General features: G+C 40.3%; 1 protein-coding gene, 2 long non-coding RNA genes and 3 pseudogenes across 7 annotated transcripts; 1 reads left to right on the forward strand and 5 right to left on the reverse strand.

The window, feature by feature from the left end:
* Positions 1-15,185: 15,185 nt before the first annotated feature.
* CPSF6 (cleavage and polyadenylation specific factor 6) lies at positions 15,186-49,609 on the reverse strand. Of its 5 annotated transcripts, none has more exons than XM_032347069.1 (11): positions 49,473-49,609; positions 41,449-41,658; positions 39,821-39,924; positions 36,348-36,493; positions 35,317-35,490; positions 35,076-35,186; positions 34,092-34,596; positions 31,607-31,722; positions 30,980-31,133; positions 26,753-26,948; positions 15,186-20,079 (listed from the first exon to the last, which is right to left on the reverse strand). In XM_032347069.1, the coding sequence occupies exons 1-10, from the start codon at positions 49,530-49,532 to the stop codon at positions 26,759-26,761; spliced, it is 1,770 nt and encodes a 589-aa protein (XP_032202960.1). In that variant the 5' UTR covers positions 49,533-49,609; the 3' UTR covers positions 15,186-20,079; positions 26,753-26,758. The 5 variants fall into 5 exon arrangements, with proteins under 5 accessions (XP_032202960.1, XP_032202961.1, XP_032202962.1 ...); XM_032347070.1 differs by having other exon boundaries at positions 15,186-26,672; XM_032347071.1 differs by having other exon boundaries at positions 26,753-26,945; positions 49,473-49,608.
* A 55-nt stretch (positions 49,610-49,664) lies between these two features.
* On the forward strand, positions 49,665-60,890 carry LOC116593172. Its single transcript, XR_004286788.1, has 4 exons — positions 49,665-50,379; positions 50,519-50,780; positions 53,370-53,455; positions 60,309-60,890. It is a non-coding gene; the product is annotated as an uncharacterized LOC116593172 (long non-coding RNA).
* Positions 60,891-63,757: 2,867 nt separating this feature from the next.
* On the reverse strand, positions 63,758-69,660 carry LOC116593470 (annotated as a pseudogene).
* Positions 69,661-84,252: 14,592 nt separating this feature from the next.
* LOC116593471 lies at positions 84,253-84,768 on the reverse strand (annotated as a pseudogene).
* A 25,991-nt stretch (positions 84,769-110,759) lies between these two features.
* LOC116593472 lies at positions 110,760-111,491 on the reverse strand (annotated as a pseudogene).
* A 4,494-nt stretch (positions 111,492-115,985) lies between these two features.
* On the reverse strand, positions 115,986-122,128 carry LOC116592502. Its single transcript, XR_004286492.1, has 3 exons — positions 122,093-122,128; positions 120,565-120,664; positions 115,986-116,421 (listed from the first exon to the last, which is right to left on the reverse strand). It is a non-coding gene; the product is annotated as an uncharacterized LOC116592502 (long non-coding RNA).
* Between the last annotated feature and the right edge of the window lie 22,051 nt (positions 122,129-144,179).

Raw genomic sequence — 144,179 nt, forward strand, 5'->3', positions numbered from 1 at the left:
TTAGACCATTATTATGTTTCCATTATCTGTCATTTCTCTTTTGTTCATATTTTGTCTTCCAGTTGTTAAATCAGGTTATTTTTGATTGAGGGACAGAACTGCACTCGAGTGCAGACTTTGAAACTCTGGATGATGTCGATCTTTCTCCAGATAACTCACTTCTGTTTCTGCCAGGCAGGCAGACTTACTTGCAGCACCTTTCATTCATATAGGGATTAAGACAATTTTGAAGCTGGATAAGCTTTCTGGGATCCCAAATAAAAACCTGATGTGTATAGTTTTTCCTTGCAGCCTTCAATTCTAATTTGTGTTCCTTTAGCCACATGCATGCTAAAAATTGTGTTTAGCTTCTAGTCCTCTTGGGCTCTACTTCCAGAATTGAAATTTTAGAATGTTTTTCAGAATCTCACATGGCAGACTCATAACTTTCCTAGATTTTAACCCTGCAATTCATGCATGCTTGCTTTTGATGCATTCAAACAGATTTATAATTTCTCCAGCTTTCCCAGTTGTTTTAGGTGAGAAAGTAGGCTCAAGCCATTCAGTTTGCCATCAATGGAAACAGAAATCTCTTTGTACTAACCTAGTACACAGTGTGCCTTTTCAATGTAGAGATTGGAATCTTCAGTTCAGAAAATTATGTTGATTATCATTTAGAACTTCAATTATGTTAGGCTTTTTTTTTTTTTTTTTGCCTGCCTCTTATTTCTGTAAATTTTTTTAAAGATTTTATTTATTTATTTGACAGAGAGAGAGATCACAAATAGGCAGAGAGACAGACAGAGAGAGAGATGAGGAGAAGCAGGCTCCCTGCTGAGCAGAGAGCCCAATGCGGGACTCGATCCCAGGCCCCCGGGATCATGACCCGAGCCGAAGGCAGCGGCTTAACCCACTGAGCCACCCAGGCGCCCCATTATTTCTGTAATTTTAATAAAGCAATTATTTTTTAAACCTTTAAGAAACACTTATTGTGCTTCTTTTCATTTTATTTTCATTTCTATGATGGGTTTTTTCTTTTTTCATTCTGTCATTTCATATTTCATCTTCTATTATCTGGCCATCTGTATTTTTGTATTTGACACTGTTTTCTTCTACCACAGTAGTAACTGCTTCATTGACTGCAGCTTTAATTCATAGTAAATGTTTGACTGGTTGACTCCTTTCATTTGCAGGGTCTGGGGCAAGAATATAAACAGGAGCCCCTAACCATATGTCTAAATTTAAGAGTTATTAAACCTTAAAATGATGAAATAAAATATATTCAGCCCTTCTATCGCAACAAATATACTTTCAAAACAATGAAAGATGTGTAAAGCTATGGTTTTTATATGATTGAAATTTAGTAAATACCAGATAACTACATTTAACTATTACTGTACCTGTCCAGTGTTCTCTTGAGGGACCAGCAATGCTTGCATACAGCATAAAATAAGCACATTATTTCACAAGTTACATTACTTATCCCATCAATTTTATTTTTTTGCCTTTATTTCAGCACAATCATTAATTGTGTTATCCTATTTCCACATAATTTGCATTTCACTGACAGTAACAATCTTCAAGACTATGAATTTAAACAAAATCTTTTTTTTTTTAATTTTTTTTAAAGACTTTATTTATTTGACAGAGAGAGATCACAAGTAGGCAGAGAGGCAGGCAGAGAGAGAGAGAGGAGGAAGCAGGCTCCCTGCCGAGCAGAGAGCCCGATGCGGGACTCGATCCCAGGACTCTGAGATCATGACCTGAGCCGAAGGCAGCAGCTTAACCCACTGAGCCACCCAGGCGCCCAAACAAAATCTTTTTTTAAATTAACATACATGTATTATTTGTTTCAGGGGTACCGGCCTGTCATTCAGCAGTCTTACACAATTCAAAGCACTCCCCATAGCACATACCCTCCCCAATGTCCATCATCCAGCCCACCCTAAACAAAAGCTTATTCAAAGTATACAAAATTTGTAGAGTACAAATTTGAACATAAAGAGAAGAAAATCAATGCTTGGCCCTTAGTGGGAAACTGCTTTGTTATGCAGGAATCTTTTACACTTGTGCTAAGGAAGAGCTTGACAATTAGTCTTTTCTGTGTCCCCAAACTTCAGACACTCAAATCCTCCTTGCTCCGTGAAGCAATGTCTGTAGCAACACAACCGACAAACCTGCATATTTGGACACGGTTGTCTTTTGAAGATACTAGGCAGAAGATATGGAGAAGTGTTTCCCTAGGGTCTGAATGTGGTTATTCACAAGAGCAGAAGTGTAGTTACTAATTGCACTGTGTTGGCACTAAGCATTGGAGTCAAAGTGACAGTGCTGCCTTGTGTGTTCTTTAATATATTTGTGTGCCTGTGATATGTGGGTCCCTCTCAAGTGTGGGACCCAGAACAGGGACTCTATTTGTCTAGATCTATGGGTGGTGCTGGAGTTTGGTTATAATTTTCATCTTCTGCACAAAGTTTTTTCTGGTTACTTTTTTTTTGGTCTGATGCCAAGTTTTACTGCTCTATTCACATTTTTCTCTGTAGTATATTTGTATCAGTGCAGTGTCACCATATATGTTTGCTGGCTCTTTCTAAAAGCTGTTATCTATCCCTTCTCCCCCACTACTCCAATAGTCTCCATTCGTACTTGTTTTCAATACCACTTACATCTTTTGCCATTTGTGGATTTGGGTCTATAATCCAGATTTACAGGTCAAATCATCTGTCCCCTTCTGCAAACTACCCCACCCAAAAGATATGTTGAGGTCCTAACTCCAGGTAGATTAGAATATGACCTTAGAAATAGGGTCTAGAAATAGAAATATTGAAGATAGAATCAGTTAAGACTGAGTCACACTAGAGTAGGGTGGGCCCCTAATCCAATATGACTAGTGTCCTTACGTCATGAGAAGTCAGAGACACTAAGGCAGAATGTCATAATGAAAGCAGGGACTAGAGTCATGCAAATGCAAGCCAAGGAGTGCCAAAGATTGCTAGCAAACCACCAGAAGCTAGGAAGAGAAAAGTACTGCCCTACAGTTTTCAGAGGGAGCATGACCCTACTAACACCTTAATTCTGAACTTCTAGTCCCCAGAACTGTGAGTCAATAAATTTGTTTTAGTGATGGTACTTCGTGACAGCAGTGCTAGGAAAATACTATGCAGGCTGTCCCTCCTGCCTGCTTGTTGCTCTGGTAGGTGTCTAGAAGGTGGAAGGAACTTTGGATCTAAGCTGTCATAAATTTCACTGCCCACCATTCTCCACACTTACAAAAGAACTCTGTCACTAGAATTCCCTACGTGATTACCCCAAAAGGAATGTGTTCCTTTTGCTTACCAACCTACAAAGGATCCTGAATAAATATATACAAGGAGTATTTTCATACATGTAAGCAAATAAACTTCTCCCCAGTATAAGTGTGACTGCAATATGGAAGACTTTTGAGTGACTGTGAGCTTGTGTCCTTGCCAAGGGCTTACATTATTGGGAACAAAGGCTCTTTATAGGTAGATGTACAGTAAGTTCTGGTAAAAGTCATTATGCCTTCTAAGTCCCATATGAGACACAAGCTTACTGTGTGAGAGAAATGGGAAGCTCTATTGTTAGGACGATGGAAGCCTCATAGAGGTCACAAATCTAGAACTTTACATTCTTCTGCTATTCCCTGACCAGTAACAGCTCATTGAAAAATATCTATTTTGCAAAACTGTGCACTTCTTGGGGACTTTATATAAGGCAGCAGGGGAAGGGGCTTTTCAAACAAGTGCAGAGGACTTGGTCACTCTAAATCATCATGACACTTGGTTTGTGCAACACTCCAAACATCTATCAATTAGTAACATCCCTATCCAACTACTTCCCCGTTTATTTGCTGTTCACAGTATTCTTTTCAAGACTATCTCCTCTAAAAAAAACAACAAAATTTTTTTTAAAAATTGACGATCTCCTTTCTTGTCTCCCACTCCCTTCCAAGTTCATTCCACTCATCTTTTAATGCTCACCACTCCTCTAAATCACACTACTCTAAGACACCAATGAATTCTGGATTGTCAAATCAAATGGTCGATTTAGTCTTCATCCTACTGAACCCTTCAGTAGCATGTGACACACTTCACACTCTCTTTTGTGAAACCTGACTTGAGACACCCTCCTGTTTGTTCCTTCTTCTGTTCCTCCCTTCTTTCTTTCCCCTCTTCCCAGGACTCTGGGATCATGACCTGAGCCCAAGGCAGACGCTTAACAACTGAGCCACTCAGGGGACCCCTCACCCCCCCTTTTTTTTTTTTTTGGCTCTCTCGCCTCACAGTCTGCCCCATCTCAGTATTCTTTGCTGCATCATTGCATTTTCCCTATTTCTAGCCATAGAAGCACCGTAGAGTTCAGTTTGCTGACCTTTTCTCTTTATCATCACCCTCTTGCTGATCTTACCTGGCCTTACTTTTTTTTTTTTCCCCATTTTTTAAAACTGAAATTCAGTTAAGTATATTTGTTTCAGGTGTACAGGTCTGTGATCCATCAGTCCTATATAATACCTAGTGCTCATTACAATACATATCCTCCCCAATGTCCACCATGCAGTTACCCCATCCTCCTACCTCTCTCCCCTCCAGCAACCCTCAGTTTATTTCCTAAGATTAAAAGTCTCTTATGGTTTATCTCTCTCTGGTTTTGTCTTGTTTCATTTTTTTCCTCTCTTCCCCTATGATCCTCTGCCTTGTGTCTTAAATTCCACATATCTATGAGAACATATATTTGTCTCTCTCTGATTGACCTATTTTGCTTAACATAATACCATCTAGTTCCATCCATTTCTTTGCAAATGGCAAGATTTTGATGGCTGCATAATATTTCACTGCATTTATATACACCACATCTTCTTTATCCATTCATCTGTCAGTGGGAATCTGGGCTCTTCCCATAGGTTGGTTAATGTGGACACTGCTGTGGCCCCACTGCTTTAGTACTTTATTGTACAAATGTCCTATTTATCTATTGTCAGTGGACATCTGAGCTGTTCCATCTTTTGCTATTAAAAATGTTGCTATAAACATTTTTGTTTATATGCCTCCTAGTGCAGAGATTCAAGTTTTCCTAATGTATATATGCACATTTAAAAAGTAGTGCTAAACTGTCTTCCAAAGTGGATATACCAATTAACACCCCTTCCAGCAGTGTTTTTCATTGGATCACATCCTAGCTAATACTTAGAACCAATTAAACATGTTTGGCCTATCTTGCAGATATTTCAATTGAAATGACACCTATGAATTTAACATGCTTTTCTTAGATAACTAATGAAGTTAGAAATAATTTCACATAATTATGGAATGTTCTGTGAAATGTCAGTTCATGTCTGTTGCCCATTTTTCTGTTGGGTTTTTGTCATTCTTACAGATCTGGGTTTTTATATTCTTGATACTAGTCCTTCCAGACTGCAGCTTCTCTTTGCATTCTGTGGTTATCTTCTAATGAGTAGTTCCTAATGTATTCACATTTATCAATATTGCCCTTTGATGTGTACCTTGCCTTAAGAAATTCTAATCTATAGTCATAAAATTACTTTCCAGATTTTCTTGTATTTCCTGTATTTTCTAACTTTGCCTCAGATTCAGTCCACATTTAATCCACCTAGAACTGGTACTTACATATAGCATTAGGCAAAAATCCTAGTTTTTCTCAGAACAGTCCAGAGTAATTTGCATTCAAGCATAAATCTAGCTTTCATACCTGTGGTTTTGGCCTCTGTATATTGTTCCATAGTCTGTTTATCTATTCTTGCACTATGACTTAGTACACTGCACTCTCTTATTAGAAGTTTTGACTGACAGGCGTCTTCCCACATCTCATTGTTGTTCATCATCTGCCTTTAATTTCCACATAAGGCTGAGAAACAGGTTATCCAGTTCAATAACAAAAAGAAAGAAACCTCTTGGAATTTTAATTGAATTTGTACTAATGCTAGATCAGTTTGGGGGAACTGCCAAATTTACAATACTTTTTATTCATGAACATGGTATGTCCATTAATTTGGATCTAAATTAGTATCTTCCAGTAAAGGCTTAAAACTCTCCAAGAGGGCTTCCACATCTTTGATTAAATTTAATACTAGCTCTTTACATCTGATTTCTGTATTTTGTGTTCACAGAACTTGCTAACCTATTAATTCTAATAATTTAACTTCAGTCTTGCATATAATCTCCTATCACCTGGAAATAATGACCACTAACGAGACCCACTATTACATTCTCTAGGGTGACTCCTCTGACTCCATAGTAGAGATCACTGCTTTGCTACTGAATCTTTCTAAATTTGTTTCCTTGTCTATAAAATGAGGAACCCTAATAATACTGTTTCGACACTTACATGAAATAACACATGGGAAGTGGCCAGCATCTATTAGTCTCATCAACTCTTTTTTTCCAGACAGCACATTGCTTTTTTTATGTTCAAGGTATTTTGCACATTGCAATAATTTTGAATATTCATTGAATAGAAATTATTCTATTTCCTGGCTCACAAAAACAGAAGGAATATTCCTTGGCTTATAACTCATTCCTGAATCCCATACTTAGCAGGGAAGAGGCATTCAAATTCTAAAAAAGATAGGCTTTCACCTAGGGTTAAAAACAAAAACAGTATTGGGGCGCCTGGGTGGCTCAGCAGGTTAGGGCCTCTACCTTCGGCTCAGGTCATGATCCCAGGGTCCTGGGATAGAGCCCTGCGTCAGGCTTTCTGCCCAGCGGGGAGCCTGCTTCTCCCTCTCTCTCTGACTGACTCTCTGCCTACTTGTGATCTCTGTCTGTCAAATAAATAAAGAAATAAAATCTTTGAAGAAAATAAAAAAGAGAGACTTCAAGTCCAAAGGACTGGGTTTAAAAAACAAAACAAAACGGTATTATGTAACTAAATAAAGGTAAGTCTACTGTTAAATCTACCATGAGAATTCTGTTTAGAATGACATTAGGAAACTGTATACACCTCTTCAAAGAAACATTAAATATATTCTTTAATTAAAGTAACAGTCTCTGTAGAAGTACAAAATTTGCAGGTACAAAATATCTTCCCTTCCAATGACTTAACTGTGTGCATTGAGCAAATTCAGAAATATTTTCAGTGTAGGGATGGACATGAAAAAGATTTTATTAGTTTACTAACTGGTTTTATAACTGAACTCCATCGGAAAAATCAAGGTATTATTTTTATTACCTCATTCTGGTTTGACTATACTGTTGTGACTTACCAGAGATACAGGATTAGAAAAGAATCTTTTAGATATTTCTTGATACTGGAACTTGGCTTGGATCATTCAGTTCTTGTGTCTGCTCTTTACTAGTCGTATTAGTTTGGGGCTGATGTATACACTGAACTCAATTAATCATGACTTACCCTGTCCTTACATAAAGCTATCACTAGATGGCAGCATACTAACCTTTTAAAATATTTTTCAGTTTAAAATATTTTAAAATATTGAGACATTTATGCTATTTAAGTCATTATAAAAATCACAAGATATTTAAAAATAAGTTTTTACCTCCAAAATGAATATATGTTTTTTAAACCATTATTACAAAGTATGTGGGAAAATGTGATTTTTCACATACAGCTGGGGTGAAGGTAAATGAGAGGGCAACATCATGTGTCAAAAAACCTCAAATGTTCATATTCATTTAATCAAGCATCCTAAGAAACTACTTTTTGGAAAACAGAGATATATATTTAGATTTATTTACAAGGATATTCACTGCCGTGTCTGTCCTTCCTACTAGTCAAAAATCAAGTGAAATAACCTGAATACCCAATGACAAGAACTGATTAAAACTCTAAGTTGAAATACCAGGTAGCCACTAAAAGTTTAAAACCCCAATATATTGATCATTACTGTATGTAAGTCACTTGCGCATCTTGTCCCAAAGCAAATTCTGATTCCCTAAGTCTGGGATGGAGGCTCTGATTCAGCAGTCATTAACAAGTTCTCCACTCCTGTGATGCTCAAATTGGTGGGCTATAGACCACGTTTTTAGTAGCTTTTAGACCATGAAATAAGAAAATGTTGATACTGTGTTAGCACTCAAGTGGCCCCCATATAACCTACCTGTACATTTTCTGTAAAACACAGGGCTTAGGCTTGGGATCCCAAGATTGAGAGTCACATGTTCTTCCTACTGAGCCAGCCCAAGAACTTCTGCTCTTACTATTCAGTTGTGTTTGCTCTTAAAACTATGTCATTAGTACTATTTTCCTGTGATTTCATGGCTATTATATAAATCAGTGAAGTGAGTGTAAATAGAATTGGTTCAATGAAAACTAAGCTTAATATTCTGGAAAGACTCAATAAAGAAGACTCACTTTAAAAATCACAGTTGACAATGACACCACTTCATATCCATTAAGACGGCTACCATCAGAAAAATGAAAAGTAAGTGTTGGTCAGGGTGTGGGGAAACTGAAATCCTTATGCATTGCTAGTGGGCATATAAATTATGCACCTGCTATGGGAAACAGAATCAGCACATCTGATTCAACAATTCCACTGCTAGGTATACACCCCCAAAGAATTGCAAGCAGGACTCATACACCAATGTTCACAGCAGCATTATTCACCACAGCCAAAAGATGGAAAAACCCTAATGCCCACCAACATATGAATGGATGAAAGGTGGTATATACATACAATGGATCAATCACCCATTAAAATCAAATTCTGATACATGTTACATCCTGGATGAACCTTGAAAATATTATGCTAAGTGAAATATACCAGTCACACAAGACCACACAGTGTATGACTCCACTTATATGAGGTACCTAGAACAGGCAAACTGAGACAGGAAGTACGGGAGAGGTTGTCAAGGCCTGGGGGTGAAGTAGGAATGGGGAGTTATTGTTTAATGGGTACAGTGTTTGCTTGGGATGATCCAACAGTTCTGGAAAGGGATGGTGGTGATGGTTGCACATTGTGAATGTATTTACTGCCACTGAAATATATGTTTAAAAATGGTTAAAATGACATTTTAAACATGTTTTACCACTTAAAAGATGCTTAGCAACTTTCAAAAAAAAAAAAAAAAAAGATGCTCGTGAATTAGCTCTTAAAACTATTGTTACAGGTTTCCCTGCCAACCAAAAGTAGACCCCCCAAAAAACCTCAGGCTTTTCTAATACGTTAGGACACATTTTGCTAAGGGGTGTACAAAATAAATCAAGATAAAGCTCAGATGCTCACAGTGCAAAGCTATGGTGGTTTGACGCTGAGTGGTTTCCAGGGAAGGAGCCTGGTAGTGCCATTCACTGCTCAGGGTCCACACAGCCTCTGTAACAGCTGGTGGTCAAAAAAGTGATTGACCCTTTTACTTTTTGCCTTTTCCCATAAAAGCCAAAAATCCTCTTTTCTCTTGCTTAACAAAAACAAGGCACTAACTTTCGTAAAATTTCATAGAAGTGACATAAATGCAAACTTTTGAAAACAGTGCCTGTTTTCAGGAATACCTGTATACCTTCTGCTTAACAAGATGATGTGGTAGAGCTACGAATTTAGAAGACATTCACTCATTCACTTAATGAACATGTATGTGGCACACGCTGATGTAGGAACTTAGGACTTAGAAAATAAGCAAGTCGGGTGGCTCAGTGGGTTAAAACCTCTGCCTTCTGGCTCAGGTCATGATCCCAGGGTCCTGGACTCTCTGCTCAGCAGCAAGCCTGCTTCCCTTCCTCTCTCTCTGCCTGCCTCTCTGCCTACTTGTGATCTCTGTCAAATAAGTAATAAAATCTTTAAAAAAACAAAAAAAGAAATGAAACAAGTCATGGGCCTGTAAATTCTGACAGACAACAAACATACCATACATTGTGTTAGGGAGTATATTATACATTGTGTTAATAAGCACTTGGGAAAATAAAGCAGAGTAAGGGAGTTAGCAGACTCTTTCATCCTTCAACAGAAAGGTGAAAATAAACCTCATTAAGATGACATTGTCATGCAGATATCCAAAGCATTCTAGGCAGGGGAAATGGCCCTACAAGGGTGAGAGGCAGAAGCATGTCTGGCCTGTTGAAAACAAAACACCACACAAGGCCAGAATGACTAGAAAGTAATCAGCAGGGAGAGGGAAGAGTGGCTTTGGGAGATGTGGTCAAAAAGGTGACATTTAGGCGCCAAATTATGGAGAAACCTTTTCAAGACAGGAGCTTTCCTGATAGAAATGTGTAGCCACTGCAGGATTTTGAAGATAGGATAAAAAAACCGAAAACCAAAAACCCCGACAGTTGTGTTGGGAAGACTGTAGGAAGGCAAGAGCAGAAAATGGGGAGAACTATAGGAATTATTGCAGGAATCTATTTTTTTTAAAAGGTGGTTTTTGGGGCACCTGAGTGGCTCAGTGTCTTAAAGCCTCTGCCTTAGGCTCAGGTCATGATCCCAGAGTCCTGGGATCGAGCCCCGCGTTGGTCTCTCTGCTCAGTAGGGACCCTGCTTCCCTTCCTCTCTCTGCCTGCCTCTCTGCCTACCTGTGATCTCTGTCAAATAAATAAATAAAATCTTAAAAAAAAAAAAAAGTGGGTTGTTTGTTTTTGTTTTTCGAGAGAGCAGAGGGGAGGGCCAGAGGGGTGGGAGAATTAGGCTCCCTGCTGATCAGAGAGCCCAACACGGGGCTCAGTTCCAGAACCCAGAGATCATGACCTGTGCCAAAGGCAGATGCTCAACGGCCAGAGCCACCCAGGCGCTCCTATTGCAGTAATTTAACAGGCAAATGATCAAAGTCATGGAAATAGCAAGTGGCCAGATTCTAGGTATTTTCTGATGATTAACAACAAACAAAGATTTCCTGATGTATTGGATGTGATGTGTTGAAGCCAAGAGTAATTTCAAAGTTTGCATCTAAGCAATCGAAATGAAGGTACTGGGTATTGCCTACTGAGAAAGACTGTGGGCTTAGCAGATGGTGGGGGACTGTGAGAGGATGAAGAGCTCAGCATGAGGCTTGATGTGCCTATTAGATACTTAAGGTGTCTAGTAGACAATCTGGGGAAAAGGTCTGAATTGGAAATATAAACTTAGAAACTGAGCATATTAACACCTAAAGCTAAGAGACAGGAAAAAAGCACTAAGACATGCAGGGAGGCTAAGCCTCCTCAGAGTACCCCCAAATTAAAGATCTAGGGAAGAAAAACAGCAAAGGAGACTAAGGATGTAGGGAAAAGTAAAATTTAAAATCTTCATTTTTTAAAAAGGATTTTATTTATCAGAGAGAGAGAAAGAGGGAGAGAGCGAGCACAGGCACACAGAATGGCGGGCAGAAGCAGAGGGAGAAGGCTCCCTGCCGCGCAAGGAGCCTGATGTGGGACTCATCCCAGGACGCTGGGATCATGACCCGAGCCGAAGGCAGTCGCTTAACCAACTGAGCCACCTAGGCATCCCTAAAATCTTCATTTTTAACTCTACTTTATCTGCCTACTTACGTTAACTGACACGGGGGCATGTTCCATTCTCTCTTTACATAAACAGGGGTAACAACTGATAGAAGATAACTTTAGACAGATTACTGCCTCGGTGTCCTCGAAATGAGGGAAGTTGTGTCATTTATATACTATCATGTAGAAAATCAGGGACAACACAGAACAGATTGCAATAAGCTTTAGACAGGCAGTCTCCTAGTACACACATATATACACAGCATGTTCACAAGTAATGTGAAATACTAAACAGCTTAATTTACACATTTTTTAGAGTTTTATTATGGTCCAATTACCCATTTTTTACCTTTATGATTAGTTTGTGGTTTTTAGTATTTAATTTGAAAGGGAAAGCACACATGCACAAGTTGGGGGAGAGGCAGAGAGAAGGACGGAAGCTGACTCAGGACCCTGAGATCATGACCCAAGCCGAAGTCAGGTGCTTAAAAGACTGAGCTACCCAGGAGCCGCATAAATTTATACATTTGGGATAGAATGGCTGCCAGCAATTCTGAAATAATTGCTGGGTTGCATAAAAATAACTTGAACAGACAGGTGTTTACCAAGGATATACTATTAACTGAAAAGCCAGCCATCACGGTTATTCAAATTCATTGAGTAATGATTACCTCTAGTCTTCACATTCTGCAAATCACCTTCTAATATACTGAGCATGTTCTTGGGATGAGTTAGATGCTTTAGTAAATTTTTTGCATTTTGTGTTTTCATTTAAGGGGATTCCCCATCCAACCCAGCCCCTAGCTGGGGAAATCTAAAGAGGAAATAATGTAAAATGATTTAGGCAGTTTGGGAGATGAAAAAACCTGAAGTGGTACACAGTGGTTTGTATCCAAGTTTCTATACTGTACGAGGGTGAAGCCCAACTTCTTAATGTCCAAATTGTCCAGAATGTTAACATTTCACAAATATATGCATCTCTCCTTTATCTAATAGGATAGCTATAGTAATTATGATGGAGGTAGAACCCACACAAGCAGCCAAGTTTTAAAAAATATATATACCACTAAGTTACTAAGGCCTGTCTAACACAGAAGTATCCAGCACAGTATCTTGTGCAGAGTAGGCAGCTCTTTATTTGTGGAAGTGTAACATTTTAAAGTAATTTATTCATAAATTCTTACAATTCAGGTATCAATAAAGCTTAAGTTAGCACTTACAGTGTGGGACTGGGGGGGTGCTTAGTTTGATGACATTCAGCAAGTAACTGAAAAAAGCAGACTTGGAATCACTAACACATTCTAACTTTGACTCAGCATTCTGCTAGGAGTCCTCTAACTCTTCAGAGCCTACTGGCTCACTTGATAAAGGAGAATACTGTCTTTCGGGTGACTTAAGAAACCGAGAGAATAGGTACAACAGCAATTTTAAAAAATGCTGTCGTCATCCTTCTCCCACCATCAAAACTACCAGTCATCAAGAGGCCGTGGGTGACTTTTCTGCAGGTGGGTTGACAACCTTAAACACGAAAGTGATGACAATTATTAATGCCGTCCCCATCCGGGAGCTTGATCTACCTACCTTCCAGGTGACTGAATGTGTCAAGTGGACTGCCACCACAAAAACGGGAGTCTCTTACAGCTAGACTAACCAAGTCCCAACAAACTGATCAACTTCAGTTCATTCTCCCAAACTTAATAACCACAAACCACAATGCCCTCAACTATTTTGAAGTCACTAGATGAACATCTTAAGACTACCACCTACCTTCAGCTCACAAACCTCCATATATTTTTATCTACCTACATTTCCCCACCTGAGGAAGGAGTTCTCTTCTAACGCCAAGCTACTTCCTCTCTGGGCACTGGGCTGGCTCATTAGGTAAAGAATGCAGTCCTGATGACGAGGTCATGAGAGCAAGCCCCATGTTGGGCAGAGAGCTTACTTTAAAGCAAAACCAAACAAAAAGTCTCCAAAGCTATTTCTTCTCATAATACTGATAAATGAGCATAGAATCCCAAACCAAAAGCCTGGAAGTTGTACTAGTCTTCTCACTTTCCCTGCCTCCCCATGTTTTGATGGTTTCTTTTCTATTTTAACTGTTACTACAAAGTTATGATTTTAACCCCCATCTTCAAAACTCCAAAGCCATATAACTAGTCACTACTTAGTCATTTCTTGGCTCTCAAAGGCACACAATTCACACTATCTCCACATTTTCCCCCCAAATTTCCCGAGTTGGGGAATGGTATACCATTACACAAGGTCTAAAAGCCATCCTTTCTCACCTCATACCCAAACTTACTAGATGTTTGCAATTTAGCTTCCTAAGTCTTTCACTAAATCAACTTAGATTCTTTATCTCTATTATCCTATCTCCCTATAGTCAAAGACTTCTGTAATAGTTTCACTGGCTTACCTTATTGTTTTCCTGACTTAAACTTATAGCCAGTTAAGTTTTTTGAAATGCTAACAATCAACCCTTCACACACTTGGATGATTTCACATCATTCATTCTTGGGACAATCTTTTATGTGATTTACAAGCCCCAGTCTTGGCTTTTGCCCTTTCTTAAAACCCATATAGGCCAATGTTTCTCACTACCCACTTCAGTCAAACTGGCATTCTTCCAATTCCTATTAATACACTCCCTCCTGACACAAAAGCCCTTTTATGCAATGGTCTCTCACTAGAAGGTACGTCCTTTCTCTCTTCACCAAGTCTTTTTAGTTCTTCAAGTCTCAGTGTTATCATTAAGGAAGTAAACTCTATTTCCTAAAGTTTTCTATAAAGCCGAATATGTATTTTTTAAAGTTAAGATCATGTATATTTATCCCTTATCGGGCATGGACAACAGCAGCTGACAGGAACTGTTATAACATAAAAATCCAACAGCTCTGTTAGTGAAATATAAAAGAGAGACAAGATGGGAACAAGAAGCATCGGAAACCATTTCTAATAACATTTCTTGTTTCACAGTAATGATTAGGTAATCAAACTAGGAGACCAGATAAATTCTATCAATCCTTCATAAAAAAGTCCATCTTTCACTACATCAGGCCTTGACTGACTGCTATGGAGTCTTGTATGGCATCTGGTTAAAAAAAAGTTCCTAGTAATCTTTCAAATACTTTCTGCAGGAGTCTCAATGAACTCAGTGAAAGGTGGATCAACGAATTCAATCTTCTTCAAAATCTAAACATGTAACAGAGTAAGGGAAACAAAGACTGAACCACAATTTTAGTGGGGCATGGAAAACGGTCCTAGGAATAGTTAAGAACTTCTTATTTCTCATATGGTTATTACTGTTTACAGACTTGTTACTTTCACCATACTTTGAAGCCTACAGGTGAGAAATCCTGGGCCTGATTATAATAGCTGGCATACAAATCCCTTACTGAAATCACAATCTGTTACAGTTTTGAAAGTACTCTATGTTGTTTCTAAACTAGCAGGTGAAATATCTTTGCTGTCACCTAGAAACATTTTTCCTTGATTCAAGTCTACTAAGATTAATAATCCTCTAAAACTAAACAAATGTTTTCTGAACCTAAGGTTTGAGAATAAAACAGCCTAGAGCTGTTTTTATGTTTTAAGTCTAATTTTAAGCTAGATATCATCTGCTTTAAAGACCATCAACATTCAATACAGAAGAAAACAACCACTGGTTAGGAGGCTGGCTTAAAGAATACAGACAACAGTCCAATTTCTGTTATATGTATGTTACCAACAGACAAGAATTATTCATAGCATACACAATGGTTAAATTATGAGCCAAATAATAAGGACAAACTGTAAAGTATTATCAAAACTGTGTTTTATTTTCAATACAAGATAAATACCATGCTTGTTACTAATGCAGTTTAGGGCCAACAATGGCCATATAGCAAACTGCTGAACAGTCACCTAAATGCTAAAGAAAGAAAAGACAAAGTAAACATTAAACACAAAATTGCAATTACAAACATTTTAATAAAATGGAATGAGCTTTTTAATAGAAGCGAATATGGAAGTCTAGTTCTCATGGACACCAAAAAGATGTCTATTTGATCAAATATCACCTTACCTTTTGCACAGAAATCTTATTGTGAAGTCACCAGAGTCAATAGCTAAAATTTTAAGACTTTCTTTGGCCTTCTGGTATTAGACAAATTATTTACAAACCGTGATTTAGTTAATTCATGGATACTGGTTAATATGATACAATTTTTTTGTTAAGGGCTTTCCATTAAAAATTGTAAAACAACTTTGTAAGGCTGTACAAGGCTGTAAACTACTTTGCTAATATACCATGGGATGAAGAGGAATAAGAGTAAGAATAGACCTTTTTTTAAGGCTAAAGTCATCAATGTTATAGATGCATTCCTTAGAATACATTATGATTTACCCCAAGGATCCTTTCCCATTAAATACCACCTGAGTACTACAATTTTCAAAGTAAAAAAATAAACACGAATTCACCATTGTCTTTTAAAATAATTTAACTTACAGAATGCTGAAAAGTGTTATGAAGTAACAGTGTGACAAAAAGAAAACACCTTCAAAATGAAGTGTTTTTACTAAATGCAGGGTCTGTCCAATTATGAAATTAATGCAGAACATTTACACCCATGGCAGAATTTTAGGATGCTCGCACATGAAAAACTTTTTGTAGTATTTACTATCCGCTGATACCATTTCAGGATTTGTGTGACTTCAATTAAATGCTACCTAATATTTTAAGACTCCTATTACAATACGTTAATATAGCAGGAAGTCTTTAAAACATTAAAATCTGTCTATACCTAACCAAGTGTTTATATGTCCCATACAAAAACCACAGTAGCTGCATACTCAGAGTGAATGCCAACAACCTGAAATTTTAAAGAAACATTGGTTAAGACAAACCTAAATCAATCTAAACTGGATACAATTGCTTGAATATTTGTAAAAATTCATATTGCTTCTTTCTAATGCCAAGAAAGAAGAATGTAAGAACTTCCTCCCAGAAGCCTAGACATTTTAACACATTTTCTATTTCAACTTACAAGGAAACTTTAAATCAGAATCTTTTGATTTCTCTAGTCAAAAATCTCACATTACAAACACAAGGAATGCTATATGTAAGGCCACATCTTAGGAAATTTATAATTTTTGGTTGAATATTTATTAAAAAATTAGTCTAAGGCTTCTAAGAGTCAAGTTGCTAAAAAAATGAAATAAATACTCCAGTGTTTAAACTGAAGGTTAATGTAAAAAAAACCACACACACACAGAGTAAGAACAGAAAAATAGAATGCTTTGCTACAAAAATCCCACTTAATATATTTTAGCACAAAAACATCTAATATGTACAATGGAGAAGCGTGCATTTAAGTACATACAACTGCTGGAAACATTTACAGACGGCTATGGGATGCAAATGAACTTAATGAATAAAATTTAAAAGGCAGTTATCTGTAAAACAGTAAGACTCTCAATACTGTATTCTCAGTAAAGAATCAGAACATAAACTTCCTCTTAAAATAACAGGCTGAAGCTTAAAACACAAAATTGAAGCCATCTTATAAAATACAGAAAATGCAATGATCATTCAGGTATGAAAACCAAAATGTTGAGAGCACTCCAACAGAAAGTCTCATAGTAGCATTTCATTGTATAAAACAGTATGTATTTAGGTTATTGGCACATTTAAATACATAAGGGAAAGAGAAAGTCTTTACCCTTCCAACAATTTTCCCCTTTCACTATAAAATGTTATACAACATTCATTAAAATCCCGTGTTTATTTTAAGAACTGACCTTAAACTAGTAAAAAACAAAGCAGTATTCTCCACAGGAGAATTAAATGAAAATAATACCTTAAGCTACAATCCATAAGTTATCTGTGAACTCCAAATTGTAGTTAACTGCTTAAAAATATTCTAGGTAAAGGGGCCATTAAATGGGCTAAACTATGATCAACAGCCACTGCAACTTACTCCAAATCTTGTCTATGAAAACTGACAAAATAAACACTTCCAAATTTACATTGGAATATCCTTTCCAAAACATATATCCTTTAGCTATAAGCAGCAAAATCAATTCAAAGTGTTGCTTCAGAAGCAATACCACAGAGGTGCTGCATCACTCATTCGTAACTACTGGCTGAAAGGAATGTGACCGCATAGCACTAATAAATGCCTATGGTTTACAGTTAAACTCAAATGTGTTTTCGTGTCCACTACAATTATTAGTAAAAAGAAATGAAAAAGTCTCTGAAACTCTCTTTCTCTTTTTTTTTTTGGTGTCTATGTAATGATTTATCTCTTTGGATTGTTTTTGTATGTTAAAAAAAAGAAAGAAAGAGTTTTCAAATAACATTAGCTGAAAAATGACAGAGGGATAAGAAGAATAAAACAAGGCTTGCAATTTTCACCTTTAGTGCTATACATTCGTGTGTTATCAGGTAGAAGATGACCGTAAAAATTAATGGACAAACCAAAAAGGTATTTCCTTCTGACAACACTTAAAAATAACGGACTAGCAGCAAACAATTCTAGGACACTCACATTGTCTGCAACAAAAGTTATGTAATGAAGTCAGCCACATAGGGAGAAGAGTGATATATAGAATGAGCAATTAAAGGGTTCCACTGATAAAAAAAACAAACAAACAAAAACAAAACAAAAAAAAAACCACGAAAAGATAAATGATTTAATTAGTACAAAATTTCCAGTTTCATCTCAAGTTCAAGCGGTTAGATTTTTAGAATTCCATTTTTAAAATGTCAGAAAGTATCTTATTCTCATGGACATTTACTTACCTTTTAAGCTTACTATTAACTAATTTCCCTTGTAATATATTTATGTCCATACTTCTTCACATTAGGACATTGTGATTAAAGTATAAAAAAGCTAACGAATGACAAAACACCTACATACAAAACAAGAAAACTATTTTGATTCAATTCTCAAATAATGTTAAAAAGGCAACTGCATTTTCAACAAGACAGAACACTTGAAAAATTTTTCTGAGAGCAAACAGTTCTGATAAACGCCAGTGATCCCATGCACAAATACTCTAATCACAAAATGTTTTTAAAATAAAACTGGCAATAATAGGAATAACTTGAAATAGCTAATTTTGTAAGAACTAGTGTGATAGTGGACAAAACGGAAGGGAAGAACTGCACTGCAAATCTCTGGAGGGCTTCTGTAAGTTGCAAATGACATAATATTCAGGGTAACTAAATACTTTTAAGCATTGCCCTAAAATTTGGCTGTATTTTTAAAAAACCAATGTGTATTATCAGATCACTCAAAAGATAATCAGATCAAAAACAAATTAAACTTGCCTAGGATTTCAACTCAAATTTTTGAAATAGTGATTCGGAATGACCTTCCTATAAAAGTATCTAATCAAGTTGTCACCCTGCCTATGCTAATTTTGTAATTAAGAACACATGCCAGCCAAGTGCTTTTAATGTGGGTCTATATGCAAGGCAGATTTGAAAAAAATCTTTGATTAAGTAACTCTAGCATGAATCAGAAGGTTGCATGAATACACGTAAGATTCCTTGAACTGGTGACAGGGTACACCTATTATCACCCATTACACACACAGGAGATTACAACTCAGTATTAGTAAGCATCACGGCCTTCCAAAATCTATAGTAACCAGAAAATAAAACTAATGCTCTCCTTACTCCCATTTGTCTGCTGCACGGCTGTATTTACACTGCCTATGGCTTCAAAAATAAACCATAAGCACTATTAATATAAAACAGCAAATAACTGCCGCATCCAATCAGAATTGTCAAAATATTTCTTCAATGCTAGCAGTTTACAATTAAGCGTTTCAGTACATCTGTGTTGTAATTAAGCTGCATTACTGTAGCAAATAACGTATGGGTTTTTACTAAAATGTTAAAACCACAAAATTTTTTTTGACCCCTAACACATTGACTGGATTGCTACGTCTGTGAAATTTTACAAGTTTACATACCATTCAGCAAAATCACAAGCTAACTAGGTAAAAACAGCTAGAAAAGCAGAATATAGAAATATTAAATATCCATGTAATCACCTATTCTAATATCAAAATCAAGGGCAAGAGACACTTAATTAGTATGTTTAATTCACTGAACGCAAGATTAGATTGGTGCATATCCAAAAACGCTATTGCAATGCTTTTTTAAAGGACAGTATAAATGTCATAGTAACATTATCTTTAGATATTGCTGAACACAAGACTTTCCCTGAGGTGTAAACATCAAATAACTTGAACAGCTTTACACATCAGCCCCATTAAACAGTTTATTACAACACTACATCTATTGTAATCAAAGTGGTGCTGTTTACAGACATTATCATATGAACATTTTTAACAAGAACAAACTACTATAAAAACAAGCATTTACTTGACGTTTTTTTTTTCCAATTGCTTGCACATTATAATGGCCAAATGTATATAACCAGTAATAAAGTTGCAAAAGCTATAACTTTTTAAATCACACAGGTTTCCTTCAAATAAAACAGTTAAGCAACATAAAAAATAAAAGTAGAGCTACTGGTTACCATTTATGCAGATTTGCTTTATTCAGATCTATTCCTGTTCATTTTATCCATGAATCCTTACAGGTTCAGTTCAATCACAAGAAGCAAACTGCTGGACAAGCGTCATTTTTCCCCCATGAAGACTGTTTTGTCTTGGAAGGTGTTCCTCTTCCTTCAGCTGTAATGTGTCAAAATTTGTGATGTAGATTTTGCTATTCCCCATAATACACAGAAAAACGCTGGCTTAACTATACATACACAAGTCGTGCATCTACTTCACTGTTACGTATTCTAACACAATAAGCATTAACTGAAACAGTAGCTGCCTTTATGGTGGAGAAATGCTCCCAATTTATGTGCTGATTAAAACTGAGACATTCTGATTTCATGCTTCTTAGTTATTACTGCCTTATTAATTTAGTGACAAGCAAAAATGAAAATATAGCAGCTGCTGTTTCTGTGATGATGGAAACATTTATAAGTCATTTTCTAAAGTATGCATACTACAAAAATAAATGGAAAAATGCTTGAATGATTTTAATGTAAATTTTTTCATTCACCCACATATCAATTCTAAAGAACTCATTAACAATTAAATGTGAACTGAATATAAAATGCAATTATTTTACAAATTAGTTGTATTTATTTGACAGCATACAGGAACTTCTGCAAATGTTATAAATCAAACTGTTTCATGTTACAAAATTTATAAATAAAATTTATATATAGCTCAGTATGCACATTTAAATAAATATGACATCCACATACAAATCTTTAGACGTAATACAAATTTAAAACATTTACTTTACTTTCACTCTATTCCACCTATAGTGAAATAACTAATGTGGTATATAAGCTAACCAAAAACAAGCTAAAAAAGAATCTACAATGATAAATTTCATTGAAAACTCACACAAAGAAAAAAAAAATCAATTTGGTAAACTAAAATTTCAAGAATACAAAAATATGCAAACTTCAGGTAGAGGTTCACAAAGGAAACATTCAATTAACTTGCATGTAAGTCATCACTGAAACACCAGATATTTAAAATTTAAGTTCCAAGAGAGCATTTTAATAAGATGATGTAGTAAGAAGTAAAGGGCACAATATTTAGTGATATTCTTGCCATAAAATTGGGAAGTACTTTGCTCTGTAATTAAGAGTAATTAATATTCTGTCACAACTACAAACGTCGTATTTTATGTCCTTTCCTCCCCAACTAGGCTGTAAGCGTCTTCAGAGCATCAATACACATATGCACTCACACTGCCTAGCAGTAAAAACCTAAATTTTACAACTGCAAAAGAAAACAAAAAACAAAAACCCCAAATGTTTAATCCTGAACTTTCTCTTTTAAATAGTTTCTATTTCCCCGCATTTTTAAATGAGATACTTAAGCCATTTCTGTTACCTTTTGTTGTACTTTTATCTTATGTTGATGAAGCTTTAGGTGGAATTATTTCATGGGAAAAAAATCTAGAAGGGCAGCTTTCATAGGTTTTATTTTTGTTCTTTGCAATGTATTTTTAAAAACTGGTATTAAAGACAGATAAGGAATATGTTCTAACCAGAAAAGATGCTGGGAAATTAATAAATCTTACTTTAAAAAGTATGTTATCTCTCTAACCCTTTTGTTGTGATGCGAGAGAGAGATCGGTCATTAAAGAGGGAAAAATTAAAGTCACAGTGAACAAAAAATACCCATTCCTTCCAAAAAACATGTGGCATACACTGCAACTTACTCTTATTCATCACTCCACAAAGGAGAATTTTACTATTTCTGCAGAGAATCCTGTTTGTGAAATTGTAACACACATCTTTTTGCAGGACAAATACACTCATCTTTTGCTTGAATATACTTCATATGTCTTTACTATTAAAATTCTCTCATTTTCACCATACAGACATAAAATCTGGGGGTAGTCTGACAGTTTTTATTTCTCTTTCTAAACACTTTACATTTATCCATTTGGAAATACAAATTTTACAATCTCAAACGGAAGCAAATTTGAAGGCAATACAACCCATTTCCAATAATCCAATCCCACAGGATACTCTCAAATTTCTAGTTAGACATCTACATAAACAAAGATACCAAAAAAGCTTATAAGTGACAAATACATTCAATGCTCATGTTTTCAGAATACCATTTAGTTGAATATGTTAATGTCAAAGTCACACAGTTTTAGCTATAATATAAAAGGAAGATCTATGTAGACACCTGTTAAACTAAGACAAATGTAATCTACAGCTCTTCAATGAAGTCTCTAAAGTAAGCACTAAGTAAAATTTCAATACAGAGAAGCACCTGTATTTTGAGATAATGTAAGATCAAGCCAATACTAACAGCTCAAATTCTGAGCATTTCTGTTAAAACTTATCTAAGCAAATTTGTTAGCATCAGTATTTCTATGCTCATGGCCAATTCACCTTTTTAGTAAAATTCAAATATGTATCTGATATGGCTCTTTCACAGGCTTTCACATTAATAATCAATTAAAAGAAGTGAATATTGAATTGAAAAAAATTTCAATATACTTTTAGAGATGTGCTTCTATTAACTCAGTGAAACAAAATTCACGTTTCTCTTTTCTGAAAATTTCTCCTTAATGAGAGGAATGGGGATGGAGCAGGCAAAAGAAATAGAAGATTCTGAATATAAGTCAACTCTTATAAATTAAAATTCCTTTTCGCAGTGGCTAAAACATAGTACATGAAAATTCTGTTTATTATAGGTATTTACAAAACTTCCCTTCCTACCACAACATCTGGTAAATTTCCTTCTTTCTACCTGTGGTCACAGTACTTACCTTACCTCATTTTAACTAAAGTCTTTCATTATACTATAAAACAGATACAAGATTATTGCTCTAGGGCAGTTCACTATAGAAATAAACCTCACCACAGTCAAGGAAAACTCATCTTTGTCCCCCAAATTTCACAAAATGGACATTTCAAAATAAGCTACTTATGTGATTGAGAATTTCCTGTGAGGATTAGAACACCCTACCACAGAAGGCAAATTAGTAAATATGCATAGCATATATGACACACTTACCCCTTTTTGGTTATTAAGTTTTCTTTAAAACAATGCTAACTAAATATTCATTCAAAACATTACTTATTCAGAGTGATCTAATTTACAAACTAAAACAATGGTAGTAAATTTCACACTGAGATGAAGGTGAGAGCAAGGTGACTCACATTGGCACTGAATTTTCTTTTAACAGGGAACATTAATCATTTGTAAACAAAACCCATTCTTAAACCACAGTGAGCAAAAAACACACTATATATCTATTCTCAGGATTACTTCCTACCCTCCTGCCACTTCAGTTAAGATAGCTGTGTAATAAGGTTTTATAAATATTAAAAGCAGAAAACCTGGAGCAAAAGAAGTGAAAACTAGCAAATCCAGATGAAGCACAGCAGTTAGGACATATGGTAGAACACAAACACACACAAGGCTGGATAATATTAGGCAGATCTCAGATGACCTAAGAGTTGCAGAAATAATTTTTAAGTATCATCACCACCAGTATCATTCATTGGATGGTTAAGAGAACTTAATTTTCACATTGGCCTCAAAGTAACACTAAATCTTAAGGAGCTGAAACACATATAAAAAAACCTTTTTTTATTCTTTTGGCTTTGTTTTTCCTAAATTAACGAAAAACTATAAACTAAGTAAAGAATGCAAACCACCCTAAATCTTGTGCAATAACAACACAACCTGAGATTACGGTATCTATGATTAAGTCTTACAACGAAGTGTAGTTATTTAATCCATTTTCCACACAAGATGCTTAAAATTTTATCAAAAAAATGGATAATGATTTGAAAATATTAAAACCTCTTTTCAGGGAGAGAAAAAGCATGAATAAAGAGTATATTAAAAAATAATTTGGATTACTTTTTGTACACACACACAAAAAAACCTGAATCATTAACAGAAATTTGCTGTGTGGCATTGTTCCAAACAATAAGAGGAATGCAATCTAAAAGAAAAGAACTGTGAAAATTATTTTTGTAAAAAGTGTACAATTTTAAAACACTGAACTACTTTTGTTTTGCTCAGAGTGGTCTGAGAATAGAGGCAGAAATTACAGAATATGAAATACAAGGTATTTACATACTGAAAATTTACAATACTGATATTCCCATTAAAATATTACCTATTTGAACTTGATACTGAATGCTTTTAGAAAAATACATATTTTAAATGAGAGAATGCAATTAACATTACCAACAGTTCAAACACAAAAAAAATTAAGATGGGACAGACATTAACAGCTTGCCAACATCATTAAGTTTCCAGTTAAGAACTTGCCCTTTTAGCCATTCATCATTTTAATAATAAATTACATTATTGTTTTATTTATATACACGCTTACTGACATTCAAGTTAGCTTCCCAGTTACTTGTACTCCATTTAGTCCATTTAAGATTTACATGAAAGCTCAAAAGGACTCATATTTAAAAACTTCTAAAAAGGTCAACAGACCCTATTATAATAATAATTAAATGTGCAGATAGTTTTCTTATTTGTTTAGAAGTTTTCACTTGAAAATATTTAATCCTAGTCCCCAACCCTGTAAATTCACATCTACATCCGCAATAAATATTGTTTGGTATAGCAAAGGTACAATATTCCAGGATAACAGAATTTTTTGCCCTAGAAATGCTTATGTAAAATTTTGCTTGGATGAAGGCACATAACAATATTACAACTCAATTTTGATTAATGTACAAACAAAACATGGGAATTCTGATATGGTACACATCAGTGATTAAGAAAAAATGTCAACCATAGTTTTCAAGTTAGGAATTCATAGTTAATGTCTGAATGTAATGAAACTCAAGCCATGATATAGTTAGGTGTACCCATTACTAGAATGTAATGTTAGTTAATTCAAAGTATTAAAATGAACAGTGGACTTTTCAAGGAGTTTACCTGGCTGACTATGCTAGTTTAGCTGAAACCAGGAAGAAAAATCATTAACGTTGGGTATAATCTGGTTCAGAAGCTCCTTGATGGGCACATCCAATCGTGGAGATGTTTAAAAATGTATGGAAGTTTCATTATCATGCCCTCAATAATTAGAAGCTTGCTGATAACTGGCAAAGTCTAAATAAAGATATAACTCATACACCTGTACCTTACTATAAATGAAATGGCTGATACAGCTAAGCATTTCAAGTAAGTTGGCTAAAATTCACCTTAAGCAACTGATGGATACTGAGAATTTTTTCCTAAGATGGGATTAAGATTTATTCAACCCAAAGGGGAAAAAACTCTATCTTTAAAATTTAGTGTTTAGATGTTTAGTGTTTACATGACAGAACATTTAATTAATCCTTACATCCAAAAGCAGTATTAATTTCAATGAGCTCAGTTTTAAAGTGAGAGATGTTTTGCTTCATACTAAATGTTTTGGGATTTACATTAAGTTCTATAATACAATACATGGAAAACTATTTTAGAATTCAAGTTTTGATAAATATTTAAGATGCATGTTCAAAATGCTAGGGAAGTATTAAAAATGGCCTTTCACTTCAAATACCCCATAAAACTGTGAATAAATAGCTAGTGTTCCATAAAAATAAGACTTACATGTTTATTTTATAAATAGTATTATTCAAAAAGGATCTCATTTGCTAAGATGTATCTCTTACAGTTAAAGAAACTGCTATTCTGCCACAAAATTACATATACTTGATAGTCTTTGCTTTTGCCCATAACAACTTAAATACTAACAATTACTGTGACTAAATTCAGGGTTTCCCATGATTATGGAAAATAATTATGTAAAATGTAGTTACCTGTAAGGGATTTGTTTAAGCCTAATTTAATTTGGATATACCACCAACATATAAAGAAAAATTATTTGTTTACAGAATATCCTTTGTGTCACATGCACAAGCCTCACAGTGCCCTCCCCCTACTTTTCACATGAATAAATGCTGTTCACAAATATAAAAATAAAAACACGTGAAAATGAAGTATAAACAGACAAATTCCCGCTTTATGAAAAATGTACACAAGAAATAGTTTTAAAATACAGAAAAAAAGACACATGATTATGGTTTATGAATGAAACATCAAAGAAAATTTTTTCAAGGTTATTCTAACCTGGGATGCATGATTTGATACAACTTAAAATTCTTAGATATGGAGTACCCTGAATCCATTTTAATTAAGTTTCATATCTTCTTTGCAAATTAAAGGATATGTTTTCTTTTGTTTTAAAACAAAAACCAGATGCCAAGAAAAGTATCTTTTCTAAAGAGTAGTTTTTTAAGTACAAAAGCTCTTTCAATGCTGAGAAACCATCCTCCTGTATTATAAGCTATTATAGTGTTAGATTGTCTTTAAAAATTTTAGGGAGTCAGTTCAAGGAGGGAAACTTTCAATTTACTTTTACAAGTCCAAGCACTATACATACATACATATGTGTGTGTGTGTGTGTGGGTGTGTGTGTGTTATGAATTAACTTCCTGTATTTTGTATTTCAAATCACATGCAAACTATCTGTATAATTAAGACAATTCCAATTTTCAGATTTTAGAAGTAGACATGAGTCCTCTTGATTGTTTTCTTGCTTTCTAAAGACCATCAACAATCTTAGTTTTAACTTAGCAATACAATATTCAAGGATAAAAGGTCAAATTTTTTTTTACCTGGCATTACTCACCTGTCTTTTGTCTCAGATGTTTCCAGAAGATTAAATTCAGAACAAGTAGTTGGACCACTTAAAATGTAGGTATATACTGTATAAACAATAGCCTTGGAGTTATAATTACTGTTAATAACACATATGCTAAATATAACAGGAACAAGGAATACCCACCTTCTTCTAACGATGACGATACTCGCGCTCTCGGTCCCGTTCTCGGTCCCGATCTCGGTCCCGGTCCCGATGTCTCTCTCGTTCTCTGCTTCTCTCTCTATAATAATCATCATGACGATCTCTACTACGGGATTTATGACGCCGACTCTTTTCTCGTGATCTACTATGGTCCCTCTCTCTTGATCGTTCACGTCTTCTAAAAGAAATTACTGGATTAATGCTCTCTGTAAATGAACAGCAGTGGTTAAAAGTACCCAAGGCAAAAAATTCTTCACAAACCTAGTTTAGACTTAGCATATCCTGAACTACCAATAACGGTTTACCAACACACCTATCAGCTTGAACTAGAAATTCCATTTTTAAAAATAGTCACATACCTCCCCCCCGCAAAAAAAAAATTTACCCCCAAACGAAGAACCAGACACACAGGGGCAATACATCTTATCATCTGTAACATGTAATAGCCTAAACCAGACACATAGTAACTGAACAAAAAACAGAAAGATAAAGGAGAAAATGTTTCAAAAAACATGTTGTTTCAAACTAAAGATTGTACAGAAGGTAGTTTCTTAGACATAAAAGTCATGAAATTATGAAACTTAAATACATAAAAATTACCATCAAGAGGTGACGTAAGCCTATCAATTTTATAATTGATAAACATATCAATTTTACATTTATAACTATCCCAAATATGATTGTTCATGAGTCCCACTCCACTAAGAAACTTTCTTATATATGTTTGCTGCAGGGGGTGTGTGGTGGAGACCTGGGGGGCATGGTGGGAAGCAGAGTTCAAAACTTAGTTCAAAAGTTATGACTTGTGAGTTCAAAACTCACAAGTTCAAAACTTATGACCACCAGAAAACACTGGGATATAATTCACATTGTTACTCAATAAAAAGAATTATTTCATGAGCTGCCTTCAAAAATAAAACAAGGGCACCTGGGTGGCTCAGTCAGTTAAGTGTCTGCCTTCGGCTCAGGTCATGATCCCAGGGTCCTAAGTCCCACATCAAGCTCCTGCTCAGCGGGGAGTCTGCTTCTTTCTCTCCCTGCCTCTCCTCCTGCTTGTGCACACGCTCTCCATCAAATAAATAAAATCTTTAAAAACAAAACAAAAAAAACCCCAAACCAAACCAAACAAAAACCAGGTAATTTAACTGAAATATATTGCTTAAAATACTTTTAGAAATTCTTCTAAATTTTTCACAATTCTGGACTTTAAGCTCTATTACAAAGCTATAATCATCAAGACAGTATGGTACTGGCACAAAAACAGACACAAAGATCAATGGAACAGAATAGAAAACCCGGAAACGGACCCTCAACTCTAAGACCAACTAATATTTGACAGCAGGAAAGAATATCCAGTGGAAAAAAAATCTCTTCAACAAATGGTGTTGGGAAAACTGGACAACCACATGCGCAAGAATGAAACAGGATCACCCCCCCCTTCCAAAAAGCTTTTCTTTATTTAAGAGAGAGACAGCGACATGCACAAAAGCATGACAGAGAGGCAGAGACAGAGGGAGAAGCAGACACCCTGCTAAGCAGGGAGCCCAATGCAGGACTCAGTCCCAACACCCAGAGATTATGACCTGAGCTTAATGCAGCTGCTTAACCAACTGGGCCACCCAGGCACCCTGAAACTGGACCATTTCCTTGCACCATACACAAAAACAGACTCAAAATGGATTGAAGACCTAAATGTGAGACAAGAATCCATCAAAATCCTAGAGGAGAACACAGGTTGCCACCTCTTCCACCCTGACTGCAGCAACTTCTTACTAGACACATCTCCAAAGGCAAGGGAAACAAAGGCAAAAATGAACTATTGGGGCTTCATCAAAATAAAAAGCTTTTGCACAGCAAAGGAAACAGCTGACAAAACCAAAAGACAACCGACAGAATGGGAGAAAATATTTGCAAATGTCTTAACAGATAAAGGGCTAATATCCAAACATCTATAAAGACCTTATCAAACTCAACACCCAAAGAATAATCCAATCAAGAAATGGGCAGAAGACATGAACATTTCTCCAAAGAAGACATCAAAATGGCCAACAGACACATGAAAAAGTGCTCAACATCCCTCAGCATCAGGGAAATACAAATTAAAACCACAATGAGATACCACCTCACACCGGTGAGAATGGCTAAAATTAACAAGTCAGGAAAACGACAGATGTTGGCAAGGATGTAGAGAAAGGAAGCCTCCTACACTGTTGGTGGGAATGCAATCTGGTGCAGCCACTCTAGAACACAGTATGGAGGTTCCCCAAAAAGTTGAAAATAGAGCTACCCTATGACCCAGCAATTGCACTACTGGGTATTTATCCCAAAATACAAATGTAGTGATCTGAAGGGGCACGTGCACCCCAATGTTTATAGGAGCAAATGTCCACAATAGCCAAACTATGGAAAGAGCCCAGATGTCCATCGACAGATGACTGGATAAAGGTGTTTGTGTGTGTGTGTGTGTGTAATGGAATATTACAAAGCCACCAAAAAACGAAATCCTGCCATTGCAATTACCTGGATGGAACTAGAGGGTCTTATGCTAAGCGAAATAAGTCAGTAAGAGAAAGACAACTATCATATAATCTCACTGATATGTGGAATTTAAGAAATAAGGCAGAGGATCATAGGGAAAAAAAGGGAAAAAATGAAACAAGACAAAACCAGAGAGGCAGACAACCATAAGACTTTTAATCATAGGAGACAAACTGAGGGTTGCTGGAGGGGCAAGAGGTGGAGGGACAGGGTCACTAGGTGATGGATATTAAGGAGAGCAAGTGATATAATGAGCACCGGGTAGTATATAAGACTGATAAATCACAGGTCTGTACCTCTGAAACCAATACATTATACATTAATTAATTGAATTTAAATTTAAAAAATGTAAAAAAAAGAAAGAAAGAAAGAAATCCTGCTAAATTCTGAAATTCACAATAGGGAAGTTAACAACTGCCTGTAAGATGAAATACCTAGAAATTCTTACTTAGTAGGGCTTAAAAAATTTAAAAGAAGACTATGTAAGGTATGGTCTTCAGCTATGACAAATTTGTTCAGATACAAAAATCCTTACTTACACTGGGTCAGGAAGGTACTAATTAGAAAGCTGAGGACCATGACAAAGACAGGGTCCTTTCCCTTAACTTAATTAAGATTCTAACACCAGATAAAGTACACTGTAGATAGATCTATGAATATCATATACAGATTAAAGATCTACTTTTCAAAATATGTAAAATTTCAAAGTTAGCTGTAATACTAAAAAAAGGAACTACTTAATTAGAAAACTAAGAATAGACATTAACTTCCTTGTTCTAAATATTTATTTAGCACCTATTCTGTACCAAACACTATTTAGTCATTAGAAATACTGCAATGAACAGGACAGGTAAGGCCTCTTCCATCTTCCAACATGTATGTATTCTAGTGAAAAGAAATGTGCAGTAACAATAAAGAATAGGGGCAGCTGGGTGGCTCAGTCAATTAAGGGTCCAACTCTTGGTTTTGGCTCAGGTTGTGATCTCAGGGTTATTAGAATGAGCCCCATGTCAGGTTCTGTGCTCAACACAGAGCCCGCCTGGGATTCTTTCCCTTTTCCTCTTCCTCCCCCTCAAAAAAACAAACAAATAAATAAATGAATAAATAAAATCTTTTTAAAAAAAGACTACAGTAAGTACTGTGACTACGGTAAATACTATGAAAGAAATAAAAAGAACATGACATAATAACCTGGGAGAAGACTTCTTCTAGAAGTTAGATTAAGTTAAAGCATAGATAATAAGAAGTGAGCTATGTGAAGAGCCAGGAAAAAGGGTTCCCAGCAGAAGGAATATCAGGTATAAAGACACTGAGGTATTTAAGTATTAATGGATCAAAAGGAAGAGAAGAGAGACCACCGCCATGACTAGAGAATAGTGGGCAAGGGGTGAGGTACACAATGAGGCTAAAAAAGACAGGCAGGTATCACACACTGCCTCAATGTTTAGAGTCTTATTCTAAGAATAACCGGAAACCTTTGAAGGGCTTTAAAAACAAGCAAACACCTTACATTTGATTCAATGTAAGAAGAAAAAAAAAATCAGTAATAGCTATTGCATAAACAGTAATAAGTAAAATCAAAGTCCTATGTTAAAGTCCCAAACACAGTATTTTTTTTTTTTTTTTTGTAAAATAACAGTGTTAAATAGACATGAGACAGGAAAGTTTTACCTTGATCCAGAACCATAAGACTTGGATTCAATTCCATGAAGGCAATCTTGCAAAGAGCTAATAAGAACTTTGCAACGATCATCAGCAGATACTTTGGATTGTTTAATTAAAGAAATTGCAGTTACCAATGTCTCAATAGCACTCCCATAATCACCTAAGAGGGAAAGGAGAGACTGAAATCAAAGAAATTGTTTCCAAAATACCATCTAACCATTTGGGGTAAGAGTAATAAATCATTTTATAAAAGAAGAAAATAACTGCAGAAGATGTCTTAATTTTTTCAGTGTTTCACCATTTGGAAAAACGTTTTATGTGCATGAAATTAGCACAATTTGTTATTATTATTGCTGTGTAAAGCAGGTTATTAATTTGTAAATATGAGAGTCAAATTTAAGCCATTAAATGTAAAGACTAAAATTTAAATCTATACCTAAAAATTTAAAATTATGGATTTTTTTCATTACTTTGACACATAGCTCCCTTCAATGTCTTTTAAATAAACACAGATATGATTTGGGAATATGAATATAAATACTAAACGCAAATGACCAATCTTCAAGATTGCACATAGTTTTAGGCCATTCCTGATAACATAAATAAGAAATATTAATACAGAAATACACAAACCAGCACTGGCATCAGACACAGCTCTTGAAATAGCACTGCTTGAGATTGCCCTATTTCTATTCATGATTTCTTCAAACTCAGCTTCACTCAATGGCGTTCTTGCAGTATCCATTTCCCTGTAAAATAAATATAAACCTTAAATTGCACTCAACAAATTTTCCAAGTTAGTCAGAACAGTATTAAACAACTCATACTAGTTGCTTTTGACAAATGCCTCAGAGCTAGCAGTTATTTCTCCCGAGTGAAGCACACTATTTATCCTACAAAGAGAGTAAGTCTAAGCAAAATTCTCTTACTCCACTATCTTTCAGCTGAAATAAAGTAGCAACTTAGAAACTTTGCCTTTTGGAGGCCAGAGATAATGTATTTACATATCTACAATATAATATTTTTCAGAGTCATACAAAAAGAAGACACAATAAATTGTTCTGATGAATATATATAGCATAAAATAGTTATATATTATTATTATCTTCTATTTATATATATTTTTAAATGGTGACAACAAAAAATACAGGCCTACACAATTAAGGAGTTTGGTTACATTTATGTTTAGATCCTCTAGGCACAGGGCCCAACTTACAACAGAAGGATAACAAATCTGATTAATGAATAGAAATTCAGATGTGGACAAGATCTTAGACCATCTTGTTTACCACTGAATCCCTGGAAGAGTATCAGGCAAATAAAAGATAGTAAGTGTAAACTGTTGAGAAAAATGGATTAAGTGCCAAAATTTTCTAAAGCTACTTGACAACTTTAAAACTACATGTAAATTATGTGTCGACTATATTTCAATTAAAAAAAAAAACCAAAAACCTGTACATGTACAGTACAGGAAAAGGAAAGTCCTGCCATCTGAGTTACCAGTTACTAAGTAGGACACTGAGTTGAGGGACACACTAGCAGTTCATTCCAATGAAAGGAGGAAACAGTTAATCTAACTTTTTGCATACTTTTAAAATATTACTGTTATTACCCAAACTTTATAAACATCCTGAGCAAGTTACAAGTTGTTCAAAATATAGGTGTAATTTCAACTAAATGCCACGACTTGTGCCAATTCTATCCCTTTTAAAAATAAAATCCCATGTTAAAATAATGAGTTTTCTCTAATTTTTGATAAAAAATTAGTCATTAATAACCATCCCCACCATTCTTGAAAACCTAATACTGCAGAAATTCTGTTATGTTAGGAAAAGGATATGAAACTCAAATTTTAAACAGTCAAACCAAGTCATGTAACCCACTCTTATATTCTAATTGTGAACATTTAATATGAAGTCACTCACTGGAATTAAAGTGAACAGAAGTTATATACTAGTTCAACAGTTCTAACAGTTTTCTAAAGAAAACAGCATTTTAAATAAAAGATTTATTTATCTGAGAGAGAGAGAGCACAAGTGGGTGGGAGGTGGGTCAGACAGAGAAGGAGAAGCAGACTCCTCACTGAGCAGAGAGCTCAACTTCAAACTCGAACTCAGAACCCTAAGATCATGACCCGAGCCAAAGGCAGACACCTAACCAACTGAGCCACCCAGCTGTCCCAAAACAGCATTGTTGACAGTCAAATAGATACAACCTCTAAAAAAAGATAATGGTCAATGAGTTTTGCTTACAATATCAAAGTTATTGCCACGTGTCTGTGTAACTGCATGGAATTAGGCAGAACCTCAAATCCATTCTTTCAGGATGTTATCCGACAAAATGAAATACAAAGTAGTTTAACAGTGATAGTTTAAAAATAAAGCTCAGACGAAATTAAAGGGGCAAATTCAAATAGTTCTTGGAGAGCAGAAACCTAGCTCTCTAATTATGTTTTGAATATGGACAGTTTTTAAATGACTTTCAAAGGGCGCTAAGAGATCACTTACTTCAATAGTGATTTCCACTGAGCTCTTCTTTAAGCATCACCATTACTTATTCTAATTTCCATAAAAACTGTTTTTTACAAACCCAAATATACTTGTAAAGCACTGAATATTTCCATTTTAATTAAAAGTTGGTAATTTGCTACTCAGGACTCCTGATCAGCATGAGCTAATCAATAGTACTTATATAACAAACTGATCTAATTCCTAAAATGAAGAAACTTTAGTGCTCTGTGTAGTATCCCCAATGGTAAATTGAGATTCATTTTACAATCTTGTAAGTAGTTTAAGGATCCCATTTCTCACTTAAATTACCTTTATTAACCTCTTTTAACTTAAAAAATAATGAAAATGAATCCCCAGAATTTAGTGACTTGCTCTAAATCATGCAGCTTTATCAAGTGGCAGAAGTGGATTACTCCCAAAGCTGTTTTGTATGTCTTTCACCATATGATATTGCCTCTTCTAATGAGAGAATATAATACAAAAAATTAAGTATCTGGGGAAAAGGCCATAATTTAAAAAAACAAACAAAAACCTTGGTGATGAGAGTGTGGAGTATCTTTCTTCAAACAAATACACCAAGTCTACTGTCATAGATACATATAACTTACCTTCCAGGAGGCCCATAGTCACCCCTATCATATGGTGGGGGTCGGCCATATGGATCTGTTGGTGGTGGACCCCGGCTATCTGATGTAGGCATGCCGCTGTTAGTCGGTGGAGGAAAGAAAGCTGGATTCACATGTGGAGCTGGTGGTGGGGCACCTGGAGGTGGTCCAGGAAGATGCGGAGGAGGAGCAAGTGTAAGGGGTGGCCCAAGAGGGCCAGGTGGGCGAGGTGGAAAAGGGCCTGGAGGTGGAGGTGGTCCCTGCTGTGGAGGTGGTGGACCAGGAGGGGGGCCGTAGCCTGGAACTGGAGGTGGAGGGCCAGGAGGAAGCGGACCCAATGGAGGCTGCCCAAAAGGTTGTCCAGGAAAAAGAACTGGTGGTGGAGGGCGATCTCCTCGATTAGGAGGCCCAGCTAAAGGAGGAGGCAGAACCTGACCAGGAGGTGGAGGACCCGGTGGACCAGGTGGGCCTGGAGGACCTAAGGGTGGACGTGGTGGAGTCTGTCCAGCTATAGAATAAAGGAGAGAAGAGAGGAGAGGAGAGAGGAGAGAGAGAGAGAGAGAGAGAGAGAAAAGAACACTTCAATAAGGTATTGTAACCTTTGTGCCAAGAATATACTTTTAAAGCACAACTCATAGACCAAGATTCTTTCTCTTTAAATGAAACCCATATGGTAAATGCTACACTAACAACTATAGAAGTGCGGTATATCTTTACAAATTTAACTAGTTCAATTTATGCTTAAGAAAAATTATTGAAACAAAAAACGTTAATAAAGAAGATTACAATGCTTAGAGATAGTTTCCATCTTTCAGCGTACACACATTTCTTACAGTGAAATCACCCACCTTATATTCTACTCTGATGCCAAGCTAGAAAGTGAAACAAGGAAAAATGGTCTTGAAAGGATTTTTTAAGAGGTAAGAAAATAAGACGGATGTAAATATTCTATATATAAGTCAAGCAAGTTTGGAGAAAAATAAAGACCTTTTAGGCCAAAAATGGGTATTTCCTCTATGCTGTGCCCCATATGCCATGGAATCCTAGTTTCCAGGAACAAAGGCCGAGTTCCTTTAACAAGATGCTTGATCAAATTTCCTGGATTCCAAAAATAGCATAACAAGGAGAGTAAGTCACATTAATAATGCATTACTTGAAAAAGAGAGAAAAGGAAAAGAGGTATTAAGGTAGACACATTTTATCCATGGTAATTTAAGAAAAATTTTACCTGGAAAAGGTGGGGGTGGCCCTCCTGGTCCTGCTGGTCCAGGAAATCTGTCCCCACCGGGAACAGCCCCTGGAAAACGGCCCCGTCCTCTACCACCTTGTGGAAATGCTGCACGTGAACTGCCTCCTGGAGGACCAGCTTTACCTTCCCCAGACATTTGTCCTGATTGTGTAGCTGCAAATATCCAAATACTCATAAATAGCATTTATTAAAATAGTCCTCTGAAATGTAACCACTGCTATTAGAAACAACTCTATTTCAAAGTTCACGTATGCTATAGGCTAACTTGCGGATGTCTTGGGCCTGTCCACACTACATGAGGAAATACTGGTTAGAAAACATTCACATCGAGTCTCAAAGTATCCAGACTTAAATGTGTTTCCAGTAAGTAAATACGAGTTAATTTCAAAATACCAGTACTCTACAGCAGCCAAGACTAAAATTCTCCCAATAGAAATCTGAATTTCAGGAAGCATAGATTATTTTTTATCCTATTCTTCAGTTAAGTCTTAAGTGCTAAGGCATTAAAAGAAAAACCACCACTTGAATTTCTGTTAACTGCACGATCATCCACTAGATCTCTTTAAGTGACAGCATTCATTAAGTGTGTAAAGGCAAATCTTTCCTGTATTCACTTAACCAAGTGAGGGAAGGTCTTGGTGCTAAGCAGAAAATCAACAAATATTTTCTGATTACCAGTGGCTTCTTCCCCACCACAACACATATCCACGTAAGTTCCCTTCAATCTAAGGATTAGAATGTAGTTTCTTTCTCCAGGATGAGAATGACAGGACAAGAATGGAAGGGCTATAGAACCTGCACACTGTTGTAGAATACTGGGTCTGAGACATATAGTTTTCAGTACACAGGACCATAGTCATAAACCAGACTTAAAACCAAAGGATGGGCTTTCTAAGATGGATTCTCCAATGAAGTATTAAGATGACTTCTCTAGTGTAGTATCTAACAAATACTAGCAACATTGGTTAAAATGCACATCTTTGAATAAAGGCCTCTGAGGGCTTGCTTACTTTTCCTGGACTGCATTTCAAATTGACTCAGGAACTGTTTATTGCATGGAGTTACAACAGGATTCTGACCATGAAGTTCTCTTTTAGGCAACAGATCCATTAACTTTTTTGAGGATGCTTCAGATCCAACACCAACAAGGGCAAACCTAAAAGATGTTTAAAGGAGTGAGAGTAGGTGGGGAGAGATTAACAAAACTACTGTTAAGGAAATGATGTGCATTTACCTTTATCTAAGAAAAATGAAAATATTTCTTAAATTAAAAGTATGCAAGCTCACACTTGCATCTTTAACTTTTTCAAAATATTAACATACTATATACCTCACTCATTTAAAAAGTGTACAATCCAGTGGGTTTTTTTTCCCCCCATATATTCAGAGTTTTACAACCATTACCATAAGCAATTTTAGAGCATTTTCATTATCTCAAAATCAAACTCCATACTCATTAGCTGTCACTCCATTTCCTTCCATCTCCCAACCCTAGGAAACCACTAATTCACTTTGTGTCTCTATGAATTTGCCTATTCTGGACATTTCATATATATGAAATTATACAACATGTGGTCCTTTGTGATTAGCTTCTTTCACTCAGCATAATGTCTTCAAGGGTTATGCATGCTATACCATGGCTCATTACTTAATGTCTTTTTATAGCTGAGGAGTATTTCATATGGATATAGTACATTTTAAAAAAAGATCCCATTAGTTGACAGACATTTGGGTTGTTTCCATTTCTTGGTCATTATGAATAATGCCACTGTGAAAAGACACCCAACATCACTAACTATCAGGGCAATGTAAATCAAAACCACAATGAGATGTTGTTTCATATCCACTAGGATGGCTATAATCAAAGAGATAAAAAGTGCTGATGAGGATGTGGAGAAACTTCATACACTACTGACAGGCATGTAAAATGGTATAGTTACTTTCATAAATCATGTGGCAATTCCTTCAAAGATTAAATACAGAGTTAATATATAGTCCAATAATTCCACTATTGAGTATATATAAACACACACACCTAACAGAACTGAATATGTGTTCATACAAAACTAGTAAAAGAATATTCATAGCGGCATTATTGACAATAGCAAAAGTAGAAACAACCCTAATGTCTATCAAATGATGGATGGAATAAATAAAGATGTAGTATATCCGTATGGTATTCAGCCATAAAAAGAATACTGATATATTCTACAACATAGCTGAATCTTGAAAACATTATGCTGAGTAAAAGTCAGTCACGAAGGACCACATACTATGATTCTATTTATATGAAATGTTTAGAATAAGAAAACCATAGAAATAAACTGTTAATGGGTACGCGATTTCTTCTGGAGATGATGAAATGTTCCGCAATTAGACAGTGATAATAAATATACTAAAAACCATCAGACTGAACATTTTATTTTTTATCTATTTTTTAAAAGATTTTTATTTATTGGTCAGAGAGAGGGGGAGAAAGTGTGTGCACGTACAAGCAGGGGGAGCAGCAGGCAGAGGGAGAAGCAGGATCCCCACTGAGCAAGCACCTCTATGTAGGTAGGACTCAATCCTCGGACCCTGGGATCATGACCTGAGCTGAAGGCAGACACTTAACTAACTGAGCCAACAAGGCGTCTCAGACTGAACATTTTTAAAAGGTAAATTTTATGGATGTGAATTGTATCTCAATTAAGAAAAATAAATTTAAAAAAGAAAAAAGAGGAAAAAAAAGCCCCAAATGGCTACCAATTTCATACAGTTATAGGATACTCTGAATTATTCTCAGAAGGGCTCTTAGGAGCTCTTCCTAATGTTCAAAACTAGATCCCTTATTCTAGTCGACAAATTCTACTGTGTGACTCAAGATTATCTTGGGTCACAACACTCAGAAACAATTTAATGAATTCATTAATTTAACAAACATTTATAGAACACCACCACCTATATCCCAGACCCAATCCAGGGCTAGGGAACAAGAAGTGATCAAAACAAAACCCTTCCTCTCATAGAGGTTACGATCTAATGGGAGACAAGACCAATTAGGAAAATACACTATAATAAAGAAAAAACAAAACAGAGTGAAAGGAGCAGAAAGTAGTATTTTGCATAGAATGATGAGGAAAGAGAACTCTGTCAACAGAGGCCTGAATGAAGTGAAAGAGAGCCATGTGGATATTTGGGGGTAAAACCAACCAAGAATAAGAAACTATTGGTATAAAAATCCTACGTAGGAATATCTGAAGAACAGCAGAGATAAATGTGGCTGAAACAGCATAAAGAAGGCAAAGAATGGTGTAGGATCTAAGGTCAGACATGTGAACAGATCACACAGTGCCTTTCTAGGGCACAGTTAAGATTCTGTCTTTTACTCTATGAGAGGGGACCATTAGAAGAAGATCTGAGCAGACAAATATTGATGTCACTTTTTTCCAGTGTTTACATTGTGCAGTAACATAAGCTGCAGGGGATTTAGGGTGAAAGCAAGAACATCAGGCTATTACAAAAGTTCAGTAAGAGATAATAGTGGGTCAGGACCAGGTAATAGAAGTGAAGTTAGTAAGAAGTGCTTGGATACCCCATATATTTACAAAATATTCTTTTTTTTTTTTTTTTTACAAAATATTCTTAATGTAAACTGATACTCTGAACATAAAGCAGACTAAGGCATATTCCTTATTATTTTGCATCTAGCAATTTATCTTAAAAAAATCCAAAATCTGCACCTAAAAGTTTGTATATAGTGATGCCTCTGTAGTATTATTTATAGTAAGCCTGAAAACCCAAATAACCAAAAATAAGAATGGTAAAATAAATTACTGTAGCACACAAGGTATGATGGAAAGAATTAAGACATTAGTGATGAAGTGAATTTATGGATAAATATGTTTTACTCATGTTATGAAACATGTGAATTATAATCCTGTTCCTTTAATTTTTTTTGCACTAAATATACGCTATGAGCACTAGGGAAAAACCTGCAAGTATATTCACTAAAATCTTAAGAGTGATCATGTATGGATGGTGACCTTGTGGCTTTTTATTTTCCTTACTCTGGATACCTATATTTTACAATGCTGCTCTAATGATCCTATCTCATTTATATAATTTAACAGTTAAATTAAACAAAGCATTCATTTTACATTATTCTCCAGGTGCCCATCTTTCCCCATCCCTTAATCACAGGATAATGCTTCTTCAAACTGTCTTTTCAATAATCATTTCAACCACAAATGGAGAAAACTCAAACTCAGGAAAATTAAATACATCTAATCTAATCTGTCCACACTTCCAACTGCACTAGTTTTATTAAGTTAGAACACAGGGTAAATGAAATTAAGTGAATGAAGGAAATCTCTGCCCAAGATCCTTTTGCCAATGTGGATAATAAAGCACGCACACAGTTAGCATTAAGAATAATTACTCCCAAAATTATGATCACTAGGTACTAACTTATTAGGGGAAACAATGAAATTAAAATTCTTACCCCTTTGACTGGCCATTTGCCCGGTTTTCAAAGAATTTTATCTCCAAAATATCATTTACTCCCAAAGAGTGCACTGCTTCAGTTAAGTCTTCATCAGTTGTCCACTGCAAGATATTTCCCCCTCATTAACCATCAAAACATAGCCAAGATTTGTATTGTTTAAACTTGTTTTTAGAGTAAACTCAGAACAAACAAGACAGTTAATGTTCAGTGCAAATCTAAGCAGAGTCACTGTCAGTTAATCTTTAATTTTTAAATGGTATAAAAGCACTTGAGGACCTAACTTCATCCCCTGATAAACGTTTCAGAAATCAGAAGGTATATATCCTTGGAGGTAAGATTTATTTCAAAAAAAGGTTTTTTTTTTTTTTTTTTACTCTTAAAGACTTTCTGGTCTCTCCAAACTTTAAACTCCTATGATATTAAGTTTTTAATAAAACCAATCTCACTTATCACTTCTTCCCTTAAAGGAAATTATTTCAGAAAATAAATTCTGCCTTATATTTGAGTGTAAGACTAAAAAACAACACTAACATGTACTGAGTACCTATCATGTATACTTTATATCAAATATTTAACTCTTAAAACAATCCTGTAAGTCCTATCACTATTCCCCTTTCACACATGGTTCAGTGGAGAAATTTAAAGCTTGTCCAAGATCACAAAAATAATAGATGCACAATCTAAGATTCAGCCTTCTTTAGCAATCACACTCCTGATACTGATACTACTGATACTCTTTCCAATATTATAAAACTGCTCAGACTGAGTGGTTGGAGACTAATTTTTTAAAAAATGTGAACATTTTAAAATTCTACCAAGGAAAGAAGGTTGACAGATTTTGATTTCTAGACAACTTTTAAACTTTCAAATGTATGTACTAAATGCTCGAAGCAGAGATATAAAGATTCCATATGGCTGTTTCAATGATTTTAAGATTTAATGCTAATAAAATCATAAATATACACTGAATGCCCAGTTAATGAAATTCCCAATCAATAATCTCATAAAAAACCCAAATTAAAATATAAAGTATATAGCAGTGTTTCCATAAATGAGATTTCAAATTTAAAAGCAGAAATAAAATTCAGTAAGTTTGTAATACAAATTAGATAAAGAAAACTTCTTTTAAAAAGGATTTTACTTTTTTAAGCAATATCCACAAATTATGAGGCTCCAACTCACAACCCTGAGACCAAGAGTTGCACACTCTTCTGACTGACCCAGCCAGGAGCCTAATGAAAAATTTTAAAACCCCAGATCAAACTGTTGGTCCTAGAGTTCTGAATCCTGGTTCCAGACTTTACGTGAGTATTTTTCTTTGTAAAACTAGGATAACAGAAGTGTAGAAGTAGTAAAATATAAAGAATATCTGATTTAAACTCAAAATAACTGAATTATATTTAACTGGAATGTCTACCAAAACAAGCTGAATGACCACAAAATTCAAAACTAGATTTGGAATTTATAATGTTTAAATATAATTGAATTTCTCTCTTCATTGCATAAACAAGCATACAGAACATCAAATCTTCAAATTTTTATTTTATAAAACTGGAATAAATTAACTATTTGAACAGTTCAAAACCAACTACCAATAATTTAATTCATATGTTAAATTTACTTACCCATGTTAGGTTTCCAATATACAATGCAATTCTCTTTCCAGTATATGTATAGACAACATTTGGTGCTGCTCCTTTACCCACATCATCACCAACAGTTGGTGGGAGAGTATCCATGTAATCACGGTCTTCTGGGGCATCTCCATTATTTGCAGATGGAGAGATGACATCATCATACAAATCTATCTGATCATGCCCACCATATTCAGCCTCCTGAGACACAGAAATAATGCTCTAAATTATACAACAGTCAGACTACCACTAAACAGACTGGAATACAAATTCATTCAACTATTTTGTTTTAAAAATCTGGTAGAAGATAAAGCCCCAAAGATCTCAGTAAAAATCTTCTCTTTACTTCACGCCATAGATGTATTCTTGAATGATACCTATATAAAGTGAGTTTCTGTACAATAAATCCTATTTTTCCACTTACATATATTATAATATGGAAAATAACATTCCTCAGGGATAAGAATGATATGGAGACAAAATAGGTAGTGATGTAAAACTTTCCTTGTTGTACAATACTCTTAGAGTAGAAGTAACAATACATGAATGCAAAGAGATGGGCTTTAAAAAAACGACACAAAAATATCACGAACAAAAGTCAGAGCCATTATAAATCTTTAATATTTAACTGCAGACAAATACAACTATTATTTTCTATGGTATTCAGTATCTTGTTTCCCAACTCTGTGCAAGATACTAGTTTTAGAAAAAAGCACAGTGAGCTAAGCCAAAGGAAGAGATGAAGAAATGTGGGTACATAAATTATTCCAAATGTCATTACAAATGAACAAGGAAAAGAGAAACAGTAAATAAAATATGCATAAAACTATCCAAATTAGTATCCAGCAATAGTTTCATTATTCTCAGTCAACAAAGAGTTAATGCTTACCTGAACGCTTAGATCTCTAGTCAATTTAGCAAGAGATATCTAGTCAATTAGCAAGAGAAAGATGATATGAACAAGGATCTAGTAAAGCTCTGCCACTGAGTATCACCAGCAGAATAAATACAATGCCAGTGGATGCCATTTACATGCCTGAATGGTAAGCAAGCAAAAAAGGAAAGCAAACAAGAAACAGAAATGTACACAGGAGAAAAATGAAAAAGAAGGATTCTACCATAAATAATTACAAGAAAAATGAAATACAGACGTTGGCAGAACACTCAACACCATTTAAACTGCCCTTTGTAAGGGCCACAGGCTTGACTAGCCAGAATCAGAAGAAAAAATTACTTTTATCTTCCTTCCCTTCCATCACTAAGTATCTAAATCAATGTGAACGATTTCATTTTTCTTATGAGGTAGAAAATTTGAGATAATAAAAGAAGAGAACTACAATTAAAAAACAACAAACTTGAGAGCCCAGATACTGGGTTATATCCTCTCATTAATATAATTTATTAAGGAGGAACTGCTATATAAATGGCACATAAGGAGGAGCTAAAAGTTCTAATAGTTTTAAGAAGTATTAGGTGGTAGACAAATGACCCAAAGGAAAGCATTTGTAACAGGACTATAAACAGATCAACAAAATGTTGTTATTATAGGCCCCAAGAGAACATAGCTTTGCTTTGTTATCCAGAAGAGCAGTAAAGATTTTTTTAAAAGTGGAAAAAACCTAAAAGGGGAAATAACAATTATACACATAGCTAAAGGAATCTGAAATTTACAAAGTCATCTTCAGGTAATCTTCTGCATAACTGAGTCAGCCAATTTACTAATTACATAACAGCATCTTTACATAACATTTTGTTATGAGGTAGAATGTCTGTAAGACTTATCTAATAAGGAATCCAAGATCTCTAGGTTAAGTCACAGAACAAAGCCATCTTTAGCAATGGGCAAAAACTAAGACCACAAATAACTAAATTATGCCTTGATTTTATTTTGTTTGTACAGCAATATCAAAATAATCTTTTATAACTGAATTTTTGTTAAACAAAGTAACATGCTCAAATTGCAGTGACAGTAAAAATTAGGAAAAAGGAGTTTAAGTTTTGTTATGAAGTTTCAGTGTAGCTGAAGCTTCAGGCAGCGTAGTTGAAGCAGTGGTTCCATACACTTAAGACACTAAAAAAGATTCCCACAAGGGGCAGTGGGCATTTTAAACTCTTGCAATCCAGTTCTGTACACCAAGTGGAATTATTATTATTATTCAAAGGGAGTTGTGTTTCCATCCTCCTCAGTAGAGACTACAATCACAATATATGGTCTGAGGGAGAGTAAAAAAGAATGCAAGGATTATTTAAATTTATATTTTCATGAAACAGGTTTAACACATCATTTGATTTTTCATTAGTTCTAATCTAGGAAAATGTTTACATAAGTAGACAATAATTTACAAGCATAATCGCAGCTACACTAACCTGGTGAATCACAATCACTTACTATTTTTGTCCGTCCACGAATTCCTATGTTGACACCAACCAATTTTCCACATTGATATGATTCTACCAATATTTAGGATCAGCCATTTTGTCTGGTAGTTGGACTGCTTCCAAATGGTTGAAGTATGATGCTAATTGAGACCAGGGTCCTGGGGTTTGATATCCATGTGGACTAGTTAGCTTCGCTCTGTTCCAAGGCCACAGCCTGTACTTCTAGCCCCAACGGTATGCATTTGGACGTGGTGAAAAAATATTAATGAATCTGAATACATTTGCTGCCATTACTAAAAATGCAATTCAAAGCACATACTCTTGAGGTATCAGTAATCTTCTTTTTCAGCTTCAGCGTATCACATCTATCCTCCATATTAAAAAAAGATACAGAACACATCTACTTTCTGTTCTTATTTTTAAAAGGGGAAAAACACATATTCTGAAATTATGCAAAATGTGTATCACAGGTCATATACAAAGAAGGTGAGCTCTGAACATGTACTGAACAAAAAGGAAATAGCTTCTACTGTGTCAGAGAGAAATGGTCAACAGTGTCAAGTTCTACTATGGAAAGAATCTTCTCAATTATCATCTTTAGGAACTTTTAATGGCATTCAAAAACAAACAAAAACCAACACTGCCCCTCTATTTTAGATGCCAAATGCTGCTCAGTCTAACTATCTGCTTTTCATAATAACTTATCTATTGATAGAGCTGCACATCACATGTAACTTCCAATAAAATAATAGTTCTCAGGGTTCGTTAAAAAAAAAAAAAACAGTAATATTTCTCCTTCCCTACATTCTAAATCGCTACAATCATTCTAATCGCACGGCATCCTTTTAAGATTTTACACTTCAAGATTATGTTCTACATGATATACAAGTAGCTATTGCCACATTAGAAAAAACAGTTTAAAACAACATGGATAGTAAAATAACCAAAATTCCATCAGCTCCCTTCTATAGGCAATGTTTCTTCTTCCCTCCAAGCACTTGTTTTTAGGCATATTTTCCTTAATCACTTCCCACAAAATTTTAGTATCACAGATGTCCTGTATATACATACATTCTGTATAGAACCACTGGGCTGACCATGGAAAAACCATACAAAACTCTTCAGTCTCCCTGACAAGCCCAACATAGCTTTTGGTGATCCTAAATTTTAATAATAGCATCCCTGCATTACACAAAGAGTACCAGTAATGGTACAGCAAGGGCCACTTGTTTTAAAGCCTCTCTACTTAAAAGAGAAGGAGGAGAAGGAGGAAGAGGAGAAGAAAAAAGAGAAAGGAACGTATAAGCCATTTCCATTTGGAGAAATATAAAGGGGGTACGTTTACATTTTGCATTTACATTTACAAAATGTATTCTATACCAAGGAAGAAAAATACCAGCATGCAATATCCAGTAGAAGATCATCTAATTCATATTTACCTTTAGAGAAAATACATCATTTTCTGATTTTTATCTACTTGTGTTCTGAGTACATTTGAAAATTAGTTTGCAATCCCTGTAAAAAGGTCAACTAATGGTAAAGAAGCCAACCTGGTACTAAAAATATGCCACATGAACCACAAATGGTGGACAATTCACAGGCAGTTGAATAAACTACACTCATAAACTGTAAAACTGAATGGGAAGAGCTCTACTCCCCTAAATATTCCTACCTAAGTTTCTGAGTCAATCTCATTCTCAACCTTACAGCCTTATCTCAGAGGATTTTCTATTAAATATAAATTTACTAAAAATAAGGTTTTCACGGACATTTGCCCAAGAAACTTATTTTCCAAAGTCGGCTAGACAACTGGCTAGAGTAGATACATAAATGATTAAATATAAAATATACTGACTCACGAAATAAAGGCACGCTTACGAGGATGGCTAGGTCCTTAATTCTGAAGGAATTTTTTCCCAGCAACACCTATATACATTTTCATTTTAAAACTCAGTGGTCAAAGTACTAAGCACTGTTACCAGTGACCTACCACTAGACAGATCAGTAACTAAATTCGATAGTAAGAGCTTTTCATCTCCAAACATGCAAAACACACACTTAAATGTATACAGTGTAAACTTTCCTCAGGTTCCTAGTATTTTTTACTTTCCCCATCAATAAAAATTCTACAAGGATACAAAGGAGTTTTATAATACGTGACCTGTCAGAGTGTTTTAGTTATGTAGATGTATCTCACCCCCCAACTACAACGCATTTTAAGAGTAGAGACTATCTGAATTTTGTAAACCTCTTTGTTGGCATATAATAATAGATAATCAAGAAATGTATTTTGAACAACTGAGTTTGAAAATTTTTTATTTGGTCTTGGTTAAAATTAAAGTCTGTATTTGTTAAATAGTAGGGATGCCAACTACCACGTGAGAGTACAAATCCCAGCTCAAGCTGTACTGAGACATACTACAGAGGCTGAAACAGAACAGTTTTCTTCTCAACTCCAAATTCAAGTAATGTAGAGGTTTGGAAGTAGTTCAAATTTTCCTTCCACTGGAGTAACTAACTGTTCTCAATTTGGTTATATCCAAAGACCTTTACTTTAAGAATTAAAGAGCACCCATAAAGAATAGCCAAGTCCCTTGTGCCTTCTCTCTTTCTCCAACTTTATTCTTCATTCTAAATCCATCTGGTGAAGAAAGGAACCCTACAGTTTCACTAAATTTATTCTCACCCCATTTCCCAATTCTCTTCTCCTGAGAGAGCTGACTGTCTCATACTTTCTGATGTAAGTTTAATCTGTCCTTAACCAAAATACACACCAGGTGCGGGGGGGGGGGGGGGGGGGGGGGGGGGGGAAGCTTCATAAAGTACCAACTAAAATGGAAAATACAGACTATAGAGAATTTCAAAGTGCACAAATGCAATTAAATCTGCAGCTCACAGTGAAGAACAAGGATTTTTTTTATGAAGGTTTACAGCAGTTTAGAAGCCAAAATAAGTCAAGATTGGTTATAATTAGTAAAACACTTAACCCAACTACGGTAAGAGTCATAGTTTACTATAGCAACCAGTAGAAATAAGGTCACCAGCTCACAATAAAGTGAAAATTAGATCAGTAATTCTGTAGTTGCTTCTAATTCTGATCAATTTTCAGAAAAATATTTCAGTAACAGTAACATTTTTATAAAGAGGATGGACCTTGAAAACGACCAACTATCTTTTTGTGGACTTATTTTGTACAGGAATTACCACAGCAAGCAGATTATAAAAGCCAATGATATGCAAAATAATAACAAAAACAAAGCCTCTATTTAATCCCATTAATCTTTTCAAAAGTATAGAGATTTTACTGGAAAAATTATACAATATGTATAATATTGTTAATATACAATATGTATAATATTGTTAACAAAACGCTGTTAAGTTTACATCAACAGAGAGCTACATTTTTAAGAGAACCCTATAAAATAGTTCCTTATCTGGGCCACAAAATTTTAATCTCTTCTTACCTCCTGCTCAGTCAGCACTAGTTACTGCACAAGGATAAACAAGTATCACTCCTTCCAGCTATATGTATTAAAGAAATGGCCATCCCAAATTAAGTATGGGAAAGCCTTAAAAAACCTCTTTCATGAAGAGGTCCTGAAGAAAGCTCCAACTCTAAAACTGCACCCAAATTCTTCTTTTATCATGGGGGAAAGGGCAAAGCAAATGTATTTTCTTGTAAGAAAACCTGATGAAGATAGTCTTGAACATTCTCTTTTGGATGGAATGTTATACCCATTTGATAAATAAAAAGACATTTCCTAGAGGTCTCTGTCTACTGATCTTAAAAGCATTACAATCTGATTGCAGTGCCCAAGATCATTTTCTGATTTGCCATTGACACAACTCAGGCTTCACCGATCCAAAATATAAACACAATAAAAAGAATGAAAAATTTAAAACTTAGCATTTGATTACAATATCCAGTCTTTTACAGAGTAGGAACAATTTACAGCTAACTGAAAAATATTTTTCTTTTTCAAAATACTTAAACCAGAAAAGCACAAAGTCATTCCGGAAAATAAGAACTGTTAAGGATTTCTAGCTTTCTCTCTTTTTTAAGAAAATCTTTGAGGCCTTGGGGCACCTGGGTGGCTCAGTGGGTTAAGCCTCTGCCTTCGGCTCAGGTCGTGATCTCAGGGTCCAGGGATCGAGCCCCGCACGGGGCTCTCTGCCCAGCGGGGAGCCTGCTTCCTCCTCTCTCACTCTGCCTGCCTCTCTGCCTACTTGTGATCTCTCTCAGTCAAATAAATAAAATCTTTAAAAAAAGAAAAATCTTGAGCCTCTAGTCAGAAATAAAGTCCTGAATGTTGTGGGTGGAAAAAAAGAAAAACACATTAACCACTAAATTTATATCAAGCTTCTCTTACGGACCTGGACTATAAAAAAATAAAGCATTTAGGTGCGCTACAGTTAGGCACAATTTAATTTTTAAAAATGTGTTACTACATAAAGGCAGTAAAGATAGGAACAGCAGGCTTAGCGCTTACACGTCACTACTCTAGTAACGAACGAGATCTTTTGCAAGGATGTCCAACATCAGACATCACAGCTCCGCGGCTAGTTCTTCTGTGGCTTGTGAGATACCGGAAAAACCTACCATTCTCACTTTCTCCAACCTTCCAAAACCTAAATTAGCAGATCCCTCGGAAGGCATTTTACATTCGCTTCCGAAAGTCAGGTCTTAATTACAACCCTTTAAACTATACTAAAAGAATTTCGGGTCAACGTTCTTTTATTTAAATCACCCCTCTTATCTCTTGGTGAGCTACCCCCACCCCCCATCCAACCAACACGCTTCCAAGTCTTCCTGCGGCTCAGGCCATCTACCTTCACAGGTATTTTCATCACAAAAGCCAAGAACAACTGGGCCTCAAAAGCACTGCAAGACCTCGACCACAGGGGCAAGGCCCGCGCACCGACTTTTAAGCACGAACGCTGGTGCAAAAGTCAAAGGACTTGTTGCAAACGTGCCCACACCGAAGCCTCCTTCAGAAAGTGTGAGGAGAGGACGAAGAAGACGCCACGCCGAAACCTGTCGCAAACGCGAGCAGGAGCCCAGGAAACTGGGCGCGCGGGATACAAAGGGCCATGAATGCGGCCTTCCATGAGGCGACCGTGCGCGGCCGGGGAGACAAAATGGAGCGACGAGAGGAATCGGAGCCCGAGCTGCAGGGCCGGGGGAGAGGCGGCGGCCGGCGCGCGCCCCGCAGGGCTTCCTGCTTGGCCCGGCAGCGGGGGAGGGGGCGCGGCGGCGGCGGCGGCGGCGGCCCGTTCTCCCCCGCCGCGCACACGCGACCCCACCGCCCGGGCCTAGCGCGGCGGGAAGCGCCCGCCGGCCGCCGCCAACAATGGGGAGGGTGGCGGCGGCGAGGGAGGGGCCGGCGGCGGCTGCACGGCGGCCCGCGTCCGCGCTCCGGGCCCCGCGGCGGGCCGCATCACCCGCGGCCCGCGAAACGACGCGGTAGAACGAGGGGCGAGGGGGGCGCCGCTCCGGGGTCGGACGGCGCGGCCCACAGGCGGCAAGGGCGCACGGTCTGCAGCGGCGCCGGCTCGCAGCCTGCGGCGGGCCCCGGGTCAGCGTCCGGACCGCAGCGCCGCCCGCTTCGGCGGCGTGGGCACGGGCCCTCACGTACCTGGTTGAACTCTTCGCCCACATCCGCGTAAATGTCTATGTGGTCCACACCGTCCGCCATCTTCTCTCGGCCGAGGCCGCCGCCGCCTCCTGCAGGTCTGCCCGCCGCGGCAGCAGCAGCGGATCTAGCGGCGGGGGCGGGGCGCTCTGCGTCACTTCCGAGGCCCGAGGGACGAGGCGGGGGTGGCCGGGGGCGGCGGTCTTCTCTGCAGCCCGGCCGCTCGGCGGGCGCGGAGAAAAAGCCTGCGTCTCTGCTGGCGGAGGCGGCTTCTTTTGTGTGTGTAGGTTAGGCCTGGGGTTTGGGGGGCACATCCCAGCTCTTTCCAGAGACGGTGTTTTCACGTTGCCTCTGGCACACTCAAACGTTTTGTACTATTTTCATTTCTCAGTTTTTCTCACGGTTCTCACAGCCAAGGCTTCTAGAGAGATGGAAGTTTTATGTCCGTGATTACAGACGGAGTGTAACCCAGCATTCTGTGAGCGCCTTGAGAGCGAAAACAATGTTCTTCTCCCCGCATCCTCAGAGACCCACCGTTTCATCTGCCTAGTAAACGCTGGATTCCCGTGGCTTGTTATCTTAGGCAATTTGCAAGCTACTTAGGTTATTTGCATGCCATTTATGTTTGCTTCTCTACCTCCCGTCACCTTCTCCTTTCATCTCCTCTTTCCCCGTCCGTTGCCCTTCAGTTTTACCCCCTTAGATCGCAGCTGGTTTTTCTCTGAATACTTCAAACGCCTCCAACTTGAATGCAGCCATCCTAGAGCCCACCCGGCACGATAGAGGCATCTTGAGGCAAGGGGCTTCTCTCTTAGAACCATCGAATGTCTGAGCGAGAAGGGACCTGGAAAAGGCGTCATTAGCTCCAAACATGTATTTTTCAAATGAGGGAACTGAGGCCAAATAGAAGGTGAGTGATTTAACCGGGATCACGTGATCAATTGAGACCGCTTTCTGCCACCAATATTTTATTCAAAGATGTCTCTCCGGTTAGAAACCTCACTCCTTCTCTATTTCTTTTTCACCCATTTGAAAAACCACCAAATTAGAGTGTTGGCTAAGATGCAGAAATCGCTCACACAATGATAAGCCAAAGAAGATCCACCTGTACTTGGTATGTTGGAAGAAGCTTCGTTGGAGTCTTACAGACCAGTGTGGTGATGTGGATACCAATTACTAGTCCGTCAGTTTACCAGCTGGATGGCCTCAGTCGAGTTACCTAACCTCTCTCTCATGTTCAATTTCAGAATCTTCAGACTTGTAATAAAATGTACATCACCAAGCTTGAAGGTTCGTGGTAGTTTAAATGAGGTAATATGCAAAATGCCCCCATCCTCTTCTACTTCTTGGAAATACTGATTCTCTTTTTTCCCATGGGGCTTTTATAGAAGACAAAAGCGACTCATGATAAGGAGCGAGACCCATTTTTAGATTGGCGTGGGCACCATAGGCCCATGTTAGATGTCTATATCCCAATCCCCAGAACCTCTGACTTTATTATTTTACATTGGAAAAGGGGCTTCACAGGTATGATTAAATTAAGGAGTTTGGCTTATCCTTCATCTCCTGATAGATCCAAAGTAATCATAAGGGTCCTTGTAAGTGAAAAAGGAAGGCAGGAAAGGGGAGATTTGATGTAGGGGCAGTTTATGTTCTTTTTAGTACACTTAAAAATCATTCCAGGGTTCTGACTTTTACCATTGCCTACGAAAAATCAGCGGTCGGTGTGACGGTTTCTTTGGAGGTCATTGGGGGTCCCCCCACCCACCCCGGCTCTGGCTGATTTTAAGACTTTTTTCTCTTAGACTTTGGCTTCCTGCTCTTTTACTATGTATGTTTGGAAGTGTATTTCCTTTTATTTATGATGCTTGGGACTCACCCAACCTCTTGAATATGTTGATTGATGCCTTTCATGAGTTCTGGAAAATACTCACCCTTTACCTCTTCAGATATTGCTTCTGCCCCACTCTTCTCTCCTTCTAAAACTTCAGCAAATGTATGTTAAATCTATACTACCCACTATTTCTCTTACCTTCTCTTTTTTATCTCTTCATGCTTCATTTTTAATAGCTTTTTTTCTGATATATTTTCTAATCAAAATATATTTCTAATCAAAATATATTTGACTAATTCTCAAATAGAAATTAAAATAAATAAAAAATAATTGGATTGCCTGGCTGGCTCAGTCAGTAGAGCATGCGACTCTTGATCTCTGGGTCATGAGTTCAAGCCCCACGTAGGGTATAAACCTTGTGTTAAAAAAAAAAAAAAATTGAAACAAAAAAATAGATTACTAATTCTCTCTCCCATGATGTCAAACATCTATTTAGCTATTAATTTTGGTTTTGGGGTGGGGTTTTTTGGTTATTTTAAGCTTTAGAATCTCCATCTGATTCTTTTTAAAATCTGTTACATTCATTTTTTTTTGAAGATTTTATTTATTAATTTGACAGACAGAGATCACAAGTAGGCAGAGAAGCAGGCAGAGAGAGAAGGAGAAGCAGGCTCCCTGCTGAGCAGAGAGCCCGATGCGGGGCTCGATCCCAGGACCCTGGGATCATGACCTGAGCCAAAGGCAGAGGCTTTAACCCACTGAGCCACCCAGGCGCCCCTGTTACATTCATTTTTATAGCATTCTATCAAAACAGTGAGTCCTGGCTTTCATCTCTTTGAGTGCAGTACTCATTGTTGGTATACAATCTGGGTCTCTGCTAATTCCAATATCTGGAGTCCTACTGAGTGTATTGTTGGTTCTTTGTTTTAGGTATTTGTTGTGATTTTTTTGTTTTGTTTTGTTTTGTTTGGAAAGAGAGAGAGGCGAGGGGCAGGCATAGGGGAAAGAGAGACGATCTTCAGCAGGCTCTTGCCCAGCCCAACACGGGGCTCAATCTCACAACCCAGAGATCTCACAACCTGAGCCAAAATCAAGAGTTGGACGCTTTACCCAACTGAGCCACTGAGGCAACCCTATTTGTTGTGTTCCTTATGCTGTTTCTCACTCACGTTGTTTTATTACCTATCACTGTGTGCAGGACATCATAATTGAAATACTTGAAGAAATAATATGAGTCCTAGGATAATTTTTTTTTTCCATAGAGGATTTTCATTATTTTCTGCAAGGCATCTGCAGATACTAATGAGTATTAGTATCTCATGGATCACCCTGGATTAGGGTAACCTCTCAGCCATCTCTTTTGAATCTGAAATGCAAAAGCACTCTGAATGTATAGGCCTATCCTTTCTACATCTTGACCAGGTAATTCCTCACTCCCTGGCTGGCTTTTTGATGATTTTAAAATGTTATAGTGGTGTCTGGGTGGCTCAGTTCCTTAACCATCTGACTCTTGATTTCAGCTCAGGGTCATGAGATTGAGCCCTGTGTTGGGCTGGGTATGGAGCCTGCTTAAAATTCTTTCACCCTCTGCCTCTCCCACCCCTTCGCTTGTTCTCTCTCTCTCTCTCCCTCCCCAGCTCTCTCTCTGAGGAAGAATAACAATAAAAAATAAAATGTTGTTACAGGGTACCTGCTTACTTAGCAATGTTCAAGAAATGAAATATTGTAGTTTACAAAAGAAAATGCATAATAATAATAACAAAAAGTAAAAACTCTCCACTTATTCATCAGTGCTTCTACATATCACCCTCTTTGTTAGACATCTTATAAGTCATTAATGTACATAGATGAAAGATTAGAGATTTGGGTTTTTATCCTGACTTTACAACTGACCAGCTAGGTAGCCTTAGGCAAGTCCTTTACTTCATGAAGTTCCCCCTCAGTTTTGAAATTCTATTATTCAAATCTACACAGAATTCAAAGTCCACAGTGCCTTGAGAGCAACTTGACAATGGTATTACCAGAAAGGTAGTGGGTTGAAACAACAGAAATTCATTATCTTATAGTTCTGGAGATCAGAAGTCCAGAATGGATCTCACTGGGCCAAAATCAGGATGTCGGCAGGTCTGCATTCCTTCTGGAAGCTTTAGAGGTAAGTACAGTTGTTTGCCTTTTCCATCTTCTAGAGGCTGCCCACATTCTTTGTCTGTGACCCTGTCCTTTCCACAATTACATCATTCCAACAATATAAACAATATAAAATCAAAATATTTAAGAAGAGTAACAAAGAGGTTGGGAGGAGGTAAATAATGTTCTAAGGTCTTCTGTACATGTCCTTCTCTATACAGAAGAACTTTCTCTCCTTTTCCATGCACATGTCTATGCAACAGTGGCAACCTCAGCTCCAGAGTTCAAACAAGCACCATTCAGGAAAATGGCTATATGTTTTGAGTTTCAATCACAAAATCTAAAGAGACAGCAACTAATTAGCTCAATTTTTATAGGAGTATACTTTTAGTCCAATCAAGTTAGTCTAAGGAGATGGAGTCATAGAGTAAAAACACAGCTTACAAAATCTACTCTGTGAGTTAGGAAAGAGTGGACAGTTGTCAGTAAAAGACAATTGCTCTGAACTAAGCAGATACCCCAAGTCTTGTCCAACACATTCCACCTATTGGATGACAACACATAGAAAAAGACCTGATGGCTGGAGAAGGCAAATCCAAATCCATAAATATTTGACACATATATCACTGTGACTTACTTCAAGTCAGTCGATGGCATAATCTCCATTGAAATACGATTTTGGTTTTAACATACTATAGGTCATAGTTTAGCTCTATGCTCCTCAAATTTATATTTTTAAAATTTTAAAAAATATATTTATTCATTTATTTGAGAGGCAGCGCATGAGTGAAAAGGGCAGAGTGAGAGGGAGAGAAAATCTCAAGCAGACTGTGCTGAGTGTGGAGCCAGATACAGGGCTTGATCCCATGACCCTGAGATCACCACCTGAGTTGAAACGAAGAGTTGGACCCAACCAACTTCACTACATAGGTGCCCCTGCTCCCCAAACTTTAAAAAATACCCTTAACATTTTAAACATGCATCCATAGTATATGTAAATGTAAATATCACTTTGTAAAGCATTTTATATTAACATTTTTATACCATAAACACCCATACAAATATATAATTTTGAAGGATGAAATAAACAAGGTTTTTAAAAAGATTTTATTTATTTATTTATTTAATAGAGAGAGAGTGAGCATGAGCGGGGGAGGGGCAGAGGGAGATCTCAAGCAGACTCTGTGTTGAGCATGAAGCCTGATGTGGAGCTTGATCTCACAACCCTGAGGTCATGTCTTGAGTTGAAATCAAGAGTCAGTTGCTTAACTAACTGAGCCACCCAGGCACTCCAATAAATAAGATTTTTTAAATGCATAACTGTTATAATGGCCTCATATTATCATTAGTGGATATAAATCCATATTTCAAATAGCCTTGAAATTTTTGGTCCTGCTCTTGTCAAATCTCATTACATCATTCTTGTTTTCATCTCCTTATGGGACTGACAGGAATTCATATCTGAATTAAGTGTTGGCTCTGACACTTTCTTGTCTTTCACGTGTACTTTCATTACTAGTATTAGTTATGAACCATGGTTTCTTAGAATTTTTAAAACACTTGGGCATTTTGTAGTGGTCAACTTAGTTAAAGCGAGAAAATAAAAATCACTAAGTCTATGTAACTGGGCTCTCATAAGCTGCCATGTATCATAATACACAGCAAGCACAGTGTACTGAATACCTGTGTAAAGGAATCCCTTTAGAATCCTCTGTGTTGGGGAGAGAGTCCCCGTCTTTCCTCAGGACTACCTCCAACAGGAGCAATTACATGGGAAGTAAAAAATGTTAATGATTCAAAATCCCTTGCTTTCATGGGCCCCTTCCATAATTTGTCTAAAACCACTATTCCTTTCCACGCCACTTTCCTCTCTGTCATACATACTCCCCTTTGTTTTAGATAGGGGTTGGAGCGGCAACAGCCATATTTTTGCATCTGAGTGGAAGTTGAATGAGGGATTACATTTAATTTGGATTTAATGGAAAATATTTGTGTATAAGTTATTGTTAACCATCCTGACACAGGAATGCTTTCCAGAAATATTTTTATTCCCACTTTGCAACTCATCCAGCTTCTGTGATAGGAAAATGCAAAGCCAGAGGTCATATGGTGATCTGAGTGTGTCCAACCATGCTAGGCAATAGAAGTATGTGGGTACTGGAGGAGAAACAAGGTTTGAAATGTGAGGAATTAGATACTGTTCTTTCGAAACTTAGTCTGTAAAGAAACATGCAAAATTGCAAGTGAAAAATTGGGTTCTCATTAATGCTTTGTCAAAATGGAACTCTCTACCAGCCGGAATATACTACATAATGAGGCATATAAAATTATCGACTTGCTATATATTCTTTTTTTAAAGATTTTGTTATTTATTCAAGAGAGAGTGAAAGAGCATGGTAGAGAGAGAGAAAAAGAACATAAGCAGGGGGAGGGGCAAAGGAAGAAGCAGACTCCCTGCTGAGCGGGGCATCTGATATGGGACTCAATCTCAGGACCCTGGAATTATGACCTAAACAGAAGGCAGACACTTAACTAATTAAGCCACCCGGGTGTCCCTCAACTTGCTACATATTCTTTTAAAGAGAAAATCACATGAAATTGAAATTCCTTTGTTTCTTTTCTTCTTCTAAATAACAATTTGCTTTTATACGTTATTTTGTGTTCATAATTTTTTGTTATTTTTCTTTAAGAAAGTTCCCAAAATATGGATATATCAACCCCCAGGAAACCTATTTTTATGCCTGCCACATACCTTAATAACATGAAGTCATTTGACATGAATTGAGTGGGGACACTATTCCTATATTGAATATTAGTTACTCTTAACTTTTCTGTTTTTTAAATAAAATATATAGGGGCTCCTGGGTGGCTCAGTCAGTTAAGTGGCTGCCTTTGGTTCAGGTCATGATCCCATGGTCCTGGGATGGAGCCCCACATTGGGCTCCCTGCTCAGCGGAGAGCCTGCTTCTCCCTTTCCTTCTGCTTGCTGCTCTGCCTACTTGTGCTCTCTATCTCTGTATCAAATAAATAAAACCTTTAAAAAATAAATAATTTTAAAAAATATAAAAATATATACTCTGCTATCTCTCCATATCCCAATGAATACATATGCACTCTCCAGAAATAATTACTTAAACCAATGGGTTTAAACCAAATAATTAGTTAAACCAATTTGCTATGGCTAAATAAGAAAGACTTATTGCAATGCCAAAGAAATGGGGCATTACACCCTTGATTGCAGCTCTTTGAATCAGTCAGTTCCACATTTTTTTGTTTGTTAAGTAGGCTCCATGCACATGGGGCTTGAACTCACAACCCTGAGATCAAGAGTTGCATGCTCTGTGACTGAGCCAGCCAGGTGCCCCCAGTTCCACATTTCAAACAGTGCACTTCCTGTTACCAAATTCTTTTCAACGGTACCGTATAAAAGTACAGGTTTTATAAGTCATAAATTGTATAACATTGGCATATCATTGGCATTGTGTATATGGTATTCACCCTGTTGTATCATTTGGATTGCATTTGGCTGCAAGTAAAAGAAACAAAACTCAAATTGACTTAAACAATAAGGATATGCTTTGTGAGAATATCAGTGAACTCAGAAAATTGACTCAAGCCTTGAGAACCCCTTTTGGAAAATAAGCAGAAGCCAAAGGAGGCAAAATAAGTCAGGATCATGCTGCAGAGATAAACTACTTAGGAAGCTACTGCTGGCATTGTTGCCGCTAGACCTTTGCCGTCACATTACTGAACTCCACCATTAATGGTTGCTCAGCTCATTGCTAGATGCCACATCTTTGACTAAGCGCAGTCACCTCGTACCAACTCGAAGCGTTGCTCTTTTTTTATACATTCCCTTGAGATTCAAAGTCCAGAGCTGCAACATTAAATTTATAGCCTATGGTCAGGACATCTGGGTGGCTCAGTTGGTTAAGCATCTGCTTTCAGCTCAGGTCATGATCCCATGGTCCTGGGATCAAGCCCCACATCAGGCTCCCTGCTTAGCGGGGTATCTACTTTGCTCTCTGCCCTTCCCCCTGGTCATGCGTGTGCTTTCTCTCTCTCTGTCAAATGAAAAAATAAAATCTTAAAAAAAATTATAGCACAGGGTCATGCACACACTTCCAGGGTGATTAGCTACTGGCCAAAAAAAAAAAGTTCATCTCAATTATGTACAGACAAAATACTGCATAGAAACATGTTCAAATGTTAATATCATTTTTGAATGATATTAATGATATGATATTAATATTTGAACTCATAATAAGATTATGAGTATTTTAATTTCTCATATATACATTTCTCTGTTTTTAATATTGCTATAGCATGTATTTATTAACTTTATTATCACAACAGAATTTCAACTTTATTTTTAAAAATAGGAAAGCATAGAGATGCCTGGCTCACTCAGTCAGTAGAACATGTGACTGTTGATCTTGGGGTTGTGAGTTCAAGTCCCACATTGGCATAGAGCTTACTCAAAAAAAAAACCAGAATAGTAGGGGCGTCTGATGACTCAGTTGGTTGAGGGTCCAACTCTTGATCTCTGCTCAAGTCTCAATCTCAGGTTGTAAGTTCAGGCCCCATGTTGGGCTCCAATAGTAATAAATTAAATGTTTAAAAAATAGAAAGCCTAAAATTAAGATTTTTTTAATGCAGTTTAGCCATACTTTGGACTCAGGATGGAACTTGATATTTAGAAACCTGTGATAATAATGAGTCACACACCTGACTGAAAAATAAAAACATTCGAAGGCTAAGCTGTAGTTTGCCATGAACTATTTTTCAGCACTTGTGTGAATTGTGTTTAAAAAACAGACATTTCTCATCATGGTTTTAAGGTGTATTGTTTGATACAAGTGATCTTTTTCTGTGCTATGTAAAATGCATTTATCTTTGTGTTTTGAATGATTCATTCTGGAAATTACTGAAGATGAAATATAAAATCCATGTGAAGAGCTGGACTTCAGCAAAATACAATAACATTAATATGTGTGAAAGCATTTTTCAATATCAAAAACTGCTTTTTTTTTTTTAAAGTAGGCTCTATGCCCAGCGTGAAACCCTACCTGGGCTTGAACTCAGGACCCTGAGATCAAGACCTGAGTGAGATCAAGAGCCAGATTCTTAGCCACCTGAGCCACCCACGCAACCTCAAAAACTGCTTTTTATGGAGCTAATGGGACTCAAAATTAGTAATCTTAACCCTTTTTCCCAACAACTTACACAGCAACTAAATAAATGTATCGATGATGACAGAATTTATTATTCTCCTATCCAACAAATATTTTTACTGCAACTGCTGCATGGGTGCTACTGTAGTAAATAGGAATGAGTAAGACAAATGTTAATAAGAATTCATTATCATGTAGTGAGAGGTGGCATGGTAAGGTGTAGTGTGACAGATCTTGGTTTGAAACCCAGCTCTGTCATTTGAGACTCAACTGTGCCATTCTGGGCAAGAGTTACTGAACTTCAATGGGACCTGTTGAAAAAAATAGAGATGATAGTATTTTCCTCAAATGGAGGAATGGAAAGAAGCCAACAATTATTGAGCACATAGTATTATGTGCCAGCCCCTGAGATACATGCTTTATAAGCATCAACTCAAATTAGAAAGTATATATACAGTATGAGAGATGGGGGAGCTGATAATCCTTAGAAGTACAGATACTACTACATTGGAATCTCTGGGAATATGTGTCAGTCAGAACCTGGCAGGGAAGAGATGGTACACTCAATGGGGAAATGGAATATGTAATAGAGTAACCATTTATGGGGGTTTAGACAGGGTTAAGAGCAAATAACAGAAGATGATGAAGCACTGTAGGGCAAGTCTGAGGGGTAAAAGGAAAAACCAATTACTAAAACTCAGAGAGAGAAAGAGAGAGAGAGAGAGATTGAGAGAGATTTGTAGCTGTTGGAGAAGACTGCCTGAATCAGCTGTAGCCTTCATACATACAGTGGAGAGATCTTGGAAAATAAATTCTAATGTTACATCTCCCTTGACCTTAGATCTCTTGGTGGGGCCTACCACTGGTTCAGCTCAACTGGAAGTCAGAGGGGAGGAGGTACCATTGTTATGGCCAATAAAGGTCACCCACTAGAGCAGAGAGCAGGGTGGAAAGGGTGGTAAATAGATCTGGAGAAGCAAAGAGAATACCCAGCACAGAAAGTATAGAAATGAGCGAATGCTGCCTCCCGTAGATGTTCACCTGTGGTATCAAAAAGCTGTCATCCGGGATGCCTGGGTGGCTCAGTTGGTTAAGCAGCTGCCTTCGGCTCAGGTCATGATCCCAGCGTCCTGGGATCGAGTCCCGCATCGGGCTCCTTGCTCCGCAGGGAGCCTGCTTCTTTCTCCTTCTCCCTCTGAGTCTGCCTTCCACTCTGTCTGCCTGTGCTCGCTCTCGCTCGCTCTCTCTCTCTGACAAATAAATAAATAAAATCTTAAAAAAATAAAAATAAAAATAAAAATAAAAAAAAAGCTGTCATCCACCTTTTTGGAGAGCAGGGACTTTGGAGAAGGCTTCTTTCTAAGCCAGGCTTACTTCAGAACCAGCCTTGTTCTAAATTCTAAGCTCAAAAGAGATAAGATTTAAAATGTATTAGTCAACTCTGGTTATGCTTTCCACATGGCCAATTGAGTGATTAAATTTGTGTTCAATAGTGAGCATTACCAGTTTTTAAAAATGTCTTCTCCTCACTCAAAGTCAAGAAGAAATGTTTCATCTCATGCATTAAGTAAGCTATTATTAAGGAGCTTGGGTTCTGACTGGCAGGCTGTTGTATCCCCAGCTCGTCTCATTATCATAGACTCCTAAAATGAAGCTAATTCTGCCACTCACTCCTTTTTCTGTACCCTGTCTCCCTTCATCAAGAAACAACCCCAACGACATGGATCCAGGAACAGAAATACTGGGGGTGAAGTTACAAACTGTCTCTACACTAGGCTCCAACAATGTTAAGATTGGCCTTGGAGGAAGCAGGTTTGAAGAAAAAGAACACAGGTGATGACGATGGTAGTAGTGATACTAATGATGACAAACCCTTATATCATACCTTCTATACTCTGAATTCCTTGAGGTCAAGGAACACATTTTCCTCATCTTTATATTCCCATAGCATCTGGAAGAATGCCTTAGTTGAATAAGGTATTTAATGAATATTGGCTGAATTGAATTGTTAAAAAAAGAGTCAATGAATTTCAGAACTAAGAAGGACCCATGAATCCAAGTCTCTCCCTCCCAGCCTTTTTTTCTATTTCTGCTTGTCTGTCTGTCTGTCTGTCTTGCTTGCTTGCTTGCTTCCTTCCGCCCCACAGAAGGAGAAACCTAATGCTAAACAGGTTGGTGGTAAAACAATGCTGGTCCCACCACACAAATCTTTGAATAAACAAGTGAAATAAACTGGAATTGAGATATAAGTGTTTACTAGGTAGTGTTGAAACAAAAATGAAAGGGAAAAAAATACAAATTGTTGAAAAAAATTGTTGAAAGCCTACAAATTGTTGAAAAGCCTAGGTTCATTCAATCTCAGACTTGTTGAATTTTCCTTTAAATATTTCTTTTCTTAAAAAGATTTTATTTATTTATTTATTTATTTAGAAGCACAAGCGGGGCAAGAGCAAAGGGAGAGGGAAAGAGAGAAACTTAAGCAGATTCTGAGCTGAGCATGAGCCAACAGCGGACTTGATTTCATAACCCTGAGATCACGACCAGAGCTGAAATCAAGAGCCATACTGACTGAGTTACCCAGGCTCTGCTTCTTTTCAATATTTCTCAAATATCTTCTATTCTGCTATTATTATCCTTATGCAAATTTTCATCACTTCCAATATCCAGTATAGTTAATTTAATCCAATGTGCTAATTTTACAATGGAGGAAAGTGATTTGCTCCAGGTCATGGTATAAGGGATGCATTTTCTTCCCCCTTTAAGATCTGTATTCAAGTTTTGCCTAAAGTAAGACTAGAATCCTGATCTATTGGCAAACACTTTGTTGCCTTAGTTTTCCTAACTTCCTTTGCAGCAAGGATAGGATCATGACTTGGTTCTGACCAATGCAACTTAGTTGAAATTTCCACAGTAGAATATGGGAAAACTTTTGCTTTCTTAATAAACGGGTTAGCTATAATCTTTCTCCCCCTCTCCTTTTTACTGTTTTGAATGTAAACTTGATACCTAATGGAGTTAGGGCTATTGTATTGCCACTGTGAATCAATAAACGTGGGCAAAAGCCAGTGTGATAAAGCTGTAATGCTGGAAATAGCCTGTGCTAAGATTCTGTTCTGGAGTATGAGAGAACTATTAAAGAGTCACCTGGGTGGCTCAGTCAGTTAAGCATTGGCCTTTGGCTCAGGTCATGATCCTGGAGTCCCAGGATCAAGCTCTGAATCAGACTTCTGCTCAGTGGGGAGTCTGCTTCACCCTTTGCCGCTCACCCTGCTCCTGCTCTCTCCCACAGGCTCTCTCGCTCAATAAATAAATAAAATCTTTTAAAAAGAACTATTGGATAACTTCAGACACTGTCAGAAAAAAATATATTGGATTGTTATATATGCTAGATATGTTATTTAAAAAATTAAAGTTGGCCTCCCAAATCAGAGAAACATGATCTATAGCCTTCACATCAGGAACCAGAAAGGTGGTGGGGAGATGGAAATTTTTTGCTCATCTAACAGGAGCCAGGAATGGAGAAAAGAAAGAAAAACAGAAGTATAGATAGAAAACACAATACAAGATAGTAGTTTATGTCCAAATACAACAGGACACAAACAATGTATGTTAAAAAACCTCATCAATTAAAAGACCTAGATTATCAGAATCAAAATGATTTTGACATCACATAGGAGACACACCTATACAAAGACTCACAGGTTAAAAATCAATGGATACAAAAAGATGTGACAAGCAAAGAGTAGCTGAAAAAAATCTGGCATAGTGATGTTGGTATCAGACAAGAAAATTTAAGGGAATTTAACAATTAATAAAATAAAGACAGCAATGTATTTTCTTTTTTTATTTTTCCCAGTTCTGTTGAGATATAATTGACATACAACATTGTGTAAGTTTAAGGTGTACAGCATCATACTTTGACTTCCATAGATTGTAAAATAATTACCGCAATAAATTTAGTTAACATCCACCATCTTATATAGATATTAAAAAAATAAAAGCAGTGTTTGTGTCTTTTGATAAAAACTCTTAGGGGTTGCCTGGGTGGCTCAGTGGGTTAAAGCCTCTGCCTTTGGCTCAGGTCATGATCCCAGGGTCCTGGGATCGAGCCCCGCATCAGGCTCTCTGCTGAGCATGGAGCCTGCTTCCCTTCCCCTCTCTCTGCCTGCTTCTCTGCCTACGTGTGATCTCTGTCATATAAATAAATAAAATCTTAAAACAAAACAAAACAAAAAAGCTCTTAGGATCTACTCTGTTAACATTCAAATACACCAAGAGGCAGTGTTAACTCTAGTCATCGTGGACATTACATCTTCAGTCCTTACTTACCCTATAACTGGAAATCTGTACCTAGTGATGTATCTTCTTTCATGTTGGAATGCATAAAAAAGAAAAAAGTAAAAGGAAGAATCACTGTGTAGAGGCAACTACTAACAAGATATTGGGTATTTTCTTTGAGTATTTTCCTTTGCTTCTTTCCCTGACTGGAAGTAACTGTGTATTTTTTATATGCCATAGGAAACTGATGTATGATAATTATGGAAAAATGTAGACAATGCTGAAAAGTAAAAAGGGGAAAGTAAAAATTAGCATTATAACTAGAGATAATCCTATTACATTTCATGTATATCTTTCCAGATATTCTGATGCACATGTAGAAATATACATTTGTTTTAAAAAATGGTGTCATGATGTGTGCCCCCTTTTCACCCAAGGATATAATGTTGTCTTTTTATATCAATAAATATCCTTTTATATCACTTTTATGGGTATATATTACCTTTGTGTGATCTTACCCTATTTCTCAATGCATATTTTTACAAAGTTGAAATGATACTGTATATCATTTCCCATCTTGCTTTATTCATTTACTATAAAATTAGCTATTTCTCATATTACTAGATATTTTTCTAAAGATAAATTTGAATGATCAAATGATATTTTATGGCTGTGCATAACCATCTTAGCTATTGTTCTCTTGTTGAATATTTAAATTATTCATGGTATTAAGTTGTTTCGCTTATAGATGCTATAACAATAATCATATTTCAGAATAATTTTTTTAAAGCATGTATCTTTGAGGCATTTTGTTATAAAAGCTGGCACTTGTATACATAAACTAACAAGAACTTAAAATTCACCACATGATTACTTCATTTTTTAGCTTGGCTGTCTAGTAAATCTTGAGCTTCATTGATTTTGGCTGCAAAATAAGGAGATCCAACCCTGTGTGGGTGATTTAAAAGCATAATTCATTGATGAGCATCTCTTATTTCCCCTTTATTGGCAGTAGGGTTTATGCCTACTATTAATGCTGCTTCTGTTTCATCATTTTGGGTTCAAACCCACCTTTATGATAGCCACCACTGAAGACAGATTTTGTTTTAAAAACTTGTTTTACTTGAGGCTTCATATGTTTCATGGCTTGGAAAATATAATGGCCTGCAAATCCAGTGGCAGCTGTGATTAGTCCAGCTGCTCCCACTGTACTGGCCACAGCTCTGGCTCAGCTCCCTGGTCTCCACGGAGAGTGCAGTTCGTCCCAGCCCAAAGGCCACGGCCGCCCATTCCACGCCTCTCCAGAATAATCTTTAATGACATTCGGATCCCCTAGATTTTCCATCGAAATTATTATAAATACAAGGATGTCATCAGCAAGGCATTAATTGAATGTCTAATTAGTTATTAAAATGTATATAATTAGCATATTTGCCCCGGGTAAGTCAAATGTATGATTTAATAATGTTGAATTGAATGTTCTGATTATATTCTTCATAGTGTAGTTGGTCTTCTTAGGAAATCTATGCAGATAGGACATTTATTTCTCTTTTATAATACTTGAACAGCTTATTACAATTTCTAGGTGCTACAGGCTTTTCTAGTTGTTTATATATTTTTTTATATTTAATGGGTCAAATTTGTGATTTATTTGATGCAAAGTCTTTCATAACGTGATACCCCAATCACAACATTGTTCTTCCCCGAATCCCTGCTTCCCTAAGTCATAAGCACCAGCGGGCTGCGGGGAGAGGTCTGTTTCCTGAAATTGTAAATGTCACAGGAATCAAGGGAGCGTGTCAAACACAGAGGTATATGCATTGCCAAGCTGAGTGAGCTGCAGAAGAGAATTCTGGATCTTCAGACTGAGGGTGAAGGTCAGAGGCAGATATTAGAAGTCAGAGAATTGTGCCAGGAATTGAAAAGCCAGGGACAGAACAGGGGAGAAAAAAGATCTGATGAAGAGCCTGCAGTCTGGGCCTGTCTATACACCTGGTTGGAAGCTCTTAATGCAGGCTTTATTGCATGTACCTCCATATTGCCCGAGAAGGTGTGTTCAGGTCGTCCGGAGCCGAGGCACCACCAACATACCTTCCTCGCCCCTCGGTTCAGTAGTATCACAGCTTCCCTATGTTAATAAATAGAAGGCTCATGTATTAGTTCCAATGGCTGCTCTAACCAATGACCACAAACCTAGTGACTTAAAACAACCCCAATGTATTATCTTAGAGTACTGGAAGTCAGAAGTCTGAAATAGGCCTGCCTGGCTTTAGGAAAGAGTCTATTTCCATGTTTTTTCCATAAAAGATCAGTCTGTAGACTTAAATGTCTAGAGGAAACCACAGGCTGTTTGTGTCTTATTTTTAAAAAAATTTTTTTTATTTATTTGACAGACAGAGATCACAAGTCCGCAGAGAGGCAGGCAGAGAGGAGGAAGCAGGCTCCCAGCTGAGCAGAGAGCCCGATGCAGGGCTTGATCCCAGGATCTTGGGATCATGACCTGAGCTGAAGGCAGAGGCTTTAACCCACTGAGCCACTGAGGTGCCCCCAGGCTGTTTGATTACTGCACAAAAGCCCCCATTCCTGTATGCAGAAATCCCTTTTGAAAACTAAAGAGACCTAAGTAGGGCACATTCTGCCAATTGTATTTCAGGGGTGGCACTGGAGACAATCAGACAAGAAGAACCTCCTGTAGGGCAAAAACTGGGGTCATGGAGAGGAAAGGAAGGGAGAGAGGTCTCCACTGACCGCCCCCCTTACGGCCCACCCCCAGGCAACAAGAATACCAACTGCCACATGTTCCTAAGGATAACCTCAGAACTTAACTCTACTAGTAGGGTAGGAATTCTTTGCAGTTACTGCTCTATGGGATTTGATGATTGGTATGAACTAGAGGCTGCTGTTTTCTTCCCATTCTTCCTTTTTTCAACTAGATTTAAAGTGTATGTGCATATTGGCTACCCCATTCCTGCTCTACAATTTATAACAGGAAGATTGGAGGGCAGCCCTCTTGTCTTTTAGTTTATAGTTTAGTTTATAGCCGACCGGACCATGACGGGACCGTGATAAAGAGGACTGAGAATTACCCAGAGCTGGATGCAGAAACTGGACTGAACTTTGGTGGTTTGTCTCCCTAGAGAGGAAGTTCGGGAGACTCAGTGGGGAAAATGTGCCAGAGACTGTTAGTTTCCCCTCAATATCTTTCTCTCTTCTTTCTTGGTATTAGAAGTCTTTAGCCTGGCACATGTTTCTCCAGAAAGATAATAAATTTCCCAGCTTGATTTCAGCTCAGTTTTTCATATGATTAAGTCCTGGGCAATGGGACCTGAGTGGGAGTAATGTTCATGACTTCTGGGCTGCACAATTTTTTTTTTTAAGATTTATTTAATTATGACAGAAAGAGAGAGAGAGAGAGAGCGAGAGCGAGCATGCTCGTGCCTGGGGAGGGGCAGAGAGAGAGGGAGAGAAGTAGACTCCCTGCAGAGCACGGAACCTGACTGGGCCTGAGGTAGGGCTCCATCTCACAACCCTGAGATCATGACCGGAGTCAAATTCAAGAATCGGAAGCTTAACTGACTGAGCCACGCAGGTGCCCCATCTGGGGTGAACTCTTAAAGGAGTGGCATATTCTCTTCCTCTCTTCCTTTTTGCTGCTCAAAATGTGATGACATTGAACCACCTGGATCCATGGAGTCCAAAAGAACTCCATACGATGGATAGTGGGGCAATAAGATGGGAGGAACTTGGGTCCCAGACACTGTGGAGTGATATATCAGACTTTTACATGGAGGAGAAATAGAACCTTTTCTTCTGTAGAGCCAGTATTATTTTTGGTCTCTATTTGTGTGGCTGAATCTATATCTCAACTTTCACAGGCTGAGTTTGAAGTACCTTTAGGAAGTTTCTTATGAAAAGCATCAAACATACACAAAAGCAGAAAGAGTAATATAATAATTTCATGCATACTCACCGTTGGCTTCAACAACTACCATTTCATTTTATTTCAGCTCAACCTGAGCTGCTTCCTGTCTCCACTGGAGGACTTGGAAGCAAATCCCAAACGTCGTATCATTTCTTCTCTAACTATTTCAGTATGTATCTCTGAGAGATAGGATTTTTTTTTTTTTTAATGAGAGTTTGAAATGTTTTTGAACAAAACAAATGTAGATAGACGGTTGAGTCGAACATATCTCTAACTTTCAGGAGAAACTTCCTGGCTTGAAGGTACTGCTCTGATAGTCAACTCTCATGTGGAAGATATTTAAGGCCTTGGCAGTGGATGAGCTAACTTGGGGAGAGTGGTCACCTGAGTTGAAAACAGAAAAATTACATCAATTTAAGATGAACAAAGTTTTCTCTCACTGGTGTCAAGTAGTGTGGGGAGTTATGCAAGACAGGGTAAATGCACATGTGTAGGAAGTTTTTATAGACATTGTTTCCATTACCCCCCAAATCCAGTCTTCATCTTGTTTTCTTTCCTCAGCTCCTATCTCATTTTTTAGATACATTATTTGTTCAGGGTTGGTCATGTATTTTAGTCACAGCTGATGAGACCCAAGGAATGTTTGCTGGGACTTCTAGGAAAGCCTCTCATTCTTTCAGGAACTATTTGCATCTGGTTGGATGGTGCGGTGTGATGGAATGTGCTAGAACTGCTGCAGTCATTTCATTATCATGAGAGGATTCTAGAACTACCCCAGGGCCCTGGTATAGAGACTGAGAATGAGGCGAACACTGTGTGGAGACAGGGAGAAACCCAGTCCTTAGTGACATGAGTTGCACTGCAGCTTCGAGCCTCTTCAAGCCAGCCTCACTCTGGACCTCTGAGTTACATGAGTTATGAGCTAATTTGCCTTTATTGTTTAAATCATTTAAATAATGTTCCATCCCTTGCAATAGAAGACATTCTGACTGATAAGAGTAGGCTATGTGGTCAATGTTTTTCCAGACCTGGAGGAACCCCAGTGCTGGTCATATCATTTTTAGCTGAGCAGATGATATATTTGCATAAGAAAAGTAGCTAGATGCTGTTCTCCCCTTAATACATTTCTTTGGTGTTCACTGCAGTAAAATGTTGCTTTTTGACAGATAGGTAGATTTCCTGCAAGCTTCTGTCAATGGCTTCTATAGGTACTGGCCAGTTGGCCACGGGGTGGAGGGCCCTGGGGGGAGCAGGTGGTAGTAATGGTGGTGCTTAAAGGTATGGGTAAATAGCAAATGTGGAAGCAGCTGCTGTGAAAGAATGTGTTCTGGGTAGAGAAATGCGGCGAGTTGCAGATAAAATACGCTTTGTTTATGAGATAGACCTAGTTATTCTCTGCAGAAGCACAACATGAAGGTCTTGCTCTTAGACTTACTACGCACAGCCAGGTGGACAGGAGGATGTAAAATAATGCCTTTTTCGAACTTCATCCTTCAAAACAGCAGACAAACTGGGGTGAATGATTCTTACAGGCAGATATTTCTTTGACAAAACTTTAGAGGGAGGGAGGGTAGATGGTGTTAACGGAGGCCTAAGCAGGATGAAATGTACCATACTGATGAGGGATGGCTTCAGCCTTCAGGTTTTGTGTTGAAGTCATAGGGCCATCATCACCTAAATGTGGTTTCATTCTGCAGCTGACTCTTTAAGTAATCATTAAACCAAGAGTGCTCAGTGGCTGATGATGTGGACAATAACTAAAGTTACCCCTAAATGATTTTTTTCTATGTGGAAGGGAGAATATTATTTCCATTTTCCATTCCACTGAGAAAAAAGTGGCAGCCATGAAGACTCTGTCAGGAAGAGCACTCACATGTTTTTTCAATTAATTAACTAATTAATTGGACAGTGAATGAGAGAGAGAGAGAGAGAATACAAGTAGGGGTAGCAGACTCTCCACTGAGCAGGGAACCCAATGCAGGGCCCGATCCCAGGACCCCAGGATCGTGACCTGAGCCGAAAGCAGACGCTTAACCAACTGAGCAATACAGGTGCCCCACACTCACCCTTTTTGACAAGCAATTTGCCTAGGGAATTAGTTGAGGTCACATATCTCTTATTAGATAAAAGGAAGGCAGCATATGAATATTTTTTAAAAAGCATAATTTAACCTATTTAAATTTAACTCAGAGTACTACAGTTTGTTCAAACTCCATAGAGAAGGGCTGTAGAAAAACAGGTTTATTTTCATTGTTAAATACCCAGAACTGGGAGTTTCCTAAGGCAAGAAGGGATTCATTATTTAATTATAAAATATTTATAAGTATTTGCATTAGCAAATCAAGCATCTTCTTTGGAATCTAGATTCTAGGGTAATAGGATTAGTAACCGCATTACCCACTGTTGGGATAAGAAGGGGCCGCTCTTTTAGGAAAAGACCACAAAGTACCCAGACTGGTAGGAAGACTCCTGGACACAAGAGTACAGAGCCCCCTGCTGGCAAGAAAGGGCAAAGACCAAAATGAAGGCATTCAGGTAGCCCTGTCAGAAATAATGAGTCAAAAAGTGAAGGCTCAAGGTAGACAAGGCAGATCAGATTTATTGCCATCCTTGGCCGGAGAAGCCAAGAACTTGCAGAGCTGGAGGACCTTGGTGTGTCCTGGGAGACAGGTGTAAAAGTTTACCCAGATGATAGAAAGATAGATGACCTGAGTAGGCATCAGAAACTCAGTAAAGAAGGGAAACCAGAAGCCAAGTCACAAACTAGAGTTACAAGCGTTGGTCTCACAAGGGAGAATTCAATCGGTCAGTGTACAAGTGGCGATTGGGATCTGAGGGGCAAATGTTGCCAACCATTTCTCGAAAACAGGAAGTTTTTGAGATGGTGGTGTCTTCAAGTTCCTGGCCAGGAATCTAAAGGTGAGTATTCATTGATTATCCACCTTCCCAAAGCCCTCCCTTCCTCCCCCCAGCCCCTGGGCTTATTTACCAAAAAGCTTAAGAGCTTTGGCTTTATGATGACCAACAGAACCTCAAAGAGGTCAGTATTTGAAATTGCTGACTGCTGCTACTGGGCCCCAAATTTCTGAACCCCTTAAGCATTATATTTCCCGAGGGCAAGGACTGTCGTTTTTTAAAAAGTCTTTTCAGGGGCCCCTGGGTGGCAGGGTTTGGTTAAGTGACCGACTCTTGGTTTTGGCTCAGGTCATGATCTCAGGGCCTTAGGATTGAGCCCAAGTTGGGCTCCATGCTCAGCACAGAGTCAGCTTGGGACTCTTACCCTCTCCCTCTGATTTTCCCTCTCCCTGCCATTCTCTCTCTCTCTTAAATAAATAAATAAATCTTCTAAAAAATTAAAGATCTTTTCAGCTCTGACCCTCCCTAATACAATGCCTGGCTCCTAGCCGATGCTTAATCCATATTTGTGAAGTAAATGGATGAATCATTAAGCCAGTGGAAGGTTTATAATTTGGTGATGTCCCAGAAGGGTAATTTACTTATATATTCATTTACTTCTCACTTTATCTCTGTTATGTCTTGTTCCACAAGGGATTTGCAAAAGCTTATAAGAATACATATGTTCAAGTAGAAAATATAAATAATAAATAAAGCCAGGGTCATTACAAACATGCATTAGGAAAAGACAAGTCAGTGGAGTAGAACGAGTATGCAAGCAATAGGGCTCCGTGTAATTATCCGAGCCACAGGGTCAGAGCTGAGTTTTCTGCAAAAAAAAATGAAGACCAAAAATGATTCTCTTGACAACAAAGGCAAAACATTCTAGTTTTTCAAGCTTTTCTTGGAACTTAGCTCTAAAATAAGTTTCTGGTGTGGAGGTTTATATCTGGGACAGTGAGTGATGTAGTAAACTGTGTCCTCAATGACATTCTTACAGCAAATCCTATAGGGCTTTTTTAAAGTTGTGTCTTATAGCACGAAGACCTGAGGTTTGTCCTATAGTGCAACTCACAGAAGTAATTTTATAAGAGATCAAGGAAATATGGTGTCAGACTGAAACTTTCTAAAATTTTAGCTAAATCAAAAGTATAACACATCTAGGAAACCCAGAGGATTCAAGTCCTTCAGACACTTCCCCACTGAGATCCCCTCTCTGAACCAGACCTTTCACAAGGGTTGGGAGCAGATCATTGGACTTTGTGTCTTCTCTCAAGGCCTGAAAGTTCCTTGTTCTATGTCATTCATTTAAAGTAGCAATATATACTATCATCATTAGATGAGATTTTTTTACAAGCTTTTATGAAAATGGAGGTATCTAACCAAAACCTTCAGGATGGTCGATCAGCTACACTCTGTTCCAGTTATCTATTGCTGCCTAGCAAACTATCTTTCAACTTAGTGGCTTAAGACAGCAATGGCGATTACTATTATCTTTAATGGTTATAGGGGCTGAGTAGGCTCAACTAGGCAGTTCTTGATCAGCTTTCCTCATATAGTTACAGACAGTGACTGGGGCTGGAATCATCTGAAGGCCCGTTCACTCTCCCATCTGGTACCAGGTTAAGAAGACTTGATGAGCAGGGGCTAGAATAGTGAGGCTCCGTGGGCAAGTCTTTATGCTCAACTCTGCACATGTTTTCTCCAGAGCATGAGTTCAGGATAGCCGGACTTCTTACCCAGGGATTCAGGAAGAGGGAGAGAAAGAGAAAGATGGAGAGAGAGAACCAGATGGAAGGCATGTTATCTTTTTTTGACCTAGTGTTGGAAGTCAGTCATGCACTGTCATTTCTACAGCATTCTATTCATTGAGGCATGCATGAAAATCTGCCCAGTTTCAAGAGCAGGGGAAATAGACTCCAAGAGACATTGATGGGGAAGTGGCAGGGTTTGGAAGAGCATGTGGGACCAGAAGTATTGTTGTAGCCATTTTTGTCAAATATGATCTGCCGCACCCTCCTCATTTCAAAGGTCCACCAAGGGAGTACCTATAACCAAGATAGAATTTTTCTTAAGGATCCCATTCTGAGCCTTCAGTAAGTGAATAAATCAAAGTCTTTCAAGGTGTTTTTTTAAAAATCATAGAATGTAGGCAAAGTGACTTAGCATGGAAGATTTTCAAGGAAGCTTTTTCCAGTCACTCACCACAGACAGAGAAAAAGCTACATAATGCTCCTGTGGCAAGCTCATTTTTGAACATGAAAGCCATTCCTAATTCATGTCTCCAGCAGGAAGGGAATGCAGCCAGATCACTGAATGGTTTTCTATCATACAAAGAACAGTTAAAAGGAAAGTATGGGAAGGAGGAAAAATGTCATCCTGCTTTAGGCCCTTCAGTATAGTTATCTGGTTTTCCAGGAGATAGATCTATCTGAAGACAGATACTGACTCTTGCTGAGATGTTAAAATGCAGCTTTTGTTAAGAGTCAATAACTAGGGGAGGCCTGGGTAGTTCAGTCGGTTAAGTTCAGTCGCTGCCTTCGGCTCAGGTCATAGTTCTTGGGTCCTGGGATGGAGTCCCACATTGAGCTCTTTGCTCAGCAGGGAGCCTGTTTCTCTCTCTGCCTCTGCCTGCTTGTGCGCTCTCTCTCGCTCTCTCTCTCTCTGATAAATAAATAAATAAACAAATAAATAAAATCTTTAAAAAAATCAATAACTAGGAATTAATACTGTGTTCAGGAAGCTTTGCCTAGAGTAAAGGACTAAAGTCAGAAAAGAGGAAGTTAAGGGCAAACAGGAAAAATCAACTCTGTAATTCATTTATTTAAGTTTTAAAGTCATACTCATTTAGTTTCAAGAATGGGAGGTCACTAATAACCCATTACATATATTTTTGTTCAAGTATAATTAACATACGGTGTCATATTAGTTTCAGATGTATAATATAATGATTCAACAAGTCTATACATTACTCTATGCTCATCACAAGGAGTGTACTTTTAATCCCTTTCACCTATTATTTTCAATAATTTTTTCCATTAAGTAATAGTAGAGTATTTGTGCTTGCAACTCTATTGAATCTTGTATAAAGTATCAATCCAGAAATCCTCAGTCTGACATATTTTAAGGAAGAAATAGGCATAAAGTTTAAGTGGAATGTTTAACAAACAGATGGCTCTATATTTTGAAGGAAGTAATTTAGAACAAGCTTTGCATAATTTTGATAGCAGAAAGTCTTTACCTGCTGCTTTATTTAAATTAAGCCTTCTAGCCAAATGGAATACATGAGGAGATGTTCCTGGGTACCAACCTTAGAAACTATAAATTTCAATGTAGTCTTAGCATGAAACTAACAGGAAGAAAGGGAGGCCCCCAGTTACCAACTGAGATTTGTGTATATTTGTGCTGACCATAAATAATGATGTCTCCAGATCTATCTTCTTTACTGGTTCTGACAGTAAAAACCCAGGCCTCCTACAATGTTCATGAAATTGAATTTTAGGCACTGGTTTAAATTTGAAGAAATCCCATCTGATCCTTTTGCTTTCCTTTTATACACCACTGCACCAAGCCAAGTAACAATTGGAGGAATAGTAACTAGAATTCTGAGCTCCCAGAACTCTAACTCCACCAGCTTTCTAGATAGATGTCCTAGGAGAGTGCTCCTGAAACCCTCTTTCTTTGGAGGCTAAGTAGGGAATGCACTTGAGATATTGTAAGAAGAGTAGGAACCTCTGTTCTCAGACTGCCTAAAGTGGGTATAGCCATTGCTTACCCAAATATTCCTTGGGAATAGATCTCCCTGTGGGTTTTTCTTTTCTTTTTTCTTTTCTTTTCTTTTCTTTTCTTTTCTTTTCTTTTCTTTTCTTTCCTTTCCTTTCCTTTCCTTTCCTTTCCTTTCCTTTCCCTTTTCTTTTCTTTTCTTTTCTTTTCCTTCCTTCATTCCTTCCTTCCTTCCTTCCTTCCTTCCATTCTTTCTTTCTTAACTTTTGTGGAGGGACAATACATATACTAAAAAACACCAATCCTAAGTGCATAGCTCAATGAATTCTTGTACACACATGCACTTGTGTCATCACACAGATCAAGATGTAGAAAATTCCCAGGACCTCAAAAGATGCCTTCTTATTTCTTCTACATTTGTACTGTAAAACAATGGGGGAGGTGATTAGTATTCTCAGTTCTATCATTATTTACTAGTTTTTGACTGTTCTTAAACTTGAAGTAGAAACATACAAGTATGTATTCTCTTAAATTTGGCTTCTTTCACTCAGTTTAATATTTGTAAGATACTTCATGTTGTTGCATGTACCAGTAGTCCGTTCTCTTCTCTCTCTCTTTTTTTTAAGATTTTATTTATATATTTGACAGACAGAGATCACAAGTAGGCAGAGAGGCAGGCAGAGAGAGAGAGGAGGAAGCAGGCTTCCTGCCAAGCAGAGAGCCCAATGCGGGACTCGATCTTAGGACCCTGAGATCATGACCTGAGCTGAAGGCAGAGGCTAAACCCACTGAGCCACCCAGGTGCCCTGTTCTCTTCTTTTAATCACTATGTAGTATTTTACTTCATGCATAAACCACAACTTACTTATCTATTCTTCTGTTGATTGGCATTGAGTTGTTTCCACCTTGGCTAATACAGATAAAGCTGTGATGGACATTCTTATGCACATTCTTTGTGGACATCAGTACTCCTTTCTCTTGAGTAAATTCCTAGAACTGGAGTTGCTATCATAGGGTTGGCAGTGTTTAGCTTTAGCAGAAACTGTCAAGTTGGCTCATGAAGTAGTTACAACATTTTTCACTCCCATCAGCAATGTAAAGAATCTCTGTTCTTCCAAATATTTGCCATCATTTGGCACTGTAAGTCCTCTTAACCCAGTTATTCTGGTTGCTGTCTGGTAGTATTTCATTATGGCTTTAAATTTACACTTTCCTAATGAGTAGTATTGCTGAGCACTTTTTCATATGCCTATTGGATGTTTGGTGGTCTTATTTTGTGAAATGCCTGTTGGAGTTGTATGTCCACTTTTGGTTGGGTTGTTCTATTTTTTCCCCTTTCTTTTTTGTGGGGGAAGGGGTAGAAGGAGAGAGAGACTCTTAAGCAGGCTCCATGTCCTGTGCAGACCCTAATGCAGGGCTCCATCCCTGAGATCATGACCTGAACCAAAATCAAGAGTTGGGTGCTTAACTGAATGAGCCACTCAGGCACCCCTTTTTTCTTTTGAGTTGTAGGAGTTATTTACATATTCTGAACGTAAGTCTTTTGTCAGGAATATGTGTTCGGAAAAACTTCTCCCAGTGTGTGATTTGCTTTTTATTCTTTTAATGGCATTTTTAATGAAGTGCAATTTATCATGTTCTTTTCTTTTATAATCATGCTTTTTGAGTCCTGTTAAAACCATCCACTGATTGAATCAGACTCATCCACATTATCTAGGATATTTCCCTTACTTAAAGTCAACTGATTTTGAAGTTTAATTACATCTATAAAATGCCAATATCTAAATTAGTGTCTGATTGAATGAGTGGGAACTATGACTTAGTCAAGTTGATACATCAAAAGATCACTGTAGTCATTAACATATTTTTCTATGTTTTCTTCTGTAACTTTTTTTGCTTTACCTTTTTATTTAGTTGGACAATCCATCTTGTGGATGGTGTGAAACAAGGGTCAAAACCAAATGAAGTATAGTTATGGGTCAGAATATGCTCAGGGAAGATGTGCTATGGCCCCAGCCTCAGGAGATGAATTGCAGATTGATCCAAGTCAGTCATGGTAATCCGTTCATTCAGCAAATATTTATTGAACCCTTACTATATACCAAATATACTCTCAGTTCTGAGATACAACAGTGAATAAAACAGGTCAAGTCCCTGCTGTTGTGAAATTGTCCTTTGCAAGTAATTGATTAGAGACTAAGTATGTGACCCCATTCTAAGCAATGGTACCTGAGGAGACATGCTGTAGACATCTGGGAAAGGTGTTATTCCTTGACAAGAGGGAGTCTTTCAAAGAAAAACTCTGCCTTGCACATAGGAGCATGTGATATTTTGGTATTAAGGCAGTCTTAGAGTAATACCCAGAGAACGACAGAGAAGCCAACCCAGAGTCCCGACACCATCAAACTCTTTATTATTCAATTCTGGAACAACCCATCCCCAGGTTTCTAATGTGACATAATTATTCTTATTGTTTTAGCCACACTTGGGCATTCTATCACTTGCAGCGATAGATATATACATTTCCTGGCCTGGCCCCACAGTTCTCCTAACACTTGTGCTATAACTTGCTTCGGTTCCTTTCACTATCCAGCTCTGCCTTAATTTTGCCTTCTTCCTTAGACACACTCAGACCTTCTCTGGCTCCCTTTCTAACTTGCTTTGGCCTTAAATGCAGAAGATTTATCCCTTCTTCTGAGGTCATTCTGTCCCATAGTTTCCACCTCAAAACTATATCCATCTTAATTTCCCTGCCACGACCAACTTCTTTTTCTAGTTTGACTTCCATCTCTTCAACACTCCCACACACCAAGCCCCAGCTGCAGGGAAAGGCATTCAAGTATGGTTAGACAGCATTTAAGCTATGGCTGATGCATTTTTGATGCAAAGCCACATGAATTAAGACCCTATGGGGGGCGCCTGGGTGGCTCAGTTGGCTGAGCATCTGACTCTTGGTTTCGGCTCAGGTCGTGATGGGTTGTGGGACTGAGCCCTGTGTCAGACTTTGCTCAGCGGGGAGTCTACTTCTCTCTCTCTCTCCTTCTCTCTCTGCCCCCCCGCCAAGTCAGGCACACTGTGTTTATGCACGTGCACTCTCTCTCTCTCTCTCTCTCTCTTTCTCTCTCAAATAAATAAACCTTAAAAAAAAAATGATGCTATGGAAGAGCAGAAACTAAAAGCCTTACCTAGAAGCCAGACTCCAAAGACTGAAGTGGACATACAGCAGAGTTGAGAGAACACACTGTCCCCAGAAAGATAGAGAAGGAGAAAGGCTGCTCAGTGATTTCTGGTTATCATAGACCTGACTGTACTTTCTGCATTGAGTTCCTTGGAAGTCCCTCGAATTCTCATAATGAAATTCTTTCCTTGAGCCACCTTGAGAGGCTTTGTTTCTTGCAAACAAATCACCTAGACTATGGCTCTTGCAGTCCCAGAGGGAGCCTTACTCTGTCAAGTGTGCAATTCCCACTTTGAGAGAATGTTACTAAGTGTTTGGAAGCCAGGAATCTGTTATGGACACTTCGAAGCTGCACCAGCAACACCTTCTAGCAGATTCTAGCCTAGGACTCTAAAATAGAGAACAAATCCTTCCCCAGTCCTTCCTCAGGGTAGGTTCTTAAATTCCTAGGGTTCCCTTTCTTGAGAAGCCAGGAGAAGCATTTACCTCTTTGGTCTTAATTTGGGTCATTCTTCCCCAAAGCAGAGCCTTGGACCAGGACTTGAGTTCAGTTAGTTTATTTGTCCGGTGACTTAAGGAAGCAGGAATGAGGAGCAAGCAGAGGGTTTTGCAGGACAGGATGACAAAGTCAGTAAATGGCTTATTACTGGCTTGGTTACCACTGAGTGATGGGGGCTCAACTGTAGTGGAAACTTTCTGAAAGTCCATGTACTATGTTTCTTAGAGCCCACCTACTCTGCCCACCATTGATTGAGGTTTGTCCCCAGGATGTTAATTCCCCTGTACTATTCTGCACAAGTGAAAAAGGAACTCTTGTAGCTTCAGAAAAACCCCAGAGGCAGAAGAGCTAAGAGTTATAGGGCAGTCAATGTGGGACACTGGCAGTGAGCATGGGGTTTGCTCAATTTCAGCGGACATCAGAGGTGGGCTAAGGAGATGTGCCCAAACCATCTTCTACATCTTCTTTTTGGGGGAAACCTTTCATTCAAGTATCTTTAGACATGACTATGGGTCCCCCAGAAGCAAGAACTCTTGAAGTAAGTATGATTTTCTTCTGTGACAGAACTGCTGTTGCTAACCAAAAATCCACATTCTCTTCTTCCTGGGCATTCTGCTGCCCATATTTCCCAGCCTCCCTTGCAGTTAGGTGTGGCCAACTGACTGAGTTCCAACAATGGAATGTGAGCAGAAGTAATGTGTACCACTACCAGGCCTGGCCCCAAAGTATCCTCCCATTCATACTTTTCCATGTTTTTTCCCCTTCTGTTCTCCTGATGTTGATTCTCAGGTGACCTTTGAAATGATATGTTCAAGATAGCAGAGCCTCTGCCTTCTGGGTCCATAAACGACTGTGTGCAACACACCATCTCTCCCTCCTCCTCCTCCAGCCCCAAATCAACCACCTGGAACTGTCTTGTTCTGAGAGAGAGAATAAATTTATATGGTGTTTAAGTCATTATACATTTGGGGATTAATTTATTATAGCAATTAGCTTACCCTAACTAATACACCTACCACAACACCATACCATTCCCCAGGCACAGAAATCGTTCTTCCGGTGTCTCCAAACTACACTAATTATGAAAGAATTAAAGTTTAGAAAGATAATTATAAAACTGATACATACACATGTACAAAAATTGAACAGTACAAGAGAGTCTGAAATCAAAGTAAAAGACTCTTGTCTCCCTTCTTCCCCATTCCCAGCCCCACTCCACCAGATAACCACTTTTAACTATTCCTCCATTTATTTTCCTGATTGTTACCTCTTTATAATCTCCTATTTGTACTTCTACTAGTGTTAAAAAGTATTTAGTGGCATCCCACTATGAAAGATGTGTAGTTACCAAAGCTGTTTCTTTAATCTAGAAATGTGAGAGTTCTAGACAGAAGAAACCAGGTGGTAGATGGACCTCACACCTGCGTTAATTGTATGAAAGAGAAGCAGCATGGTGATGTGGGACGAGCACAAACTTTGAACTCAGATTCATGCGGAGTTTAGCTTCTACACCGTATTTGCAAGATGAGGAGTTTGTCAGAAACAATGCATCTGCCGGTGTTTTGGGTTCATCCCTAGAAATATTTTCGGGGTTTTCACACACCATCATACTCTGTGGTAGGTGCCAATTAATCTTAGTGTCGATTCTTAAGACCAGACTGTTCTGGAGGGTAACCTGTATTAAGTGCCTTGAGGTCCATGAACCAACAATTCCACTCAAGTCAGCACATCTTGCTCCAGCCAATAGAGGGCAGTAAGAGACACAGAGTGCATATGCATGTAGAGCAAGGAAAGTCTTGCTTAGCAACCACCTCAAAGTAGTAGTTCAATTGTTATCAGTGGGCTTAATCAATATTGGCCAGAGCCCAGAAGTGTATAAAATCATCCTTCTCAAATGATACGTCCATCAAAAATGACTGCCAAAAAAATCCACCAGATTCCTTGAAACATCAAATAAGATATTTATATTTGCCTCAAAAATAATAAAATAAAATAATAATAGACATAGTAATAATAGTGAAGTGATATAATAACATTACACATTCATTCAGAAATAATCAACCTACATGTTTAGGTACCAGCTACTATTGGTACCAACCTACTATTAGGTACCAGCCATAAGAAGATTACGGTCCTGTTGCTACTGTGTTCTTGTATGAAGAAAATAGCTCATTTTTTCCCCTGTGCTATGTCCAAAGTGATTCTTGTGCTGATTCATGTTACTAAATGAATGATATCATCTAAAATCTACCACAGAGTGTTCTTTAGTGACACTCTTCTCCTTCAGTCTGTTTAAATGTTCCACTATGCAATTTTTTAGATTAGGAAAATAACAAACTCCTAATTGACTATTCAGTAATGGGAATTCTCAAGAATCCTTCAATTACATAAATAAATCATGGAGGGAGTCTGTCTTAGACCGGATGTGCTACTGTAGATGGAAAGATAAACATCAGGCTTTCAGACTTGGAAAAATAAGTCACTTTTTCCATTGTTACTTGATCTTAGAATTTAGATACATTCTGATTAATTCCAAGTTCAAGTGGGAGGATAATATGGGGGAGTAGTTGTAAGGGAAGAAGGAAGATGGGAATATGCTTTAATATCATTTTTAAAAAGATTCTATTTATTTATTTGACAGACAGAGATCACAGAGAGAGGCAGGCAGAGAAGCAGGCTCCCTGCTGAGCAGAGAGCCGGATGCGGGGCTCCATCCCAGAATCCTGGGATTGCGACCTGAGCTGAAGGTAGAGGCTTTACCCCACTGAGCCACCCAGGTGCCCCTAATATAATTTTTTTTTAAATTTCGTTTATTTGACAGAGAGAGAGAGATCACAGGTAGCTAGAGAGGCAGGCAGAGAGAGAGGGGGAAGCAGGCTCCTTGCTGAGCAGAGAGCCCAATGCAGGGCTCGATCCCAGAACCCTGAGATCATGCCTGAGCCCAAGGTAGAGACTTAACCCACTGAACCACCCAGGCACCCCAATATCATTCTTGAATTTCTTTGTCAGAAGGAAGCCTACCAGAATAGTAGTTGGGAGCCTTAAATAGGCATTAGTTGCCAGAACAATAAGACATCTGACACACATATGAATTTAGTATTTAAAATAAAATTATTAATATATATTTTAAACATCTCTATATAATAATAAAAAACTAATGTTTATCAGAAATTTTCTTAGTTAAATGCACAATTCATTCTTAATTTTTCTCCATGTATCACTAGACTCTTTCTTGACTGAGAATTCTCACTGACCCTATGGATTTGCATATTGAAGTAGAAAAGGAAAGTACCATCCTTCAAATATTCATTTTATTTGGTATAAGTGCTAGGAAAGTTGCCTCTTTACAGTAAAACTCATAAGGGGGGGTGCCTGGTTGGTGCAGTCTGTTAAGCATCTGATGCTTGGTTTGGCCTCAGTTCGTGATCTCAGGGTCATGATCTCAGTCAGGGTCATGATCTTAGGGTTATGAGAGAGAGCTCTGGTGTTGGGCTCCACACTCAGCGAGGAGCCTGCTGAAGACTTCTGCTCTGCCCCTCCCCTTCCACTCTCTTTCTCTCTCTCAAATAAATAACTAAATCTTTAAAGTTAATCTCGTCAGGAGTTAACAGGCAGGCCTCTGTGTTAGAAAGATGGGTCTCCTACTTCAGCTCTACTACTGATGGTCCGTTTGACCACACACACATTATTTAGCCTCTCTTTGCCTTAGTTTCCTCATCTGAAAAATAGGGATAATGATAAAATGTCCAACTCATGGGGCTGTACTTGGAATATGGTAAGCAGTCAGTAAATACTAAAGTTTTCTCTTTTTTTCAGCATCAGAACTTATTTTTGAGTAAATGACTAATAAAAGTTTCCTGCTGTCAACACTACCTTGGGCCATAACTTCTACAAATGCCAGTAATTTCAGCAAAAAAACCGAACCAACCAACAACAACAGTTATTTCATTTTTTCCTTTATTACCTGTTATGGGAAACCCAGAACTGTCCATATTTGGATGCTTGTTCTTGCTCTAGCAAGAATTGTACAGCATCTGTCATAATTATGGTCTTCAATAGGGGCAATCCATGTAGTCTAGAGGCCAGAACCAGAATGGAAGCAGATTCACAGTTAAGCCTGCAAGTCTGAACACAGGAACCAGCACCAGACACGTGTTCAAGACTGAACTTGGGACATCAGCTTATTGGAAGAAGGAGGTAAAAGGGATTGGACAGGAGAGGGGAGTATGGAAATATCATTAGACAATTGTTTATACTGAATCCAGAATCCTGGATATCTAGGACTTAAGGGACTCAGTCAACAAGACTTAATTCACCATTATCTGAAGGTCTTTGTATACAGTTGGCATTCAAGATAGTCATTAGCTGGAATTAGTGCCTCAGTCTTGAGAACACTGGGATTTAGAGGCAAGAAATCCAGACTCTACAGAGAATGAGATACCAGAAGGAATTTGGCTGGAGGGAGGCTGGGAAAAGGAGGAACTATAAGGGATCTCAGAAAGATACATGGGTTTATTTCAAGGGAATGAGTTAAGATTCTCTTGGGCAGGACCATTCCTAGGTGTATGGCTCAATCTGCGTCACTTGTTATCAGTGTGTCAGCACCATTTCAGTGGCCCAATTGATTGCAAGAGGAAAAGATGTCTGCTGGCCAGTAGGCCATATGGCTACTATTTGTCCTCTTGGAACAGGAGCCATCCATGGGCTTCTAAGGTGACTCTAAAGGTACAGATACCAGAGCTCTTCCGGGCACCTGGCCGACCTCTCTGATACGGTATTGAAGAGTGCCCCAAATTATAGAAATGGGGACTAGGATCCACACAAATCCTGGTCTAGCCTGGGGTTCCATGCACCAACAGGGTCTAGAAAATTTTGAGGAAGGTGCTGCCACGAAAGAGGAAGGGTGGGGCCCCGCTTCCGGGCTCTGCTTGCCCAGGTGCAAGGATGGTGCTTAACTTAGTGGAGTCAACAGCACCTTTATATTAACTTATTAGAGTAACTGTCCGGGAAAGGGAATGTCCTAGAGAAGGGATGACCCTACTCATAGCAGTTAAACACTTGTAACTGTGATGATTAAGCCTGTTAGTTCTTAGGAATTGCAACTAACCTTGACCAGTGGTTCTCAGTGCTGGCTACACAGTAACGTTAACTGAGAACCTTTAAAACAGAACCATGCACACACACACACACACACGTACACACATACACAAGCGGGGAGTGCTTGGACTCTCAATTAAATTAGAGTCTAGGGGCGCCTGGGTGGCTCAGTGGGTTAAGCCTCTGCCTTCAGCTCAGGTTGTGATCTCGGGGTCCTGGGATCGAGTCCCTCCTCTCTCTCTCTCTGTTTGCCTCTCTGCCTACTTGTAATCTCTGTCTGTCAAATAAATAAATAAAATCTTTAATAAATAAATAAATAAGAGTCTAAAGGGGTGATAGACTGATACTATGATTAAGCAAAAATCTTCCCCAGCGGTTCATTGTACAGCCAGAATTGAGAATCACTGCCCTAGATGTTCCTTATCCACCACCCATTTCTCTGGTGATGGCATTCTTTATTGCCACTTGATTCCTGGAAATTCACTTGGTAGTTTCCAAGAACTGTGCTCTCCAGCCAAGTCTAAATTATCTACAGTTAGGAAACCTTCACTTACTCTTTACTTCTATTGGCCACAGATGTCGTGGACCTTAGTCCAGTCCTTCCCCAAACTCTGACTCCACTCTGGTGCTTTCTGTTGCCTGCTGTTTCTGTTCTGCGTGCACTCTATTGCACACGGCTATTCAGCTAATATCGAGCTGTAAGTCTCAGTGTTCTTGGAATCAAACAAATGATTTGTTTGACCTTGAGACCCTTTGATCTTACCTGTTTGCTAAAAATACTCTGTGAGCTCTACCTCTTTTTTAACCATAAAGTAAGTAAAAAGTAATTGGTTTAGAGATTTTAGAGATGCCTTAGAATGTCATAAACTAGAATGAAAACAGTTGCTACAAAAATATCTTATCTCTTTAAAATAACAAGGAAAACTCTAGCAGAAAACCCTAGCAGAAAACTTACCATTACCTTTCTAAAAGCTTATCTCTGCACTTAGGCAAATGTCCCAAGCATTTGTGGATATTCCTCCCCAAGACAAGAGAATTCTTCTATACACAAAAGGCTCTAAATTCTTTTTCTTTCTTTCTTTCTTTCTTTCTTTCTTTCTTTCTTTCTTTCTTTCTTTCTTCTTTCTGCCATTTAAGACCTTAAATGGCTTCAAGGTGCTCCTCCTGAAGGAAAATAGATGGAACAAGCAAGCTACCAGAATATTTTTTAGACCCACAAATCTGATTTGTATTTGCTGCCAACAGCATTTATGTGTAGCCTTCCTGTGATATTTTAAAAGTCACTCAGAAAAGCTGACAACACCTTAATAATTTTTAAGTGTAAAATACCTTTATATCCTTTATCTCTTTGGAGGCTGGTACCAACCTGGTAAGGAGCAAGGAATGTATGTCTAGTCCCATCTCCTTTTTCTTTCTTTCTTTCTTTTTTAATTTCAAGCTCTCATTTATTAGTGCTCCACTTGATATTTTTTTAAAAGATTTTATTTATTTATTTATTTATTTATTTGAGAGAGAGAGAGAGAGAGAGAGAACGCGTGAGTGCACATGAGCAGGAGGAGGGGCAAAGAGCGAGGGAGGGGCGGAAGGAAAGAGAGGGACAAAGGGGTAAGCAGACACCCCACTGAATGCAGAGCCTGGTGCATGGCTTGATCTCAGGACCCTGAGATCATGACAAGAGCTGAAATCAGGTGCTTCACCAGCTGAGCCCCCAGGTACCGCAACCAATCAATCTTAAAAAAAAAAAAAAAGGTGGCTCCAAATATAGTTTTCTAACATTCTTTAAAAAAGGAAACTGTTTCGGGCACCTGGTGGCTCAGTGGGTGAAAGCCTCTGCCTTCGGCTCAGGTCATGATCCCAGGGTCCTTGGCTCTCTGCTCAGCATGGAGTCTGCTTCCTTCTCTCTCTCTGCCTGCCTCTCTGCCTGCTTGTGATCTCTGTCTGCCAAATAAATTAATAAAATCTTTTAAAAAATCAATGATACTTTATTAAAAAAAAAAAGGAAACTGTTTCTTTTAACTTTACACTCATCCCACACCTCATTTTCAAAATGTCTCATTTAATTGTCTCGGTCATGGACATTTCCAAGATGAGATTTTATATTTTGCTTCCATCGCTTCTGGCTTTCAGAAAAACCATGCTTTCCTTTCCTGAAGGAGTTTGGTCCTGCTGAAGTTTGTGTATCCCTTCCAATCCCTTCATCTTCCTCTTTGCTTCTGGAGGCGTTTTCCTCTGGTTCACTATCTTCATCTTCATTAAAAGCTGCTTCTACTGACAGGGTTTTTGGGGCAAGAGTTGGAACAGTTTCTTTAGGCTTATTTGATCCGAATTTGATGGCTATGGCCAAGACTTTCTTTGCCATGTGACTGCCTATGGCCAATCCAAACTTGGAGATCTCTGTAGGCTTTTTTGGGAGGTCTGCAGCTTCTTCTTCAGTGGATCGCTTCTTGGTGGTGTGACTGGAACTTTCCCTCCGTTACTTTGGTTGCTCCAGCTTGCTGAGGCTTGTCTCAGGCTTCTCCTCTCCTGCCATTTTCCCCGATATGGTCTTCCATGCAGCTACACCAAGCCCCATTTCCTTTTTCTATTTTACAACCAGAGGACTGAGATTCAGATGGCTTATGTGGCTCTGTGGAAAACGCATGAGTCAGAACCAGGACTCAGTTCCAGGGTGTTGGGATTCACAAGTCTGGGGCCTTCTCACTATTGAGCTGTGAAAATGTCAATCCTTGACATTCATTGCTGAGTACTGTATTAGTCTGGGTTCTCCAGAGAGAAACAGAGCCAATAGGAGATTATATATATTATTTATTATAAGGAATTGGCTCCTGTGGTTATCAAGGCTGAGAAGTCCCAAGATAGTGGCTGGCAAGCTCAAGCCCTGGGAGAGCCGATGGTGCAGTTCCAGCATGAATCCAAAGGCCTGAGAATCAAGAGGCTGATGGTTCAAGTTTCATTCCATGTTCAAGCCCAATGTCAGGAAAAGACCAACATCCCTGAAGACAGGCAAAGAATAAACTCTTCCTTACTCCACCTTCTGTTCTAATCAGGCCCTCAACAGATTGGATGAGACCCACTCATACTGGGGAGGGTAAGCTGCTTTGCTCATTCTACCAATTCAAATATTAATCTCATTCAGAAACACCCTCACAACCATACCCAGAATAATATTTACCCAAACACCCAGGCAGCCCATGGCTCAGTCAAGTTGACACATTCAATTCACCATCACGAGTACCCGCTTAATTGTGTGTACTTCTCAGTGCTAGACATATCTGGGACTGTCCCCTTCTTGTGTCACTGCCTGGAAGTTAGGAAACCAACTTGCCCTTTTGGATCTCACATGAACTGGGTATGGTGGACAAGTCATTTCATCTCTATGCTTCTCGGTTTTCTCAAATGTAAAATAACAAGGATCAGATTTAGATAACTCTATAGGACACTTAAGCTTGAAAATGGTGTTTCTTTGATTCTATAATTGAATTCTAAGGAAGATTTTAAAACTAATTTGACTTCTGTTTCATTCAAAGCTGTGTTCTGGGTCCAACAAAAGCATGACTATTACAGGTAACGACTCATCAAGCAAAATTAACATGAAGGTGACAATGCTGTATCTGTACACAGAAGTGTGAGAGTCTATTATGAGGTCGCCTTTAGACTGAATACCATGGTAGATATAGATATAATTTGTAATAACCATCCCCATACCAAGGACCTTACCATCTGCTGTTGAAAAAAGATTAGCACGGAAGAAATCTTGGTATGAGTTAGAGTGAAGTATAGCCTGCAGGAGCCATTTCCAAACAGAGTGGGAAGTCAATGAGTCAGGCTTCCCCTAAAGAAGGAATTAAGACTTGGGCTGGGTTTAAAAAACAAATAAAAACATGGGAACAATTTGGATAAACAGAGGCAAAGGAGGAGGACTTTCCAGCCTAGGGAAAACCCAGGCAAGAACAAGCAAGGACCATTTGCATGAGAATGATGGACAGGGCAGGCATGTTTGCATAGGAGATTGCCAATAGAAAAAGGCAAAATAAAAATAGTATTTGAGGAAGGTATCACCTGACAGCAATGGGAGAATGGGTTGAGAGGTTCTCAGAAAGTAGCTACCTTTAACTGAGTGCCTACTATGTAACAGTCTCTGTGATAGAATTTTATGTATTTATCTGAAATATTTGCAACAGTCTACAAAGTAGATTTTCTTATGTCTTCATTTTACAGATAAGGAAATTCAAGGTCAAAGAGATTGAAAAACAGTCCAAGACAATTCAGCTGATAGGAGGCTCAGTAAAAAGTCCTACACAGTTTGAGCTGACTCCAGACTAACCCTGATTCCACACTCCACACTGCTTCTTCCCAAACCAAAAACTGCTGCCATTTCAACAGATCAAAAGTGGGTGGGTTTTGCCATTTGGTGGGTTTTGCCACTGTGGCAGCTAGTTACCCAACAATTGATGACCTTGCCTGGCAATGATCTCGTTTAGTTGCAATGAATGTTTAACTCAGTCAGCCACTTGGTGGTCTGTCTGAAGGACAGATTGTGATGCCTTGTGTGGCAGGCCATGTGATTGAGAGTGGAGAAGGCAATCAGAGTGGTAAGTGCTCTCCTGTCGACTCCCAGTGGCAGACTGCAGAGGCAGGTCCTGTGAAGAGCTACTATAACCACAAACCAAAGGGCAGTCCTTTATTTGTGCCTAATGTGGAAAAATCGTTAGTCACGCAACAGTCATTTCAGTAACACCTGCGTGTTCCTGGTCTTTGAGTATAAATTAAAAACCAAATTTGAATTCAGACATTGAAGTTATTTACATGAAATGTCTACAATCATATGGAAGATCAAAGGGAGAGCCAAAGTAGAAGCTACAGTTTATGATCCCCACGTGTCTTTTGTTAGTTTCCCAAAGAAATCAGAAGAAAGATGGTAGTATGTTTGATGGGGAAGCAGGGGTCCTAGTTTTGAAAAAAATCTATTCAATTATATTGTAAAGACAAATCACTATATCAATCCTAGTTTCAAAAAACCTGTCTTTTCTTTTTTTAAAAATAGAGATTTGGTACCCTGTGCCCCACATCACTGATGCAGTTCATCCCAGACATAAACAGTCTGATGACATGACTGCTACACATCCAGCTAGTTTCCCTGTTGAGAACTTCCAAGGTGTTAATTACAGTTACGAATTAGTCATTATTCTAACTGAGCCAGACTCTAATTTTTGTCTTGAAGCTTGTCATTATTAAGTTTGCTTGAATTGGTTAATGTACCACCAATGCAAATTGTGGAATTATTATTCCACAATACACTACTAAACATGCACAACTGTTTTTATTATGTGTGGAATTTTATAATTAACTACTTACTCTAAAATTCTATTTTCATGCCTTTCTTACAGTTGACTTCATGAGGTCAGGATTTTTATCAGGATCTCCTTTTTTTTCACACTTAGAAATCTAAAAGGAAAGCCACAATGATTTCAGTCTTTTCAGAAAGTGACCTACTTCGGAAAAGAATATCAATAAATATTTTGTATGAGTGGTTTTCAAATGTAATGTCTCTTTTCTGCTTTTACGTACATTAACAAAGTTCATATAACATTCTCACCAGGATAAAAATAATGCAACAAAACTGGTCATTAATTTACCAAGATGACCATGTATAATTTCCCTATTTTCCAGAAATTTGCATTGCTAGAAGTGAGTTTTTGCTTTGTTGTGTGTGCATGTGTGTGTGTTTAATGGAACTAATGGCTTTTTTTTTTTAAAAGATTTTATTTATTTATTTGTCAGAGAGAGTGAGCACAGTCAGACAGAGTGACAGGCAGAGGCAGAGGGAGAAGCAGAGTCCCCGCTGAGCAGGGAGCCCGATGCGGGACACTGGGATCATGACCTGAGCCGAAGGCAGCCACTCAACCAACTGAGCTACCCAGGTGTCCTGGAACTAATGGCTTTTAATGAAAGTGCCTCATCAAGGATAGCTAGAGGAGAGTGGATCCTTTATTTTGGGAACCAGGGGGATTTGGAAGGGGTCTAACCAGGAGAAAGTTTAGCATTCTGCACAGAATCCTGCACTGGGGCGGATCAGGTACTGGGGATATTGATCTGGTCACACCTACTGATAGTGAGGTCCTAACTGAAAAGCTTAGGTGTTCCGTGGGTTCTAGTCTGGACCTGGGGTTGGAAAGGAGAGAACCAAGGCACAGGGATTGGAACCAGTTTGATGCTTAGCAGTTGTACACTTTTTCAAAAAGGTAAAATCCAAAAGTAGTCAGAAATCCAGGCATGAGTCAACAACTAGCTGATTTATCAGTGAACCACTAACCTGGGATTCAAGGATAAGCTCTGTCCTTGGAAGAACTCTCTTTAAGCCAGCCAAAAGGCCCAGGAGGGGATGGAGTACCAGCAGAGGATTCTAGAACCTCTGCTAAGTGCGCTTATAGAACTCTCTACCCCCTATTGTACTCACTCCCACTGTGCTTACTAGTTTAATGTCTTCCCCATAAGCTCCATGAAGAGACAGACATGGCATGTGGTGTTCACCCCAGTATCCAGCTCTGTGTGTGGTTGTCACCACTTTAGCCAGGCTGTTACCAGTTCTTACCCAGATCATGGCAACAGCCTCCAGACTCTCTCTCCACTTCTACTCTTCCACATGTCTAATATATTCTTCACACAGCACCCAGCGTGTCTTTCAAAATGCGGTTCTGGTTTTGCTATCAGCCTTCTTATAACCCTTCAATGATTCCCCGTTGTCCTCAGGGTAGAGCCCAAATCCCAAACAAGGTTTCCAAGCTAACCAGCTACCCTGGCTTCTCTTAGTTCTTCATGCCACACTCTTAGCCACCTCCTCCCCAGGGACCCCTTCATCTACCTTATTCCTTCTCGTCCTGCAGCGCCCTGCCTGGCGATCATTTCCTGGAGAAATCCTTCCTTGAAACCTTGGTCTCCCTGGAATTCTCTCCAGTGGCATTTCTTTTTCATAGTACTTTCCCAAGTTTGTGACTTATTCATCACTATCATTTTTGATTAATGTCTGTTTCTCTAATTTGACTTGTAAATCCATGAGTTCAGGGAATGTACCCATTTTGCTTACTCCAGAACATGGTAGGAACCCTAAGTTATGTTGAGTCAGGTCATGAATACTTCTCAGGTATTGTGCAAAGTATGTAATGTATCATATAATGTATCATGTTACCTGTAAGGTATCATGAATATTTAGGTACTAAGTCCGATAAGGAAAATTGGAGCTAGGAGAGGGCTGGGGAGCCCCAGAGTGGAGGGCCCTGGGGAAGATGGAATTGGAGCAACTCTACACCAAGCCACTGAGATGGTTGAGAGGGACATAAGCACCTCCTGTCTCAGCTCTAGGGGCCCCTCACTGAACTCTCCCAGCAATGTTGAACTTCGGTATAGATAAGTAAATTACAACCTCCCAAGATCACATAGCTGGTCTAGGGGAGACCCAAGACTCCCAATAGTCTCTAAGGTCAGATGTCCCCTTTCACATCAAGGAGCTACTTTTCTCTTTTGTAAGAATAATCAGGCAGCAGATAAATAATTAGTAAGATATATGCCTGGGACTTCTGTGTCACTTCCTCCTCTCTCATTCTCAGTTAACAACAGCATCTGTGTTACTCAGTTATTCTTCAGTCGTGTCTAGCTTGGCACCAGATGATGATGGGTATTACCTAGAGGTTTGTGCAGAACATCGGAATCCCAGACTCTGCTGATGGTGACTGTCCTCTGCCGATTCTTGTGGGTTCTGGCATGGCCAGGAGGCCGATGGAGCTGCTCAGGAAGCCGGATGGGAGCTCAGTCACACTGCCAAGTCACGGGTGGACAAAATGATGCAAATTGGCAGAGCAGGCAACAAGCAGGTGGAATATGGACGCTCCTGTCTCGAGAAAGGCTCAGACAGCAGCAAAGAAACAGGCTCAGAAAGATGTACCAGAGGAAGTCTTCGCAGCAGAGGCTCAAGTGACATCACGCTGGGGGACAAGAATGGCGGCCATGTTTCCACACAGCCTGGGGACTCCCGCAAGAGAAAGACATGCTCCATTTTTTCACTTTCTTCGCTATGAAAGCTTTTTGTGAGAAGAAATCTGCGGTATAAGGGGGAAATGCTTCCCTGCATGGGTGTACTGTATACTACTAAAAATATTTCAAGGGACTGAAAACATTGCCTACCTGCTTTTTGTACAGTTACCTTTCTGTTGATTAAAGGACTTTCCCTGGGTATCCATTTTGATGTGCTTCATTGATTCCCAGCCTTGATTTCAGATCATTTTGTAAAGACAGAATTCATACTTCCTGAGAAAATCTTTCTTTTTGGAAACAGTTTTTCTGGAGCCAGTTGGAAATTGTAAAGTCCTGTCTCTGCTTCAATTCCGTGACATTAGAAATGTAGTTTATACAATGAAGGTCTCAGAAAATGATACTACTTATTACCTTTCAGAATTCACCTAGAATTCTCACTTCTAGTTGTTTACACAAAATGGGTTTCTATACTTTTGCCCCCTTTCAAACAGTTGCTAAAGCTTTATATCAAATATCTTTGCTTAATTTCTTCCTTTACTTAAAAGGTTTTATACCAAATGACCCCAGTCCAATGGACGTCTTAAATGAGAAAGTAAATGACTATAGCAAGATAAAAGCAAACTGTCCCTTAATTTACAGACTGTGGGATGTTCTTCATGTGTTCTTGGCAATCTCTAATGAGTTCTGTTTTTATATCTAGATAGGCAATATCTGCAGCCATACGTGAATGTGTTTAGAATCAACCTTTGAAATGTTGAACCACTGACTATTTTAAATACTAAATCAATCACATGTCTGAGTCATTTTAGAAATGAAGGTTACATAACACACTTAGATTTCCACACTATATTTTTGGAAGCTATTATAAACTCAAGATATGCTTTAAATAAGGCATTATATTTATTATTAATTTCAAACCCTCTTTCCCTTCGTTATGTAGATTCTTGAAGCAGGGAAGGTACAAACATAACATCAGTTCACTGATTTGGGATTTCTATTCATGAAACGAAAGGTTGCACTTTCTCACAGTGGTTCCAATTTTTTGACCTTTAAATAAGGTCATAGGATTTCAGGGTTTGCAGGGCCCTTTTGGAATTTGTCTGGACAGCATAGGTGCCCTTAATTCTCAGGAACTTGGCCTTGGGCATCAGTAAAAGGTCTTAGCCCTGGGGATAGAATTTCTTCGTGTTTCCCTCTGAACTTGCTTCCTGTGTCATTTTGCAAAGCCCAGACTTCAGTTGTTCTCATTCTTGTCTTTAGAATTTGAAGCTTTATTTAGGTCCTTCCTGGCTTTCTAGCAGGCTTTTTGTGAATGTGTATTCCATTCCTCTTTGCTTTTTCCAGCTTCAGCCTTTTGCCTGATTGTGGCTCCTTTGGCTCCATGTCTCCCTTCAGACGAGTCTGACCTATCTTGGGAGAGAAGAGACAAAATTTATTTCTCAGTGTGAAACATACCCACAATCTAACCTGTAAACATTTTGATACTGTTTTATTCATTCAACAGATATTTATTGAGCAACTACACTCTGCCAGGCCAGTACTGGGAGCTCAGTGAAGTGCATAAAGCTATCAGGGTCCCTGTCATCCCCCAGCTCACTGACTAACGGGGGAGACATTAATGGAAAAGTCACACGGATACACACATAAATAATTTCAGATGGTTAGAAAGAATGGTATAAGATGCTTTGGAATTGTGTCAAGGTGACTTGATCTGTAAAGGAACGGGGAGGAGAAAAGGCAATGGAATGATCTTTTTAGACACAATCTTGTTTTGCAGCTTAATCCAGATGTTGTCATACCTGGCTGCATCTAGAATCTGCTGTGCAACTTTAATAAATACCCAAGCTTGGGCTTCCATCCCAAGAGATCTTTTTTTTTTTTAAAGTTTAATTTATTTAAGTAATCTCAACACCCGACATGGAGCTCAACCTCATAACCCCAAGATCAATCGTCACACATTCTTCCAACTGAATCCACCAGGTGCCCCTCACCCTTAGAGGTTCTGATGTAATTGGCCTAGATATCAATATTTTCTGCAAAGCTGTCGGTGTGATTCTTAAATGCAACGGGGTTAAGAGCTTACTCTTTTAAACTTACATGTTGATGGCTTCAATGTCCTACACTTTTTCTTTGATATTCAAAAGCAAATCATCTATATTTAAAAAGACCTAATTTTCAGTGCCTGGGTGGCTCAGTCAGTTAAACATCTGGCTCTTGGTTTCAGCTCAGGTCATGATCTCAGGGTCTCAGGATCAAGCCCCGTGTCCTGCTCTTTGCTCAGCAGGGAGTCTGCTTGTGTCCACTCCCATGTCCGTGTAACCTCAATAGGTGTATATCCTTTGCAGGGTTTGTTTGGAAATACAATAGAGTAAAATGTAGCCTCTGTTGGGTCCCCAGTCATCATTTTCACAAGTTCTGGAAACTGGACTGGCCTCTGTGGCGGGCCTCATTCACTCTCCATCTACAGGTCCAGTCCAAGCCTCTCGTGGGACTGGCTCGCACCACTGCCCACCAGCTATATTCACCCCGCGACCCACGTGCCCCAGATGGGATCTCCCTCCATCTTCTTGCAAAATTTTCCTGGGTTAGATGCCTTCACTCAGTGATTGGCAGTGCCAAGCCACAATTCTACCCACTTGCTCCTGTCAGAAATCTGACAATCAACCTAGTCCCTCCTCTCCACACCTGTATCCACTCACAGGTGATTCCATGTCATAGATAAATACCTTCACAACTGCATTCCTCCCCTTCCATGCCCACTGTCATGGTTTGATGCAGGCTTCCAGAAACTGTTAAGGCTTGGGGTTATTATGGCTTAAAGGTGGAGCTGATTTGAAAATCGTAGATAAAACTAGAAAATGAGATAATTTCATTCCACTATTAAGGAAACGTACTTAGTTATAAAGGTTACAGTTATATTTCTGAAAATGGAAAAGGTTATATAAAAAAGTTGCCATGGATTTTCACTACCTGACCTACTATTTACTATTTTTTAAATGATGATTATCTTACTTTTCCCAAATAAAACAATTTTTTAAATGATGATTATCTTACTTTTCCCAAATAAAACAATTTTTTCTTGCTTCATTTTCCTCTTAATAACTAGATCATTACTATCCACAACTTAAACTATGTCAATCATATATTCTCCAACAACTTTTTCCTTTGTTTGAGTCTCCCAAAGAATGGGAGTCCAAGGAAGCAAGTCCAGTTATCTTACATAGGAGCAAAATAAACTGAAAGGTAGAGGTATATTATGGGGCAGAATGGTGCATGTAGGGGACAAGAAACATAAACATCATATCCCCACAACGTGCAAAGCTAGTACCAATACTTCAACAGCTTTAGGTGGATTGAAAAGCTCTCATAAATATCCTTTGTCTATATTTTCTCCTATTTCTAAATATAAATTACCATTAGCAAGTAATTATGGTGAATAATAACTCTGTCATTTAATTTCCTGCCAGCAAAGGCCTGGCACAGTCGAAGCATGCTGAACTCGAGAATGTGCAATTTTAGCATTGAACAATTAAACTCAGAGAAGATGGGAGTAGAGGTTACCGTGGCAACCTGATCCCACAACCCTGTGTGTGGCCATATTGTTCCAGTGTTTGAGCCACAAAGGCTGGTTATTATGATTTAGAATACAGACAATGTTTGGGTACAGATCCGGAATTTCCCTTGTGCATGCTTAGAAAGGACAGGTACTTGGGAATCTGCAAAAGAGGATTATAGGATTTTCAGCGAATTGATATTGAATTAATGAAAATAATTAGTAGTTGTTAATGACAGTTTGTAACTATATTTAAAATATGCCATAAAAATAATGGAATTATTGGTTCTGTAAAAATAATTGCATTGAAATTTAATAATTAAGTATAATTGTGTAACTAGTATACTTCATCCAATAACACTGACTAAATCCTAATATTTGCCAACCCTGCTGTAGGTGCTGGTAATCAGTGAACAAAATAGGGGAAACAAGATACAGCAAATGATTTATGATATCAAGTGTGTTAGAATGTGGTAAGGAGTACGAGGGCAGGCGGACTGGGAATGCTAGGGAGAATACATGTGGTGTGGTATGAATGTTTTAAATTGGGTTCTCAAGGAAGGCCTCATGGAGAAGATGCCATTTGAAGAGACTCAAAAATGTTGAGGGGGTGAGACATGCAACTGTGGGGAAGAACATTCCAGGGAGAAGAAATGCCAGTGTAAAGCCCTAAGGTAGAGGCATGCTTGCTATGTTCAAGGAACAGTAAAAAAATAAATAAATAAAAAAAATTAAAAATTGGAAAAGAGTGAGTGAGAGGGAGAAAAATAAAGGGTGAGATCAGCAGAAACTGGGCAAGATCCTATAAGGTTTGGTAGGTCACTGAAAGTATTTTGGCCTTTATTCAGGGAGAAATAGGCAGCCACTAAAAGATTTTGAGCAGAGGAGTGACATGACCAGTTAGGAACCAATAGCAACAACTAAGGGAGGAAATTATGGTGACCATGCAGTTAGGAATGAAACTAGGAAGAAGCAATCAGATTCTGGATATATTTTGAAAGTTGATACAATAGGATTTCCTGGTGGATTAGATGTGGGGCATGAAAGAGAGTCAAAGATGACTATAAGCTTTGAGGCCTAAATGACTAGGAATAATGGAATTACCATCATTTGAGATGGGGAAGACTATGGATGGAGTGGGTTTAATGGTGAAGATGGGTTGGAGTGGGAGAGCAGAACAGTGATATCTATTAGACATACAAGTAGGGAAAGAGAAGGTAGTTGGGTATCCAAGTCCAGAGTTGAGAGGAGAGACTGGCTGAAGGTATACAGTTGGGAGTCATAGGGCAAATAAAGCCACAAGATCAGATGAGACAACCAACGCGTGGAGAAGAGACAGATGGAGCCCTAGAGCATCATAGCAGTAGGATTATAAGAAGAAAAGATGGGACCCGCAAGAGACTAGGGGGAAAGCCAGGGAGATGAAAGAAAACCAAGTGAGTTCAGGGTCCTGGAAACCAAACAAGGAAAGCATTTCCAGAAAAAGGTCTTTGGTGCCTTGGGCTCATCAGAGTGATAAAAGTGAAACCTGATCGGAGTGGATACAAGACAATAGCAGGCCAGGAATCAGAGGCAACCTGTGGACAGCTCTTTTGAAGAGTGGTTTTTTTGTTTGTTTGTTTGTTTGTTTGTTTGTTTGTTTTTGAAATGTCAGCTGGAGGGAAAATACGCTCATATTTTAATTTTTTTTTTATTTTTAAATTTTAGGTAGGAGATTAAAGATGGATAAAAACAGGGGTGCCTGGGTGTCTCAACTGGTTGAGTGTCCGACTCCAGATTTCAGTTTAGGTCTTGATCCCAGGGTGGTGAGACCGAGCCCTGCATCCGCTCTGTGCTCTGTGCTCACAGGGAGTCTTCTTGTTCCTCTCCCTCTGCTCCCCTCCCCCACTCTCTCTCAATCTGTAAAATTAAAAAAAAAAAGATCTTTAAAAAGATGGATAAAAATATAGCATGCTTTTATATGATGTGTATATGAAATTACTATTTTATATTCCTGATAATTTTATATTGAAATTCATCTTCTGGACACTATAGACCCCATCCCTAGCACCTCCAATTAGTTAAGCCTTTGTCCTTCCCTTGGGATATGGATCCTTTCCTGAATACGTGAGTGTTTCATTCAGCCTGGATAACATGGGCAGTCTTTCAATTTGGAATTTCTTACCAGCATGGAGTCTGAATGCCCCAGGCTTTCCGATAGGCTCAGTGAGTCACTCCCAACACCGAGTCCATTCTCAGTCTCTGTTCCTACTCTTGAGTCCCACGGTGATGCTACAGGAAGACACAAAAATGCAGGCATGACCTGCCATTCGCCCATCACACCCAGCCCCAGCCAGGCCCTTGGCACTGGGCTGCATTTTCTGTATCTTCTTGTTAGTTACCTATTGAATTGATCCTAGGAACTTTTTAGTCTGGGCCAAAGAGGAGCATTTGTAGGCCGTGTGCCGCCAGGAAGCTCTACCCTCCTGGCCAAAGGACAGAGCAGCTGTCAAATCCTGCAGCGTCCCTGCAGCCCAGAGGCAGAGCTCAGAGGCAAGCAAGAGAGGGGTGTGCCTTTCACACAACAGCAGCAGCAGCTGGCATCTGCAGGAAGACATCGGCAGCCATGCAAATCTCTAGAAATCTGTTCAGTGTGATGATGCACTTGAAGGGTGAGGTCTGAGAAATCACAGGCAGAAACTGAGAATCCCGTTCTGTGTGCACAAAACCCCTGTTGCTGGAGTTGGCCATTCAGAAGCTGACAGGGAGAGAGGGAGGCCCGGGGGGGTGGGCAGATGGTGTTCAACCTGGTTAAAGAGAGAAGAGGATCCGCATTGTGTAGGGACCAAGAGGTTTTCCTTTCACAGGCCATGGGCCTCAGGTGTAGAGTTGAGTTAATCATGGTCCTTGGCTTGCTTGATATTTCCCACCCCAGCCCCCCACCCCCAACCATCTCACCAATGCCTTCCTGAGGGGGGTTATTTATAGTTCCGACAACACACACACACACACACACTTTAAAGTTAGCTCATATCCATAAAACTGTGCCAGAATAGAGCTCTTTTGCATTTTGAGGGTTCAGTTGTTAATCCTTTTGCTATTCTCATAAAGCTGTGAGTTAAAGAATCCTGCTCAAGTATAGTTAAAGGCAGATCGAAACCGGGTGCACCAACCAACAACTGTAGTCAAGATTTTGGGGCAAAGGGTGAGCACTCCTTCTCTCATTCGGGAAATATTTACTGACTGCCCACTGTGTGTTGGCACTGTTTTTATTTTTCTTTTGACTTACAGAACAACTCCATTGATCAAGTATTTGCCTGGTGTTCTTTTCTGACAGTCAATTCTCCAACTCCAACTGAGCATCCTACAGTTCAATTCAATTCTGACACCGACTGCTCAGAGTTAGTGCAGACCACCCAGGGTAAGGACCCAGTCCCACAAGATCCTTCCCATTTCAATGACCGGTTGCAAATGGCGGGCCCCCCAGACATCTGACCAATGGGCTATAAATCAAAGATTTTCATGATCCCCTCCTCAGGCTCCAGAATTGCTCACAGAACTCAGGAATGCACTTTATCTATGATTACTGGTTTATTATAAAGGTTACAACTTAGAGGCAGCCAATGGCAGAGACGTGTGGACAAAAGATGTGAATGAGGTGAGGGGTGGGGGCACCCGCAGCTTCTACGACCGCTGCAGACACACCATTCTCCCAAGCACTTCAACATGTTCACCAATCTCATTGGAAATTTTATATAAAGCTCAATCTCTACCCCCATCATCTTCCCTGGGCGGGGGTTGGCGGGTGGAGCTCAAAGTTGCAATTTTCAAATCACTTGGTCTTTCTGGTGACCAGCCCCATCAAGTTGACCTAGTGGTCCCACCCTAAGTCACCTTGTCAGCCTAAACTTAGGTGCAATCAAAGCACTTGTTAGGAACGATGAAACACATCTTATCACTCAGGGAATGCCAAGAACTTTAAGAGCTCCGTGCCAGGATCCAGCCAGAGACAAAGATGACAGACATTTCTGTATTCTAGCAGCATCCTTTATCAGTGTCTCTGCTGCGCTGCCCAGATCCCTGACTCAGATCTGAGCCAAGCTCGGTCCCTCAGCTGCTGGGACTGCTGTTGGCAGTGGACAGCCTTCAGCCCCTGGGAACTGCCTTCAACAGAGGACAATCACCTCATGCGAGGTCACATAACGGCCCTGCGGGATGTCAACTGGCCGATGGGGTGGAACGCAGAGCCACTCTGAAGGACTTTCCCAGCCCCAGGGCTTACTGTGACCACACTCTAGTCCAGTCTTCTTCTTTGCCCACTCCTGTTTCTCCCCTTCCCCATATTGATCCCAGGGGTGTTCCTTAATAAAATGGCTGCATGCACATCTCTGCTCAGAGCCAGTTTCCAGTTTCCCACCTAAGACAGCAGGCATTGTGCTTGGTACTTCACATGTAACATGTATTTTAATTTTCCTAACAACCCAATAAGGTTGCCACTTTAGGGGAGAAAATACCAAAAATGAGTAACGTTGAGTAAATTTCCCAAAGTCACAGAGCTAAGCAAGTGGCAGAGGCAGGCTGTGACGCAAGTCCACTTAACTCCAAACTATGTTCTTATCCCTGTGACACCTCAACCTACCGGCCATGTTACCTGTTCAGGTGGGACCCAGAGCCTGGGCCACTCTGGGGGGAAGCAGGGGAAAGGGAGGTGCTAGGGTCAGGTCAGGAGGACGTTAAGAATGGCTGAGCAGGGGGCGCCTGGGTGATTCAGTTAGTTAAATGTCTTCTTCAGCTTAGTCGTGGTCACAGTGTCCTGGGATCGAGCCCCCATGAGAGGCTCCCTGCTCAGCGGGGAGTCTGCTTCTCCCTCTCCCTCTGCTTCGGACCCTGCTTGTGCTCTTTCTCTCTCTCCAATAAGTAAATAAAATCTTTAAAAAAAAACAATGGCTGAGCTATGAAGAAGTAATGTAAGAAAGGAGTCAAGGTGCGAGGCTGGGAAAATCAACACTTCCGCCAGAGTGGGGTGGCTGAGATGGAGACTTTGTGGGTAAGAAGAGTCAGAAAGAATGAGTTGAAGAGTTGAAGGAGTGAACAAGTGGAGCAATTTAGTCTTTTTTTTTTTTTTTTTTTGCAATTTAGTCTTAATCTGCAAAACCCAGAATGACTTCTGTGTGGGCCCTGGAGTGTCGCTGGTGGACATATCTGTCAAGGAGCTAATTTAAGTGTGACTTTGGTGGTTTCCCATAATTATTATGTATTTTTGTCATTTAAGAAAATTTACATTAATGTTCTAGAGTTGCCACCATCTGAGTAATTTATTACACAGGTATTAGGAAATGTCCATGTGTAATTAAAAAGAGGGTTCACTTACCCGTTCTACCGTTAAGCTGCTAATTCTACATTATCAAATGTATAATTGTGGTTTGCAGTTTAAAAATATTTCTTTGTCACATGAGAAATCATTATGCATCTAGGAGGTGTAGGTTTCCAAGTACATTTATATTTTTCTTTCTTCTTGCCTTCCTGCTGGTTCATCCTTCCATTAAGCCTTTAAGGAACACTTATTATGTTAGACTTCAGGCACACAAAAATCAATAAAACACAATTCCTGTGGAGGTATTAACAGTCTAGGGGGAGATACAGACATTTAAACAACAGCAACAATGACAAAAAGGCATATAGAGCAAGCTCCAAGCCCCCGTTGAAGGGAGCCACTAACTCCAGTAGGGATAATAGTTCTAGAGTGGCTTAAGGGAAATGTCCAAGATTGGGAATCAAGTAATACTGAGAGCAAAACTATTGTTAAAAAACAAAATTCAACCGGGTGAATTTGAAGATCTGATTGGTTTTATTAAGGGAGTCGCGAATTGGGCAGCATCCCATCTAGTAAGTAGAGGGGAGCTTCAAAGAGCTACAGAAAGGGAAAGGCTTTTGAAGACAGGAGAAGGAAGTCATAAACAGGCTATTTTGGTGAGGTCAACTTCCTTGAGGTCAACAAAAAGGTCTTATTAGATTAATTACCTCATCTTCCTTTGGTAGGTAGAGAGGGCCCGTGTTAACTTACTGGTGCTGACCAGAAAATTCCTGACTAGCCAGTTGAGACCACATTTCTGGGGGAGGTTAAAAGGGCCATTAGGTTAGGTAGGAAGCCCTGGTTTGGTGATGTGGCCTAACATAAGTGACTCCATATTGGATCTGTGATTTTCTTTCTGATGCGCGTAAGAAGCAATTCACAATGGGGGCACTTGGGTGGCTCAGCCAGTTGGGTGTCTGACTCTTGGTTTTGGCTCAGGTCATGATCTCATGGGTCATGGGATGAAGCCCCACATCGGGCTCAACTTGGAGTCCTCTTGGGACTCTTTCCCTCTCCCTCTGTCCCTCTTCCCCACTCTCACTCTCTCTCTCTCTCTCTCTCTCTCTCAAATAAACAAATAAATCTTAAAAAAATAAAGAGAATCAATTCACAATGGATAAGATTAGCCACCAGAAAAAATCATCCCGTATGTTGTTTCCTGGGCTTAGACTCTTTAGGGGTCCTCTGTTGTCCCTGGGAGTAAGTTCAAACTTCTTACCATGACCCTCCATTATCCCTGCTTGCTTTTCTAATTTCATCTCAGATTCCCAGTGATTTGTAAGCACTTCAAAGCATAAACATCACCTGGGATCATACATGAGAGCTTGACATTTGTGCCAGTTACAGTCTTTCAGCTCCAAATAACCTAGATCAGCCTTGTGAAGCTGACACTGGGATTTGCAAACCGATCTGGGCTTTGCCAGCTGGCTTGCTACTGGGCTCTGCCTCCAGAGGAACTAGAGGGAGACAGCTGGGCTGGAAGAAAAAATGTGACTCGCCCTCTGCTCGTCCCCCCTGCATGAGAAAGCTCCCACAGAAGTAGGTCCCTTCTCTGGCAGGAGTCGAATCCCTTTGGCAGGTTTTCCAGCATCTGCAGGACTGGCTTCATCATGCCTCCTCAGGGACATCATCACCAGCAGAGGTCTGAGGAGTTAAATGTCCCTTTTCTACATTTTAAAGTATTTTTTTCTTCTTCTTCTTTTTTTTTTTTTAAGACTCTTTTATTTATTTATCAAAGAGAACAACACAAGCAGGTGGAATAGTAGGCAGAGGGAGAAGCAGGCTCCCCTGCTGAGCAGGGAGCCCAATGCGGGACTTGACCCCAGGACCCTGGGATCATGACCTGAGCTGAAGGCATGACCTCAGCTGAAGGCCGAGCCACCCAGAAACCCCAGCATGTTTAAGTTTTAATGATTCCAGCTTCTTCTGGCTTTCTTCTTTTGGGCTACTGGCTTGCAATTACAGCCTTTGGAGTTTGCAACCACAGATGGCCCGTGATAAATAATTTCCATTGTCTTGTACAATGGTGTCAACAGCATACACAGCCACAAAAGGAATCTACATGAGTCCCTGGTTCAGGACTGGCATGGGCCTGGTACCAGAAGGAAGAGAAAGGCTCCTCTTCACATCAATTTATGATGATTTATGTGCCAGCATTGTTCTAAGTGATCTACATGTATTAACTCAGTTAATCCTCACAATAGTTCAGTTAAATAAGACATAGTATTCATTTTACAGATGAGGAACCAAAGCCCAGAGAGGCTGAGTAATTTACACAGTATCATATAAATGCCCTCCAAAAGTCATCTATTTTTAACCAATATTAAAAACAAACAAACAAACTAAAAAGCAAACCCGTGTGGTTAGTTCAGTTGGTCTTTTTATTAGCGGGGATTGTTTCTGCTCCAAATATTAGAAGCCAGGTCAGACCAGTATTTTTTTTTTTTTTTTTTTTTTTTTTTAAGATTTTATTTATTTATTTGACAGAGAGAGAGAGAGAGATCACAAGGGGCAGAGAGACAGGGGGAAGCAGGCTCCCTGCTATAACAGTGAGCCTGCGGGGCTTGATCCCAGGACCCTGAGATCATGACCTGAGCCGAAGGCAGAGGCTTAACTCACTGAGTCACCCAGGTGCCCCCAGGTCAGACCAGTCTTAAAACATCTCATATGTGGATTAACAGACTCGCACAGTCAAAGCTCTGACACCTGAATGATCGCCTCCAACCCGTTCTCATGTTCTCTCTCCCTAATTCAGATTCTCTTTGTCGACTTCATTCTTTCAAGTTCCTCAATGTCTTAAGTGATGCAGGCTGGAGGGAAGACCCTGATAGGGAGTTTAATGCCCGGAATGTTTATTAAGGTGTACTCTCAGGATAAATACATAGGGAAGGGAAAAGCAGGATGCAGGATTGGGCAGAGGGAAAAACCACCCTGTGGTGTGGACCCAGTGGCAGCCGCAGCTGACCCCACAGGAAACAGTGGAGTTTGAATGGCCTTCTGAATTGTCCCACATCAGATTGAGATGGCCTGACTACTGGGGTCACTCAGTCTTCAGAGGTAGAATGTGCAGGAAGGGGCGTGACCTTGAGCAAGGAGGTTTTCTGTAGCTGAGGCAATTCCTGAAGGATGACAGCCAAAGATGTCCCCAGCTGTCACCAAAGATGTCCCACAACACTCCCCACAGCTGGGGCAAGTCTTTCACTGGAGGGAAACTGTGGCTAGGCCCCTATCCAGTGGGGGATGGAAGTGTCAGCCATTCTAGGGTCACATTCTTATAACTTTGCACCCAAGGGGAAAAAAAGATCTCCAACAAATTCTAGAGAAGGATCTGGTCTACCTTGAATCAAATGCCTACTTCTTGGGCCAATCATCTGGCCAGGTGGTGAGTACAGAGATGGGCATATTGTTGGTTATGCGCAACCTTGTGGACAATTGGGTCAGCAGAGGACCAGGGTTGGCAGTCCCACAAAACTCCCTAGAATCAAGGAACAGCATTTCCCCAACAGAAGAGGTGATGGTGTTGTAACCCCAAGAGGAGGGAGGGAGTGCATTGTGTGGACTGAAGCAACAGCTGCTAGAAATTTTCCCTTTATTGTTTCTCAGTTCAGCCTTTCAACATTGATGTGCTCCTGGATGATACTGGCAGCTGTACCTTTTACTCAGCTGGAACCCAGAGAAGGGCACACAGCGACCTACTTAGGGAGAATTAAAGTCAGCTGGCCCCTCCAGGCCCCCCGGAGTGAAGGATCAGGCATCTGCCAGTGTCTGACCTCAACCTAGCCCCATAACAGACTCTCAGTGGCCAGCTTTGGCAGAGTGCTCCTCTCCCTCCAATCCACCAATGGGGACGTGGTCAATTTAATAGCCCCTCTTGCCCTGAGAGCTTTCAGCCAGCTTGGTACATACTCCCAACACCTGCCAACTCCCCAAGGTAAGGTGCAAATATCCTCCTATATTGATGGAATAGCCTCTCAGGTCCTCCTCATCAGCTCCCCAACAGCTTCCCTCATCTCATCTCTGTCCCATTCCCGAATGTTGTCTTCATCTTGTGATCCTCTTCCTTTCCTTGACTTTGGTGTTTGCTTTCGATCTTTCGGATGCTGACTTTTGGCTCCTACTCCCTTGTTTTCATTGCCCACGCACGTCCTAGTCAGTTACTCGGTCCCTATTGACTTGGCAGCCATGTTCCTGTCGGCTTGTTTCCTTATGAAGGGGGGCACGAAGGGTCTCAAAATGCTGCACTCTGTACATCTATGTGGTTTTAAATTCTTTGAAAACACCTTAAATGGAAAAGCACACAGTGATTAAAAAATACAGTGGTGCAAATAGGAAAAGCCAGAAACCTGCCAAGAGACCGGGGAATGGTTACCTGATGGGCTTCCCCCGATCCAGGGTCTGACCTTGCACGTGATCTTGTCAGTTGGTTGTAGCTAGACGTGGTGCCTTATTTTACTGAAACTTTACAAGAGATGGGAAATTATCAATAAGAATGATCATCTATTATTTTACAGAGGAAGTGTAACTACAAAAGGTACTAGATATTTGAGCCTTCTTGCCAACATATTCTCTCCTTTATGGCAAGTTCCAATTGTGCCTCATTTTATAGGGTAATAAGAAAAAGGCAACCCAGTAGGTCCGTGATTTCAGCCATCTTTAGAGGAACCGGGTGGACACAGAGGAACTAAATTATTGGGTGGCAGGCAGTGCCACCTTGTGGTAGTTCCTGGTGTCCACTGGCCCGCTGAGCTCGGAAAGGGCACGTTCGTTCCATGGGAGATGAGTGTTTGAGTGTCTTTGTGATCCGTGAAAGTATAGTTGGTGTAACATACATGGGAGAGGCAAGAAGTGCCTCCGCTCTTTGCCTTGTATTAGCATGTGTTTCGACCTCTTAAAACCCTCGCCCAGGTCAAGTCCTGCTGGCCTCAAAACCATCTTGTCTCTCTGAGCTGCATATCTCTGAACAGTTAATGTAATGTGTTTATATCTCAGAGGGGAAGTTTATTTTCAAGCACTTTGGGGGACAGGTTACCTTCTCCCCTGTGTATAGACCACGTGGCTTCTGCTGTTGCAAAGGTCCGGGAAGTGCAGCTCGGCCAGCACAACTGTGATACTATTAAAGCCTCTACCCAGCTGAGCCCTTTCCTCCCGGGTCTCCTGAATAATCCCTGGGCTTCTGCTCTGCCCTCTTCTGTCCCCCCGCTACCTCCAGGGACTGCCAGAGACCTGCTTCTCTCTGGGAGTTATTTCCAGTTCTTTCCTTTGCTTCGTTTTGGATAGTTGAGTTACCTGGCTAATCCCCGTCGTGATTTTTTAACAGGTGCCTAGCTTCCTGCTGCTGCCTGTCTGCGTGCCCCTTGCTTGGGGATCCAGTTTCTGTTCAGAACTTGAGTGGCAGGTCTAACACTGGACTGAATCTTTTTGCCCATGTTTGGTTTTCGATCTTCTGTCCCAGGAAGGAGGCCTGGCTCTAACCTCCTCTGTGACCCTCCTTGCTCCTTTCCAGCTCCCTCTCCACGCTCCCAACCCCACCCCATCCAGGTATGCCTTAGGGCCAGTGTTCCAAGTGGAGGACCCCAAACCCTTGCTTAAAAATTTTTGCCTTCTAGCCAATCTAACCTAGAATTATTATTTATTTATTTATTATTTATATATGAGATATATATATTTATTATTATTATTATATTTTTAAAAAAGATTTTATTTCTTTATTTGAGAGCGAGAACACACACAAGTGCACAAACGGGGTGGACAGAGGGAGACTGGATCTCAGGACCCTGGGATCATGACCTGAGGTAAAGGCAGACACTTAACCGACTGAGCCATGCAGCGACCCTCGAATCCTTGTTTAGATGCAACCTTCTCCCACAGCGTAATTCTCCAGGGTTGTATTTAGTGTTACAGTTGAGGTCACATACATTTTCCTGTCCAACGGGACACGAAAGTGCCATTCTTCCAAGAATCATGAGGAGATGTAATGTAATACACTTAATTCTTTAGTTTAATAGTTTTGGCCCATTATTAAATAAATGATGGATAAGATAAGTGGGGAAGAAGTTAAATGAAGATTATGGTGCATTTGAGGCATTGTATAGGAATATTAGGGGAAAATTAAGCTGAGAGTTTTAATGCATTTGATTTCTACATTAATTTGTCAATTCTATCCATTGGGCACTTTTGCATGCTCTTTTTAATTTCCATAAACGTATTCTGCAGTGTAGGAAATTCAGCCAGAGGTTCTCCTGCATTGTGTGACTCCTTTTGTGTATACCTTATCGATTCCCCTCCAATTCTATGCCTTGGCAATACTGAATGTCAAATCCAATATACTATGCTCTTTCCCCCTTCTGATTCTTCTCTCGTTGGGCCTGAAAGAGTGTCTATACCCACTCATTCCAACTGCCAACTGTTGGTCTGGTCATTTCTATCAATCCTTTCCATTTCCATCCAGCAAGGTAGAAAACTATCCCTAAATTTTATGTCCAAGTAAGGTAACCCCCCCTTATGTGCTCTCGTAACTAGAGCTTCCCAGGGTGCCCACCTAAGTGTGTGCTAAAACAGTACTGGAAACTCAACTGTTACATACCTGGGGAGATGGAATTGGTTGCGTGTCTGCTGTAGTAATGCTTTTGAGTAGAACACTTTAATTTTTTAATTAAAAAAAATTATTTTTTAAATTTTTTATTATTTATTTTTTATAAGATTTTATTTATTTTGAGAGAAGGAGGGAGACAGCAAATGAATGAGAGGGAGAGAACATATACAGGTGGAGAGGGACAGACAAGAGGGAGATGCAGGCTCTCCATTGAGCAGGGCGCCTGATGTGGGGCTCAATCCCAGGACCCTGGGATCAGGACCTGAGCTGAAGGCAGACACTTAATCTACTGAGCCACCCAGGTGCCCCTTGAATGGAATATTTTTAAAAAAATAAATAATTGTCCTCTTTAGCACAGACCTGTTTCTGCTGAACATTTTTATAGTAGCCGTCAAGGCAGCAGAAATTCTGAAATTGAGTAATTCTGAAATTGAGAAATTCTGAAAGCGAGTAATATAATGTATAGTGATATTTACAGTGAATGGGTGATTTAGCCTATATCCTGTTTTCTAAATTTTTAAAAATTATCAATCCTGCCCCACACCCCAAATGTAGGATTCAGAAACCCAAAGGCAAACTTGGGAAATAATTATAAAAAAAAGTGAAAAATAAAAAGCTTTGCCAAATCTCTCAGAAGTTTGATCTGCTTTGACTTTCAGCTAGTTTAAGTCAAGTAAATGTCCCTAAACATAGCTTTTATTAATATTTGTTTCACTAAAGAATTCTATATATCATGACATCCATAATTCTGTAGTAAAAGTATAAAAATGTGAATGGGGGAGGAAGGAATACAAAGGTTTCAACAGTATTTCTAGTGGGTTGTTTTCTGATATTTTCCCCAGTTTTAATGAGATATAATTGAAATACAATATTGTGTTAACTTAAGGTATACAACGTAATGATTTGATGTAGGTAGTGTATTATATAATGATCACCACAGTCAGTTTAGTTCACATCCATCACCTTCTGTAGTTATAATTTTTTTCTTGTGATGAGAACTTTAAAGATCTACCCTCTTAGCGATTTTCAAATATATAAGATGGTATTGTTAACTGCTGTCATCCTGCTGTACTTCCTCTCTTATTTATCTTATTTATTTATCTTATAACTGGAAGTTTGTACCTTTTGACCACCTTAACCCATTTCCCCCATCCCACAGTAGTGTTTTATTTCTTGAGTGGTGTAACAGATGTACCAGGTTTATTATACCTTTTAAAACTTATTTTTATTTTTTAAAAAGATTTTGCTTATTTGAGAGAGAGAGAGAGATTGAAGGAAGAAAGGGCAGAGGAAGTGGGTGGGAGAATCTTAAGCAGGCTCCCCAGTGAGCAGGGAGCCGGAAGCAGGGCTCCATCCCAGGACCCTGAGATCTTGACCTGAGCCAAAATCAAGTCAGCTGCTCAACCCACTGAGCCACCCAGGCACCCCATTATTATATTCTTCTTTTAAAAAACAGTCTAAAAATCGACTTTTCCCTCCCCTTCACTTAATACATTTAAAGATTTTTATTTTATTTTATTTATTTGACAGACAGATCACAAGTAGGCAGAGAGGCAGGCAGAGAGAGAGGGGGAAGCAAGCTCCCTGCTGAGCAGAGAGCCCAATGTGGGGCTCGATCCCAGGACCCTGGGATCATGACCTGAGCCGAAGGCAGAGGCTTTAACCCACTGAACCACCCAGGTGCCCCTCACTTAATACATTTAAAATAATGTCAAGTTAGCCTCCCAGGAAGCACACAGCCTCATTCTTGCCATGCCCATGGCGTTTCATACTTCCCCTCTCTTGGCTCTGATGACACGGGACTGTATGTTAATTGTCTGTGTACTTCTCTTTCTCGGTCTCTCCCAGGGGGCCGTGAACTCTTCAGGGCAGGGGTCACCGATTCTTCACTGTTGTCTGCCTGGCGCAGGTGCAATGCTAACACAGAATTGATGCACCATCAGTATTTGTTGAATGGGTAGGTGGCTGGACAGATATAGGGTAGGGGCCTATCCTGAAAGCAGCCAGCTAAGTGGGACCAAAGTCCCAGCCCCTAGGTTTCTATCATTGACTTCTCGCATCCTTCTTCCTCCTGACAGAATTTCGAGGGACTGCTTAAGTAATAGGTCGCATAGAAACTATGCTCAAGTGGCGAAGCCTCATTCACAGCTATCAGTCCCTAAGGAAGAGCTCTTTGTCATGTGCATAGAGACTTGGCTCACCCACCTGGGTAACTTTGGAGAGGAAGGGTAGAGGTGTCCTTATTTATTCATTACCTCCCCACGTCAGGCACTTGTGCGTATAATATTCTCACTTCATTCTTCCAGCCATGCTGTAAGGTGGGTATCATTATACCCATGATTACAGATGAAGAAATGGAGTTTCAGAGAGATGACAAACCTTGACCAAGTTACAGGTGACAAGAGGTGGCTCCCAGGCTTACTCTAGGGCCATCTGGCACCAATGCCCAAGCACGTTCCTTCTACCACATACTCCATGCTCAGACACAGAATGCTGTGACCTGAAAGGAACTCTAGAGGTTGTCCACGTAATCCAACTTTTGCAATTAAAATAATTTTCTTTAAAAAAAAAGAAAGAACGAATGAACGAACGAGCAAACTTTGGAACATTCCTCTTGCCAAATAGGATTTTGCAAATCATGATTTTGCCAAGAAAAACAAAGAATGCTCAATGATCCTTTAAGTCTATAATTGATTGAGCAACTCTTAAATTTAGCCAGGAACTTTTTGGCCCTAGTGGATGAGGGAGGCATGCCTGGCCATTTTACACACCCAGGGCATTCTGGCTCTGCTCTCCATTACCTACGGATGACTTCTGTTTGTTTCCAAGGATCACTCCCTGACCTGCTTCACCAGTCTTTAGTGCTGCTACCTGAGTCATCTCAGTTAATCCTGACTGTGACCCCAGGAAGAATGTAATATCGGTAATCCCATCTGATCTTCAGGAAGATGGCAACATCCTCACAGTGACTCTGACTGGTGAACCTGGATTGGGATCCAGCTCCGTGTGAATCCAGAATCAGTGCTTTTACCACACCTTGATGAGCCTGCCCTTCCAGGCAACACTGCAGTCAAGCTGTGATGAACCAGGCGCCCTGAGCTCTCATCAGCTCATATTATTGCCTCCCGCTGGGCAGCAACTCCTGTTGGCTTGAGGCATGTGCCCAGTCCATCTCCAGAGTCATGGATCCCTTTCATAATTAGAAAAGATTTCCTTTGTCTGGATTCTTTCTTTCTTTTTAAAGACATTTTCCTTGGAAAGACTCCCCTTTTTTAAGCAAAGGCAGAGAATTCTTTCTGGTTTTCGATAAGGGCACTTGGGGAAAAAATATACAGATCCTTTAACGTTAGTGGCTGTTACCAAATGGTTCTAGAATATAAGCAGAATGGTTGAGGTTGAAGCCATTTTTGTGAGTTCTCAGTGAACAAAATCAATTTGGTGAGATTTATGTCCTGCCTAGAACTTCACCAGCACTCACTTGTTCATTTGTTTATAAATTAAAAGGATTTATTTCTTAGGTAACCCAAATATAAACAGACAGTAGAAAACACCCTCGGGACTGAACTGGAGAAGTAGTGGTATATGCAAACAGCTGCCGGAGAAATTTCTGGAAGTTCTGTTTATGATCCCTCCTTTTGGGAGATGAGGAAAGGAAAGCAGATGTAGGCCTGTGGAATATTTTACAGAGGATTGTTTATGATTATGTCACCTTGAGTAGAAGGGATATAAAAGAGATGCTTGAGGTTTCCTTTGGAATGTAGGATGAATGGGGGCTAATCTGGCCTTGGTGAACAAGACGGGACCACACAGATTCCCAAGCCAGAACCAATTAGAGGAGGGGGTTAGTGAGAAACTGGTCCAGCTCGTATGGATAGCACAGAGTGTGTGTGTGTGTGTGTGTGTGTGTGTGTGTGTGTGTGCATGCACGCATGCATTGGTGCACAAAGCCCTAAACAAAGACTCTCCCCTTTGAAGGGGGGTATTCTGCAGTGACGTCTACAAGTTCTGACTGGACCCTTTACAGCTTCCCACATAGAAAAAGCAACCAAGAATAGGGACTCTGTCAGTCCAGGATGCCCTAAAAAGGTAACTAATAAATAGCACATCCATCCCAAGGAAGAATAGCCAGGCTGGAGGGGCATACTTGCCGCCAAAGATCATGGAACGTGTGTGACGGGAGGGGATGGGAGTGAACAGGACATGGTGCCAAGTACTTTCTAGCACACCTCTGAGTCTGTCACGTTTTCTTTTTAAACAGTCTGTTGTACGTGATTAGATCTTACTACATGGGTGGGCTGAGAAGGATTTTTTTGTTATCTTTTTCTTTCTATAAAAACATCTCCAAAAACACACACACAAAACAAAAACAAAAACAAAAAACATCTCCAGGGGCACCTGGGTGACTCAGTGGGCTGCTGAAGCGGCTGCCTTCGGCTCAGGTCATGATCTCAGGGTTCTGGGATTGAGCCTCAATCGGGCTCTCTGCTCAGCAGAGCCTCCTTCTCCCACCCCCTCTGCCTGCCTCTCTGCCTTCTTGGGATGGCTCTCTCTCTCTCTCTCTCTCTGTCAAATTAAAAAAAAAAAAAATCTCCAGCTAACTCAGAGATGTCATCAGCAATGTAGCACTAGACAAGTCAGGAGACTGCCCACTTTCTGCCTTTGCTACTAACTAGTTATGTGACCTTGAGCATGTCACTTCAGCTCTGCGCTTCAGATGTGTTAGCAGTAAAAGGAGTGGACCCATAAAAAGAAGATTTCTAAGGTCCTCGTCAATGCTACAATTTATAGGGCCAACTTTCCTATAAAATTCAAGTTTTTTTCTGTTTATATGTTGTTTTTCTTTTTCTTTTTTTCATTTAAAACCACCTCCTTTAATATACCAGAAACACATGAGACACAAAGAAAGCCCAAGAAAACGCTCAGTCCTGGAGTTGGTAGTTTGGGGGAGGTTGGGGGTTGGAAGACAACGAGGCTTTCTAGTCACCCAGGGAAAGAAGGGATTGAGAGGACACAATATCACGAGGCCCCTGTGAACCCAGTGCTGGGGCTATGCGCCCTCTAGTTCTCCACCAAGCTTGGAAAGTGCTGATTTTCCTAGTCCTGGTCCTGCTCCCATACTTGGCCCCCAGTTTTCAAAAGTCATCTGGTTCCCAGAATGGCCCCTTCCTTTCGTTCCCTAGCATTTTCACTCAAGGAAGAAGGCTGCTTCCCCTGTGGGGGTGTCATAGTCCCAGGGGAGTTATCTTGTGGTGAGGGGACAGCTCCCTAGTGCCTTGCCATCCACTGTCCACCTATTAGGCTCAGAACGTGATGATCAGGGAGTCTCAGGGTCTCTTAAGGGCTCATCCAAGCCCTGGCTGGCCAAGGGGTTTCTGAGGGCTGTCCTGCTTTCTCCTTGGAGGATACCTGCTTGGAGGGGAGCTCAGTCTGGCCCCCAGGTGGCATCCGGTCCTCAAAGGAAAACTGGATGCCCGAGGCAAGTCCAACCTAGAAAGTGAAGTAGCCTGCAGAGGCAGAGCAGGCTCTAGGGGAAGATCCATGTGGGGGGCTTTGGTCTCAAATTCTTCACCCAGCGGTTCACCAGTCGGCTTGGGGGCTCTCCGCTGCTGGTCTTCATAGGTGTCCATGCAATGTCAAGGGTAGGAGAGCGGGGATCTGGGTCTTGGCCTAAATAGGACCCTCCAGCTGCTACCCTGCTTGTAGGGTTGGCTCTGGTGAACTCTCTGGCTGGATGGGAGCGTGCAGGACGCTGGCACTAGGTGAACTGGGGTCTACCACTCCAGCCAGAGGTCACACTGGAGTGACTGGGACACACTTGGCCCAGCCCATCTGAACCAGGGGGACTCAGGTGGAGCAGTGCCTGGCCTAGGGTGCGGAGGAACGGCTAGGCCCCAGTTCCTCTTTTGGGTGCACAGCAGCTTGAGCTTCAACTCCCAACACTGAGTTTCAAAACCCCATATGTTGTATTTCAATGTCCAAAAATGAAATTTGGTAAAGGATTAGTGGTTTGGTTGTGGTGGAAAATATGCGCCTAGAATGGATGGTTTCAGCCTGGACGATTTCCCCACCTCCTTTCACAGTTCCTAGCAATAAGGAAGTTTCTACATTCTGTAAGCTGAGCCTTGCCAAGTCTACACCTACCTTCTTAAACATTTGTGGAGGATTCCTCAGATTATTCCTTCATTAAACCTTTATTCCTTTTAAATGTAACCTTTATTAAGTAGTCTCATCTCCTTGGATCCTCATTTAGATCTTACCGCATTTTAAGGAAATACGATACTGAGTGAAACCAAACTCTACATAATTACTTATCTCACCTCATTATAACTTACCTGTTTCCCAAACTGCCTTGCCAACTCAGTTGTGTGCCCTTGAAGGCAGGAATCATGTTTTATTTATTTTTCTATTCCCTACTGCTGAGTTTAGTGTTCTGATTCAAGACTCGCTTTTTGAATAAAAGATAATTAATTCATCACGGTCAACCCATGAGTTACAACTGGGATTTGGCCCACTACCTGCATGCACTGTCAAGAAGGGCGAGTAGTGGGGGGGTCATGAGGTTTGCCTGAAAGCCTTCCCAGGCTCCTCGTCCCTCCCCATTCACACAGTCTGTGGTGATGGAACGGGTCTATATCAAAAAGGGTAACTCCAGATGATTGTAATATACACATTTCCCATCTTCCTGAGGAAAAAAGAAACACACACTCAAAATTTGTGCTTTTTCCAGGTGTTCCTACCCAGAGCTCTGGGCTCTGAGGCTCCTGGGCTGCTTGAAGACACTCTAGCCAAATTATGGAAGCAGCCCAAGTGTTCATCAGCTGATGAATGGATAAAGAAGATGTGCTGTACATCTAACAGAAGACTACTCAGCTGTAATAAAGAGTGAATTCTTTGCAACAACATGGATGGAGCTAGAGAGTATCATGCTAAGTGAAATAAGTCAGAGAAGGACAAATACCCATGATTCCACTCACATGTGGAATTTAAGAAACAAAATGAATGAGCAAAGGGAAAAAAGAAAGAGAGGCAAACCAAGAAACAAGGCTCTTCACTGTAGAGAACAAAGGGTTCCCCAAGGGGAGGCAAGTGGGGGGGGGCGTGAAATAGGTGATGGGGGTTATAGAGGGCGCTCGTTGTGATCCATGTTGCATGGAAGTGTTAAATCACTGTATTGTAGACCTAATACTCATGTTATTACACTGTATGTTAGCTCGCTAGAATTAAAATTTAAACTTAAAAAAAAAGAGAGAGAGGCAGGGTGGTACAATGAGTTGGGGAGGAGTGGAGACCAGCCTCTCTCCCACTGTACGTGGGGGAGACAGAGGGAAAATTATATGTCCTTCTCTGAATGCCTGCTGCCCTCTCACGCCCACCTGAAGTCTCATGCACCGGGAACGAGCATGCTTTCAAGGTCAGTTTGTCAACACAGACATGCTAAGAAAAAGGGGAGTAGAGGACTATTTCATAAAAATAAGTCTACCAACCTGCCTTTCAAGCATCAAATAATACAGAACTGTTCACAAAGAAACTTTGCCAAGAGAAGTAAATCTCAAATATTTGGAAATATGCCATTTTTAAAAATGGCATGTAGTAGAAACGTTTGGGTTGAGCGTTAATTAGAAACAAACCAGAACATCCATTAACATTATGGAAATTTGAGATCTTCAGCTCAAATACCATCTCTGGGAGGGCCTTCCTGAACCCTGATTTAAAGCAGCCTCCTGAAAAGAAAGAAAGAAAGGATGAAAGAACGAAGAAAGAAAGGAAGGAAGAAGGAGGGAGGGAGAGAAGAAAAGAAGCCTCCTGGCTTCATGTCTGTTTCATGTCACCTACCTCATCATTTTGTCCTGTTTCATTTTTTCTACAGCAGATATTATCTGAAATTATCTTACTTATTTTCTGTAGAATGTCCTTATGTGCAGGCATCCTGTCTTATTTCCTACTGTGCCCCAGGTCCTTGGCAGGCGCTCAGTAAAGATTTGTTGACTAAAGGACAGAATGAATATTAGGCTCATTGGAGATCCTTCCTTTAAAGACGGTAAAACAGAAAAAACAAACAAACAAACAAAAAATACAAAAAGCAAAAATTCTCTCTGAGATTTGTCTCCAAAGAATACTTGGAGAGTGTCCATAGCGTGGTGGCTGATGGCACAGAACGGCCAGTCAGAATGCCTGGCTGTGTTTCCTGCAGAACGCGCCCACCATCTACCAAGTCAAAGCTTTAAAATTTAGTTCAAGTTCGTGCCCACAGCTTTGAGAACACATTATGTTGAACACTCATACATGGTGGGGCCCAGATTGCAGCAGAAGAATGAGACTGAGCTTGAGGATGAAACACGAAGTTCTCTTTAAAATAAATTCCATGTTTAAGGAATGCCTATACTTACCAAACTCCAAAAATTTTTTTCCTTCTGTCTTCCCTAATAACAAAGATATTGAAGTCTTTATCACAATCAAACAGGCCACATAATTTGTTCTCTTGGCTGTTTGATGCAACACCACAGGAAATGGATTGAGATGGTAGTTTGCCTTCAAACCCCGCCACTAACTGACTTGAGAAATCACACGTTCTCTTTTATCTGTTAAAAATTAAAGAAGCGGGGGCGCCTGGGTGGCTCAGTGGTTTAAGCCTCTGCCTTCAGCTCAGGTTATGATCTCAGGGTCCTGGGATCGAGCCCCACATCGGGCTGTCTGCTCAGCGGGGAGCCTGCTTCCTCCCCCTCCCTGCCTGCCTTCTGCCTACTTGTGATCTCTCTCTGTCTATCAAATAAATAAATAAATAAATAAGTAAAAATCTTAAAAAAAAAAAAATAAAGAAGCAACAATACCCACCGACATTCCTGCCCCCGGGAAGCTAGTAGATGCCAGGGGTATCTAGCACAGGAAAGCACTTAGTAACACTGTCAGCTGTGGAGGCCTGTAAAGATATTACCTGTTTTTTACATTGATGATGGAAAAATATAAGCATGTTATTGAAGCCGGGGTCCATCTTGTCGGTTCAGAGGAAAGAATGAACCCTGGGGGTCACATCACCTTCAGACACAGCTGGACTGGCCAAGGAACCTGAAGGAAGGCAACCTCCCTAGCTTAACATAAAGAATCAAGATTTTTTCAGACCCCAGGTCTCTCTTTTTATGTATTTATTTATTTACTTACTTACTTATTTTCTATTTGACAGAGAGAGAGATCACAAGTAGGCAGAGAGGCAGGTAGAAAGAGAGAGAGGAGGAAGCAGGCTTCCCGCTGAGCAGAGAGCCCGATGTGGGGCTTGATCCCAGGACCCCGAGATCATGACCCGAGCTGAAGGCAGAGGCTTAACCCACTGAGCCACCCAGGTGCCCCAGATCCCTGGTCTCTGGAGACGCAAAAGGCCTCTGGGGGACCAGAGGAGTGGCCCCAGAGCACCTGCTAGGATGACCTCATTGGCCTCTAATCAGCGGCAACCACCTTCTCAAGAGAACCCTGGCCCAAATTTTGTGCTTAAAAACCCCGACTTGTTCCCAATTGTTTCATTAGCTTTCTGTTCTTCAGGGTGCTGCACCCCAGTAAATCATCTTTCTTCACGGCAAACATTCAGAGTCAGTTTTTGGCTTGCTTGCTGCCCCTGGGGTAGACGGACTCTCATTTGGTTCCATTACATCAGGACTTTATGACTGATGGGGAATATAATTACATTTTAACGATTATAGCGAAACATTCAACTGCCTGAACTAGCCATACTGTTTGCCTTCAAGATCAAATGAAATAAGTGGTAAATGCAAGAAATGATAATAGATTAGAAGCTGAAGTTATGGAGGCATTTCTGGGCTAACTGGGCCAGATCTCAGCAGTGTGTTTACCAGAAGTTTAGCAACTGGGGGAGCTATCTAAAAATCTAATTATATGGTCTCTTATCTGCAGTGGGAGCCACTAAATTGGAAAATTATCTCCCGATCCCTATTTATTGCCATTAACATTCAAATAAGTAAATCTCTTTCTACTCCACCCTCGCTCACCCAGCCCATCAAGACTACCTTCTTACATCAAAAAAATCCTGCTTTCTTGATGAAAACTTTCTTTTCTGAGCCGCAAACCTTCAGAGTTTAGAAGGTAATAGGCTGAAATGTTAAAAGTGGCTACCTCCGGATGACAGAATTCTAAATAACATTTTCTTACTATATTTTTCCATACTTACCAAACTTTTCATAATGAACATTTATTCTTTTCATATTAAGAAGAGAAACAAAGAAGCAGATTTATTTAGGCAACACTACACAATGAGTATATTACTAATGCTTGGGGATATCCTGCAAGGAATAAGATACAGTATAAATCTGGGAAATACTAGACACGATCTCCTTTTGGGAGAGTCCCAAAACACGATGGCATATTAAACATTTGCAAGATCCTCCAAAAAAAGAAGCCTGCTTCACTTCGTTTAATTCTGCACTTTCCAACATTTTTCATACAAGATGTTTTTCATGCAAAATCTGTAAATATTTTGTGAAACCAGTAATTCACAGGATATCTTTTTGGGAAACACAGGTGATTATGTACAACTTTATTTTTCTGAGCAAGAGGATGGACATGAGTTTTCTCACCCAGGGTCTGTGGATCCCAAGATTTAGGTAGGTGCCATAAATCCCAGAAGCTCTTTGCACAATACTGAGTATATGAACATATATGTGCTTTCTTCCTGGAGAGATGGCCCACAACACTTATATTCTCAGGCATCCACATCCTGAAAAGATAAAGGACCACGGTCATAGAGTAAAATCAACTTCTTGACATTTGTCACTCTTGGCTAAGTAACACTTTGCGCTCAAGACAGAAAAATCAAGAAATCTATTGCCATACTTAGCAAAAACAAAACAAATAGGATGCTGGATTAAATGTGAGTCTCAGACACACAATGGATTATTTTTTTAGTGTATGACTACCCCACGCAATATCTGGGACATCTTTATACTAAAAAATAACTTCTTGTTTATCTGAAATTAAAATTAAACTCGGTATAGGGGCGCCTAGGTGGCTCAGTTGGTTAAATGTCTCCCTTCGGCTCAGATCATGATCTCAGGGTCTTGGGATCAAGTCCTGCATCAGGCTCCCTGCTCAGTGAGCAGCCTGCTTCCCCTTCTCCCTCTCCTTGCCTCTCCCCCTGCTTGGGTGCTCTCTCTGTCAAATAAATAAATAAAATCTTTAAAAATATATATATAAACCAAAGTGGGTATGAGCAACTATGAGAAACGCCTTTCTACACAACGTTTGATCCATGGGACAGCAACATCAACATCACTTGGAAGCTTACTAGAAATGCAGACGCTCAGGCTCCACAGACACCCCGCTGAATCCGAATTTGCATTGTGTCAAGATCTCCAGGTAAAGCTTTCCCATGGTCAAGTCTGAGAAGCTGAGATATAAAGAATTCCTCAACTCATGGCTGTCAACCCTGGCTGCATACTGGAATCACCTGGAAGCTCTACAAATACACATGCCTGGGCTCACTCCCAGGGCATCCGATTTAGTTGATCTGAGGGACAATGTGATCATTAATATTTTTAAATATCTGCTATCTCCACCCCAAATGATTCAAATGTGTAGCTGCGATATTGTGATTTAAAAGAAATATATATTTGGTTATCCAGACCATCAAATTATGTTTCTCATATATACATTTGGTCTTGTCTATGGCTCCTGGCTCACAGCTCCTAGAACCCTTGCAATTTCTCAAACAATAAGAGCAATGGGAGCATCTTGCGTTGTATTTGGTCTCTTGACCTGAAATTGGTTCAGAGCCCTCAGGGTAAAATATGCGTCTTGTTATTCCTAACAAACCCCTTTCCTCCTGAACTGGGTTTTTGTTAATGAAGTGACTTGGCCCGCACCTAAGGATGGAGGCTGGTTGCCAGGAGAACCAACCATGTGATCAGAGGTTGGAACTTTCAGTCTCACCCCCCAATCGCCAATGGCCAGGGATTCAATCAATCACGGCTATGTCATGAAACCTCCATAAAAATCCAGAAGGCGAGGGTGTGAAGGTCTTCTAGGCTGCCGAACGTGTGTGAAGGTCCTGGGAGAGTGGTACACTCAGAGAGCATGGAAGCTCTGGGCGCTTTCCCTGTTCTCACCCTATGCATCTCTTCCACCCGGCTGTCTCTGAGTTATATTCTTTCATAATAAACCAGTAATGTGGTAAGTACAATGTTTTTCTGAGTTTTGCGAGCTGCTCTAGCAGATGGATTAACATGAAGAGGAGGTGTGGGAATCTGGTTTAGAGCCAGCTGGTCAGAAGTGCGGGTAACCACCTAGACTTCTGACTGGCATCTGATGCGGGGTGGGAGGGGGAGTTGGGGAGGAGGACCACCTTGAAGGACTGACTTTCTAACCTGAGGGTTAGGATATCATCTCCAAGTACGTCAGAATTGAGTTGAATTGTAGGACTCCCAGTTGGTGTCAGAGAATTCTCCTGTGGATGTGGAGAAATCTCCTCACCAGCCCCCTCCCCTCAACATCAGAATGAGATGTAGAACCTTTAGTAGCCAAGGTGGCATCCTTGTGTAAAGTCAGGGACCCAACCAAGGTGAGGACCTATCAGAATTACCTGTGGAGAGCTTCCCGCCATACATGCATATGCCTGACCAGGTCTACTGAACCAAAATTTCCAGATATTGTTGCAATTTCAGAAAACATCTAGTACCCATTCTGCTATATATTCTCCAGTTGAGAACCATTAATGTTTAGGACAATGTAAAATGGGATTCCCTAGCTTCCACCTAGCCACGAGGTTCCTAGAGGAAGGTTTACCCACAGGAACTCCGCATTCAATGTAGGTTAGGCTTGGTTTTCCTCCTGGTCTCCTGGCATCCACAGAACCACAGCTGGCAGGACACAGAATAGAAAGCAGGATGCCCTATGCGCATCAGAGGGAGTTTTAAGAATGTTCTAATCTCTGTGAGGAGCTGCTGTGTTGCCTGAGGATAAAGGTGTTCACTGTCTCTTACCAGATTAAGTCATTTGTTTCAGCTCTTAAAATGTGAAATGGCACCCCACACGTCTATTTAGAATACTAAGTAAATTAGGAAAATAGTTCTAGCAGAAGCAGGGGATGATTTAAATAATTCTGAGTTATATTATACGGTGCAGGTGGTGACTTGTTTGCCTGCTGATAATGTAAAACCCAGCTGCCGAGAATGACAGAAAGGACTTGTCAGGTGTGTTGGATCCCAGGGCTGAAAAATGGGCTAAGCAACAACAGTTAAATTATCTCCTCCTTTTCTCCAGCACCTGGTAATTGAGTGCAAAGCTTGATAAGAGGCAGGCAGAATTTTAATTAATAAAAAACTAAATTAAATCTTATGGGTTTCATCTGAGGTTGAGCCTGCACAACGTCTTTGTCTTTTAGTTTTGCATCTTCTTTTAGAAGAAAATGAATATCAGCAGTTTTCTCAGCCTTGGATTTATTTTCCCAGTAATTAAAAGGCATAAGGAAATGCTTAGTTTCCTTGGGGGAGGATGAGAAATGGGATGTGAATACAATAAGAGCCAGGACAGTATCTTTGATTAAAGCAAATAGACCTATTTCTGGGCTGATGACCCCTTGGTAGCCTGAAGGCTTACTGGCAAGTTCATTCAGTTGATGACATTGACACAAGACAGTAGTGGGGTAGCTAGCCCAAAAGAGACAAGCCAATGTTCTTATTCCTTTTCAGAAGTGCGGAGTGCATCTCCTTCAAGGCCGAAATATTTGAAGATTTTATTCAGGAAAATGCATTGTGTTTTATGGTCTTTATGTTGTCGTAAACTCTAGAATGTGGCATGCATATGGTTCTTCAGGGGATCTTGTTAAAATGCAGTTTCTGATGGAGTAAATCTGGTGTAGCCTGAGACCGTGCATTTCTAACAAGCTCCCAGCTGAGGCTGATGCTGCTGGCTCACAGAGCACCCTTCGAGTAGCAAGGCTGTAGGGACTTAAGCCATGTGGACCAGTCAGGGTTTTCTGGAGACAGAACGAAGTAGATACAGATACAGACGCATAAGAATGTGTGTGTGTGTGTGTGTGTGTGTGTGTGTGTGTGTGTTGAGAAAGTGATATTTATTTTAAGGAACTGGTTCATGTGATTGTGCGGGTGGGCAAGTCCAAAGTCTGCAGGACAAAAAGGCTGGAGGCAGAATTTCTTTGTCAAGAAACCTTAGTTTTTTGCCTTTAAGGCCTTTCAACTGATTACTTGAGGCCCACCCACATTATTGAAGGTAATCTTACATCAAGCGATTATATATAGTAACCATACACACACACACACTCTCTCTCTCTCTCTCCCTCTCTCTCTCTCCCTCTCTCTCTACCTGCATACCCATACCTGCGTGTGATTAGTGTTTGATTAAATAGCTAGAGCCCAGCCAAGTTGACCCATAAAACTACCTATCCAATCTCGGAACTCTTTCTTTAAAGGGCAGTTTCCACTTATGCTTACAAAGCAGAATAGAGAAAGCAGAAGCACTCTGCATAAGTTAGGAGTGGGGGTCCTGGAGCTTGGCTTCTCCTTCCTAGGGTTTCCTGCTTTTCCCCAGCTCTGGGGTCCCCACCTCCCATATCGAGGGAGCCCCAAGGAATGAAGCTTCAAGATCATTGGCTATTTCTTCCCCCTGTAAAATATAGATCGTAGTCCTTGGGATTAATTAGATCATCTGAATGAAACCATTTAGCAAAAGCTTGGCACATCTGTAGGTGTCTTAGACACATTAGCTGCTTCTAGGGTTACCATCAGGACTATTGAAAAATAACCTTTCTTTCAAAGAAAGAAAACCTTAATCTTTGAGTAGAGGCCTTGGTGTTTCCCAGGGAGTCTCTAGGATGTATTTCTGCTTTTCAGCTCATGCTGCTCACCTGGTGGCAGAGTAGACCCGCTCGTTTCACCTTGGCCGCAGGTAAGCTGTTGCAGGGAAGAGATGTTTTATGGGTGCAGCCCTGGGACAGACTAGCGGACCTACAGGAGAGAAGGTCAAAGTTTACTGCTTTGTTCTCTTGGTGGCCTCAAGTGGTCACGTTTAAACCTTTCAGGTCTCTTGACCAAGAACTAATGGTGGTTTGTTTCACTTGGTGGCTGGAGAAAGTAAACACTAGCTCTTAACTTGAACTTCAAAGAAGTATTGCTGTGGCTGTGAATGGTTTTCTGCGATGGGAAAAAAACAACAGTTCTCTGAAGTTTCCATAGAAATTAGAATTTGAATTTGAAGAGCAAAAGAAGTGAGCCTCTGGAATGTTTATTCTGTATACAGCTAATAGAAGGCATACAAATGTGTTTAAGAAAAGTCAAGTTTATAAGCACCTTGAGTTTAAAAAAATTACAAAGAGGGGCGCCTGGATGGTTCGGTCTGTTAAATGTCTGCCATCAGCTCAGGTCATGACCCCGGGGTGCTGGGATGGAGCCACACATGGGGCTGGCTCCCTGCTCAGCGGAGAGCCTGATTCTCCTTCTCAATCTGCTGCCGCAACCCCTGTTTGTGCGCATGCATGTACATCTCTCTCTCTCAAATAAAATCTTTTTAAAAATTCATAAAGAATTACAAAGAACTTTGGAACGACAAAATCTTTCCTCTCTAAACACAGGGCTGCTAAAGTTAAAAAAAAAAAAAGTTGCAACTGCATGTTTTACAAACTCCTCCTGGAACTTGAAATTATGGGCTTTTTTTCAGCGACAAATACAAACAATACGTATTCTTTGATTTCTTTGACCCAATGGGTATTTATTATTATTATTTATTATTATTATTATTATTGGTATTTGAGATGCACAGGAGAGACTAGTGTCCAGCTTATTGCACCAGAGCTGTACTGACCCTCACAGTAAAAACCATGAAAATCTTGGCTCCATCAGTGAAGTGAGCAAACAGAACTTGAGGAGAGGCTGGGAATAGTTGCTCTGAGCATGAAGTTACTGGTTTTCTGGGCGCGTTGTGGAGTGGATGCCCAAGCCTTAAGTTCCTGGTCTATAAAATGTAATAATACTGCCAAAGTTTTGAAGATTAAAGAATACAGAGTTCTAAGAGATTAAGCAAATCACATGGGATCCTCTTTAAATTGTCCTAGGGGTCATTTGGGACGACTCAGAGCTGCCACACGGTGAGTGAGGTAATCTACTTGACTGTTCCCTGTAACACAGTCCCAGGACCTACGTTCCTAATGAACTTTGAGTAATTTTAGACTCACAAAAACATTGCAATGATAGTGCAAAGTTTTCCTGAATACCCGTCTCCCACTTTCCTCCCTTACATTTTTATCCTGGTACATTCATCAAGTAACAAACTGACATTGGTACGTTACCATGAAACTCCAGGCTCCATCTAGATTTCCCCGGTTTTTTCCATCCGCCTCCTTGTGTTCCAGGATCTATCCAGGAAACCCCAGCACATACCTTTGTCTTGTCTCCCCAGTCTCCTCTGGTCTGCGACCATTCCTTGATCTTCTTTCTCATGACTTTTGACTGTTTTGAGGAGGGCGGCTCGGTATCCTATAGAATGAAACCCAGTCTAGGTTTGGTGGGTGTTTCTCTCAGGGTTTGACTAGGGTTACCTCATAGAGTTTTAATGATGATTTGAGAGAATCTGTAAAGCACTCAGGACCCTATTGGGTAGCTTTTCTTTACCCATGTGCTGCTTTTTTTTTTTTTTTTTTTTTTAAAGTAGAAAGCTCTATGGCCAGTGTGGAGCTCAACATGGGGCTTGAACTCACCACCCCATAATCAAGAGTGTGACGCCCAACTGACTGAGTCACCCAGGTGCCCCAATCCAGGTGCATTTTTAATGCAGAAAGGAAAAGCAGAGTTGTGGCTGGGAACAGAGGCTCTGCTGTGCAGCCTGGGTCTGAATTGTCCCTACTGCCCCAGCACCCTCCCTGCTTTCTAGCTGTGTGACCCTGGATGTGTTTTTAAACCTCTCAGTTTGGGGCACGTGGGTGGCTCAGTTGTTAAGCATCTGCCTTCAGCTCAGGTCAGGCTCCCAGGGTCCTGGGATCCAGCCTGGCAAAGGGCTCCCTGCTCCACAGGAAGCCTGCTTCTCCCTCTGCCACTACCCCTGCTTGCGCGCGCTCTCTCTGTCAAATAAAATCTTAAAATAAATAAATAAATAAATAAACCTCAAATTTCCTTTATAGATAAGGGTAATAGCATTTTCCTCATAGGGTTGTTGTGAAAATTGATATATATGGGAGCTGACCTAAAGGGCTTTTACCCAATCAGGCAAGCTCCCTTTACTTCTTGCTATTCATTTGAAGAGCGTGGTGCCGTCTCTCTTCTCTTTGGAGTAATTCTCCATTTGGTGTAGCTGCTTCGCTCTGGCCGGTGTCTGGGAGGGTGTGTCTGGAGGATGTCGATCTCAAGTGTCCTTGGGAGCACAGGTCCTTGGGCAGATTGCAGAATACCAGGACCTCCTCTTCGGCGGCTGCAGCTCCCACTGCAGAGAATTCTCTGCTCCCGGTTCTGCGCCCTCTGAGGGTGGGACGCAGTGGAGGGTGGAGACAGCCCTCATGGACCCCCCAAACCGGCCCCCCCACCGACCCCGCGGCCTTGCAGGGAGGGTCCGGAATCAAAGAGAAGGGGCCCTGGGCTACCTTCACATCTGCCCATCATCGTTCGGGCCCATGTCAAGTCGGGATCCCTGCGTTCAGCACGCAGGCGATGACTCACGGTCACACCACGCTGTAGTTCTAATTAATCCTGGGACAACCCTCCAAAATTATGTAATTAAGGTCTTGACTACAATGAAGTCTGAGTGTATGATTTAACAAAGCGAATCAAAAGGGCTATTTAAGAAAAGGTAATAGAGGGAAAGAGTGAACAATAAGCCTGAGAAGAAAGAAAATTGAAACCAATAACCTCCCTCTCCCCACTTCCTGCTGTCTCATTTCTGTGGTGCCTTTTTGTCTAGTCCTATTTGTCTCACTTATGTGCTAATCCCTCCCCGGGCAAGAAGGGTGTCACCTTGATTTCAGTGAAGCTCTAGCACAGGAATTCCTTAGATGTCTTTAAAAAAAAAAAAAAAAAAAAGCAAGAAGGATCCCCTCACACTTCCTTACATCCTGAGGGCTCTTCCTTACCTCTCCATATGTGACTCCTTTATAACACAGTGTTGAGCTATGTTGTAAATGAAGATTTTAGTCTTCCCAGATATCTTATTAGGTGGGCAGGAAGCCAGGATCTCTTAAATACTGAGCACCTACTATGGGCCAGGCACTGTTCTAGGCACTCAGGAACACAGTAGACCAAGCTCTGTGTGTGTGTGTGTGTGTGTGTGTGTGTGTGTGTGTGTGTGTGTGTGTATGCCTCCATGCTGGTGGGAGACACAGGCAGAACAGACAACCATATTGTCAGCCTGTGAGCGGTGGGAAGTGCTGTGGAAGAACTAGCAGAGGGGGGCCTGGGAGTGGTAGGTGGGAGGACTGCATTCTCCATTCTTCCATTTGCCTACAGGGGGCTACATTCAGGACGAGCACTCCCTTCTTTCCCTTCTTTTCCCCAGTGTCTGCTCTAAGCTTTGTCTAACCGTCTCTGACCCTTTCCTATACCCACAGTAGAACAGGAAGGGGGTAAGTGCAGTTATGCACGTACCTCAGGAGCTGAAGTGTCTGGAATTATCCCTAGCTCCACGGCCTGCTTCTCTGTGACCTTGGGTGAATTCCCTTCTCTCCGCTTTGATTTCCCCATCTATAAAATGTATGTCCTTCACAGGGTCGTGGAGAAGCTCTAAGGGGCTTAGTGCAGTGTCTGGCACATAGGAAGCACTCAGAGGTTAGATTAAAAACAAAAACAAAAATAAAAAAAACTGGTGTCGTGTGTTATGGGGGGGTGGTTGTGAGATGGAGACTGTGCTCCTTAAGAAGTGAGGGGGCAGTATGAAGCCCAGAATCCATTCCTATCCCTAAATACCCTTAAGCCCAGCTATGTGGAGCTCCTTCCTTAAAAATTCCAAAATATGAAGCTTGGTCTGCCCCACCTTAGTCACTGAACAACTTTACAGAGACCTGTTAATACTGTGTTGAAGGTGGGGGGCTGTTTTAAAAATGAGTATGAATGCCCCTCCCCCTCCACCCCTTGATTCTTTCCCAGGAAACACTCTTCTCAGCTCTGTTGTTTTTGTAAATTCTAACATTCTTTTTAACTTGAGCCTAATCACACCAAGAAATAGGCATTTGCTTTGTTGTAGCACTCTGAAACAGCCGTCACTTTGACCTTTTTTAGTCTATGATTTTTTGATGTTTGGTTTCTACTTTGTTACTATTAACAACCCCACTTCATAGCCCACTTTCATAAAACAGCAAGACTTAAAATCCCATGAGGGATGAAATGGGCCAGGCCATTTCCTGATTTTTGTGTTTTGCTGGGGGTTCCTATAAATTTAGTCCTCTCTAAAGCCGACCAGGTGATGGGTTGAAGGCATAAGTCAAAGGAATGGCCAGAGAATTAGCACGAATACTGCCAATAAACTCCCTGTATCTAGGCCATTTTCCTGGGGTAGCTTATTTTCTGTGTGAGTCTCAAGGACTCTCCCATAGTAATGATTAAACTTCATGCAATATCTAAGATTGAGATAAAAGAAAAGAACGTTATATAAAATGGAAGGTCAAACACACCTCATGAATCTCTGTGAGCTGGAAACCCCTTCTGTCCTTCACCACACTGACAAGAACGAGGGGTTGGACAAGCAGTGTAGTCACAATGATTCCTTTTGTAATGTTCCAGCTCTCCCACAAGTGCTACCTTAACCTTGTCTCAAGTGCGGAAGGTCCTCTTTGTCAAGGGAGAATTAAGGAGCTCTGAGTTTTCAGACGAGGTTGTATTGTATCTGGTCAGTTTTAACTGAGGGCCTTAAGTCAACTTGTACCCCAGTTGCCAATTACTGGACCCCTGCCTTGGCTTCTAACGTGAGACCCCCGTTCCTCCAAGACGGGGCCTTGACTTATGGCTCGCATTCCCTCTGGGAGGCTGGTGTCCTAAGCATCTTCTGGGAAAATCTACACGTGATGCAGACTTTCCAGACCCTCCATCACTGTTCTCCCCACCTGTCAGAGCTTCCTCTTATCCTGGACCTCTCGGCCAACATTCTGCCATCTTGGGCCACACCTCACCCCTGAAATCTGCAGATAACACCCCCTACAAGTTGAACTTCTTGCACCTGTGTCTCAGCCCTTCCTGTTCTGGTTGATTCTCCTGTTCACCAAGTTCCCACCCTGACCTGAGAACTGAAAGAGGTTGTAGAAAGCAGAAAGAAGTAGGTTAAATGTGAGCCATTCAGTTCTGATCCAGAATGTCAATGCTGCTTCCTTGGGGCTGCCATGATGATCGAATGAATGCATACATCTAGGTGACACCTGAGATGAAACCTAAAGCATGAGACCTGGGGGAGGGATGGAGGCATTCCAGACAGCAGGAACATGTGGAAAAGACCAGATTTCAGTGTCCACTGCCCGGAGGTCCCTGGGTGTCCATACTGGACCAAGGAAGTGGTCTTTTGCTGAGGACATCAGAGTCCTGGAGTTCCAAGTTCTAGAAGGGTCCCAGCTCAAGCCTGCTCAGCCACATTGTGCCTCCCTTCCTTCCCAGCTGTACCAACAGTTTTGATTAGGGTGTAAGGTGCTAATTAAAATCACTAAGTGAACCGCTTTCAGTTTACTCTTAATTTGCAAACGCTACTGTACTGATGAATACTAAATGTGTCAGATTAGTTTGGCTCTAAGTTTTATTTACTGTAATACTGAACCCCATTTATGTAAGTTCTCCTTCCCAGTGGGCTGTTCACATAGCAAGATGATATTTTGCAAAATTGTGAGTATTAAGTAGGAGCCCTGTATTTTAGCTACTTGTCTACTTACAAATTTAACTCTATGTAATCAGAAGTCCCATAAAATGCAGAGTGATACTTCTTTAATCCACATATCTAATTCCTATGCTTATTATCTAACTTCGCCCAGGAGCATCTTGACTGACTATATAACATTTTGTTTTTTCTTACGTGTATATTCTAGAATCTAATAAAGGGAGGGGGACTATTCAGGGAAATGTTGAAGGTATTTGATTATTTTCTAATTTATCTCACATCTGGTAGGCTTTTCACCATTCTCTTTAAGGATTAATAAGCAAAAGATGGCTTTATATTTTCCAACTTGTTTATCTTTCATCTCTATGCTTTAATCTCTGGTGCATATTTGTGTGGCTATAGAACAAAAACTCATTTCTAGTTCATGCAGGGGTCTGAGGGCTCTGGGCTGTCAACAATATAGGGCATGGAGCCCTTTGATAAAGCTGACTTTGTGCGACTCTCAAGTCTAATGGGTTACACCAACTTGGAAAATGTGCAGTTGGTATGCTTTCAAGAATGTGATTGGATTCATATAATAAACCATGCAGTAGTGGGACATAAGAGATGAACAATAAATTGGGGAAAATAACTATGTTGTACTGATGGGCAAGGATTTCTATCATTATATAAAGAATTGTTTTGAGGACTCCTTTATTCAGTTGGTCAGTCTTCATGCATTCGTTAATTCAACAAAAGTCCATTAAGCATTGGGATGCCTGGGTGGTTCAGTGGGTTAAAGCCTCTGCCTTTGGCTCAGGTCATGATCGCAGGGTTCTGGGATCAAGCCCCACATTGGGATCTCTGCTCCGCAGGGAGCCTGCTTCCTCCTCTCTCTCTCTGCCTGCCTTGCTGCTTACTTTTAATCTCTATCTGTCAAATAAATAAAATCTTAAAAAAATAAAAAAGTCCATTAAGCATGTATGTGTTGAATTATGTCCCCCCCATCCTTCCCCCCAACAAAGAATTTGTATGTTGAAATGCAAACTCCCACTATGACTTTTTTTTTTTTTTTTTTTAAGATTTTATTTGTCCGCACAAGCAGGGGGAGCAAAAGGCAGAGGAGAAGCAGGCTCCCTGCTGAGCAAGGAGCCAGATGTGGGACTCCATCCCAGGACCCTGGGATCATGATCTGAGCCGAAGGCAGGCCCTTAACAACTGAGCCACCCAGGCATCCCCTCCCAGTATCATTTCATAATGTGACTTTATTTTTGAGATAGGTTTTTTTGCAAGGTTATCAAATTAAAATGAAGTCATTAGAGTAGGCCCTAATCCAATATTACAGGTGTCCTTATAAAAAGAGGAAATTTGGACACAGAGATACGCATAGAGGGAAGATAATGTGAAGAGACATAAGAAGATGGCCATCTACAACCCAAGAGAGACCTGGAACAGATCCCTCCCTCATGCCATCAGAAGGAGCCAACTCTGTAGACAACTTGACCTTGGACTTCTAGCCTTCAAAACTGTGTGACAATCATTTTCTGTTGTTTAAACCACCCAGTCTGTGATCCTTTGTTAAGGCAGCCCTTGCAAATTAATGCAAGCCCCACTTTGTGCCAGACACTGTTCTAGGTGCTTAGAATATGGTAATGAACAAAATCAACAGCATCTGTCTTTCGGAAACTCACATTCTAACATCAGAAACAATCGAATATAAATAGAGATAAAGTAACAAGTTAAATCCAGATCTGTGCTTTGAGGAAATACAAGGCAAATTAAGGAGACAGTGATGAGATGTGTTATTTAGATTGGGTGGAAGCTGTTCAGGAAAAGTTTCCTGAGGGCATGATATCTGAGCAGAGACCTGAATGACGTGAGAGAAAACTAGATGGCTATCTATGGAGAGATGATCCCTGGTGGAAGGAACAGCAAGTGCAAAGGCCCTGTGGAAGACATATGTTTGACCTTCTTGCTCTTCCATGACCATGTTCTATGTTTGAAGCACAGCAAGAGAGGAGGAAGAGTGGGAGACAGCAGGGTCAAAGGTGAAGGCCAATGTCAGGGAGATACAGGACTAGGTGCTGTAAGGGCTTTGGGTGTTACTGTGATGAGAAACATCATATGGTGCTAAGCAGGGTAATAAGATGTGATTACTTCTTTTTAAGATGTATTTATTACGGAGTATGTGAACACATGTACATGTACACAAACAGGGGGAAGGGCACAAGGTGAGGTGGGGGAGGGGGGCGAAGAGAATCCCAAGCAGGCTTCATGCTCAGTGGGGCTCAATCCCAGGACTCTGAGATCATGACCTGAGCCAAAATCGAGAGTCAGATATTGAACCAGTTGAGCTACCCAGGCTCCCCAGGATCTGATTATTTTGTAAAGACTCACTCTGGCCACTGAGTGTAGAATAGATGGTAGGGACACAAGAAGAGGAGCGGGGGACAAGTTATACAGTAAAAGGCTATTGGAATAATTCACGGGAAATCCTAGTGGTAGGGACCAACCTGGCAGCAGGAGAGGAGAGAATCTTGGATCTATTTCATAGTTAGAATCTTGGTGATTTTCTGGTATATTGGATATGGAATGTTCAAGAAAGAGTCAGAGATGACTTCAAGGTTTTCGGCCTGAAAAAACCATGTGAATCATGATGCTTGATGAGATGAAGGACACTGAAAGGGAAGACAATAGAGAGTTCTGTTTTGGACATGTTGCTTGGGAGGTGTCCATTGGACATACAAGAGAAGTTTAGGAGAGCAGTCTGAGCTAGAGATGTAAATTTCTGAGTCTTTAGGATAAAAATGCTTGTGAAGGGGTGCCTGGGTGGCTCAGTGGGTTAAAGCCTCTGCCTTCGGCTCAGGTCAAGATCTCAGGTCCTGGGATCAAGCCCTGCACTGGGCGCTCTGCTTAGCAGGGAGCCTGCTTCCCCCTCTCTCTCTGCCTGCCTCTTTCCCTACTTGTGATCTCTGTCTGTCAAATAGATAAATAAAATGTTTAAAAAAAAAAATGCTTGTGAAGATCAAGATCCTGACACTTAAAGATTGATTGTAGAGAAGAAAGAGATCCAAGGCCTAAGCCCTGAGGATCCACACAATCGAGAAAAGAAAGAGGGGAAAATCCAGCAAAGAAGCCAGAGAAAGAGTGGGGCTGAGGAGAGCAGCAAGGGGTCTAGGAAATCAAGGGGGACGGCATTTCAAGGAGGGGGAGTGATGCACTCTGTCCGTTGGCTGCTTGTGCGTTGAGTGAGATGAGGACTGAACTGCTCTTCCGTTTGGCAACTGGGAGACCGCTGGTGACCTCGGGCAGGTTTTGGTGAAATGCGGAGACGACCACCTCATTGGCCTGGATTCCAGACATAACGGATAGTGAGGGGGAGACAGCAAAGTCTTCACCATTCTTCCACGGACTTTTCTACAAGGCAGAATGAAGCGGTGGGCTCCAGGGAGGTTTGCTGCTGTTATTTAAAGCCGGGAGATAGTAAGTCTGTGTCCTTCAGATTTTCTGTTGAAGGAAATTCTCCAACAGGAAGGGAGAAATTGGTGTAGGAAACAGGATTCTTGCAGAGCTGGTGAGGGAGATGGGATCAATGCACAGCTGAAAGGTTGGTCTCTGTGTGGCCTCCCGGTCTTGCACATTCAGGATGATTCACCCATTACAGAGGAAAAGGCAGGCTTATGAGAAAAGATAGAGAAATGTAGGGAGAGGAACGCTTGGCTTTTCTCAGTGAAATAGGAAGTAAGATGATGAGCTGAGGATAAGGAGGAGGGCATGTTCACAGGTTTGAAGACAGAGGGGAAGGTATGAAATAGTCCTCTTAGGGAGCAGGTGAATGGATGGACTCAGAATGCATGTAGACTTTGGGCTCTGAGATTTGAGATCCTAAATTTAATATGAAACTAGTTGCCATCGTTGTGTGTTTTTTCTTCAGCTGTATCTGGCACGTAGGTGGAAGCATAAGGGTAGGAAATGACTTAGATTTAACTTAGACCCAATTATGGACTGAATTGGGTCCCCACCCCCAATTCATGTGCTGAAGTCTTCACCGCTAATGCTACTGTCTTTGGATAAAGGGCCCATGAAGAGGTAATAAATGTTAAGGGTGAGACCTTCATCCCATCAAACTGGTGTCCTCCTAAGAAGGAGAGACATCCAGAAGTTCTCTTTCTGTGAGCGCACAGAAGAAAGGCCATGTGAGGACACCTGGAGAAGGTGGCTGTTTACAAGCCAGGAAGAGAGCCCTTACCAGAAACCAACCCTGATAGTACTTTGATCATGGACTCCTACCCTCCAGAATGAAGAAAAACAAATTTCCACCCAGTTCAGAATTTTGGTAGAGCAGCCTGAGCAAACTAATGCAACTAGACATGGAGTTCTAGGAACAAGGAATGATCATGGATGTGGGCAGAATAAGAAAATGTAAAGCCTTGTGTGTGGAACATGGTGATTGCTCAACCAAAGGTAACCGCTACTAGCTGCCTTCTAAGTGCGGCCTGCCATCTGGTCCTTCTAGAACAGGTGTCGTGTTAAAAGGACAGTCATGGAAGCAGTAAGGTGTTTTTTTCAGGGAATTCACAGTCAGGTGGACCAGACAGACACAGGTTGTGTCAATACAACATACTCAGCACTGTCGTAAGAAATTGACCCCATTCTGATCCAGGGGGAAATCACAGAAGAGGTGACGTTTGAGCCGAGCTGAGCACAGAAGCTGAGTTGGAGCTTGCTGGAAGAGAGGAGGCATTCTAGTAGGCCGAGGGGACAGAAGGCTGAGAGGAGAAAAAGACACTTGAGAGAGAACATGATGCATTTACCAAGGCCTTAGTGCAAAAGGGAGGGACAGGAGTGTGGTGGTGGGGAGGGAGTGAGGAGGCTAGTTGTAACCAGACTCTGAAAGGCCGAGAGTTGATCTTCGAGGAAGCAGAGGAGTGCAAGGGAGCAATATTTGAAAAGGAACTCAAGGTAGTGGCCAATTAACGGGGGAGATGTGTGGGAGAGGCAGATGGAACAATTATTCCTAATTTTCTGGCTTGGGTGACTGGGTGTATCATGATACAATCATAAGATAATAGGTGAAAATGTTCAGTGAGGACGGGGCCTGGTGTTTGGAATGGTGTTAAGGAGTTCCGTTCCAGACCTGCTCAGTTTAAGGGACCTGCAGATGTCAGCTGGCAGTTAAAATACTGATTTGGTGCTGAATGGAAGGCTCTAGGCTGGAGAAATTCATCTGATTATTTCACAGAGTAACTGAAGCCATGGGTGTGGTTGGGAAGAAAGACAGCTATCACTTACTGAGTCGTCATCAGATGCCAAGCTCTGCACTTTATGGGAATTATCTTCTTGAATCCTGGCAGCAATTTCACTTAGCAGATACTAAGATTGTGTTTTCAGATGAATCATCGGAGGTTCAGAGAGAGTCCACGATCTACCCAAATTCACATAGTTGATATGTGGATTTTGAACCCAAGTGGTCTGACCTAGTACCCTGCTCTCTGCCCTTGGCCATGGAGAGGTCTATGTTTAAGGGGCAAGCAAAAGTGGGGTCTGGGTGGGAAATGCTTAAAAAATATATTTTTAAATACTTTAAAAATTTCACCGAGCCAAGAAACCAGATGGAGGGAATCAAAGGCTCAAAGGTATCCCAAGGGGGTCAGTGGAGATGAGCTCTAAATTGAAGCCCGAGGAGCACCTGGGTGGCTCAGTGGGTTAAAGCCTCTGCCTTCGGCTCAGGTCATGATCCCAGAGTCCTGGGATCAAGCCCTGCATTAGGCTCTTGCTTCTTATCTCTCTGCCTGCCTCTCTGCCTACTTGTGATCTGTCTGTCAAATAAATAAATAAAATCTTTAAAAATAAATAAATAAATTGAAGCCCGAATTGGATAAGACCATGGAGCCACTTCCCAAAGGCAGTCTTAGTGAGTAACAAGGGCAGTAGCTGGCTTCAGGCTGAGGAGCAAGTGGGGTAATGGTTTGCCGCACAGCAGATCAGATGGACCCCGCGGGTCTGAGGGAGGAGAAGGCTGGTCACCTACACAGCTATAAGGTGATAATCACCTTGGCCACCTTCCCTCTAGACCTCAGTCTGAGGGCTCAGGAATGAAGTTCACCAGCATGGGGGCCCAAACCCATGAGGATTTATGTCTAAACACCAGAATGTTGATTGATGAATTGGTACTGAGTAATAAACCACCAAGGAAGCCAGATGTTCATAGTTTGCTCATGAGAGAATTATAGCTTGTAGGCAAAGCCTAATTATGATCAAAATGTTGCCAAGGAAGCATAACTCAGCAACAGGACCCACTTGTGATAATATGACTGTGTCCTCAATCTGTGATCCATTGTGTACCCATCTCCACCTTGGAATATTCTTGCCATACAGTTCAGGTGCTCATGACTATGGGCTCTGGCACCTTCCCTCTGGGGCAGCAATGGAGTCACACTGACAAATTTAGTTCTCTGGAGTTTTCTTTTACAAGCCACGCCATTCCTTTTGGAATGATCTCAAGTATGATCAGTCTCCTACTAGCCCTCCAATATTGCCATGTCTATATCCCACCAGTCTGTACTATTAATAGCTTCACTTCTAATAACCTAAAAATTAATCATAAGGCTATATACTTTAAAAGAAAATTTTACATTATAAGCATAAATGGAAATCTGGTATCCCTTCCCACAAAGAGAAGTCAACTGTAAAGCTAAAGACAAAAATATAAAAAAAATTTTTAATCAGTCATCCCCTCAAGTCTTCTTAAATATTAGTAGTGTTCTAGGAAGCACTTTTCTCAAAGAACACAATACAACTACTAGAGGAACACTTTCTCGGCAACATTGTCAGTTACTGGAATGTCCCCACACCATTGCCTGGGCAGAGGCAGACTCACTGAGGCTCATAAGGCTTAAACTTCAGGACCCATGACTTTGACCTGTCTCTTCCAAAGTCTTGTATTTGGGGACCTAATTTTGTGTTTTTATAAAGAGAGCTCTACCACTACCATCTTGTACAAGGTTTAGGCCCTAAACCTGTATCCTCCTACTTCTGGATCATCCTAGGGGTGGCTAAGTTCATCCCTGGAAGTTCTTTTTCCTCATTTCCCACTGCAAGAGTAAGTGTTTGTGATGTCCCAAATTTGTCCCCATACTATCTTTGTAGGAAAAGAGATTTGATGAGTAGATTTGAGGATAGGGGAGTATGAAAGGATTATTAGTTTAGACTAGAAAAAGTTGAACATATTCTTGAAGAATGGACAGAAGGAGACAAAGGATGCCTAAGAAGAGGATATTGTTGGAGAGGGGGATTTAGCACGCAGGAGAGGGGCTCGGCCTTTGAGAGGAAAAAGGACCTTTCCCCCTCTAAGCTAATAGAAGGGAGGAAAGAAGAGATGTTTCTTATGTGGATCAACAAATGCAGGAGTCTGTGGCTCATGGGGCCTCTAATTTCTCATTGGATCCTGAGAAAACATCTATGCCAAAAGCAAGGGATATGCAGGTTGTGTGGGAGGTTTGAGAAGTCTGTTGGAAATTTTCACTGTGTGGCCTGCGAGAGGTGGGGTTCAACAGGAGCAGGGGAAAGGACCATTTGGGTGAAGCAAGCTCTTGGGGCCCCTGGGCTGTGCAGGACTAGGATTCCCTCCTAAGTGACTGGGAAGCCCTCAGAGTCTGGTTCTTTCTGGGCCCGAGTCTGCTAAGGAGAAAAAGGAGGGCAAAGGGAAAGGGAGTTGATGATAAACATGTCACTTAAGGGATTAACTAGAGAGCAGGCTGTTTATAGATTGGAATTAGGGGTATTGCAGGTCTTAGCTCAAAGAACACACTTACTGAAAAGAACACAGGATGAAGAGGAGACCAGGCACAGATGAGTGATGATGAGGCCGAGGGTTGCCAAAAAGAGACAAGAAGGGTGAGGTGAATGGTGTACAAGAGATCAAGGAATCAGGAGATCCAGGCTAGACCTCACAGAGGACAAGGGAAGGGTTGAAGACTGATTTCTGCACCACAGAACCCTAAATGTAAGGGGGGAAGGACAGGGCTTTCTGGAGATGAAATCTATAGGGATGGAGAGAGACCAAAAAATATGTCCATGACCCCATCCCCCAAACCAATGAATAGGTTACCTTACATAACAAAAAGGATTTTTAAATGCAGGGATTATCCTAGATTATCCAGATAGGATCAAGGTAATCACAGAGGCCCTTAAAAGATAAAAGAGAGGAAAAAGAGGAAGCTAAAAAGATGTGGTACCTGGGAGCAGAGGTTTGGAGTGACAATGTTCTCGTAGAAGGAGTCACGGGTTGACAGTTGCCCATGGCTGATAGAAGCTGAGCAAGGCAAGGAAACAGACTCTTCCCCTAGAGCCTCGAGAAGGAATGCAGACCTGCCCACCCCCTTGACTCCAGCCCAGAGAAACCCATTTTGGACTTCTGACATCCAGAGCTGGAAGAGAATTCTTCTGTGATGTTCTACACCACTTGGTTTTGTGGTAATTTGTTATAACAGCGATGGGAACATAATAGAGCTGGGAAGGTAGCTGATAAGCATTATTTACTCCTAAAAGGAAGGAATTTTGAAAGAATATGAAAGAGCAGTACTCAGGGGGAAAGGCCTAGAGCCAAAAGCAACTACCTTTGGCCATCAGAGAGAGCACGTGCTCGAAGATGAGCTGTCTCCACTTGAGAAGACTTCTTCAGAAGACACACAGCTCTCTGGGAAATCCAAGTTTCAGTTGAAGCCAGGAAGGGGAGGAGGTAGTGAGTAAAAAGGTTAAGAGTGTAGAGGACCATTGTAATTGTTGGCAATAGAACAAGACGTTCAAAGTGTCTGATGTTAATATTAGAGGTCAAGTCCTGGGAGAAGATGAAATCGGAGAGGACGAAGAAGGCTTAAGAGATCTGTGACCGCCGGGGGTAGCAGGCTGGGCACTTATCATGGGCCATCACTGATGTCACTGGAAAAAGGGAGCGAGGGTCTTAAGAGGGAGATGCAAAGGCCAGAAATGGAAACTTGTTCAGCAGTTTATTCAAATGCCTGTTGCCTCCCCCTTCAATTCAGCTGGCTTATCTTGGTGCATACTGTTTGCCTCTGCTGGTCTTGGCCAAATTCCAAAATAAAACTTCCTTTTTTTTTTTTTTTTTTCAAAGGACTGAGACCAACTTCGTACACTAGAGTGCATCCTATGCAGTGCTAACTAATGAATAATTGTCATAAACCAGTCAAACTCATTCCTTTACGAGCTATGATACAAATTTGTTTATGTGTAGAGTGTATATTGCCCGTATTAGGCTCCTAAGTGCTCATTGGACTTAATTAAGATAAGTCACAAAGTGCTCGAATCTTGGATTCAGCTCCACATGAGAGCAAAAATCTGTGAATCATGAGAGAACTACAAGGAAGGGGTCTTCTATGCAAATGCCTGGTTTGGGACTAGAAGACCTCACACACCCTTCAGCCCTGTTAGCTGGACTCAACCACACTCAGGTCAAGGCCCTGCTTTCGTACTTTTGGCAAAGACCTAGAACAGGAACTGGCTGAATTCTTCTCCGCTGGGCCTACTCCTTGAATTCTGACGTTTAGATATTAAGTCCATGAGAAAGGCAAGCAGGAAGGGCAAACTGAAAGGAAAGAGCAGAGGAAGGGGAGCAGAGGTCGCCTTCACTGTCTACGCTTTAGTCTTCACCAGGGCAGGTGACCCTCCCAAGCAATGATAGTTCCAAGTCTCTTAACACACCAGCTGCAAAGAAACCACCCCCTTCCCCCCAAAAAAACCCAAGGGAGGTAACAAGAAAAAGAGCCATTGACAAGCAGAACTTTTAACCTCTTCGTCAATCTTATGCAAAGTTCCACCCCTTCACATCAAGGCCCAGTTATGTCCTTGATTCTCATTTACATCAAACACTCCCCTCCCTGAGCAGGGAGTAAGAGAGTGGAGAGCATTGAGTTTCTCCCTATAAACCAGCAAATAAGTATTTTTTTTTTTAAAGATTTTATTTATTTATTTATTTGACAGGTAGAGATCACAAGTAGGCAAAGAGGCAGGCAGAGAGAGAGAGAGAGGGAAGCAGGCTCCCCACTGAGCAGAGAGCCTGATGTGGGGCTCGATTCCAGGACCCCGAGATCATGACCTGAGCCGAAGGCAGTGGCTTAACCCACTGAGCCACCCAGGTGTCCCATAAGTATTTTCTTTCACACTCCAAGCTCTTAAACTAAAAGTTACTGATATATACATTGAATATGTATTCTATATATATCAGTGTGCATGTGTGTATATGTATATATATAATGTTAATTGTGTATATGTTCACCATTTGTTCTTCCTGCATACAAAGCTAATAACTTCTTTAAGTACTCTTATTTTATAAGAGCTGTTAGCATATTCAAGAACGTTTGCTGCTCTGGTCTCCCAGTGGACCAAGGTACGCAGTTTCAAAAAAAATTAGCTGGTGCTGTTTATTTACACAGTCTATATGAGGTGTGAGGAAGATAACTCACTGCCTTTTAAATCCCCATGTCTTCCCCTGCAATCGGGGGCCCCTGTTGGAACCCAGGCTATCTGGTTGCACTCCAGCATTGCTGGAGACCTTGGTCAGCTAGCTGAGTCTCCAAAGCCAGATATAAAATAGGTGTCTTAGAAACACTTGTCTGTGAATCCTGAGTTACTGTACAGAGAGCTGCTGTTGAGGACCATGTCGACTGAGTTCAGGGGCTGTAGAAAGAGGACTGAGATCCACAGAATCCCTGCAGTGTCCCATGCCATGTACCATGATGCTCTATTTCAATAGGTCTCCTTGGTGTGGGAAAAGCACAGGGGTTATTCTGAATGATGTGACCACTTCATGGAAAAATCCCCCATAAATATCGAACTGGGTATTTTTAGGACTGGTCCTTCTCTTTCGGGAGACCAGAATCTCCAACAGGACCAATTTCATGAGCATGTAACCTTCTAGCCCTAGTAACATAGGATTCTACACCTAGAAGGGCCCCATGCTTGGTGTGATGCTCTATGGCTGCTGTCTTGAAGTTCTTAACTTTTAAAATTGAAGTACAATTGACCATGTTGGTTTCATGTGTACAAGACAGTGAGTCAACACTCACATACATTGCGAACTGATCACTGTAAGTCTAACTACTATGCCCCCATACAAAATTAATAGACTATTACTGACTGTGCTCCTAATGTTGAAGCTTGTACCTCTTGATCTCCTTGACTCCTTTCACGTCCCCCCGACCCCCACCTCCTCTACTCTGGCGACCAGCATTCTTCTGTTCTTTCTAAGTCTGGGTTTTGCTTTGTTTTTTAGATTCTACTTACAAGTGAAATCATGTGGTATTTGTCTTTGATTTCTTTCACTTGTAATAACTTTTAAATAAGGAGCTCAGCGTTTTCATCTGTGATGGGTTCTGCAAATTATATGGCCTATCCTGATCTCCAGTGTGATTCTTTTGGTTGCCTAATTTCAGAGTTACTTCCTTCCGAGTCCACTACTCCTGTACATGCATTTTTTCTATCCAGTTTTCAGACTACGGGTTTCCCAAGGGCATGGGCTTGCTTATCTTTCTCTAGGGCCCAGAAGAGTAACTGACCTATCCTAAATGGTCAGACAATGCTTGAAAGAGGCCTCAGGGATATTCCCAGAGCCAAGGTAACAAAGCAGACTATTGGGATAGTGCCACATTTGGTATCAAGTTCACCATAAAAGGGGTCATTAATTCTGGACACTCCTACCCTGCCTCCTCCTCAACCCCTTCTCTCTGTCTGAGCTGTAAGCTGCTTTAATGCTTGATTGCTCACATTGATTTACTGTTCACCTGATTCCTGATTCCGTAAGCGGAGCAGGGAACCTTGGACTGACCCAGACAGCCACGCTACTGGACTGAGCAGAGCTGCTGTTGTCCGGGTTCGGAGAGACCGTCTTGACCGCGGGGTTTAGGCACCCTTTCCCCCGGGGACAACAGAGCTGCAGGGTCCTAGAGAAGAGAACAAACAGCCAGGACTGCAAGGGTGGTTCTATAAAGAGGTGCCATCCTGCCCACTCTTGGCAGTCAGATCGTGAGTCTGATAGATGGCGAGCACCCTAAGTGCTACATCTGTGCTGTGGGTTAGAGCGAGGGTAATTTCCTTGGAACGTTCCAGGTGCCAGTCCAACCATTTTTACTGCATTTTAAATAAGAGAAGTATTTACAAGAAGCACCTACGTCTGGGGATCACAAATAGGACTCATTTCCAATGACTGCCTGGAACACTGCATGGAACAGCGTTCTAAGGACAGAAGAGAGCGCAGTGGTGAACTTGTAAGGCCTGCCTGGGCGCTTAGGCTTGCACTGAGATTCTAGCTGTATTGAATACATAGTAAACCCTCCCTTGCGAATGTTGAAGGCAGAACATCCCGCCTCCAAAGATGCCCCTTTGTCATGCTGATTGTGTTTGCACTTGAAGGCACCTGAGAAACAGGCAGGAAGGGCTCTCTGACCTCCCCCTTTCTACCTAAAAGCAGGTCATAAAACTTCCCATGAGATAAATGCCTTCCCTGCAGCAGGAAGAGAGGAATGTTCTGATCACTGGAGACTGGGGCGGGTGTGTGTGTGTGTGTGTGTGTGTGTGTGTGTGTGTGTGTGTGTGTGAGGGGGGAGTGCAGGGAGGAGGGGGTACGGGGAGTGGCAATGATGCCTCAAAGGACCCATACAAACAAACCTACTAAAATAACTTGGTCTTCCATTAGTTTTCCCTCCTATGTTTCCTAGTCACGGTCTCACACTTTACGGCCTCCCAGACCGAGCTCCTTTGTCTTGTCACCGTCCCCAGATTTATAGTTCTTTGTGCAAGAAGATAGGTCAGCTTTTTGGCCTCACGGCTTCTCCAGGTCTTTATTTTCCTTCAGAAGACTCCCATGTATGCATAAAAGAATACCAAATAGAACTGTATGCCTTTCTCCCGTTAATACGTCTGACATTGGTTTAGTCTTGACTCTCCACTCTAAAACCCAAGAGTGTAGAAAACGAAGTTTTTCGCCCTCACACTGTCAGTTCTTGTCGTGTCCCTGGGACTAATTAGCTCATCTTTTTTTTTTTTTTTTAAGATTTTATTTATTTATCAGAGAGAGAGGGGGAGAGAGCGAGCGAGCACAGGCAGACAGAATGGCAGGCAGAGGCAGAGGGAGAAGCAGGCTCCCTGCTGAGCAAGGAGCCCAATGTGGGACTCCATCCCAGGACGCTGGGATCATGACCTGAGCGGAAGGCAGCTGCTTAACCAACTGAGCCACCCAGGAGTCCCTAATTAGCTCATCTTGAACAAACTCCTCCGCGTGAGTTTCGGCTTCCTTACCTGTGAAAAGACTTGAAATATCTTCTAGCCCTAAGATCCTGCGATCCTGTCAATCTCTTGGTAAAATGAAGGCTGTTCATGTTAAATAGTACCCCCATACGACTCCATTTTTGTGTGTACATGCCCTAAGGCTCCATTTCTTTAAAACCGTGTTGTGGGGACCTACCTTAATGTATAATGCAGTAAAACATGTAGTCTACTTTTCACGGAATTGCCAGAACACATTTTTTTTGAATCTAGGTCCTGGTAAATCTGGATGGTGGCTAACAATGAGAAATGGGGATTTTAAAAATTAGGACCACCTCCGCCCCCCCCACCCCCGCCCACAATCAGGACCCAAACTCACAAACTTGTTTCTTGAATGTTTTATACATCTAAGAGACCTACATCCTCTCCAGAGATTTAGGATCCTTCACAGTAAAACTGGAAACATCTGACTTGACTACGGCTTCTCTGGAAGGAGCTAGCCCAGAATATAATTACGGACAATGTTGTTCTCTTTCCTCTTCCCAGCAGCTACCCCTCAACCCACAGCTCCCTGCATCTCCCACCCAAACAATATGCTTTCTTTCAAGAGAGGCCACTCAGGGGACTTCTTAGAAAGATGGTCCACAGAATCAGATAGCCAGAGAGTGTAATTGGGTATTCATGGGGGAATTGGTATAGGATTTGCCATTTTATTTGTTTTGTTTCATTTTGAACGGTAAAGGAGTCCTGTATTTATGGAGCTAGCCTGGTGCTCCTGCTTTGGAGGAGCTGTCCAGTTTAATTTATGAAAGGCATCAGATATGAGGAAAGTTTATTGAGCACGTAAGTGAAACTGACTAGTGGGACAGTTTCAGGAACCCTGGGAACCTCTTGATCCACATGATTTCCCCTTTAGCCTTCCTTGATCTCTGAGCAGCTTCATTAGAGATGCATTCTTTGGGGTTAAGGTTTTGTCATCTAGTAAAAATAAAATGCTCATGGGAGAGAGAACACATCGGATGACTATCAGCCATTAGTCAACCATCATTTTTTTGGTTCAGTTTTATTGCCAAAGTAATATGCTTTTGTTGTGAAAACAAGACAAAACAGAAAAACTATGATGGTTCAGTTTTATTGCCAAAGTAATATGCTTTTGTTGTGAAAACAAGACAAAACAGAAAAACTAAACATTTCAGATAATGTTAAGCATCCCCTGATCAGGACCACATGTTAAACAAATTTGCAATGACTTTGCACACCATGGGTTGGGCAGCATTGGCCTGGAGACCTTGACTGTGACCCCCTACTCCTCTAGACACAATCCAGGCCTCCCACAGGAGGGAAACATAGCAATCAGTTTGTAGAGCCTCCTGAGACTTTTCTTGGTGCATTTGCATACAGACATATGTACTCACAGAACATAAGGAACTATTTGGTTATGTTCCTTTTTATATAAATGGTATCATATTGAATAAATCACTCCGAGATGTACTTTTTTAAACTTAACATTACTTGGAGTTCTTCCCATATCAGTATATATATTTTTATATATGAAAACATTTAACCAATTTTATACATGGTTTAAAAAAATCAACACAGACCTAGGAGCAGCTACCCTCAATACTTTTTTCTCCTGGTCCCACATCTCAGAGGGAACCACTTTTAAGAACTTCTGTTTTAAATTCTTCTGACAGGGGTACCTGGGTACTCAGTCAGTTGAGTGTCTGACTCGTGGTTTGGGCTCAGGTCATGATCTCAGGGTCCTGGGATCCAGCCTCTGGGAGACCTCCCTGCTAAACGGGGAATCTGCTTAAGATCTCGCTCTTCTTTTGTCCCTCCCCCTGCTTGCTCACTGGTGTGCGCTCTCTCTAATCTTTAAAAAAATTCTTCCGATAGTTACTTTTATATATATGTCATACATATACTTATAGATAAATAAATATAATATATAATTAATACATATATAAATTTTTTGCTCTATGACTTGAAGTATCAACTGTGAAATTCTCCATCACAACAGGAATTTAATTTCCCCTTGCTGCCCTTGTGCACACACTCTCTCTCCTGGCACAACTCAGGGCACCACTGGTCACATCCGTACCTTCAACCTGCCAGTCCCCGTGTCCGTCTCTGTCAGCATAGATCGTGCCCCCAGAATCCCGGCTTTGAAAGACAGTGACAGGTGCTTCAGCATGTCCCCTCTTCCACAGCAGACCTCCATCAATTTTTTTTTTTTCTTGCCAAGACTGATATCATTACATTTTATGTCACTGTGATCAATATTCCATTATCTGTAGGTTGGTTTTACCACACACGGTATTTGTGTTATAAGACCCTGGGTGAAGAGTGCCCCCTGGGGAGGACAGTGGTGCCTCGTTTCTACTTCAGGGGGATCTGTGGTGGGAGCCCCTGTGCCACCCCAGGAGACCATCCAGAGCTTCAAATAAAAAGAAATTCTCCAGGCACCTGGGTGGCTCTGTCAGTTAAGCTAAGCAGCTAAGCGGCTGGCTGCCTTCTGCTCAGGTCATGATCTCAGGACCCTGGGATTGAGCCCTGTATCGGGCTCCCTGCTCAGCAGAGAGCCTGCTTCTTTCTCTCCCTCTGCCTGCTGCTCTGCTGCTTGTGCTCTCTCTCCATCTCTCTAATAAATAAGTAAAATCTTAAAAAAAAAAAAAAAAAAAAGGAATCCTCTCCCATTCCCCCACCTTGAGCCCAGATCTGTGTATCTTACTGTAAAGAGTTGATCCCCTTTTCGAAAGAACAATGTGAGAGAGGATTTTTGAATGTGAAAGACAAAATAATCATTAAGTACAAGTCACAGTTTTTTGTTTGTTTGTTTGTTTTTTAAAGATATTATTTATTTAATTGAGGGAGAGAAAGCATGAGCACAGGTGGGGGGCTGAGGCAGACGCAGAGGGAGAAGCAGACTCCCCGCCAAGCAGGGAGCTTGATGTGGGGCTCGATCCCAGGACCCTGAGATCATGACCTGAGCGAAAGGCAGAAGCTTCACTGAGTGAGCCACCCAGGCGCCCCCAAGTCACAGTTTTTTAATTCTCTTCATTTTTCTATAGCTCTTGACACTATTGATCAGTGCCTTTTTGGAAACTCTCCTCAGTGTTTGGGAGCCTGCCTTCCTTGCTGTCTTCTCAGCTAAAAGACTCATTTGCCAACTCTTTTCCCCCAGGTGTCTTTAAAGATTCATCCTCATTCTTCTCTTTTCTGTGTATTGTTTCTAATACCCAGAGGCCAAAGACTCTTCAAATCTTTATCTCTGATGCCAACATCTTTCCCAAACTCCGGACCTTAGCTCAGGCTGCCTATGGGACATATTTGCCTGGGTGTTCACAGGCATTCCAGCCTCCACATGCTGAAAACAGAGTGCCGTATCTTTCTCACATCTGCTTCTCATGGTGGACCTTATCTTGGCTAACAGAACCACTATCTCATCAGTCTCTGAAGCTGAAAACCTTGATTCTATCTCTCTGTGACTGCCACTGGTCATAAACTTATTTCCCACTTTTCCTGGAGAACGGAACCACACTCCCCAGGCTCCACTGCAATTAGGTATGGACGATGGGTTGTGGAAGGAAGTGACATATGTCTCTTCCAGGATTGGCCCATAAAAATTAACTTCCTTGAGATTCTCCACTCTGTCCTGTGACTCTTTGGTGGCCATTTTTTTGTTGTTGTTTTGTTTTGTTTTCTGCATACTGGAAAGGGCAATGTATCGTTCTTGACTTGGGAAGGGAAGTCACAGCTTCTGAAGGGCTTGTTAAGGGCGAATGCCCTTACCCAGCATTACAGATAATTAGATGTCAACTTGGTGAGACTATGGTGCCTAGTTGTTTACTCAAACACTAGTCTAGATGTTACTGAGAGTTGTTTTTTTTTTTTTTTTTAAGATGTGACTAACATTTAAAATCAGACATTAAGTAAAGCAGATTATCCCTCATAATGTGAGTGGGCCTCATTTAATGAGTTGGAAGCCTTAAGAGGGAAGACCGGGGTTTACTGAAGAAATTCTCCCTCAACAAGCCTGTGAGTGTTTAGCCTTGGGCTTGTCAAACCCTACTGCTGCGTGAGCTAATCGCTTAAAATAAATCTATCCTCTTATCTATTTAGCCATCCCTCTTTTTGGATCTATTTCTTCGGAGACCACTGAGGAGTACACCAAAGTAAAGCCAGCTTCTTTCCATATCTTTTTATTTTTATTTTTATTTTTTATTTTTATTGATTTTATTTTTGTCAGACAGCACGTACACAAGCTGAGGGAGCAGAAGGCAGAAGGAGAAGCAGACTCCCCACTGAGCTAGGAGCCCAATGTGGGACTTGGTCCCAGAACCCTAGCATCATGACCTGAGCCAAAGGCAGACATTTAACTGACTAAGCCACCTAGGCATCCCTAGTTGGAGTTCCTACCAGCCTTCTCAGACA

The sequence above is a fragment of the Mustela erminea genome, chromosome 6 (genome assembly GCF_009829155.1).
Source record: "Mustela erminea isolate mMusErm1 chromosome 6, mMusErm1.Pri, whole genome shotgun sequence".
Taxonomy (NCBI): Eukaryota; Metazoa; Chordata; class Mammalia; order Carnivora; family Mustelidae; genus Mustela; species Mustela erminea.

What these genes read in the sequence shown, in the direction of transcription:
- CPSF6 (XM_032347069.1), bottom strand. Translation starts at nt 49,532, where the DNA reads ATGGCGGACGGTGTGGACCACATAGACATTTACGCGGATGTGGGCGAA. An exon ending in TGAAATGCAGTCCAGGAAAA is followed by an intron (nt 35,491 to 36,347) that starts GTAAGCAAGCCC and finishes GGATATTTGCAG; the next exon opens with CTACACAATCAGGACAAATG. An exon ending in TGTGTCTGATGCCAGTGCTG is followed by an intron (nt 31,134 to 31,606) that starts GTTTGTGTATTT and finishes TTTCCCTCTTAG; the next exon opens with GTGATTATGGGAGTGCTATT.